Source organism: Pipistrellus kuhlii, unplaced genomic scaffold (genome assembly GCF_014108245.1).
Source record: "Pipistrellus kuhlii isolate mPipKuh1 unplaced genomic scaffold, mPipKuh1.p scaffold_m20_p_24, whole genome shotgun sequence".
Lineage (NCBI taxonomy): Eukaryota > Metazoa > Chordata > Mammalia > Chiroptera > Vespertilionidae > Pipistrellus > Pipistrellus kuhlii.
Window position 1 is genome coordinate 2,365,876 of NW_023425523.1, and position 143,264 is coordinate 2,509,139.

Here is a 143,264-nt window from a genome sequence, read left to right on the forward strand (position 1 = left end):
ACGCTGGTCAGGGGCGGGGAGCCGCCCGGGGCAGGCCTCACCCCGCGCCTCCCGCACAGACCTCCGTGCCCTCGGGGAGGCGGGACCCTAACGCACCTCCTCTTTCAGAGATGGACGACGCCCTGCGGAGCTTCGCTGAGAAGGTGTTCGCCTCCGAAGTGAAAGATGAGGGCGGCCGCCAGGAGCTCTCCCCCTTCGACGTGGACGACGTCTGTCCCATCTCCCACCTGGAGATGCAGGCGCACATCTTCCACATGGAGGCCCAGGCCAGCGCCACGGCGGGCAGGCGGTGAGCGGGGTCAGGGGTGCTTGGCACATGGGGACACGAATGAGAGGAAACGTCAGGACAGGGGGCTCAGGGTGTCTGAATGATGGTGCAGCGCAAAGGGAGAAAGAATTCTGCCAGAAAACTAAAGTTTCTCCTCCAGCCCCCTTATGTACGCTGGGGCAGGGCGACAGGGACTAAAACGGAGGAAAGCAGTGGCCCACCTCCCTGGTCACAGTTCCCTTTGGCGGAAGACGCCTGAGCTGGAGCACATGAGTCACTGTGCCTTGTTCCAGGCCGGAGTGGCTGGGCCGCCGTGCACACGCTCAGCTTCTGCCTGATGGCTCAGGAGCTGGGACGCGGGAGCCTCGTCTTGAGACTCCACCTTAGCCGGCTTGGTGTTCTGCTGCCCGATGTGAATCCTGCCCTCCGGCCAGCCCGACCTCCTGCAGGCCCGGGAGCACAGGCTTCCATTTCTGCCCCCTGCCCTGCCATCCTGTGCACACAACACAGAATCACTGCCTCACAACAACTTGCATAGATCCCTCTCCACAAATGTGTCTATTTCCCCTTATCTAAGCTACTCTACTGCTCAGTATCCGCCATGATTTAGTCCTCAACCACTTAATTACCTCTTCCTCACAGCACTCCCCAACCTTTCCCTCTCTCTCTGCCCCCCCACCGCCCTCATGTTGAAAGACCATTCTGCTGTCTTCCTCTTGGCTTTCTATCTGTGAGGAGAAAACAACAATCTATCTTCTCTGGCAGCCCCCATAGGACCGAACCTTGGGCTTGGATCAATAAGCACTTGTTGCTTTGAAGAAGTAATGTTGATTATGCACCATGTAAGTTCCGGTATTGTGCAGTGCATTGTATGTACCTGAAATCTTATAGGAATTCTATCAGGGTGACGTTGTTACACAGTGTTTTGCAGACAGCAAGACAGAAGCTCACAGATGTGAGGAATAGGCACAGGTAGTGATTGACACAGCCTGTGTTTATTGTAATTCCCAGAATGCCTGTTTTTTTCCTGTGGAAAGCCTTCTAGAATGTTCCCTCAAGCCCACCGCTCCGGGAGGAAGGGAACAGTCATGTGATAGCTCCTCCCATACGGTCGGATCCTGTTTCCCACACCCAACCCACATTTTAGTTTTCACTTTTTGTTCTCAAAATGAAATTGCATAGTGAAGCATCCATTTATCGCAACGAAGCTTGCAGTGAAGACAAAGATAAATCCTTTTCTTCTTCTTCATTTTAAACCCAGAAAAAAGCGTTTCTCTGGGCGGAAGACGGTTAATCTGGCCATTCCACAAAGTGAGACATCGTCCGCCAGAATGTCCCAGATTGACGAGTACATCTCCTCCTCGCCAACCTACCAGGAGGTGCCCGACTTCCAGAGGGTGCAGATCACCGGCGATTACGCGTCCGGGGTGAGCTGCTCCTGGTCCCTCACCGCCGGGAAGACGCTCAGCTTCACTGTTTCAGCTTCTTCCCCTCCTCCCCTTCCTTCTGAGAGAGGTGTTAGCTCCCCTGCCCTGGGTCACATATCACTGCATCTCAAAAGCAATATGCCAGGACTTATATTTCTGTCTCGCTTCCATATTTTTGTAAAGCTTCCCACCACCACCGTAATTTCTCCTTTATCTCATTTCTGCACATGGAGAATGTGCGTGACACAGTACAGCGGGCAGATCTGAGCGAAAGAACCAAGGGAACCAGCTGGTGGGCTGTTCTCACTGAGGGCCTCACAGCGCACGAGAGGGATCCTCCAGGAGGCACAGGGGGCTCCTGGGAAAAGATGGGCCCAGGACAGACGTAGAATAGAGAGAAGGGCTGCAGGCAGCATGAATCAGTCCAAGACAAAGAAGGGAGAAGAGAGAAGAGTGGGGAGACGGGACAGAAGCAGGAAGGTGAGAGGCAGGTGAGAAGATTCCAATGGGGCTATTAGCCTTCGCCCAACTGTCCTCTCCAGTTTCACCGCAGACGCTTACATAATAGCGGGCTGCTTGGCACAGACCCTAGGGTGCCACAGGGACAGTAAGTTCGTTTCACAAACAACTTGACCTGCCTGTTCCACCCAGAACAGTTGGTCAGTTAATAAATCTCTGCCACGTGGACATGCAGAATCAGCACCCTATCGATGAACTGCTGTTAGGGCATCAGTCCAGGCTCCAAATATAGGTTTCATGACCAGTCCTCAGCCCCTTCCTCTGAAGCTGACCCACTTAGGGTGAGTCCTGAGGCACTGAAAAGCCACAGAGCAGTGCAGTGACCACTCTTGTTGTCCACTCATTTTCTGTGCCCAGATCAGTCTTCACCCTGTTAACTGGACAGAGAGGTGAAGGGAAACCAGGGCCAAGTGCTCAAGGTCACGGGTCCCTGGTAACAACTGGTTCAGACCAATCAGTCCTTACTGAGCGCCTACTCTGTGGTAGGTGCGGCGTGCTAAGTGCTGAGGACACGAAGGTGAATAAGATCTCCATCTTAACCTTGAGGAGCTGATAAACTGGCGGCCCGTTAGGTGGTGAGACAAGCACGCCAGTCAGTGCAGACCCTCAGACCTAGCACCTATGCCAGACTCTCTTGGCCAAGAAGAGCAGCTCTTTAAAAAGAATTCAGCTGATTAGAATCAATATCTGGGAACCACTGGGAACAAGCTTACTGTACATAGACCAGATTGACAAGTACATCTCCTTCTCGCCAACCTACCAGGAGGTGCATAGACCAGAAATTGCCAGGAAATTTCCAGCAATTCCAAGACCATTTTACTCCAGAATCTCTCCACTTGTAGCCACAGATAAAGTTCTCTTTAAAATCATCCAAAAGAATGAGCTCTCACAGGATGATGTTCTGATCCATTTAAAGCTACAGAAGGCATGTTAGGATGTGAGGGATGCATGACATTCTATTCATCCCAAAATATTGCCCTCACTGACCAGCAAGTGGTTGCAATTCTCCAATGAGAGTCACAGTGTCTTTTAGTTGAGATATTTTCTCCATATGCCCCAAAATTTTATATGTTACCAAGAAAGAAGGAAAGAAGGAAGGAAGGAAGGAAGGAAGGAAGGAAGGAAGGAAGGAAGGAAGGTGGGAGGGAAGGAAGGAAAGAAGGAAGGAAGGAAGGAAAAAAGGAAGGAAGGAAGGAAGGAAGGAAGGAAGGAAGGAAGGAAGGAAGGAAGGAAGGAAGGAAGGAAGTGAGAAAAACTTCAGGACCTGCAAGTCAGCTGGGAGGCAGCCAGGTGGGCAGGTGGGGCTCAGCGGCACTCAGGCCGGTTGGGAGATGCCAACGACAAGCTTTCCCGCGTCTCGGACTTCCACGGGAACAATGCTGATGCCCCGACGTGCGTTCGGCAGGTCACGGTGGAGGATTTTGAAATCGTCTGTAAGGGTCTGTACCGGGCGCTCTGCATCCGGGAGAAATACATGCAGAGATCCTTCCAGAGGTTCCCCAAGACCCCCTCCCGGTACCTGCGGAGCGTGGACGGGGAGCCTTGGGTGACGGACGAGAACTTCTGCCCAGGTGAGTGACCCTCTTCTGCAACGTGTGGAATACATCATTAGGTTCCACTACTAACTGTTAAACATGCCCTAGATTAAAAATAAGCCAGTCTGGAAATATCAGAATCATGCCCTGGCTGGTGTGGCTCAGTGATTGGAGCGTCAGCCCACACACCAAAGGGTCCTGGGTTCGATTCCTGGTCAAGGGCACATACCTGGGTTGCAGATTGCAGCCCAGCCCCTGTCGGGCCCCTTGCTTTGTTCTCGGCTTTCCCAGGTTGACACTGAGCAGTGGGAAGAAGGGGTCATTCGTCCATATAACCCCTCCTTAACTCCTTGAGCAGAAATCAGAAGTGCTGTCAGATGTGGGAAATATAATCACAAAAAGAATTGTCGTTCTTACAACAAAAGTTTATTTTATGTTTCCCTGTATATTAAAACTACTCAAGATAGAGCACAGAGGATTCTCGGGGCAGTAAGACTATTCTGTGTTGCTGTAAGGTTGGATACATGTCATTTAGACATTTGTTAAAACCCACAGAGTGTACAGCACCAAGAGGGCACCCTGATGTAAATGACAGACTTTGGGTGACAACACGGTACTGGTGTAGGCTCAGTGATTGTAACGGACGTACCTCGGTGCCGGGGTTGATGGTGAGGCTCTGGGGGGAGGGGGGGCGCGGGGAGCGGGCAGCTAGGAGAATGTGGGAATGCTGTACCAGTTGCTCAATTTTGCTGTGACCCAAAAACTGCTCTGATAATTAAGCCTATTTAAAAATATCGTCTCTACATTTAGGCTGATAGAGGAGGTTGGTTTAAATAAGGAAAAGGTCCAAACTCTACTTTCTGTCATTTTATTTTTATTTCTATGCAATCATCTCATAAGCTAATAAAACGCTCTAAACAGGAAGCCTTTGATAACCCACTTTAGTAGGTAATTAAAATTATTTCTGAACTAACATATCAGTTATGTAAACAGTACTTCGAAAGAACGTGAACATTATTCTTACACCAAGTAAACCATGGCAGTTACTTTACGCTACTCACTCAGTCACCTTCGAGCAACAACGTAAAAATACACGTGATCAGCTCTGGGTAGCGACAATCTGCAATGTACAGGATCCCAGACGAATGAGACGTCACAGCATCTCATATGTTGGTTATTTTTACCTGGTCATTCACCCCGCGTGCTGACACGTGCCTCTGTGTTTCGTTGACGAAGCCTTCACCCCTCCCGTGAGAAAGGGAGAGGACCCTTTCCGCACAGACAGCCTCCCGGAGGACCTAGGCTACCGCCTCTGCATGAGGGACGGCGTGGTCCACGTCTACCCCAGCGAGGAGGCGGCCAGCAAGGACGAGCCCAAGCCCCTGCCCTACCCCAACCTGGACTCCTTCGTGGACGACATGAATTTCTTACTTGCTCTGATTGCCCAAGGACCCGTGTAAGCGTTTAGCGAGATCTAGCCTATCCCTCCAACTGTGGGTAGTAGACATACGTATTTATTAAGTGCTGACGGTGTTTCAAAGCTATGTTAAGCCCTCCATGTACATGATTTCTTACACGCCTCGCAAGTGTTCTAGGAGGTCCTTATGTATAAGTTCACTTCTCCAGGCTGAGGTGCGGATGAGTTAAGTCATTTGCCCCGGCGCACAGCTGACTGAGAAAGGATTGGAGCTCGCTCCAGAGCCAGGGTCTTCGCCCTGAGCCACACAGTCTCCCCTGCCTTGCAGTGCCTTCCTGAGTCCTCCCTCATTAGGATGCCCAATTCTGATGAAAAGATGAAGCCCTTTCAGTAAACGGAAACGTTTGTCCTAATCATTGTTTCCTGTAGTTGTTGAGGGTCCTGATGGTTTTGAATTTGTGGCTTCCTTAAATGTCTGGAATTTTTTTAGAATCACGGGATTTAATTTTTCACAGAAAGACCTACACCCACCGGCGCCTGAAGTTCCTCTCCTCCAAGTTCCAGGTCCACGAGATGCTCAACGAGATGGAGGAGCTAAAGGAGCAGAAGAACAACCCGCACCGGGATTTCTACAACTGCAGGAAGGTAAGCAGCCGCTCGGTGGCCATCCCTGGGCAGACACAGGAGCCCAGTTAGCATTTCTCGAGCAGGACGAGAACGATACTGTCTTTCTGATTGATGGAAGATTTCTGTAGCGTAAGCGGAATTTACTAAAAGCAGATTATGTCCAAACTGTTAAAAGCCATTTGTATGGATTTCACATGGAAAGGTTTACCACCTTCTTGTCATAAAAAGTCATAATCCTCAACCACAGAAATAAAAGCAAGTAAAACCTCAAAACCCACTAGTCAGGATCTGAAAGGTCTTCATTCTAGTCCTTTTTCTTTTACCTCCTGATTGAAGACATTGGGGAAGGAATGAAATATTTCTGAGTTTCATATTCCTCATGGAGAAGTGTATCTGCACAGTCTAGCTCACAAAAGGATTATGGACACTCAATGAACTAATGATTGTGAACACTCATCAACTGGAAACACCTCCAAGATGTGTTGTGACCACTGAAGTAGCTGCAAGGAAGTGGGAATAGGAAATATATGGGCAGTAATTCGGGACCAAATTCTGGCTCAGCCAACTGTATAGCCCATCAATACTTCAGCCTATAAAACTGTAATTATAAAAATAGCTCATACATGCCATCACTGGGCCATGGCTTCATGATCTCAATCCTTTCTCTCTTTGGGGCTGAAAACTATGGTGTCTACTGCACTTCCTGCGGATGTGTCTCAGAGATAGAGAATGGTCCCCAAGAATTTTGTGTGGAACAGATGTAAATTGGAAGTAAATTGGATGTAGAGTTATACAACAGAAGCAGGCATTGCTAATTCCTCCAGCCTAAACTTTCACTTCCTTGCCATGGGTGTTTTGTGTGGTTGGGTTGTTTGTTTGATTGTTTGTTTGTTTGTTTGGTTGGTTGGTTGGTTAGTTGGTTGGTTGGTTGGTTGGTTAGTTGGTTGGTTGGTTGGTTAGTTGGTTGGTTGGTTAGTTGGTTAGTTGGTTGGTTGGTTGGTTGGTTAGTTGTTTGGTTGGTTGGTTAGTTAGTTGGTTGGTTGGTTGGTTAGTTGGTTGGTTGGTTAGTTGGTTGGTTGGTTAGTTGGTTGGTTGGTTGGTTGGTTGGTTGGTTGGTTGGTTAGTTGGTTGGTTGGTTGGTTAGTTGGTTGGTTAGTTGGTTGGTTGGTTGGTTAGTTGGTTGGTTGGTTGGTTGGTTGGTTAGTTGGTTGGTTGGTTGGTTGGTTAGTTGGTTGGTTGGTTGGTTGGTTAGTTGGTTGGTTGGTTGGTTGGTTGGTTGGTTGGTTGGTTTTTTTTGCGGGGCCTTTTGCACCTGCTGTCAAGTCACAGCCTTGTTGCTTATTCCTTCCTCCCGCCACAGTGGGGTTTGCAGGCCTCACAGAGAAGCATAACTGAAGCTGACTGTTGGCTTTCTTTCTCTGAACGCACTCACAGGTGGACACCCACATCCACGCGGCTGCCTGCATGAACCAGAAGCACCTTCTGCGCTTTATCAAGAAATCTTACCACACTGACGCTGACAGAGTGGTCTACAGCACCAAGGAGAAAAAGCTGACCCTCAAGGAGCTTTTCGCGAAACTAAAAATGCATCCCTACGACCTGACCGTTGATTCTCTGGATGTTCATGCTGTAGGTTGAAAAGATAATGTCCGTTCCACTCCCACACTGAAGAACCCCACAGGCCTTTCTCCCATAGACTCTCCCTCTCAGAGCCATGCTGGCCTGCCGTTCTGACCGAAAGCACACAGACACGTTTAAGGTTCATTCGTTCACCAGCTGCAGTCCCAGGTTCCATTCTCGGAGCCCAGCCCCTGCCCTGGCCTCCAGGCCCCTGTTCCTCATGGCCACGCCCCAGCGCTCTGTGTGCAGGCACCTCTGCTAACGATACACCTGTGCTCCTGTTTCCTGATTCAGGGACGCCAGACTTTCCAGCGTTTTGATAAATTCAATGACAAGTACAATCCTGTAGGAGCCAGTGAGCTGCGGGACCTCTACCTCAAGACAGACAATTACATCGATGGAGAATATTTTGCCACTATCATCAAGGTGAGGAGGAACCGCCAGATCTATGGTACCTGGCCTAGCTCTTGAGGAGGAAGAGAAAGAGAGGGAGGAAAGAAAGGAAAGAGGGGAGAGGAAGGAAAGAAGAAAGCAGGGAAGGAGGGAAGGAAGGAAGGAAAGAAGGAATAAAGGAAGGAAGGAAGAAAGGAAGGAAGGAAGGAGGGAAGGAAAGAAGGAAGGGAAGGGAAGGGAAGAACGGAAGGGAAGGTAGGGAAGGGAATCAGGCACTACATAAATGAATATAAGAATTACTACTGAAATGTCCGCCGTGATGATTTTTAAAGACTTCTATTCCTGGGATTAGATTTGGGGTTAAGGACCTGGCTCTCTCGGGCTTTGGGAGTTGTAAATTCAGGAAGAGTTGGGATTGGAACTGCCCTCATTATCATGCCTGAGCATGAGGGCGCAGGGATGTCCTGTGGCGTTGGGAGACGTGTTTTTGTGGTTTTTTTTGTTTGTTTGTTTGTTTTGGGGGGGGAGGTAGGGGCCTATGAGAAGCTGGGTTTCTTTAGCAGGTGCCTGGGATAGTTCGTCATGCTTAGTCTGACCATTTCACTCCCTAGACTCCATGACGTCCTCTCCGTCTTTCCCTCCCCATGGGACTCCCTTCAACTCTGTTCCCTTAGACCTTAACCTTGACAGCTTCCTACTGGCTTCTCATGTTTCCTCCATTCTTCTTCGTACCCATCTCCTGTCCCGGGACCCCATGGCGTAGACCCTCCCTCCCATTTACTTGTGGGGATTCCTGGCTTTGGAGCCCTCTCTCGGCTTTGCAGGAGGTAGGTGCAGACCTGGTGGAGGCCAAGTACCAGCACGCCGAGCCCCGCCTGTCCATCTACGGCCGAAGCCCTGAGGAGTGGGACAAGCTCTCCACCTGGTTCGTCCGCAACCGCATCCACTGCCCCAACATGACATGGATGATCCAGGTCCCCAGGATCTAGTATGTACCCGCCCTCGGAAACCCTAACGCCTCCCCTCCTCCGCACAGGCAGGAAATGGGCAGCGTGTCAAGACAGGAACACGCTCTCGGTACTGGGTCCTGTGACCCGGGTGCCTGACATGGTTCACTCTGAGTTCAGCGCCCCTGGCCGCAGACAGACGTTAGGAAGATCCTATCAGTTCGCTCTCTAACCGGAAGGCTTTTTGTTTTTGTTGTTTTTTTAAACACAGGACTTCATATAGATCGCAAAGTAACTTACTGAGAACGAGTAAAGCTTAGCTAAGGACTATATGCATCTTACTACACGTTTTCTTTCTCCTGCTCTTCCTCTCCGTGTCCAGCTTATTCTTTCCCATTCTCATCTCTACTGGGATGTAGCTTCCCTGTATCAGAACCACGTCTACAGTCTGCTGATCGTCTCAACAACAAGTGCTCAAGTTCTCCATCATCAACGAGTCTTTATCAATGGTGTTATCACCTGTTAATTACTCATTGCCCTCAGAGCTGTTCAGTGTCATTGAGTATTTATCTAACCCAAGTGTGTATATATTTTCTGACCACCAACTTCATGTTCTGTGTGCCCGGAGGCAACACAAGAATTTTATCCTATCTCTTTAGCCAAAAAAGTAACTTTTTGACTGGAATTAGTACTTTCCGACTAGTATTATTAGGGTAGAGAGGCAGTAGGTGTGGTGGTTAGGAGCATGGACCCAGACTGGCTGTGCTTGAATTCTGACCCTACCACTTACTTTGCTGTGTGCCTTGGTTTTATCATCTTTAAAATGGGGCAATACCGGTACTAAACTTATGGGGTTGTTATGAGGATTAAATTAGCTAATATTTCTGGCCAGTTACTAGAGAGGCTGGCATATGCTGAGTGCTATAATAAGAATTTGTTAGATTGCCCCTGGCCACAACACAGGATTGTTCTTGATAACTGTTTCATGTGTACCATCTTGTACACCACACACATAAATAATTGAACCTTTTATGTTATAGTCCCTTTACTCCTCATTCTCTACCTAGAGTTAGCTGTGAAAGTTCACTTTTCTTACGACCTGAGGATCTGTAGAAGAGATGGGGCCATCAGGCAAGAAATTGATACTTTCTATGCCCAACCACACCTGAATCCCTCTTTATGGGTAACCAAGAAGCGTGTACCAGAGTGGACATAGGATGGACTTACTAGGTCTTTTCCTAAACATGCCATTTGGTCCTCTGGCTCCCTTGAATTGGGGCTATCAGTCCTAAAAATCTCCCTGTCCTCCTAAATTCTCTTCATTTCTGCCTCTAGCGATGTGTTTCGATCTAAGAATTTTCTTCCGCACTTTGGGAAGATGCTGGAGAACATTTTCATGCCGATCTTTGAGGCCACCATCAACCCGCAGGCTCACCCAGACCTCAGTGTCTTCCTTAAGCATGTAAGCGTGACCTGTCGGCCTCCGTCTTGCTGCACACAGACAAGCCCGCCTCCCTGGCCGTGACTGATCCTCGGTGCTTCTCTCTGTGCCTGGGCCTTGCCTCGGGGAGCTGAAAGTTTGTCTGAGGGCTGGGACCCTGATGTCAGATGGAACCCATTGCCTGGTTTGCTTTTCCTGACAGATCACTGGCTTTGACAGTGTGGATGACGAGTCCAAACACAGTGGCCACATGTTTTCCTCCAAGAGCCCCAAGCCCCAGGAGTGGACAATGGGGAGTAATCCGTCTTACACTTACTACGCCTACTATATGTATGCGAACATCATGGTGCTCAACAGCCTGAGGAAGTGAGTAGATGAGAATTGGAGCTTGGAGACTCTATTTCATACCTTCTCTCCTCCCTCGTGCACGGGCGCCCTTGGCGGTCAAGGGCCTGAGCTGCACTGGTGGGATGCTTCCAGCTGGCTCAAATCAGACATTTCTTTCCCTTGACTTTTTCTCCAGTTTCTTTACTTACATTTATTTAGGGGCAGGAATGATTATTTTGGAGCTTCCAGTAACATTCACAGTTTTCTTTGGATGTTTACAGTAACTTACAGTAGTAACTATGCAATCTATCTATCTATCTATCTATCTATCTATGCCTAAGTGACCATTACAACCAAATAACCGGGTGACCGATCGCTATGATGCATACTGACCACTAGGGGACAGATGCTCAATGCAGAAGCTGCCCCCTGGTGGTCAGTGTGCTCCCCCAGCAGGAGCACTGCTCAGCCAGAAGCTGGCTCACAGCTGGCGGCCTGCACAAGCCTCTCCCGCCTCTGCTGCAGTGATATCGAGCCGTGCCGGCCCCGGCTCAGGCTCCTCCCCGGAAGCCTGCTGTTTGGCGCACTACTACATCCCCCAAGGGGTCCGGCCAGGCGGAGGGACCCCACCAGTGCACAAATCCGTGCACCAGGCCTCTAGTTTATTATAGAACTCCATACATTTCCCCCCTCTTGATAGATCTAAATAAGAATAAATAGAGGAATATTATTCTGGGGCTTTTGGAAAACAGTTTTCCCTTGAAGGGTGAGTAGGAGAAATGATAGGGGGATGCTGGTGAGTTTCCTGTGGAAACAGAAGATGTTTCTGTTCAGGTAATCAAACCCTGACTTTCTGCTGTACCCTCATGTCCTCTGCTGCCTGTTTTTCAAAAGTCCGTGTTTAGGAAGACTTAAGGTTGTGTTTCAGAACTGCTGGTTTTGCCAAGTCCTTTGAGTACCCTCCCAGAAAGTTCATTTTTGCCATCAAATTTTCTCATAAATTGCCCTATGCCCAGAATTGTTGCGAGGTCCTAGTCAGTTGCCTGTGACTCCTACAGCCGTTCCGTTTCCCCAGGGAACGAGGCATGAACACGTTTCTATTCCGACCTCACTGTGGGGAAGCCGGAGCGCTCACCCATCTCCTGACTGCATTCATGACAGCGGACAACATATCTCATGGCCTGAATTTAAAAAAGGTGAGGCGGAGGCTCTGTGAATACCAGTACATTTTTTAAACAGTCAACATGGAAAGACTCATAGACACAGAGAACAGACTGGTGATTGCCAGAGGGGAGACGGGTGGAGTGAATGGGTGAAAAGGTGAAGGATTAAAGCTATTCTGGGACTGCGATGTTGTAACATACAACATAGGGAATACAGTCAATAATATTGTAAAAACTATGTATGGTGCCAGGTAGGTTCGGAAAATATTGGGGAGAATACTTTGTAAGGTATATGAATGTCAAATCACTATGCTATATACCTAAAGCTAATACAAAATAATATTGAATGTAAACTGTTATTGAAAAATAAAATTAAAAAGAATAACTTTTTAGAATATATTTTATTGATTTTTTTACAGAGAGGAAGAGAGAGGGATAGAGTTAGAAACATCGATGAGAGAGAAACATTGATCAGCTGCCTCTTGCACACCCCCTACTGGGGATGTGCCTGCAACCAAGGTACATGCCCTTGACCGGAATCGAACCTGGGACCCTTCAGTCCACAGGCCTACGCTCTATCCACTGAGCCAAATCTCTTGATTAGGGCAAGAATAACTTTTTATTGGAACTAGCCACACGTCATTATCAAGACTGACAAGTTAAAGTAGAACAAAAATGGCTTTGAGGTTATGTAGTGCCGTTCATTTTACAGAGGCTCAAGATTACCCAGCTATTGATGGCCGAGACAGGTTCACAGATCGCCTGGCTTCCATTTTAGAACTCTGACAAAGGATAATTCAGAGGCAGCTTGGCTCACCTTCAGCTAGTGTTTGCCAGATTCCTTGTTATAGCATGTCTTAAAATGTCTCTCGTGAGAGTCAGAACTTCCTTATAGAGAAAAAAAAAAGAAAGAAATGTTTCTAGGTGAGGTCTTTTGCCAGAGACAGCCACCCAGCTCGATACTTCTGAGAATTGATGATCCCAAATCATCTTCTTCTCAACAGTATTCATATTTAAAAACGATTCCTCTTCTTCACTAGAGGATTTAAAGAACAGCTGATCATGAATGGAAAGCTAAAACTTAAGGCAGACCATGGGGTTTTAACTTTTCTCGTTCAGATCCCTTGTCAACATCCTTAGTAATTTTATTTTCCTTTTCCTTTTCAGACTCCTGTATTACAGTATCTGTATTTCTTAGCTCAGATTCCCATCGCCATGTCGCCATTAAGTAACAACAGCTTGTTTCTAGAGTATGCCAAAAATCCCTTCTTAGATTTCCTCCAGAAAGGGCTAATGATCTCACTGTCTACAGACGACCCGATGCAATTCCACTTCACCAAGGTACTCAGATGGGATCTTGAGCAATACCAGCATCTTTTTTTTTCTTCAATATTTTATTTTTAAAATTAATTTCTTTATTGATTAAGGTATCACATATTTGACCTCAACCACCCATTCCAATCTCCCATCTCCCCTCATGCCCCCAACCCCTATTGTCCTTGGCCACTGGTTAGGCTCATATGTGTGCACATAAGTCCTTTGGTTGATCTCTCCCTTTTATCCCCACCCTCCCTCTGAGGTCCGACAGTCTGACCCGTGGCTCCTTGTCTCTGGGTCTGTTCTTGTTCATCCGTCTATGTCGTTCAATACCAGCATCTTTTGTCGAGCTGTTGTTTCCCACCCAGAATTTTAAAGTTAAACGGATTGGTTTAACTATTCTTCCCGTGCAAGGCGCCGCTCTTTTAACACATTCTTTTCCTTTCTTCCCTCTTTCCTTCTGCCTCATGTACATACACCCCCGAAGGAGCCCCTCATGGAAGAGTACGCCATTGCCGCACAAGTCTTCAAGCTGAGCACCTGCGACATGTGTGAGGTGGCGAGGAACAGCGTCCTGCAGTGTGGAATGCCTCACGAGGTAGGCTTGTCTTTCCCCGGCTGCCCTTCTGACTTCGGATCTGGCCACTTGACTATTGAAAACCAAGTTGGAAATACACGTGGGGGAAATTATCCCCCAAATCCCATGCGGTTGCTATGGACAGGGACTAGACTTCTCTCTCTCTGGCCGGGCCTTTTGGCCTTCGGGACAAGGGACACTAAATGCACTTGTGTCTCAGCGGACCGTGCACACTGAGGCGCAGGTGAGTGCTTTAACGGCTTTCTTTCTTTCCCTTTGTCAATGGCTAACGCAAGGAAGGGATCCTGTGAAGGGTGTAACGGTTGTCTCTATCAGGGTACAAAGAGATAACAGCCATTCTGCTTCCTTTCCGCTGACAGGAGAAAGCCAAGTTCCTGGGCAGCAATTACCTAGAGGAAGGCCCCATGGGAAATGACATCCGGAGGACAAACGTCGCCCAGATCCGCATGGCCTATCGCTATGAAACCTGGTGTTACGAACTTAATTTAATTGCCGAAGGCCTTAAGTCAGGAGACTAAAATAAATAAACCAAATACTATTCGGGTGAGATTTTCATGTGAATAATGATAGCTACCAGTTCTTGAATCCTTACTATAAGCCAAGGGTTATATTAGATATTATTCCACTGACATCATCTTGGTTAGCTCTTTTCGCAACTTTAATAAAGCAGGTGTTATTACCTCTATAGGGGGGAAGACGAATAAACTAAAGTTAGTGAAGTTAGTGAAGTTAATAACCTGCACAAGGATACACCTAAGTGAGCGGTAGCAGTGGGGACCTGGGTTTGTCTGACCCCAGAATTTCTATGACCTTCAGGCTAAGCAGTTATTAAGGTGGAGTGGGAGTGGGGCGAATACAAAGAATGACTTGATATTGGGAGAACTTTTGGTTTAGAGAATAAAACTTGCTTAGGCACTTTGATCCTTGGAAAGTCCTTCTGACGAGATATAATTAAAGAGTGGCTTTCTTAGACAAAAGTCGAACAAGTGTAAATATAGAAAATCTGTACTTATGAGTCATTCTATTTAGTGAGAATGTATCTTACAAAAGGATTCTTAGCTTTAAGGGTTTCATTGACGATAAAGTTAGAGTCACTGGTAGTGATACATTTGAAATGTCTTCACTTACCAAAACAAGCTATAACTTTCTATAATAGAAACTGCCTGTTACTCAGGCTAAGTCATATTCCAATTAGCCAGGCTATACTTACCCACATACAACTGTGTTGCCATCTAGTGGTTGGGCTGATACTTCATATTTATTTAGTAAACAAATACTGATCAAATACCCAAAAGTATCAGGTACTATTCTAGACAGCAAAGGTATAAAGAATAAGACTTCCTCCCTATCTCAGGTTATAGGATCAGCGGATTCAAATGTGAAAGAGAATTTGGTGAAACATCTCAGAAAGAAATGACGTTCGTTTCAAATGGAAAAAAATTAAAAATAGCAAATTCCGGTCCATTTCCACATTCTGTACGGGTTGCCGTCAGCATAGGTGTGATCCCAACGGCATGTCTGTACTAGCCCTAGGGTTAAGTCTCCTCCCTGTTTTCTGAAGTTGAAGTTCTGTTAGCGGAGTATGTGTCAGTCCCTTAGAGAACCTAATTTCATTTTACCTTACCAAAATAATACAAACCGCGACATTTAACGTTCTATTCTCAGACTTAAGACACCACCACCATGTATATCTCCGTCTTACCCATGAGAGGGCAGTAGAATACATGCATGGCAATTCCTTTATTAAACCCATAGAAACCCACTCAGATTTGGTTTCGTACTTGGTATGTGTCATCAATCTCTTTCTTTTCTTTTTCTTTTTCCGCCAAAGAATCTTCTGGAGTGCAAAGTCTGAACGCTGAAGTAAATCAGAATGTTGAAATAAAATTCAAATCCACACTATTCTAGACCAACATTCCATCTTGGACTACTTTTGGGAAGTTTTCTAAACATGTGAGACCTTGGGAGGGTAGTGGGGAGAGGGGAGAGAGAGTTGCCCACAAAGATCACTGTTCAAAACGTACTCCAAACAAAACATGCATTTCCTCATTGAGTGAGATTTTTATAGTCTTGTCATGCCTATTCCCCCCCCACCACCACCATCCTATTGTAGAAGGTCACCCCTGTATCCCTGTCCCCAGCCCCGGGGTTCCGGATGGCTGGGTGGGATGCTCAGCTCTCCCCACTGTGGCTACGTCGGCTTGTGACAGTCACCGCCGACGTGTAACGTGTAACCGAACACCCTCTCTCCGGCGGGCGGGCGTGCATTCCGGCGCCTCTGTGCGAACAGCTGCGGGAGGAGCGTCTGGGCCCGGACCCGGAGGCCGGGCGGGGCGGAGGGCGCGGCGGGCGGGCGGGCGGGGAGCCGGCGCCGGGGAAACAGGCTCCGCTCCGCCCGGCCCCGCGGCTCCGGGTGAAACTGGGCGCTGCCCGCGGGGGCGCAGCCCGCGCACACCGAGCCGCGGCGCCTGTGCCTGGGGGACGTCCAGCCTCCGGTGTCCGGAGCGTCCCTGGCAACCACGTTTCCAACCGGCACCGCGCGGCGATCGCCGGGCACGAGTGCTCCCCGAGCTCCGCCCGGACCCGGTGACGGGCCTCTGCCCCGCGGCGTCCCTGCGCCAGGGCCGCACCACCTGTGGCCGCCAAGTCGCGTCAAAGTTCAGGTCCGTCGCGGAGGGGCCGGTCCGCGCGCACCGCGAGGGCCCCGCAGCTCCGCTAGAGGCCCCGGCGGGGCGACGGGAGCGACAGGGCCGACGGTCGCCAGCCGCTGGGGCCGCGGCGTCGTGGCTCGGAGCTCCCGGGCCAGGTCCCTGCCCGGCGCGTCCGCGGACCGCGCGGGGGCGGTTCCCCTAGCGACGGAGCCTGGCAACGCCGGGGGCGGGCCGAGCGTGAGGGATGGCGACAGCAGCCAATCAGGAGCCTGTGTGGCCGGGCGGGGGCGGAACCTTCGGCCGGGCCTGCGGGGGCGGGACGGAGGCGACGCGCGGGGGACAGACGGCCGGAGCGCCCCGCTGAGGGAGGACGGAGCCGCGCAGCCGCCGCGGGCCGGCGTCGGGGCCCCGGGCAGGTAGGAGCGGGGGCTTCGAACCGGGGCCGCGGGGGGCGAGGGGGGTGTCGGCCCCGACCCGGCTGTCTCGGCGCCTCCCGGGCCTCGAGGGACGCGCGGTGTCCGGGCCCCGAGGACGCGGGTTCGAGCGCCCGCCTGGCGCCGCGGGGTTGAGGCGGAGCGGGGCCGCCGTCCTCGGGGCGCGGGCCGTCGGGCGGCCGCGGTGGGGCCCCGCGGGGGGACAGGGGCCCCGCGGGGGGACAGGGGGCCTCGCGGGGGGACAGGGGCCCCGCGGGGGGACAGGGGGGCCCCGCGGGGGGACAGGGGCCCCGCGTGCCTCGTCCCGGAGGAGCCGCTTCAGCGTCCACAGGGGTCGTCGAGGGGCTTCACGTGAAGGTTCGTGTTTGGATTCTTAACAGAATCGACTCGCACAGCAGCCACAGCCAGGTCCGTGTTTGTGTAACGTCGGACCCGGGACATGGCCGGCTCCGAGGAGCGGAGCGGCCGCGGGGAGGGGAGGCTGAGTCCGGGCGGCGGAGGCTGGGCCGGGCCCACGGGCCGGGCCTCCGCTCCTGGGCTGCAGAGCTGGGGTGCTCGAGCCCGAGGGCTATTCCGAGGGTCCAAGGAGCTGAGAGCATTCTTCTTCTTTTCTTCTTTTTTTCATATATTTTTTATTGATTTTTTACAGAGAGGAAGGGAGAGGGATAGAGAGTTAGAAACATCCACGAGAGAGAATCATCCATCAGCTGCCTCTTGCACAACCCTCCCCCGCCCCCCTCACTGGGGACGTACCCGCAACCGAGGTACATGCCCTTGACCGGAATCGAACCCGGGACCCTTCAGTCCGCAGGCCGACGCTCCATCCACTGAGCCACACCGGTTTCGGCTGAGGGTATTCTTCCCAACGTTAGGTGTTGTTATTGGACGGTGCACCAGCCTCCTGCACGTTGACTAATGGCTAGGCACATAGTAGGGACTCTGAGACACATAGTAGGCACTCTGTCAAACCTTTACCCTAAAGCTAGGGATCGACCTGCGTGTTTTAGATAAAAACCCCCGAACCTCTGCCAGGGGTCCTCAAACTTTTTAAAGTGGGGGCCAGGTCACCGTCCCTCAGAGAGCTGGAGGGCCGGACTATATGAACTACTAATTCCTACTGTCACACCTCGGCTGCGCTCACTGCCCAAAAAACCTGGCGGGCCGGATCAGACTCCTCTGCGGGCCGCATGTGGCCCGCGGGCCATAGATTGAAGACGCCTGGATGCTTCAAGCCCCTTTCCCACTGTTTGAAGCGTGGCCCGTGTTTAGCTGATGAATGAACTTTTCTGCAGCAGCGCATGTGATCTACGCCCTCACTGCTCCTAAGTCATTTCCTTCCCGCGGAGCAGGCGGTGGCCGGCGTGTTCAGTGACCTGGGAGTGTTGTTTTGATTTGCTTTTTTAAGAGTCCGGTCCTCCCGAGCAAAGGTAATGCATGGCTGTGTGTTTTCTGTAAGGGCGTTATGATAGACATTTGCATTCTTTTCTTTTGGGCTTGAGGGATTTAAGAGGAGAGCGGAAATAAAACGGACCGGCAGTTTGTAACCGGCAGACGTTTACCGGGGATACTGCTGGGCGTGTTCTGAATTCGTTTCCCAGGCAGAGACCAGGAAATGTAGTAATTGTGTTTCTTGGCCTTTATTAAATTTTTTTGTGTTGAACCTGGCATGGATTTTTTTAAATGCAGATATAAAGGAATAATTTCTTTTTCGTGATATGACAATAAGCAGTTATCTAAAGTTGGAAATTGTATTTTAAATGATCTGTAATGAATCATATAGCAGATAAGGATTTTAGGACATTGAATACCAAGATCAAATTAAATGGAGAAATAAAAAGGAAAGGTGCTAATGAATAGAATTTTGTGTTGCTTTAAAATGTTTACATGTTTTGCCGAAACCAGTCCGGCTCAATGGATAGAGCATCGGTCTGTGGACTGAGGGGTCCCAGGTTCGATTCTGGTCAAGGGCATGTACCTTGGTTGCGGGCACATCCCCGGTGGAGGGTGTGCAGGAGGCAGCTGATTGATGTTGCCCTCTCATCGATGTTTCTAGCTCTCTATCTCTCTCTCTTTCTCCCTGTGAAAAATCAATAAAATATATATTTTTTTAAATAAAAATAAATGTTTACATGTTTCAAAGGTTCGGTGAAGATGAATGTTTTGAAACTATTTAAAAGTTTTAAATACATTCTCCAGATATAAATGTAAACTCCATATGTAAATGTTGCTGTGATATATAACTTGTGGGTATTAGAAGCTTGAAGCCTTACATTTACATTATTTATTGAGCACCTATTATATTCCAAGGCACAGTTTGAGCACTTACCTTGTACAGTATTCATGTATGGGCAGGATATGATTCTTTATCTTGGAGATTGGTGGGCTAAAATCAATCTAACAACTGGGCTAAAATAAGTACTCAGGAAGCTGGTTTTAAACTGGTAACAACACCCACCAGCATTCATCCGGACCTACTCTGAGCCAGGCGGTGTTCTAAATTCCTCCCGTGCATTAGCTGGTTGAATTCTTACCCAGCACCACGAGGGGTGTTATTATTATGAGCTTCTTGCTCAAAGACACAGAGGAGTTGAGTAACTTGCCCATATCAAGCAGCCTACGTAGCAGAGCTAGGATGCAAAGGAACACTCCCCCCAATCCTGATCTTACCCTCTGCACTATACCGAGTTTCCAGCTCTGTGAGTGACTTACAGATGAAATCCAATGGGTGTTTAAAAAGAGTTCTGCAAAGAAAGTCTTCAAAAAGAAAGAAAGAAATACATAGGGAGAGAACAGAAACTGGTATTGCAAGATGTAGACTGAAGTCATGTTCAAGCCACAATTAATTATACTTGGCATATAAGAGCATTTCCCCCCTGCTGAATGACGTGGGATTCTTTTTGTTTCTAGGTTCTCAGTCACGACAATTATGGCACCATCTTAATAATGTGAGAGGTGATTATTTTTCAATAAGAAGTTTAAAATGTCTGTTCTTGGACCATGAGTTAAATGTTAGATTGAGGAAAAGAAAATGCTACTTCAAGAAGCTTATAACCAGACATGTAAATAAGTCCCTATAATTTTAGTGTGAACAGAGTTAAAACAGAGATACAGAGTTTACTGGGAACATTGGTTAGGAAAAACAATGCTATATATGGGAGGAGGGTTAGAGAGGCAATGTCCTATTTGAATTTGGCTCTGAAGGATGAGCAGGAGTTTGCCAAGTCGGAGAAGGGAACAGAAGACAATACCTGAAAATCAGGAATATTAAAAGTATGTGGGTGCCTGGGTTTCAGGCTCAGTCCTCAGTAGGGGGCGTGCAGGAGGCAGCTGATCAGTGATTCTCTCGCACCATTGATGTTTCTATCTCTCTCTCCCTCTCCCTTCCTCTCTGAAATAAATAAATAAATAAATATATTTTTAAAAAGTATGTGGGCCTGGCCGGCATGGTTCAGTTGTTGAGCATTTATCTACCTAATGAACCAGGAGGTCACGGTTTGATTCCCAGTCAGGGCACATGTCCGGGTTGCAGGCTCCATCTCCAGTGTGGAGTATGCAGGAGGCAGTGATCAATGATTCTCTCTCATTATTGATGTTTCTTTTTTCTTGCCTCTCTGAAATCTATGCAAACATATATAAATATTTTAAAGAATATAGTATGTTTGAGTGTTGTCATTTACTGTCACTAAGATCAGAGTGTATGGTGAGTGGTTGGGCTAGAGCAGATGGTGCCAGAAATAAGAAATGGCAGAGGTTGGTTGCTCATCACATTAAGATCACTGAAACTGCTAGAAATTAGGTTCAGTGTGAGATTTCAGTGTCTCTCACTTGGAATAGATTTGTCCATCTTGGCAAAATTTAAAGGTAGTTTTAAGACTTGGAAGTACAGGATATATTATAAAACAGTACACAAATTAGGTAGATAAAAAGTAATGACTCAGAAAAGGAGAAAGAAGTGTGCTGGTGCCCTGTGGTGAAGAGCCTTTGCATCGCGCTAAGGACTTTGGAGTTGATCCTGAAAACAATGGAGAGCCCACGAAGGACTGGAAGTACTTAGGGAAGGTAGCAAGGTGGTGGTCTGGTGTGGAGGCCCGGCAGGATGGGGAGATAAGTTAGAAGGCTATCGCTATTGGGATAGATAAGAGAAGATAGGGCCTGGAGTAGGAAAATAGCAAAGTGAAGAGGAGAGGACTGATCATGAAATGTAAATTTACAGGGATTAAAAACTGATTGGCTTTGAAGGTGAACAGAAAAGTAAATAATTTAGCTTCTAAGTTTGGGAATCTGTGGCTAGAAGAACATGTTTTGTTTTGTTTTGTTTTGTTTTGTTTTAAGTGTGAGAGGAAGGTAACCATTTTAGTTTTGAACATGCTGAGTTTGAAGTGTATGTGACATGCAGTTGGAGATGTCAAGAGAGGATCCGTAGCCTGGAAGGGAGGCTGAGATTGGTGATTCAGAGTGTGAGTTGCACAGTAAAAGGTCATTGAAGCCCTGAGGACAGACATAATTGCTCTGGAAGTACATTTGGAATTAGAAGAGAGGAATAGAAGGGGATGTTTACTTATTTATGCTAATTTCATCTTACACATGTGATTATAAGCCATAAAATGGTTTTTAATGGAAGGTTAACGCCTTTTACATCCAAATGAATTCTGTTCTTTTCCTCTACCCCCCCCCCCACCTCCTTTATTGATTACAGAGAGGATGGGAGAGGAGAGATAGAAACATCAATGATGAGAGAAAATCATTGATCGGCTGCCTACTGTACACCCCACACTGGGAATCCATCTCACAACCTGTGCGTGTATCCTGACTGGAGAATTGAACCATGATCTCCTGGTTCATAAGTTTATACTCAACCATTGAGCCATACCAGATGAGCTGAATCCTGTTCTCTTGAAATTTCATTTAGGCTTTACTCATTTATTTCAAAAATATATTGCCCAAAATATTATTGGAGTTTCTCTTTGTAAAAAAAAAAAAAAACTTTATAGCAAATTCAAAGCCATTCAAGAAAGTAGATATTTTGTTATAGAATTATTTTTTCCTCTATTGTACTTTCTATTTTCATGCTTTTTAAGCCTATTTATCTTAAGTCAAAGCTCCAGAGGCATATGGTATATACTCTTGGAAGTGAGAAATAGTTCTCTTTTAAAAAGGAAATCTTTGCCTCCCATGAATTTAGATTATCAATAAATGTCTGCTAGTTGATTCATCTTAATAACCAATCTTATTCAATCTTGGCTTCAAATAGCTTAGGTGTTTCTAAAATTCATTTTCATCCTCAAAGAAGGAAGGTTTGCCACCACGAATGAGACTCAAAAGAATGTGTTATGTAAGGCTTTGAAGGCATTTTCAAAAAAGAAATTTCAAAAATATTTTTCCAATTTGTGGTCTCATTAGAATAAGTGTAATATCTTCTAAAGCAAGGACTGGCAAACTTTCTGTAAAGGGCAGATGGTAAGTATTTTAGATTTTATGGGCTACACAGTCTCTGTCACAACTACCCAATCTGCCAAAAGACAGCCATAGACAATACGTAAGTGATTGAGCATGTATTGCAGGCGTCTTCAAACTACGGCCCGCAGGCCACATGCGGCCCGCAGAGGAGTCTGATCCGGCCCGCCAGGTTTTTTGGGCAGTGAGCGCAGCCGAGGTGTTACAGTAGGAATTAGTAGTTCATATAGTCCGGCCCTCCAGCTCTCTGAGGGACCGTGATCTGGCCCCCACTTTAAAAATTTTGAAGACGCCTGAATTGGGTTCCAATTTATTTATGGACACAAAACTTGGATTTCATATAATTTCCACATGTCATGAAATATACTTATTTGATTGTTTTTCCAATTATTTAAAAACTAGAGGCCCAGTGCATGAAACTCGTTCACAGGTAGGGTCCCTACTGGCTGCCAGCTACTGTCCGGCCTTCCTTCATCTGTGCCGCCCCTGGTGGTCAGTGCACATCATAGCTATTGATGTAACTCCCAGTTGGCTGAATTCCCCAGGGGACACTTTGTACATTAGCCTTTTATATATAGAGATGTGATACCTCAGAGGGTGTGCAAAAACAGGTGGCCATATTTGGCCTAGAGGAGTAGGCCTTACTCTGCTGTCCCTGTCCTCAGGAGTGTTCTTCGGAGTACTTGAATTTCTAAGTTTAGTCTTTCAAGAATGGTGATTCAGAGTTATATCTCCCATTTCTGAGTTCTAGTACATTTCATAGAACATCTGAAATGTTTCACTCATCCTCCATTTCTTGGAGAGTGAGTGAAAAATGTTTTCTTCACCGTTTGGAACCTGAGATACAGAGAAATAGATTGACTTCTGCAATGTCAGAATCAAAAATAGGTTTGAGCCGGCACCGGTTTGGCTCAGTGGATAGAGCATCGGCCTGAGGACTGAAGGGTCCCGGGTTCGATTCCGGTCAAGGGCATGTACCTTGGTTGCGGGCACAACCCCAGTAGGGGGTGTGCAGGGGGCAGCTGATCGATGACTCTCTCTCATCGATGTTTCTAACTCTCTATCCCCCTCTCTTCCTCTCTGTAAAAAATCAATAAAATATATTTTTTTAAAAATAGGTTTGAAAATACTTTTCAATATTCAGTACTCCTTTCTGGACCTGTAAACCAGCGATCTTTTTGCCTGGGTGGAAGTGTCGACATTGAAAGCTGGATGGAACATAAGACCAGAAAGTGAGTGTCCTGCAGGCTCCCTGAAGGTTGGGCAGGATGAAATCTTTTTTTCCCCCCTGACGTGAATGAATACTTTTCATCCCAAGGAAAAGAAAACATGAAGTATTTCTTCACTTCCTGGACATTGTAACATTTATCTGATGAAAGGATAAAGTAAATGATGGTGAGATAAGAGGAATTTTAAAGGACTTTCCCCTCTAGCTATGCCAGATATTTCTCTTTGCACCTCCTATTTTTGAGGAGGCAATTCAACATATTGTTTTCCTTATAAATTTTATATTCCTAATTGGCAGCCTGAAAATAGCAGTTTCAGCATTCAGTTCAGGTAGTACTGATTCATTTATACTGGTTAGAGATTATTATTTATGCTCTACTTTTTAAAGCTAGACTTCCATGGTTTTCATAGCCGTGATAGCTGTTTACAACCAAGGACATAAAAGAAAATTATTAGTTTTCCTTCAAAGTTTAAATCCACAGAAATGGCATATTTGTAGCTTGTTTCTGTGTGGATGTTAAAATTTAGGACAGATTGGGGTAACTGTGTGTGTGTGAGTTTTATTCTTGCTGCTACTTAGAAGAAATGTGCATTTTTCTCTCCCTTTTTCCATTGGAGTAATACACAAACAAAACACTCCAGCAGTCTAGGATATTTTTGAATTGGTTACTTAGCAGTAGGAAGCATAATGTCGTATTTAAATGTTTATCTGTATTCTCTGATACTCTGATTAAATAAGAGTCTATTAAGGCTGATGACAAGAGGGCCTGCTGGAGGAAATGACACTGTCTGCTCTGCAACAGCATTTGCTGCAAATCCTCTTCCCTGGTCCCCATTACACGGTCAGGGGTACCATGGAGCAAAAGAGGAAAATTATGCGAGGTAGAGTGATGGGCAATTTGAGCATGATCATAATTCTATCGTTATTATTACGCAGTTAACTTATATTAATCTAAGTCGAGGTCAAGCAAAATGTAGCCGAATTTTATCTGCTGTTGGTAGAAATTGTGAGATGCTATCTAAGCAAGGCTTATTTTTGAACTTGAAATGCATTCAAGTGTAGTGTTGTTAAGAGTTCAGTGATCATTGTACTTTAAATGCATACCATGCTTCTGTTCTGTACCATTTGGGACATTTCAACAGTGCTTCTACTATGGCTGTAGTCTGGTGTAGATTTCACAGTCTAGTAAATTGGTTAGACCACTGATACTATAAGTTACACTATGCTTTTAGTTTGTTAAATATAGTGCCAAGGAGGATTTTCTGTGCTGTTTAAATTTAACCACAATAGTATGTGCATAATTACAGAATTTTTGAAACTTTAAAAAATAATTTTAAGTAATGGAATAGACATTTTTATTACAAAACAGAGATAAATTATTTTTTTGTTGTTGTTTTGTTTTCCTTATCCAAGGATATTTTTTCCATTGATTTCTTAGAGAGAATGGAAGGGAAGGGGAGAGACAGGAAGAGAGAAACATCCATGTAAGGGAGACACATTGATTGGTTACCTCCCACAGGCACCCCAACCAGGGACCAGGGCCAGGGTGGAGCCTGTAACAGAGGTATGTGCCCTTGACCAGAATCCAACTAAGACCCTTCAGTCCTCAGGCTGATGCTCTAACCACTGAGGAACCCAGCCAGGGCAGAAGTTATTTTAAACGTTGTTTGAAGCTGTTGATAATAGTACTCTGCCCCCACCCCCAAGGCTTTCACTATGTTTTATTGAATATTTCCTGCAAGCACCCTTTCCACACTCCAGGAGTGGGAGGAAGACGGGCGGGCAGGCAGACAATAGACAAAGCAGTACAACTGGGAGTGCAGGCATCTCCAGCTTTCGTCTGTGTCCAGGGCAGCGGACGCTGGTCTTTGGCAGCAACAGTAAGCTGGGCACGAGTGAGCACATTGCCGAGCAGGTCATTGCTGGGCTCTCTCTGTCCCCTTTGTTCCAAGGGCTTGGAGCACTCTAGAATGACTGTTTTATGGATCTCTAAGCTTTGGTATGCATAGAACACCCTTAGGATGTCATGGATATAATGAAAAATACTAGAAGTTATTCAGTATATTAAAGGAGGCTTGCTGAGTGGCCAAGCTGTAAAATATTTTATTCAGAGCTAATTATACCTATTTACTGTCACAGTAGAGTCTGATAGTTAAGAGATGAGGAGCTAAGCTGATTGTGTGAATTTAGAATTTTTCTGGTTGAGAGGCATTCTCATTTGGCAGATTTTTCCAATGTTTTTTAATAACAAAATTTCAATATTGAACTGATATTTTTTTCCCCCTTCTGCTTTCGTCTCACATTTTGGACATCTTTCCATATCTTCACACAAATCTCTACCTCCTTCTTTTTAATCCTTGCATAACATTCAACCAGGGTGCTCTGTTTGGGTGAGTAGTTTGTTTATTGCACTTCGGTGCCCAGGTGAGGGGCTGAAACCCAGCTGAAGGTCTGCTTGTCAGTACAGTGTGCCAGGCTGCCCCTTCCCACAGGGATCCCCTCCTCACCTCACTCTGGCTCTGCCCACCCGCACCAGCCTGGCTGCCCCCTCATTCTGCTCAGGCACTAACATCCCTTGCCAGGCTACCCTCTATGGGGGGCAGACAGCTCACACCAGCATCCCTCTGACACAGATGCTCTCCTTCCTCCTGCTCTGTGCTCTGATCCCTGCCTTGGGCCCTGTGGTCCTAGCATCAGGCTGGGGCGCCTGCCTTCCCCTCTGCCACCCGGTGGCCTTAGGCTGTTGTCCCAGGGCGAGGTGTAACAATTTTGGTCTTAATAACAACTTGGATTATTTCTTAATGATATTGTTGGGCTTGAGGGTAAAAATATTGCAGGCCTAATTCTTCATGTGTTTTATTTTAAGTAGTAATTTGAGAGTCCGGGGATGTTTAATAACTATGTAAATGCAGTTTTATTTTCTGTGGCTTTTATGTTGCCAAGTGAGATACAATAGCCAATGGATGTATAATTTGGGGATGTGATTTGAAAACTTGAGAAATCTGTCTTCTGGCTTTTAAGCTTTAGAATGAGATAGGAAGTTACACTATAGAATTGGATATGAATGTATGTGTTTAGGAGAGCCTGTTATGTCTCTAGTTTTAAATCCTTGAAAAGTGCATCTTTTTATATACCAGTAAAAAGAAAGCCGGATACAATTACATATACACTGTAATTGCAGCTGTGTAAAACTATGCTTATGAACTAAGACAGGAAGGAAATATACCAAAATATACCAGCGATTATGCTGAACATGGTAGACATAAATATTCTTCCTAGTTTTCTTTCTTTTCCAAGTTTATAAAATGTATTACTTATGACTTTTAACGCTTTTTTAAAATTGCTTCTTTTTCGTTTCTGGAAACATTTTGAACCTTTGGACACTCTAGAAAGGAAGAGTTTTGCTGCCTTCCCCCCACCACCCTAATGCTTTCCTAAGGAGCTAGTTTAGCCACGCCTGAGCTCGTGATTTGAAAACTAGGTTACTTTAAAGTTATTCAAACCTATTTAGGAAGCTGAAAAAATCTGAGTTGGGTCAGTTATTTCTTCCTTTAGAAAGGGTTTTAAAAAGCATAATTAAATTAAAAGATTAAGATGAACTTCATCTAGAAGGCATTTAGGCTGCCAGCAGGCACATGAAAAGATGCTCTACCTCACTAATCATAAGGAAAATGTAAATCAGAACCACAACACTTGTTAGAATGACTGTTGTAAAATAATAATAATAATAATAATAATAATAATAATAATAAGTGTTAGCAAGGATGTGAAGAAAAGAGAACCTTTGTGTACTGTCACTATGGAAAATAGTACGGAGTTTCCTCAAAATATTAAAAAGAGAACTACCGTATGGTCTGGCAGTTCCACTTTCAGATATTTATCCAAAACAAAAGCACTAATTCGAAAAGATATTTGAACCCCATTGTTCATTATAGCATTATTTATAATAGCCAAGATTTAGAAACAGCCTAAGCATCCATAGATAGATGAGTGCATAGGAAATGCAAGATTGATCTATCTATCTATCTATCTCTCTCTCTTGCCATTTGTGGCAGCATAGATGGACCTCAAGGTGAATGAGTCCGACAAAAAAGACAAATACCATATGATCTCACTTATATGTAGAATCTAAAATATAAAGAAAAAAAACAAGGTCATAGATATGGAGAACAGATTGGTGGTTGCCAGGAGAGGGTGGGATAGGTGGGGGTTGGGGAGAGGGGAGTAGGAGGGCAAAATGGGTGAAGGAGGTCAAAAGGACAAACTTGTAGCTATAAAATAAGTCCCGGGATATAATGTAAAGCTTGGTGACTATAGCTGGTAATACTGGATTGCATATTTGAAAGCTGATGAGATTAAATCTTATAAATCCTCATGACAAGAAAAAATTTTATAACTATGTATGTTAACATGTTTAATAGATTTATTATGGTGTCCCTTTCAAAATGCCATACAAATATTGAATCATTAGTTGTAGACCTGGAACTAATAGAAATGTTATATGTCAGTTATACCTCAATAGCCGAAACCAGTTTGGCTCAGTGGATAGAGCGTCGGCCTGTGAACTGAGGGGTCCCAGGTTCGATTCCGGTCAAGAGCATGTAGCTTGGTTTCAGGCACATCCCCAGTCGGGGGTGTGCAGGAGGCAGCTGATTGATGTTTCTCTCTCATGGATGTTTCTAACTTTCTATCCTTCTCCCTTCTTCTCTGTAAAATATCAATAAAATATATTTTACAAAATTATACCTCAATAAAAGGTAAGTTTTAATTATATAGTTACTAACATTGCATTAATATAATTGTTTTTAAACAATTGTTTTTAAAGTTAATTTTACATGTAATTTCCCACATTGTAGCATTTTGTAAAACCTCCTCTTTTGCTGAAACATTTAATCTGATTTTAAAATTTAGCTCTGAGTCAGCTCTCTTTATCCGCACAGCTGGGAGTCATCAGTCCCCATGTCCCCCGCGTGCTCTGGTTATCTTCCAATCTCTCGGTTTGAGGTGGGCAGGAAGTACCTCCTCCTTTTTCCTGGGAGTCACACACACACACACACACACACACACACACCCCGCCCAGTTTCTTTAAAAAATCCTCTCTATTGTCTCTTGTAATTCTTACAATTAACAAATTATAATTCTCATGAAGTATTGACACGGCTAATGAACCAGTGCCAGCAGAGCCAGTTCGGGGCTATCCCACTTTGTAATCCTTGCACTTCTCTTTAGAATATGAAAGTATTTGACTCCTATTGTGTTATTTTAAATATATATTTTTATTGATTTTTTTACAGAGAGAAAGAGAGAGGGATGGAGAGTTAGAAATATCGATGAGAGAGAAACATCAATCGGCTGGGGATGTGCCCACAACCAGGGTACATGCCCTTAACCGGAATCGAACCCGAGACCCTTCAGTCCACAGGCCGACGCATTATTCACTGAGCCCAACTGGTTTCGGCAACTCCTATTGTTTTGATTTTTGGCCTTTGAGGCCCCTGCTGAAACTCGGAGAGGACAGGAAAAGTTGCAGTTGACATCCTGTTATATTAGCTGATATTATTGTTATGTCTACCCACAAGCAAGTAATAATACCTAGTGGTTAAAAGCACAGGCTTCGGAGGGAAGCGGAACTAAGTTTGTATTACCTTGAGTAACTTAGTCAGGTCAGCCTCCGCTTCCTCATTCACACCCTGAGAATTAAGTGAATAATGAAAGTAGGTTCTAACCAAGCACAGTGCTTGGCACATGCAGACATTTAATAAATAATAATTATCGTCGTTTAAAATGTCACATCGCTATGCAAACATACCTCTTCTGCATCTCCTGGGTTTTTTTTTTTTTTCTCTTTACATTTTATTTGCTGATAATATTTGAATAGTAGTGGTTAGGTTCTGTGGCTGATCAGAAATATGTAAGAACTGAACTCGCTTGAGAGGACTGAGTTGACTTCAGTCACAGCATTAGATAACATTAAATACTCGCTTGTTAAATTATAGCCTTATTATTTATGGCAGAGGAGCAGTGATGTGGATAATGGACCATATCATTTGATTATTTGGAAAATAATTTTTAAACCTTGAGGTTGTAATTTTCACTTTTTGAAAGTACCTTTCTAAATTTATTTTTCTTAGTTAAATTTAGTTGAGTATCTTTAAAATGTTAGTATTTGGTAAAACATTACTTTATAGGCTAGCTGGATTAAACTTATGTAGTGATTTTGTTTCAGTCCAAGAATGTGCTTTAATAGTACTAATGATCATATATTATATATACCAGGGATTCTATTATAAGAAAATTAGTTTTCATTCCCTTCACAAACATTGTCTAATATAATAGTCCTCCCTAATCTGTGGGAGTTATGTTCCAAGTCCCACAAGGGATGCCTGGAACCGTGGCTAGTACCAAACCCTGCGGATACTGTTTTTTTCCTGTACTTACATACCTATGATAAAGTTTAACTTACATGTGAGGCACAGTAAGAAACTAACAACAATAACCAATAATAAAATAGGACAAGTATAGTAATTCTAGAGGCCCGATGCATGAAGATTTGTGCAGGATTGGGTCTTCCTTCCCTGGCTGCCGGCACCGTCTTTGCTCTGGCGAGGGCTGCCTTTCCGCTGCAGCCTGGAGCCACCTTTCCGCCTTCCCACCTGCTTCACACCCCATTCCCAGCCACTGGGCTCCTGCATATGCAGATTAACCCGCCATCTTTGTTGGGTTAATTTGCACATCCTGATTGGCTGGTGGGCATCACGGAGGTATGGTCAATTGCATGTTACTCTTTTATTAGTGTAGATACTAGTAATAGCAATATGTGCAGGTGATCTTTCTCTCTCAAAATACATATTATACTATACTCACCCATCTTGCATTGAGTGAGATGATATAATATCTTCCTGGTGAGATGAAGTGAGGTGAATGACATAGGCATTCTGACATAGTGTTAAGGCTGCTATTGACCTGATGATGTGTCTGAAGGGGGATGGGGGTTATCGAGCCACAAAGATGTCAGGTTTTCATCCACAAATTTCATGCCTTTTCCATCTTAGGAACTAATCATGCACTGTGGCCATTTTTTTTTTTTTTTTTTTTTTTTTTTTCTTTCAGTTTAAGATGAGACAGCAAAAGTAGTACAAATTTTTTTCCCTTCTTCACAATTTCACAGTAGAAGAATCATTCTAGCTGGAGATCTTGGCAACTGCAGCATATGATTTTTGTTCTTTCCTTATGAAGTCGAGAACTTTTGCCTTTTCACACAAAGGAAGCACTTTACGGATTCTCTTCAGCATATCTAAATTGCCAGCTTCACTGTGTGCTTTAGGGCCATTATTAAGTAACAAGGATTGAGCACAAGCAGTGGGATACCACAACTGATCTGGTAACTGAGAGCTACTGCATGACTCGCAGGTGGGTGGTGTAAACAGTGCGGATCTGCTGGATGAAGGGAGAGATCACGTCACAGGCAGGACGGAAAGGGATGGCATGAGATTTCATCACACCTCTCAGAACAGCGTGCAGTTTTATACATTTGACTTGTTTATTTCTGGAATTTTCCATCGCATATTTTCAGATGGCAGTTGACGGTAAATAACTGAAACCATGGCAAGTGAAACCATAGCTAAGGTGGAATACTTAGCAGAAAGCAGGTGATTTAGACACCAGCTGACTTCAGGCTTGAACAATCAGCAGAATTTTAGAGATTTGAACAATGTGGATTATCATCTGAGGGATCAACTAGACATTCATTATCTAACTTTGACTGTAAGAGTGACCACTGTGCAAACTAAACCATTCTTTTCCGCTTTGGCCATAACAATAAGATTGTTGTTGTTGTTGTTGTTAATTCTCACCTCAAAATTAATTTTTTCATTAATTTTTAGAGAGAATGGAAGGGAGTGGGGGAGACGGAAAGAGAAACATTGGCTGGTTTTTTTACAGAGAGAAAGGGAGAGAAATAGAGAGCTAGGAACATCGATGAGAGAGAAACATCGACCAGTTGCCTCTTGCACACCCCCTATTGGGATGTGCCCGCAACCAAGGTACATGCCCTTGACCGGAATCGAACCTGGGACCTTTCAGTCCACAGACCAATGCTCTATCCACTGAGCCAAACCGGTTTCGGCAAGAATAATAAGATTTTATATCTGTTTTGCTACATCTTTGTCTTACCTATTAATGGAACATTTTCATACCTTTCACATAAAAAATCAAATGTGCATCCCAAAGAATGTCTAGGTTTATAAAGGAGACATGTATGTCAAGGCATGAGTTGATAGGATCTTGGTCCCTGTATTCAATATAGAAATCAGATGAGAATTTTTAGTATACGAAGCACTCTGTGAATCTAATTTCCAAGTCTACATTGGTCTCTGCTGAAGAGTCTGCTGCAACATTCCTAGGGATTTTGGATTTTTCTACAAATTCTGTTATAAACTTGGCTCACTTAATAATATAAGAAGTTTGTTTGGGAAGTTAGTTGCTTTTATTCTTTATTTAAGGCCTGTTTCGCCAGTGGCCCATATGATCTCTTAGGACTAGTGCTTCTGGATAGGGTACCATTTATAGTAGCCATACTTAGATTGTCTCTAAACTAGATTACAAAAAAACAAACAAAAAAAAACAAACCACCAATAATAAATAAATAAATAAATAAAAAATTAGCTAGGTTACTAGTTGGAACACCCTCTGATTCCAGCTTTGACTCCTGCAATTTGTCTTGCTGACATGTTACATTCCAACACCAAATAATTTGCATCAGCTAGTAGTTTAAAACTAGATTAGAGTTACACAGAGTTCATACCACCAGACTTGTTTCTTGGCTGTGTTACTGTAGTCAAATTACTTAATCCTTCTTAGCCTGCTTCCTTATCTGTGAAACGATCCTTATCTATGATGAACCTTTGTTGGAATATTCCCTGGCTCCTGTCTCTCTGAGACTTGAGTGAGGTGCAAGTACTCTACAGCAGGGAGAGGTCCCATCCCAGTCCACCCCAGAAGGCAGTCATCTGCAGACTAGAGCTCTTGAAATCACCTATCAAATCCATGGCCATTTAAATATCCAGTAGATAGCACTCTTTCCACCATATGCCAAGATTCTGATCAATCTTGATCATTACAGCTCCCCCCACCCTCTGCCAAGAGATTCTCTGGATATGATAATGCTTACTGAGCAATCACTATGAGCCTAAGGTGTAGTTCTGCTCCCTTTACCAATATTAACCCATCTAATATCTGTAACAGCCCGTGACATAAATACTATTGTTATTCTCATTTTGCAGAGGAAAAACAAGGCGCAAAGAGGTTAAGTAGCTGATACGTCTCTTAGCACGCACTGCCACAGAGAGAGAGGTATTTACTTATTCTAGGAGGTTTTGAGGGTTAAATATGAAATTATGTAAATAAAGTGTTTCAGACAGTTCTAGGCATATAAAATCTGATCAATAAATGATAACTACTGCCGAAACCGGTTTGGCTCAATGGATAGAGCGTCGGACTGCGGACTGAAAGGTCCCGGGTTCGATTCCGGTCAAGGGCATGTACCTTGGTTGTGGGCACATCCCCAGTAGGGGGTGTGCAAGAGGCAGCTGATCGATGATTCTCTCTCATTGATGTTTCTAACTCTCTATCCCTCTCTCTTCCTCTCTATAAAAAAATCAATAAAATATATTAAAAATAAATAAATAAAAATAAAAAACAGTATTCTTTAAAAAAATAAAAAAATAAATGATAACTATTAATTACTTCAGGTACACACAGTGTACTTCCAAGGCCAGTTCAAAGTTTTCTGTGAAACCTTCCTTAGCCCTTTATCCGGAGTTCACTCCTGTGTGCTCCCACTGTAATTGTCTTCCAATTTTGAATTCTCCTTAACTATTTCCGTATACTTTTTCCATGACCTGCAGAATCTTAATATTCTGGAGTCATTCTTGCTAAGTATACTTAGGAAAAGCAGACCCTCAGGGATGGAAATGAAAAGAGAAGTAGCATTAATAGCCCAGAGAAGTACATGCGTCTGTGATGCTGTCTTGAAAGACCTAAAATAAACCAAGTCTCAAAATGTACCTTTTACAGAAGAGGATGCTAAGACGTGTCAGAGAAAAATCGAAAATAATAAAATATGCTCAGGAAGATGGATAGAAATTTGAACTGCTCACATTATTTGCTTTTTTATTAAGTATATTTAATTAAAATACTACTATAGTATGTCATTTGTAAAGCCCCTGGATAAACTTTTTAAACTCACAGGACTAAATCTTGAATGAAATTCCTCATTGAATTTAGCTAAAATTATTTTAAAGCAAATGATAAAGGAACAAAGCAAAAGAGAAGAAAAAAAAAACAAATGTCAAATTGGCGTCTATCTTTTAAACTTCTATTATCTTGTCTGTTTTGAATAACAAACCTTCAAAGCAAGCACATATAGGATATCAGTCTTTTATGTCAGTCCTATCAGAGGAAACAGCCTTACAGGTAACTAAAAGTGAATCCCCAAAATAGAAAAAAAACAAAAAACTAAAAAACAAAAAACAAACCAACCCACAATATTACCAATAATGGACACTATAAACTTCTTAAGCAGTTATTGTGCCTAATTGCAAAGCAAGAACTACTATTCTTCAAAAAAAAAAAAAATGAATTTTTAAACAATTCTACAACTCTGTTGAGATCTGTCATGGGAATTGTTTTTAATGAAAAATGATAGTTGATTTAATGCAGACTATATTCAGAATTTTGAGGCATAAGCCAAAGACTCTGAATAATGCTAACTTTGTGATACAAATTATGTTGGTTATCCACATTATTTTTTAAAATTCCAAATAAGTTATAATTCTTCTTTGCTATTCACTGATTCCGACGGGTGCTCTCAGAGGTTCTATTTGCCAGAGCTTTGTGACTCTCTGAGTTATTCCCATAACTAACCAAACGGTGTTTTACACTGAATTTTTGTATTCCTCCCAAAATCATATGCTTAAGCCCTAATCCACAGTGTGAAGGTATTAGGGATGAGGCTTTGGGACAATAATTGCCTGCTGTGTTCCTGTCTTGCATTTTTTACAGGAGGGTTTTTTAGAATGATTTTCTTTGCATCAGGTCCTTGTCAAAATTTATTTGCTGACAAAGCTGGTTTTCCTACAAACGCACAGGAACAGTTGAAATGAAAGCTGATGCAAGTCCTGCTCTGCCTAGAATACATTTTGCGTGTGCATTGTGTGTGTCGTGTGTCTCAGTTTGGGTCAGCGTCACTGACAGCTGGGCCAAGATATTTTCCTGCCTGTTAATCAGGGCCACACAGACGAAGCTCGAGGAAGGATGACCCTGCCTCAGGAAGTTTTGAATCAGCTTCTATTTATAACCCACATGCAGTAGAACTTGAGATCAGGTCTTTACTCAGTTGATAGGAAAAATCCTCTGCCAAATTTTGTATTTGAGGAAACAGTTCATGGGCTTCTATGAGTGAAGCCTCTGTGAAAGGAAGGAATGTGATAATAACTGTAAGTATTTTTGCTGATCTGGGTCAAGGGTGTGGTGACAGAGATGTGGAAATTTCTGTCAGTGACATAATAGGTTATTACATTTTAAAGCAAGAATTAGTTAATGGTACCTTGGATTATCTTTAGCACTGTGTGTATTGGATCCTCTGCTATTAATAACAATGTTGAAATAGGGGTATGTGATGGGCTAATATTATTTCTCAAAATGGATTAAGAGGAAGAAATTAGCTATTGGTGTTTTTCTAGAATAGCTGGTTCTTCCTTTGGATATATACATAAACCTTTTTCTGTGTATGTATGCTTTTTATAATACTCTGTAGGTTAAGAGAATGTTTTGTAAAGAGCTGAATTATTACAAAATAATATTGCACACTAATATATATAATCTCTTAAAAAAAAACAACAAAAAAAAAAACTCTTTCTGCCAAACTTTAGGAAATTAAATATGGCAGAACATTAAAACTGACAATTTGAGAAATACTACAACTAATATTTTAGGTATGCCTTTATGGAGTTGAATTACTTAATGAACAACAGGTATGTTTTTGTAAACTCAAAATACTTAGAGATAGGTGGGCAGTGTGTAGTGATGTTTAAAATAGTATAGCCCAGCCGGTGTGGCTCAGTGGTTGAGTATAGACCTATGAGCAAGGAGGTCACAGTTGATTCCCGGTCAAGGCAGGTTCCCAGGTTGCAGGCTTGATCTCCAGTTGGGGGGCATACGGGAGGCAGTCGATCCTTGATTCTCTCTCATCACTGATGCTTCTGTCTGTCTCTCCTTCTCCCTTCCACTCTGAATTCAATAAAAATATATTTTTAAAAAATTATAAACCTTAACATATTCTTTTCTTATTTTAACAGGATTATTCAAAATAAAGTTATAGCCATTTTCAACAAGGTTCAATGATTAAAACATCTTTATAAAGAAATTTCCAAGTTAAAGATGAAAAAAAAATACTGGAATTATTTGGATTCTAACTGACAGGATAAAGAACACAGAATTTCCCAGTTACATGCAATGGAACCTCAGTAAAATTCATCACTTTGGTATGCACCCAACTGGGAACATGGATGTTGGTTTTTCTCGTTCTGCTGTTCAGACACTGTCAAGAAGCCACTGCAAAAACATCAAACAAAAAATTTCTCAGTGGGAAGGACGGACTAATGGTTTATCTAATCCAGATAAGTGGCACCGAAAGGACCTTGGAATGAGATATAATAACTGTCACCAGGAGATTCTTCTTAAGAAGAATCGTGTTGCTGAGGGAAAGAGCAAAAGGTTGGATGTAACCAACTCTCAACATGTTGGTCTAGATATTAATGAAGATGCCAAAAGCCGGGACCAAAGTGCAGATGAAAGTGAGAAACATGAATGTGACAATACTCACTTCTTTAAAAGTGAATCAGAATCCAACTGGGTATGTTCAAGGGTCAAACAGATTGAAAGCTGGAAAGAAGTTGCTTTGGATCCAGAGACTTCGTTACCTCCAGGGAATTTCTATACCTCACAGATCCTGTGGAAGAAACTCAAGGCTCTTCCCCCGGATAAAGTCCTCAATTTGGCTCTAGAACATCGCGTCTCTTCGGAAAAGGAACTGGACTTCAGAGATCTGGAGGGTTCCTATGGAGTAACCAAGAGCTTGGAAAATATCTATTCTGAACCGGAAGCACAAGAATGTGGACCTTCTATAAATCCTTTGCCAAAACCTCGTAGGACATTCAGATATTTGTCTGAATCTGGTGTTGTGCCATGTAAAGAAAGAAACTGTGACAGAAAACACTGTGAAAATAATTCTTGTGCGGAGTCTTGTTTGGCCTCTTCTCAGGAACCTGAACCAAAGAAATACGGGGGGAAAATCAGAGGGAGATCGAAAAGGTATGTTTTCATTCGATAGGTAATGACTTGTAAGTATTTTCCTTACTGGACTCTGGAGTTCCTTTTTTCTTTTCAAACAGTTTCCATTCCTCTAATTGGATTATACAGGTGTTCATTACCCCAAGAGGAAAATACCGTACATGAGGAAATACAATAGTAGAAGCATGCCTCATAGCTAACACAGTCTTCCAACATTCCCTATCTTGAAGCAGGAGCAGGGAAGCAGGTACATGCTTCTACTGCATTTCGAGCGTGCTGGCCCCAGTCTCCCTTTTTATCAGAGATGAATTTAAGAAAGGTACCCAATGAAGAACATGAATAGAAATCGGCTGAAAGCCTCCAATTTTCTCATTGTGCAGACAGGGCATTAGCCTAGTTTACTCTTAGATACCTGAGAAAACACTGTAATTTTGCACATAAGTCCTTACGAATTTTGGTCTGTCAGAACAATTTTAAAAAAAGATTAGAGTTTTAAAAGATACAACTTGAACATACTTCTCCTTTCTTAAGGAAATCCTTTGAATTTGAAGACATTCAGCACTTCCGAAATCGGAACACACAGAAGATGCATGAAGAACTTGGAAGAAATTCTGGCTCAGCACTTTATTACACACAGTCTGAGGACAATATCTACGAGGATATCATATGTAGGTGTCCACAAACTTTGCAATTCAATTGAATGAGTACCGTATTTTTCGGACCATAAGACGCACTTTTTTCCCCCCAGAAGTGGGGGGGGGGAAAGTCCCTGCGTCTTATGGTCCAAATATAGCCTACACATATACTTTAAAAAAAAAGTTTTTTTACTTGCCCGGCTCTGTGTGGTCTCTGTGTGCTTGCCCGGCTCTAAAATGGTTCTAAATGCTGCTGTTTACTTTACAGGGTTGATTACATGTGTTTATGACTGTGATGTTGGGTTTTAATGCACATAAAATATTTTAGGACACTATTTGTTTCAGAATCTTTTTTTCTTCATTTCCCTTCTCTAAAAACTGGTGCGTCTTATGGTCCGAAAAATACGGTATGTATTTCATGGAGCCCTTAACTATAAGGATGTTGTTTTCTTTTACAATCAAGCATATCTTGATCTAGATTTATTTATATTTATATATATATATATATATATATATATATATATATATATATTATTGATATTTTACAGAGAGGAAGAGAGAGAGATAGAGAGTTAGAAACATCGATGAGAGAGAATCATCGATCAGGTGCCTCCTGCACACCCCCTCCCGAAACCAAGGTACATGCTCTTGACCGAAATTGAACCCAGGACCTTTCAGTTCGCAGGCCGACCCTCCATCCACTGAGCCAAACCGGTTTTGGCATTGCTCTAGATTTTTCTTTTTAATATGGAAACCTTTGTTGCATAAATTCTTTGATTCTTTAATGGAGTGTACAACTAGTATAGTGGACTGCTCAGTTCAGAAGTAGATGTTTATAGTACCGTATTTTGCGAATATTTTTAGCTTTTTTGGACACCTGAGTAGTTTATAAGCTTAACATGCCATTAATTTTGAGACCTCCCTCCCTCCAGCAATGGGGAATAGAAAACTGAACATACTTTTTTTAAAAACATTTATTTTCCTAGCTATAGTCACTTTGTTTTCATTTAGTTATATTCCTCTAAACTTATTTTGTTGTTGTTATTTTTCAAGATCCCACCAAAGAAAATCCATATGAAGATATTCCATTGCAGTCTTTTCCCATGTGGAGATCCCCTTCAGCATGGAAGCTTCCACCCCCTAGAAGTGCCTTCAAAACACCCAAGGTATAACCAGAGAATTAACATAAAACATTGCATCTTGATCCCTAGAAAAAGGTTGAAATGATTTAACTAAGGACAAAACTAAGAGGCATTAAAATATGCGGCTGTTTTGTAATGGTGGCTTTTTATTCTTTGTTTTGGGGGTAGCAAACAGCTTTTTATTTTCTTTGGTTGGAGGGGTTATTTGTTTGTTGTTTAGCACTTCAAAAAAAAATGAATGTAAACACCTTTGGAAAGGCCATGAACTTGGCAGTTCACTATAGTTAGTTACCATAGCTCCTTAATAGTCACAGGAAGTCTGGTCCCTGAAAACCTTCACCACTCCTGGAAGCAAAGGCTGCCTTGAGTCAGTGAGGACTCTGAGCCATGGTTTTCTGGAAATTTGATTACATTGTAGTAGAAGAACTTTGGGTTAGAAGCTTGATAAAAGAGAAATTACAGTATCCTCATGTAAGATGATTTTTTTAAAAAGACCAATATTTTTCATGGATAGCTTTGAATTTTAGAACACAGGCATTAACTAGGTGATCTTACCCTTACCACGCCACTCCTTCTCCCGGGTTAGCTTCCTCCCAAACCTCACTTCCTTCAGCGGAAGACCATGGAACTGAAGAACTCGCAAGCTTATGTAAGGTCAAAGCTCACCAAGGACACCACTTTGCCCGTCACTTTAACTGAATGGAAGCTCTTCCGAGCTGGAGAAGTTGCAAACAGGAAAAGAAAAAATGTTCCAAGGGTAAGGATTTTCTTTCTTTGACTCTTATTTCAGCATTTGTTGTCATAAAATGAGAATGATTAAAGTTTAGAGGGTTGTAAATAATGGGTTAGAACTGACCTGCTGGAATCAGGAGACTTAGAAAGCAGCCTTCACTTTAGGGTTTTGCTCATGCAGAAAAATGCAGGCTTTTGCCAAGGTTTCTTGATGGTTTTGGAAAATTGACTTTACTTAAAGAGCTTCATTTTGCAGTCAACTGCCTGGGTGAGGGAAGTGCTAGAATATCGGATATTTTATTAAACTGCCTTCGGTCTTCTCGCTCACATTATTGCCAAAGCGAATTCAGTTTTGTGTGCAAGTTTAGATTTTCAGTAATTGCAAAGCACATGCCGTTAAATTTGGGACAGATATTTCCATTCAGAGGGAGAAAAAAGAAACTTGTCTATTACTTAGTAATAGAAATTTTCAGCAATTATCTTAAATAAATTACTTCTTTCTCAAGGAGAAAAGTCAGTAAGTCTGTAGTCATCTCAACCAGAACCATTGGAACCAAAATGAAGAAATTGGGATTATTTGTAGACATATATTTTAGGAGGGATACTTAAGAAATTACATGAAAATATTTTCAAACTCTTTATGATACTTTGTTCTTCTGTAATTCAGAATGTCTTCAGGATTACTGTTAAATGAAAAAATCCAATCATTGAAATAGTACTCCTTTCCTTAATCCTACTCGTTTAGCACAGTTTTTGTACCTGATTTTAACATTAAACAGAAGTCACAGCTGTTTCTTGGTTTAGTAACTGATTGGTTCCTTGGGAAATACTCTGTTCCATAATTACTTTAATTCTTCTGATCTATTTCCTGCCACTCCCTCTTTAATAAGTGAAAAGTTAAAGACACAGTTCCTAAAATGCTCTAAACTGATATTTCTCTGTGGGAAAAAAAATATATATATCTTTAGCTGTTTATTCTGCTGAGGATGATGAGGAAGGGTTAAAAAGCAGAGGTTTGAGGAACTACCAGGCCTTCAGCAGCCTGTAATGTTCCTTCCAATGGTAACTCTCCCCTCCGATAGACCACGCTGGCACACGAAGCTGCTTCCCACATGGCCCAGAAATAGCTCATTGTGTGTCCCCAGGGGCCAGAACACAAACACAATAGAGACTTCATTTATGATGTGGTTTTGGAATGGCCTAAGCAAGTACTGAGGAATGACGGACTGTGCAGTCTACTGAGACCCAAGGAGATTGAGCGCTTTAGGCTTCGTGCCTCTACTTCCCATGCCGTGGATCTCCGACTGCTTGAAGTGTGTTCTAGGATCCAACTTTTCCTTCTTAATATTTCCCAAACGTTTTGGGGGGTTTGTGTTTTTAGAATTATGGGTGGGAGAAGGAGGAACTCCTGATTATCAGGCAGGAGCAGACTGTTAGCATTTCTACCTGTGATCCTCCTTCAATTATATGCTTTTAGGATGTTCAATTTGCAATACAAATATTGGTTTTGGAGAAAGCCTTTTTTACTTATTTCCCCTTTGATGACTAGAGCTATCCCTGGAAGAGAAACTGGTTTCCTAGTTTGCAAAAACACTGATCTAGTCCATATGCCTCTTCCCCACCCTTCCTTTCTTATCCTGCTCTGGAGGCCTTTGTTTGCTGGAGTAGATTCCCTGATGTTTGTGTCACACATGTACAACAATGTGTTTCCCATCATTCTTAGGAAGACTGCCCCACAGTATTTCCTACAATTAGGAGATAAAAGCAGGCTCTTCTTCCCAGCTCATAACCACATTTTAACTTAGTACTTTACCTCATCTTTCTAGGGCAGATTGCTCCCTTTCCTTTAAAATAGTTGTGTATACTTTGGAGTATACTTTTCAAATGCACATTAATATTTATATTAGTTATGCTCATGTTGACTTGTGTCACCCCAATAAGTTTAATTTTTAAAAATTTATATTAATTTTGACGTGTCCGCCGCAAAGTAGTGTCGAGTAGCTGGTAGCCAATGTCCAGAATGGTTCGGAGTGCAAAGGGTTAAAGACCTAGTTCAGCCCAAACCGGTTTGGCTCAGTGGTAGAGCATCGTTCGGCCTGCTGACTGAAAGGTCCCAGGTTCGATTCTGGTCAAGGGCACATCCCCAGTAGGGAGTGTGCAAGAGGAAGTTGATTGATGATTCTCATCAATGTTTCTAACTCTCTATCCCTCTCTCTTCTTCTGTAAAAAAAAAATCAATAAAATATATTAAAAAATAAAAATAATAAAAAAATTTATATTAATTTTGTTCATTTGCAACTAAAAATATGTTTGCTCTCAAATATCTTTCCATAACCCTAAATGTACTTTTTTACATTGGGTCCTTTTATTTATTTTTTATAATGCAAATATTTAAGGACATTGGTAATTTTTGACTTGCTTGGCAGTTACAGAAAATCATTGAAAGAACAAACTCATCCATAAATGTGGGGATAATCTGCATATTGGAAGCACATGTTCCTCACATGTTATTTTTTGCTCTGGACTCATTCACTGCCTACGATTGCCAACATCACTGAAGAAACGAGGACAAAAGAGAAAACAAGGGTGTTTTTCTCCAACTTCGTTGGTTATCATTTTTTATAATGTTCGTAACAATTGAAGTTCTGAGCATTAAATATATTAAATCAGGACTAATAGTTAAGAAAAAGCTTGGAATTTTAAGAAAAAGATATATGAAAAAAACTAACCAGTTCTTCCTTTTTTAAAGTGGCAATTGATCATCTTTAATTTTTTCCTCTTTTAAAAAAAATATATCTTTATTGATTTTAGAGAGGAAGGGAGAGGAAGAGAGATACAGAAACATCAATGATGAGAAAGTATTATTGATTGCCTCCTGCATGCCCTCTACTGGGGATCAAGCCCACAACCCAGGCCTGTGCCCTGACAGGGAATCAAACTGTGACCTCCCAGTTTATAGGTTGGCACTTAGTAACTGAGCCACACTGGCCAGGCTCCTTCCTTTTTTTTAAAGCCCAGTCTGTGTGCATGTCTGTCTCTCACACACTCCTTCCAGCAGCAAAGAAATCATTCTAATGAATAATGTTTATTAAATAAAGCATATTTGAGAGTCTCTTAATTTTATGATATGTTTCTAAGATAAATTGTAATATTAGTGCTCCTACTAGCAAAGAGATAGAGTATTCCCTTTGACAAAAACTTCCTATGTATGATTTATCTCTTTGCTAAAAATTCCTGGGAGCAAAAATAACTGAGCCCCACCCTACCTTCCAAGTGAATAAGTATTCCACTTCCTATTCTGGGCAGGCAAAAACTTGAGTCTGAGAGTAAATGCTTGGTCACCCTATTACGTGCAGTACCTAGATTTCCTGCATGTCGTGACATGGAATGACGAGGAATCTCTCCAAAGCCTGTGCTGGGTTCTTCTGGAAAGGATCCCCTTCTTTTACCCATGTAACATGGACTTTATTTAGAGCAACGTATTATCTTAGTAAAGATCATTTTAGCCCTGGCCGGTTTGGCTCAGTAGATAGAGTGTCGGCCTGCAGACTGAAGGGTCCTATGTTGGATTCTGGCCAAGGGCACATGCCTGGGTTGCGGGCTTGATCCCCAGGGTGGGGCGTGCAGGAGGCAGCCGATCAATGACTCTCTCATCATTGATGTTTCTATCTCTCTCTCCCCCTCTCCTTTCCTCTCTGAAATCAATAAAAAATATATATCTTTTAAAAGATAATTTTAGATTCAAAATTGAGAAATGTAAGTTTCATTTATAAAATGGACCTTTTTCTCAATGAGCATCTCAAATGAAAGTGGGCTGCAAACTTGTTGGTGTTGGTTTTAACTTGTACTTTTCTGGTCTTTTTCAGCTGGTATTGAGAATAGATGACATATTTGAATCAAAGAGAGGGAAAAAGAGAGTAAAGTTACATCCGTACTCAGGAAAAGACGTACCTCCTTCTAAAGGTAAGAATTGTTCTAGCTGTTCATCGCTATCAGCATATGAGGAGAGAATCATATAACTTAATGATTGATGTGAATTATGGTTTTTAGTTTACTTTCCTATCTATCCCACTTAAATATAAAACTTATTTAGGCTAAGGGACTATTTCTTGTTCTTCCTCAAGCTCCTCTTATTTAGTTCTTTGTCAAGTAATAAGTAAATAAATAGATAATTAAACAAATGAAAAATATATACATATAAACCAACAAGATTAATTTTCATAGGTAAATTGCATCATTCTTTTGTAGTTCTACTTTTATTTATAGTCACTTATAAGTATAGACTCAGTGGAGAAATTAAAATATTATTAGGTATATATTGACTGAAAGTATGTGCTACTCATCTTATAGTCAGTCATCTTATAAGCTCCATAGTTTTATCCTTCAGATGCTTAGATAAAACTTATGTTGTCCTAATTAAGAAGATTTTAACATCCAGAGTGAATTATTAGAATTTTCTTTAAAACTTATGCAAGATTCTTTAACTTGGCTGTCTGCAAAAAATAGGCAAGATTTCGCAGTTTTTGTATGTGAGATTCCTAAGTCAAAAACAACAGCCACATCATACCAGAAGAGTATGTTTCATATTTTTGCAGACTTCCAAATTTCCCTTAAATCTATTCTACAGTGTAACAATTATATCTGAAAGTGAAATTCTTCATGTTACAATTCAAGACTCTTTCTTCTTACTCTGCGATGATTAAAATGAACGGGCCACCATTTTAAATGTCAGTTTTTATATCCTCAAAAGCAATTAGTAAAAGATGTTTCAGTCTTCTGCAGAAGAAATACTTCTGATTATTGTTAATAATAGCTAACATCACTGGATTTACATACTCATGTGTGTATAGTTTCTTTACGTACTCTACCTCATGTGTGTAACATATGACAGCATTAGGAGGTAGGGACTATCCTAATTGTACAGACTAAGAAACTGAGCCAGAAGAGGAAATGTCATTTTAAATTAAGGAGCATGGATCCATAAGGTCTTAACCCTTTTCCGTCACCAACAGTTACTCTCCATTTTTCTCATTAACTTTGGTTTTTAGCATTTTCACTGTCTCCTCTCCATGTTTCCTTGTCTTCACTAAGGATATGGCCAAAGGCTTTTAACTTGTATAACCCAGAACTATATACAGAAAATGAAAACTGATGCTAGATATCATGCTGGATCCTTTCAAACACATTATCATTAGTTTTCTAAAGAGCCTCTGTGGCACATAGCAATCTCACTGTTGAAGACAAGGACATAAATTGTAAGTTGCAAATTATGTACAATATCAGGACACTGGGACCAGGACTAATTCTAAAAGAACATTATCTTTTTCCCAGATTAACAGCAGTCTATTGATAACTGTATTCTCCAGATATGGCATCCTCAGTAGGTTATTCCGATATCTTATTCAAATGCTTTATGCCTTATGGATTAGGAACATTTTAGTAAATTCAATTGTAAAACAAGTTTTTGAAGAGACAAATTATTTTGTCACTGCATCATTATTAAAAAGGAAAAAAAATCAACAGCCTGAATTGCCAACTTCTAGCGCTCACACACACACACACACACACACACGCACACGCACACGCACACACACACACACACACAAACGCAGTCCTTAAGTGTAACCCTTCCCTTTAGGACTGTTTTTCGTTTGTGTGGCTCAAAGACAATATGCATTTACCCAGTCTGTGGCCAACTTCTCCAGCGGGCCAGGGGGTTTCTCTCAGGCCTGAGGATCTCCTGGCTCCATGGTCACTGTTCTCTGATGTTTGTTTTCCTTCTTACGCTTCTGTCTGCTTATCAACGATATCTAGTAGGACCAGATAATTGTATTTACCTTCTGTGTCAGTACATGCTGAGCTGTACTGAATCTATTCCAACCTAAACATTTCTTAAGTTTCAGTTATCAGAATTACAGAATGATTTAGTGCCATTCTTCAATTCTGCCATTACAATTTTGCATGTTAAAGTTACACATAAAAAGGAACAGCCTAGTACTTTTTTGATCCCTATAGATTCTGTGTAGATTTGGGTGGCTTATAAACCCCCTACCCCTTACCCTTAACCTTCATTTAGTGTCCCAGAGTGCAAGTCACCAAATAATAGATGTGACAGTATTATAAGGTCTTTTCCAGTTATAGTACCTCTCCTCCCTTTTCCCTTGCTTTTCTTTCTTTCCTTAAACTTCCTAGGCTCCCAGAGAGTGCCTGCGGCTAAGGACCCAGGAGCAGACAGGTTGTTCCTTCATACCAAACAGTGTTCAGAGCCTCAGTATACTTTTTGTCATGGTGGTTAATGTGAAGTTACAAACATATGTGGTACCCAATATTTAAAAAGCTAATCTTTCTGTAACTTCTCTTAGGTCCCTGGGTCTTGTTTTCCCTGGTACATTTTATGTGCGGCTGCGGCTAGTTGCCTACCCAAGCAGCCATCTTGGATTCTCTCCTCCCTGGTACATTTTAAATTTTCCCCTTTCTTCACATTTTATTTTTGCCCTAACTTTTCAGACTTAATCTAGAAATTTTTTGTTCACTTGTAAAACACTCTCCTGTAAAAATATAGCTCTCATTCTCAAGAAACTTAAAATTTGTTTGGGAAAAATAAGAGCAATTTAAAGCAGAATTTCGAATAGAAGAGTTCAGTTTGGCCTGGAGTTAGCTTGGAGAGATCATAAAAAAGAGATTGTTACTTCATCAACTTATTTGGTAATCCCCTTTGCCCCAACATTTTCCATGATTTTAAATTCATAGTTTGTTCTGTGTTGAGATTTTTCTTTAGTCGGGTTGGTGTTCAACCTTGGATACTTTATTCGAGAATTTAAAGATGAGGAGATGGATGTAGAAATAGACTCCAAACTAGACTTCTTAAAACTAGTCTGAACTACTGTTAATTTCTAGGATCAGGAAGGGAGGGTGTGGGAAGAAGACGGATAGAGTGTTTTCTCCTCTGGGCCTTTTGTTTTCTGTGACTGTCCTGCCCTGGTGTAACTCAGTGGTTGGAGACAGGCTCAGCTTTCCTGACTCCAAGCCCCAGGTCTGTGGAGGTTTCACATTGTTTCCATCCTCCTGAACTTCCTACCGGTGGACAAATACAGATGGAAACTACCTCTCTCTTTTCAGGTGAAACCAGTGGGAACGAAAGTGATGCCGAGTATCTGCCAAAGAGTGAGTGAGTCAATGGGCTGCTCCCTTTCTCGTGATGATCACGGCATAGGTGGGGTGGCACCTGCCGGTGTGATTAAGCATGTTTTCCCACAAGAAGTGTCATATTGTAGGAGATTTTTTCAGTATAAGAGCTTGTTGAGATTTGGCAAACTAAGCAGCACACTGTCAGATGTCTGACAGCATTAAACATCTCCCAGAGTGGAGCGAGGCAAACCCTCATGGAGCTAAGATGGAATGTTCTTAGGGGAGTGGCAGAGCTGCGTGTCCAGACAAATGTGTAGACATTTCCCAGAGCCAAAATAGGGTATGTGTGAATCATCCCCTGAGACAAATACTTGTCATTCAGTATCAGATTTTTCACAGTCACTCAAGTGTAAGTTAGTGACGTTGGTATCTCTGATACTGGGACAGAAAACTTTGATCTTTTTCTTCTTCATAGGCATTTATATTCCAAACTAGAGACCCAGTGCATGAAATTCGTGCATGCTGGGCGGGTCCCCTCAGCCCAGCCTGCACCCTTTCCAATTTGGGACCCTTCGAGGGATGTCTGACTGCCCATTTAGGCCTTATCCCGGTAAGACTAAATGGGCAGTCGGACATCCCTCTCACAATCCAAGACTGCTGGCTCCCAACTGCTTGCCTGCCTGCCTTCCTGATTGCCCCTAACTGCTTTTGCCTGCCAGCCTGATCATCCTGTAACCACTCCCATGCCAGCCTGATTGATGCCTAACTGTTCCCCTGCCAGCCCTTTTTCCCCTAACTGCCCTCCCTTGCAGGCCTTGTCCCTCCTAACTGCCTTCCCCTGATGGCCATCTTGTGGTGGCCATCTTTGAATACATGGGGGCAGCCATCTTGTGTGTTGAAATGATGGTCAATTTGCATATTACTATTTTATTAGATAGAATTATTGTGCCATTTATTTTTTGTTAGACTATAGAATATGCCATGCAGTTTTTGCTATATTTGTTGTTTCACTTCATGGTGCTTGATACCCTTCCTTTAATGGATTCTCACAGGAACTTTGTCAGTTCCTGTTTGACTGGCAAACGAGGCATGGAGAAAGTAGGAGACATGAATATTCAAAGCTGTGTGCAGGGCAGTTCCAAGTCTGATACCCTGATCTTATGATTAACAATCAGGTGCTCCCTCCACTGGCCTGAATTAGTTCAGGTGTTTGATTCTGCAGCCTGAAGGTGAAACTTAAGTCAGCATCAGGTTCAGCCTGGATGTGCACAGATGGCTAATTCAGTGCTGTTGATACTGAGAAACAGGACCTAAATTTTTCTTGACTTGAACTGAACCCTTTGGAATAAGTAAAAATTTTTCCTAGAGTACTAAATGTACTAGATAATTCTGGGAAGCCACTCCTAGATGTATTTTTGATCCATAGTGTAACTCTTTGGGGGGCATAATGCATCATAAATTTTTTTAAAAAATCAAAATGATTAGTCAGAGGATGAGTCTTTCCACTGTTGGCACAGAATGACACATAGGCAAGTCAATGAGCCACTTGGATTATTTCTTCTGCAGGTACTACCCTTCCCCTTGGGGGACACTGTCTCAGATTGTTCAGAATTAGAGATAAATGAACATAAAGGATAAATGCAAGCCAGTGTTGAGTGGTATTGCTTGCACTGTTTAAGTAGTATGTTTTTATCCTTTTGAGAAATAGTCTGTGAATGGATGTCTTCTACTTCAATTATTTTCTCTTGCATTTAGTATCGTTTATTGATATTTATTTCAGAGACAAAGGGAGAGGAAGGGAGAGATAGAAACATCAATGATAAGAGAGAGTCATTGATCGGCTGCCTCCCGCATGCGCCACACTGGGCATCGAGCCTGCAACCCTGGCCTGAGCCCTGACCAGGAATCAGACTTCAACCTTCTGGTTCCTAGGTCAACTCAACCGAGCCATGCCTGCTGGGCTAGCATCATTTACTGATAAAAGTGCATGTCCATTATTAGAGCTGTGTGCCAAGGAGAGAAGGAAAAAGGACAGTTTCTTTCACATGAGAATAGTTTTGTTTTAATTTTTTTTTTTTTTAGGAGGAAATGGAAGAGGCTGTTTTATTTTTATTTTATTATTTTTTTAATATATTTTATTGATTGATTTTTTTACAGAGAGGAAGGAAGAGGGAGAGAGTTAGAAACGTCAATGAGAGAGACCAGCTGCCTCTTGCACAACCTCTACCGGGGATGTGCCCGCAACCAATGTATATGCCCTTGACCGGAATCGAACCTAGGACCTTTCAGTCCGCAGAATGACTCTCTGCCACTGAGCCAAACCGGTTTCGGCTGTTTTAATTTTATCAAACTCAATGTGTTTGCCCTCTGTAGGACTCAGTTCTTTTATCATATCATCTTCCTCTCTACCCCAACATGATTTCATGGTCCCAATAGTGATATCTTTGATCAGGCCAGTGCTTTTGCCTGACATGTTCCGTATGTCCTGGTGTTAGGCCATGAAAGATGGGGTAACATAGAGCATGTGTTGGGACATAAGAGAATCAGTCCCAACACAGGGCCCCAAGTGCTTGTGAGAATCTGCACTTGACCCTCAAGCCTGTCATAGCCCTAACAGGTATGTCTGTGTGGCAGATGTTGGTGAGTCAACATTCCTTCAGCAGTAGCTGAGGGAAGATTAGTCCTGAGTGGGTTGCGACCTCTGGTGCTAGAGGGAAGCCGGCTTCCATGGAAAACACGGCTCCGTGCTGTCGTTGCAGATCGCCACAAGCGCTTAGCGCAGCTGCAGCAGTGTGCCAAGAGGAACCCCCACTACCAGACCTTAGAGCGCGACCTCATTGAGTTACAGGAGCAGCAGCTGTTTGAACTCTTTGTGGTTGTGTCTCTCCAGAAGAAACCATCAGATATAAGCTACGTTCCCCAGGTCATTCAGCAGTTCCCTGGCAAGGTAGGTGCAAGAAGGCAGGGGGCACTCAGGAATGTTCCTGTGTCTCTGCGTGTATTTATTTCCTCTTGTTTCTTGTTGTCTCTGTCAGCTTTTAGTAGTGTGCTGTACTTCCTATAGGGTCTGGTAGATGACTCTGATGACATATACATATATATGTTTTTATTGATACCAGAAAAGAAGGGGAGAGATAGAAACATCAATGATGAGAGAGAATCATTGATCAGCTGCCTCCTGCATGCCCCACAACCAGGCATGTGACCTGACCAGAAATTGAACCGTGACCTTCTGGTTCATAGGTTGACGCTTAGCCACTGAACCATGCAAGCCAAGCTCTGATGACATCTTATGTCAAGCATGAGCTGCCACCTCAAGGGAGGAAAAAGCTCATTATCCAAGTTTGTGCTTTATTTTTCACTCTGCTATTTACTAAGTGACCTCTAACAAGTTACAGAGCCTCCATTTTCTCATCCTTATTGAAGGGAATAATAAATGCGGCCGAACAGGGTAGGAGTTTAGAGCATGAATTCTAAACCAACTATCTGCATTTGCCATTTATTAGCTGTGTGACTCGTAGCAATTACATAACTGCTCTGTGCCTCGGTTTCTTCATTTATAAAATGGAGGGAATCATAATAGTGTCCATTCCACTAAGCAGTGATGAGGACTAAATAGCTGTATAAGGCCCTTTGAACAGTGTCTAGCCCACAGTAAGTACCATATAGTGTTAGCCATTATTAATGGGGATTTAACAACATAATGTATGTGAAGTGCCATCCCTGGAACATGGTAAGGACTTGCCAAATGGTAGCTATTATTTTTTTTACTGGAAGCTATTATTAACAATATTATTTAGTTTGCTCTGCCTTTTTCAAAACATGATTCATTCATTCATTTCATCAAATATTTCTTAAATATCTACCGTTTGCCAATATTAGGTGCTAGGAATACAAATGAAAAAGATCTTGGTCCCTGCCCGTGAACACAGGGCTTAGAACACAGACCCCAGATGTGGCTCTGAGCTTCGTGGCAGCAAAAACAGAGAGAGGAACATGATCATTGCATCAGGGCTTGCAAACCATGGCCTCTGAGCAAATTGAGACTACAAACTTTCCCCCCTCCCTATTTGTGGTGTTTTGTAAAAATAATAACAGTAAATTACTTGTTGCCAATGTTTAAAAATCAAATTTCACATAAAAACCTGTGCTTCTGCTTTTTCCTGAGAAACTGGAAAGCCTACCCGCACTCAGCCTACATTCCTGAGCGGCAGGAATTGGCTGAAACTGAGTAAGCCATGGCTGACTTCATGGGCACGTGACCAGCACAGTCACATGAGGCCCCTCCCTCAGAGGGGCCCTGTGCTGGGGACTGAATGCTCTGCAGTCCCCATTGCAATTCTTAATAACGTTGCCTTTGAATTTGTGTTTTGGAAGTGAGATCCGGTGGGACAAGGAGGCAAGAGGCTAGGTCTTAAGTGCTCGGTTCATGCATGGTCGCACCTCTTGCCACCTCCCCAGGATGGTTCTCTACTTGTCCTCCCCCCTGCCCCCTGGTTTCCTGGGCCCTGTCTGACTTTCCCCCTTCTGCCCCTACTCAGTAACTACTGCCCTCTCTGTCCCTGGCAGGGGCTTGGGCACAGGCATGGAGAAGGTCAGGATCAGGCAAGCATTGCCCCACAGCATCTCTAGCCAATGCATGGCGAGATCGTCCCTGCCTGGGCTGGCAGTGCCACTCACGTTCAGCGGCTGCCTTGGTGGGGCAAGAACTTGCACCACCCTCAACCCGAGCACATGCCCCTGTGGAGGCTACTCCCCCATGGGGGTTGCCCCGCTGGGTGGGAACAGTGGCCCGAGAGATACAGAGAGGCCTGGCTTAGCTTCCTCACCTCTGGTCAGGACACAGTGTCCGTTCTGCATCTGGAAACCCATCAGCTGCTGGGTCACTTGTGCACCGATTGCAGGCCAGGACCTCAGTGAGGGTTGTGAGGGTCTGCGCTTCACCCCAGGATCCTTGTGCCTGAGGGCACATGACATGAAATGGCAAATAAAAACCCCTTCACAGGGTAAAGACCACAGAAGCTGATGTTTTTTATTTTATTTTATGTTTCATGTTTACTGCTTTTAAAACAAGGGCCCACAGCTCACCTTGCATGGTGCTCTGCAGATTCTGTAGCTGGCCCTGGTGAGAGTGATCCCTGTAGATAGGGGCGTTTGCTCACTCTCCAGCTTCCTCCTTGGAGCGCTTCTCTCCTTTAAATCATCTACTCAGCCCGATTAGGACTTTTGGTTTCTAACCTTGAGTTACATGTTTCACTAAAAAAGCTAGTGAAGCATGACTGTACTGGAACTTAAGAGACGTTTCCTGTATGGATTCTCATTTTTTTTAAATTCTCAACAACATCCCTACTATAAATAAGTCAATTAAGTTTAATTTTTTAATAAAATTCCTCAGTGTAGTGTGAGGGCAGGGGGTCATGGCCCTGCTTAATAACATGAGACCATTAGAGTCTAAAATAATGTCAACTAGATGGTCTTGAGGAATCAAATTTTCCATAAAGAGGAACTTCTACCCCCACTCCATTTTTGATATCTTATATTTGCAGAGAGAAATCTTGATGTTGAACCTGTTTTCAACGCAGCCTGAATTAATGGGCTCACAACCAGATAAGGATCCATTGACTCTGCCAGTGACTCAGAAGCGTCTCTGAGCGATTTGTTTAGCATCTTTGTGCACAGAACCCTTACGTTAGGGACGCAAAGAGCTGACCAAGCCCCTCTCGGTCCTATTGCAGGAAACCTTGAATGAAGATGATTGTGAATCATTTAATAATATGCTTTTCCATTTCTTAAGAACTTAATATCCAAGTGACCCAGAATGGCTGCATGTTTTGCTTTAGAAATGAAAGGATAGAGCGTTTATATTAGTTACATGAAGGCAATATGGTAATTAGACTTATTATCTGCTTGTTTTTGTACTAAATTTTCAATGTCTTTTGGTTTAACTAAACTTAGACTGTCCTTTAGGTATAATACCAGACTTGCGCAAAAGGGTCTTCCATGCTGAAATTTTACAGGAAGTTGCAAACCAGTAATTATGTAGCAAAGAATACATGCTAAGGGAAATGATAATATATGGAGTGGATTCTAAACATTCTTTTCTGAAAAGCATTCATCTGCTTTTTCAAAACATCTTTGGTTATTGATCAGAGAGTGTCTAGAGCTGACTAGGTTTCTGCTATCTGTGTGTTTATTCTAGAACTAGAAAAAATCTATATTATAGAATAGATTTTTATTTATTTGATGTTCCATATTCGGTTATCGCTCTTACATCAGATTGTAGGATCTCCACTATACCATTACTGTGTAAAAATAGGATTTTTTATTCTCAGTAACTTTGTTCTCAATGCATCTTCAGTGGTTACCAGTCTTGGCCTTTCTGTTTCGTTAAACAGCACAAAACTATGCTGAGATACTATTTAGACTCATCAGAGACCTCTTTTCCCAAGACCAGGCTGAGGACTTTATTTCTGTTCTCCACTTGCATAGAATATTAGTCACCTGCATTGTTATCTTTTTCAGGGTGATCATGGCTTTAAGCAATCCAAAGACACTGAAGAGAGGCTCAAAGTTATCCCCAAATTTTGTTTTCCTGATTCGAAGGACTGGGCTCCAACCTCAGAACTCAAGAGGTAAGTAGCTACTTTATCTGGTTTCTATTTGTTGGAACTAGAAACAGAGAATCAGACAGAGGCTTGGGAAGTGGGGGAGCCAGCAGTGAAGCGGTGTGGACTGTAGCAGGTCAAGGAGGGAGGGGATGGGGGGCGGGGGAGGAAAGGAAGAAACAGAATTAGAACATTTCCTCTTGGGACTCAGGAAAAAAACACAAGGAATAATGTCAGTGTCCAAGAGAAAACAAGTGTGAGTGTCCACTTCGCCAGTCCTGCAGAGGAAAAAGTTCCACAACCAGACATGCCACCAAGTGGATAGAAAAGGGAAAGCCACCTTAGGGACTCAGAAGCAGGTCAGACAGAGCACTGCATCCGTTGATAGAAGCAGCCGCAGTCCAGTTTGTATGAGCCCTGTGAGAGGCTCCCGTGTGGGACATGTAGAATGTTGAGAGGGGAGTTATGCGCGCATGCTGCTTGTAAATTGGTAACTGCTTTGTTCAAAACTGTAATTCTTGATCGTGCCGTTGGACTGGAAGGGTGTTTATGTGAACCATGTCACATGGCGCCGACCTGCTGGGAGACAGCCTCAGCTGTTGCCAAAGGAGCCCTGCCCTTCCACCTCCGATTGCCTCTAGACTAAGCCGCTGGCTCCCATAACCAGTCTAGCCTGATCGCCGCTCTCATCGCTGCACCATCAATCCTGAGGCTTTTGTGCTGGCAGTTACACTTCCAGCACAGAGACCCCTTCTTCCTTCTGCCCTGACTCCCCATCCTATCACACCCCACCCAGACAAGTTATGTGTGTTTATTCTAGAACTAGAAATTCCTGCACTCGTAGGGTCGCTATTGGCTGCCGCCAGGGGCTCCCTCCCTCCCCTGGCCGGTCCCGCCCCCTGGTCGAACTCCCAGGTGAACTAGTTGAGGGGACAATTTGCATGCTACACTTTTATTATATAGGATATTCGGAAAATACAGAGAAGTAAATAAAAAGCAGAAGTTAGAAGTTACTGGCATTCTGCTTACTCAGAGATAATCACTGTAACTATTTTGGCATATTCCCTTCCAGTCTTCTATTTTGGCCTTATATAGACACATGTACTTGCTGTTCAAATTTGGACTTTTTCATAAATGAACTCACTTCTTAGCATCTGTAAGTCTTCTTTTCATAAATTATCTCTGCATATATTTTCTCTATGTTTCTAATGAGGCTTTGGTGATTTTCCTATGGACAGTATCCTTAATTTTTACATAGTAAGGATACTATCCTTTGCCTATCACTATATGGCTTCTCATAACTAAATAGAAGAATTTTTGAAGGGAAAAATAGTTTATCACAATCACTTACAGCTTTTTTATATGCTTGGCTAAATTGGACATTCAACAAAAGGAAAACAGGCTTGATGAATAACTAGACTGGATAAATAGAAAGTAAAAGGAGGCAATAACAACAGCAATTCATCCTCTACCTGTTCTCTCACTCCAGTGCAGGGAGGACATTGCCAAGGCCTGGCTTTCCCTCGGGAGCAGTGTGACTTGCAGTAAAATAATATTAATCCCTCCTCTTACAGTCACTGCTGTTAGACTAATTGTCAATTGTTTGTTCTATGAGGAATGTCAAACAATTGTTTGGATCTCAAACTAGTTCCTGTTTTTGTTTTTTGTTTTTAGTGAGACGTTCTCCTTTGTCTTAACTGGTGAAGATGGGAGCCGGTGGTTTGGTTACTGTAAGAAGCTTTTGGTAAGTTGCAGACTCGTGCTCCAGGCAGGGTTGGTCAAGGAGCAATAGAATCACACTAGGAATTTCAGAAACGCTATCTCCCGATGAGTTTGAAGGCTACTCAATGATCTGTGTGTTGCTAGCTTGTTTGGCTCAGTGGATAGAGCATTGACCTGCGGACTGAAGGGTCCCTGGTTCCATTCTAGTCAAAGGCACAGGCCTGGGTTGCAGGCTCGATCCCCAGTTGGGGGCGTGCAGGAGGCGGCCCATCAATGATTCTCGCCATCGATGTTTCTGTCTCTCTCTCCCTTGCTGTTCCTCTCTGAAGTTAATAAAAGCATTTTTTAAAAATGATATGTGTGTTAAAGAACCTGTGTTAGCAAGATTGAGGTTAGCCACAAAGTATTTTAGAGTAAAAGGGTGTGGATTTATTTTATTTGTATGTTTGTAATAAAGAAACCACTGACACAGTGGCTGCATCAGTCTGGGTATATTTGAGCCAATCCAGGGCTCTGAGTTACTTTCTTCTTGCTTGAATGTCCCCACTAAACCCGGAGTAGTTATGCTATCATAGTTTAGCATTTTCCCATCTTTCAGTGTTCACTGAGAATCAGAACCTTGATTTCTACTCTGTATTACAGAGTATTAAGAGAGTGTTAATAGTCCAAATCAGTAACAACTTACGCTGCTTAATTTTTGCTTTGTGTGTTCTCTTTCAGCCAGAAGGCAGAGGAAAGCGCCTGCCCGAGGCTTACTGCGTGGTCAGTCGCCTGGGCTGCTTCAACCTCTTCTCAAAGGTGAGCAGGGAGTGCTGTGGGCAGTGGCCGCCTCACCGGGCTCTGAGCGAGTGGTTCCCGACGACGTAGGTCAGGGCCACGGGTTTGAGGCTTAAATCTCTAACCCAGACGCTCTGGCCCTGCCCCTTAGGTTGGTTTGCTAAACCCCCCAGCTTATAGGAGAACATAGCCTGAAGCTAACTTGTCTCATTCCCCATCCCCTCCCCTAACTGCAGGAAATAAAAAGGGACGCATCATCATCTAAAAATAAGTTGATTCATTTTAATAACTTTTCTTGGGGATACAAAGATACCCCCCAAGAGATATAATGCCTTTAATTAAGGCAGATAATGCTGAAGCTTATTTTTTTTAATCTGTTGGTATTATTTTTAAATTTGGGAGCTGAGTTTGTCAGTTGGTTAAAAGGATTCATTATGTCTTTTGACGGAGTTCCTAATAAAAGAACGTGTGTGTGTGTAGATTTTGGACGAAGTAGAGAAGAGAAGAGAGATGTCTCCAGCTCTGGTTCACCCCTTCATGCGAAGTGTCATGGAAGCTCCTTTCCCGGCCCCGGGACGCACCATCACAGTGAAGAGCTACCTCCCTGGGGCTGGAGACGGGGTAAGTTTGCTCATTCTGAAAAGGTTTGAGAGCTGCCAACAAGCAGGCCTGACATTAGGAGGCAGTTTCCAGAAGCCTCCGGGGATAGTTTTCCCTTCTCGGTGCAGAAGGTGAACAGTATGGAACATTTTAGTCTCACAAAGCACCAGAGAAATATCCAGATGAGCCACTTCGCAATGACAGTTTCAGTCATTACAATAAATTGTGATAAATGAAGATTATACTACTACTAGAAGATAATTGCAAGAGTAGGCCTTCCTTCCCTTGACTGCCAGCATCGCCTTTGCTCCAGCCTGGAGCTACCTTCTGCTATTCCTCTGGCCCAGAGCTGCCTTCTGCATCTCACCTTGTTGTGTCAATTTGCATAGTCCCTCCTTATTGGATGTGGGCGTTGTCAACTTTGTCTCAGAGTTACGGTCAATTTGTATATTCCATCTTTATTAGATAGGATTGGCAGTGAGATAAAGAATTTTACCAGAAATTCACAAAATTACAAAGGTGTTCAGTCTTGGGATTAGACTAGACAGCTTTACAAACTGTAGCAGACCCTTTTCTTGAATTTGACCTGTAGAAGAATAACAGGATCCATTAGGCCTGTCATTAGCATTGCACCAGCTCCCCTGATTCAGATTCTTGCATTGCAGTCGGTTGAACTCTGCCGACCACTGGATTCCCGGCTGGAACATGTGGACTTTGAATGTCTCTTTAAGTGCCTGAGTGTGTGTCATCTGATTCGGGTCTGTGCGTCTCTCCTTTTGGAGCGAAGGGTAATCTTTGTGGCCAACAGCCTAAGGTGAGAAATAAGTAAATTATGTTACTTCCTACTGGTGTTTTATGGATTTTGACCATTTTAAAATTTGGGCATATTAATAAAACTATAGGATCTCCATCAGTTACCTAATGCCGTAGTGACATGGATAATTCTAAATGGTAAATAATCCAAAGCCTATTTGCACTAAGCTTATACCAGTGACTTTTGTGTGTTGCAATTCATTTACCTTTCTAAATGTGTTTTTGCTTAAGCTGTTAAAAATTGGTATTGCTTTTCTATGTACACACCAATTTTTATCGATATACAATGGAAGTTCCAGACTTTCAGAAAATTAAGTTAAAATTTTAAAGAAAATGTTAAACATTAATGAGTAATCACAGAATTGTTCACCTGTGCTCACTATCTGGCATCGGTTGGTAATTCTGACATAACATCTGCAGTGCCCTCCATGGCATGTTCTGTGTGTGACACCATTTGCTTTCTCCTCTGGCCAGCACCCTGTCAAAGTGTGGCCATGCTGTGGTTGCCACACTGTATCCATTCACCTGGCAGCACACCTACATCCCCGTCCTGCCAGCGTCCATGATCGACATCGTGTGCTCACCTACTCCGTTCCTCATCGGCATCCTGTCTTGCTCCTTACCGCAGCTCCAGGACCTGCCCATTGAAGAGGTGAGAGGGGAGCAGTGCCCGGGGAAAGACTGGCGCGCTGACAGTGAAAACAAGTGATCTTTAAGAGCGATGGGGTTGTCAATTAATACTAGCATATAATTATTCTTACTGCATTATGCTGTCATATTTTTATCTTTTTACTACAATAAGAAAAATTCTACAGTATTCCTGAATCTATGGTACACATATCTTATTTACAATAATGAACTATGGACTCGTGTTATTTTGAAGGTTAGATTTTTTATTATTATTATTGATTTCAGAGAAGAAGGGAGAGGGAGAAAGAGAGAAACATCAATGATGAGAGAGAATCACTGATTGGCTGCCTCCTGCACACCCCACACTGGGGATTGAGCCCACAACTCGGCCTGTGCCCTTGTCTGGAATCCAACCCAGAACCCTTCAGCCCGCAGGCTGACACTATCCACTGAGCCAAACCGGCTATGGCAGGTCTTTTTTTATTTTTAAGTCAAACATAAAAACTACTCTGATTTAACTCCAAAATTATTTCAAATGTAACCCACGTGTAGATGAGTGCCCAGAACAAAACGTGCAGCTCAGTGAACTATCACAATGTTGCCTATGTAACCAACACTGAATAGAGTGGGAACATTGCAGCCATAGAAACATCGCCAGCCTCCCTCCCTCTTCCCAGAAGTCCCCTCAGACCTCCTCCTAGTCACTGTTCCCTTCCCCACCCCCCACAGAAGGTAACCACTGTCTTACTTTTGTGGTGTTTATGTACTTGTTTTACTGCATAGTTTTACATCTAGGCATGCAACCCTACGTAATAGAGTTCAGTTTTGCCTGGTTTTAAGTTTGATATAAATGGACTCATACAGCATATATATCGATATTTTTTGAATGGCTTCTTTGGATAGCATTATGTCTATAAGATTCATCCATGTTGATGAATTTAACAGTGATTTGGTCATTCTGATTGTGTGTAGTATTCCATTGTGTGAATGTGCCACAGTTTTCTTATCTATCCTCCCATTGTTGGATATTTGAGTTGTTTCCAGTTTGGGGTTATTATGAATAATGCGCTGTAAATATTTTTGTATTTGACCCTGGGTTTATATATGTGCATGCAGTTCTATGGGTATATACTTGAAAGTGGAGTTGCTGGGTTATAGGGTAATCATATCTTTAACTTTAGTAAATAAAGTCCATACTGCTTTCCAAAATAGTTGTGGCAAGCTAACCTCCCTCCAGCAGTGTATAAGAGCTCCTATCGCACATCTCACCAACAACACTTGTCATCATCAGTCTGTGTAACTCAGCCTCTCCGGTGGGTGTGTAGTGGCATTCTCACTGCGGTTTAATTTGCATTCCTTGATTACTATTGAGGCTGAGCATTTTTCTATATGTTTATTGGCCTTTTGAACATCATTTTATATAAAATTTATTGCCTATTTTTCTGCTGGATTGTTCATCCTCACTGATTTGTAAGAGGCCTTTTTATATTTTGGATACCTGCCCTTTATGGATTGCCTTTTCATTCTCCAAAATGGCATTTTTTAATGCACAGAAGTTCTTAATTTTAATGTGGTCAGAATTATCAATCTTTTCCTTGATTGAGTTGTTTTGTTTTTATATGTGTGAGCTACTTAAGTTTTTCTTTATATTAACTTTATGTAGATGTCCTTCTACTTATATCCTGGAAGCTGTGGAAGCTTTATTTTTGTGCCTTTAATTTAAAAAATATATATATATATATATATATATATATATATATATATATATATATATATATATTATATATGTTTATTTATTTCAGAGAGGTTCGGAGAGAGAGAGAGAAACATCGATGATGAGAGAGAATCATTGACTGGCTACCTCTTGCATGCCCCACACTGGGAATCGAGCCCACAACCCAGGCACGTGCCCTGACTGAGAATCAAACCATGACCTCCTGTTTCATAGGTCAACATTCAACCATTGAACCACACCAGCCGGGCATGTCTTTAATTTTTGGTTCTGAGTCCTGGAACTTGGTCTTTTTTAATATGCTAAGAGGTAGATGTTGTTTTACTTTTTGTCATATGAATAGCCAACTCTCGTAACCATTTACTGAAAGGACTGGTCTTCCCTATTAGGGTTTAAACTCCCCAACCCCCCAGTTTTATCCCATATAATAAAAGCCCAGAGACCCAACGGTGGGACCACCAGAACAACTGGTTGACCAGTGCTATGATGCTCACTGACCACCAGGGGGCAGACGCTCAACACAGGAGCTGTCCCCTGGTTGTCAATGCGTTCACACAGTGGGAGTGCTGCTCAGCTGACCAGGATGAGCAGCTGTTACTGCAGTGGGAGCAGCTACTCAGAGGGTGGGTCTACAGCTGCTTGGCTGACCAGGATGAGAGGTGCTCCCACAGCGGGCTGCTCCCCACAGGCCACGCCCCCACCAGTGCACAAATCCTGTGCACCGGCCTCTAGTTGATATATAATCGACCTATGACATTGTATTAGTATAAGTTGTATAACATAATGATTTAACATATATGTATATTGTGAAATGATTACCACAAAAAATGTAACATTCATCACTGCCCATAGTTAGACATTTCTTTTCTTGTGATGGACACCTTTAGGGTCTATTTTCTTAGCAACTTTCTGACCAAGCAGTGCCTACATATTTCTTTGTGAATGTCTCTGGTTTGACTTGCCTGGCTCCTTTATTCCATAGGTGCTGATAGTTGATCTCTGTGCAGACAAGTTCTTACAGGAGGTGAGTGACAAAGGAGGTGATTACATAATGATTGGGGATAATTAGACAGGAGATATGTGAAAGTACTTAGAGAAGATGAGTCAGGCACTTGGCCTGGTACTGTGGCTGATCATACACGATTGACCTGAACAGTGTGGCTTGGGCTTAGCTGAATATCCTAAAGAAGGAAGGAAGAAACAGATCACAGGTCATTCTCAAAAGAGGCAGCCCTCCCTTCAAGTCCAGACGGGATAACATATAAGCCTCTAATGTAATCAAACGTAACAAACATTTAAAACTGATTATCTCCAAATATTCTGCATCTAATATGTGTAAGACACAGTTTGAGCCCTTAGGCCTTATAGTCTGATGGTAGGGAGGGGGTACAGACATACACATAAAGTTTTAGAAGTGGTATAATAGAAATTTATACAAGGTGTGTACAGTAGGGGCAAAAGAAGACGTGGTCATTTCTTCTGGGTATGAAAGTGGAAGAGAAGTTGGTAATGCCTGCTGAGAGCAGCCCTAGTATATTAAACTGTATGTAGGCTTGTGAACAGGGTTGAAAGAATGTTTCCCTAGACTTTTTTCAAAATCCCTTAGCTCATCATATTTGAAACACCATTTGGGGATGATCTTTTTTAAAAAATATACTTTATTGATTTTTCACAGAGAGGAAGGGAGAGGGATAGATAGCTAGAAACATCGATGAGAGAGATACATCGACCAGCTGCCTCCTGCACACCCCCCACTGGAGATGTGCCCGCAACCAATGTCCATGCCCTTGACCGGAATCGAACCTGGGACCATTCAGTCCGCAGACTGACACTCTATCCACTGAGCCAAACCGGTTTCGGCATTTGGGAATGATCTTTCTCAAGTAGCATAAGACTTGTAGATGAAAGATATTTAATAGAAAGTCCCAGAAATTTTTATGTGTATTATTTGTTTAATATAGTGAAGATGTAGATGCCATCAGCATCTTGGAGTCTGCTCAGTGCGCGAAGGAAGCTTCACACTGACTCCTCAGCCAAATATACAGTCACTGTGGGGTTTGGGGGCCCTAACTAGTGCACTCTCTCTCCAAGTTTATGAACATTTTCAATTTCTTCTCTTAAGGTATCTGACGAGGATGAAATTTTACCACCTAAACTCCAAGCTGCCCTAACACAGATTTTAGAAGAACGAAATGAAATTTTGGCTCAGGAGCAGAATTTCTCACAAGGTACGTGACAGGTGGCCTGAGGACTTGCTATCAAGGCAGTAAATATTTCCTGAGTGCCAGACCCGCTCCAGGACACACAAGGTGGAGTATAGGATTGTGCCTGGGCCCTGAAACGCTTATGATGAGCTTCCCTGCGGACCCTCACTGTGCCAGCCCCCCTCTACTCCAGGACCTTTGCACTTGCTCGGTCCCATTCATGGAAAGCTCTTCCCCAGACAGCCCCCTGGCTCCTGCTCTTGCCTCCATGCCCGAGTGTCACCTTGTCATGAGGCTGTTCCTGCCTGTCCTGTGCGGGGGTGGTAAATTAGTGCAGCTGCTATGGAAAAACAGTATGGAGGTGCCTCAGAAAATTAAAATGAGAATGGCCATACAACCTAGCAATTCCACCTCTGGGTATTTATCTGAAGAAAACAAAACCACTTAATTTAAAAAGGTATGTGCATTCCTATGATCACTGTAGCATGGCTACTAACAGGCAAGATATGGAAGCAACCTACATGTCCATCAGTAGATGAAGGGAAAAAAGATGTGAATGTATATACACAATGGACTATTACTCAGCAATAATACCATTGCATTTGCGACAACATGGATGGACAGTATTATGCTACCTGAAGTAGGTCCGACAGAGAAAGACAAATACTGTATGATCTCATTCATATGTGGAATCTAAAAATTCAAAACAGCCCTAGCCAGTTTGGCTCAGTGGATAGAGCATCAGCCTGTGGACGATGGGTCCTGGTTTGATTCTGGTTAAGGGCACATATCTTGGTTGCAGGCACCTCTCCAGCCAGGGTCCTGATTGGGGCATGAGCAGGAGTATTCCTGTGTTCATTCTCTTATACCTATGATTTCCTAGGCGTCAGTTTTGTGATTAGACCCAGCGTTCCCATAAATACAAAATTTAGAGAACTTTTCTTTTTCTCTTTCATTTTGCATCAGAGGTGACACTCAACTCTCTGGTGTCAGAAGCATTTGTCAGGTTTTTCGTGGAGCTGGTGGGCCATTACTCTCTGAACATGACTGTCACTGAGCGTGGGGAGCGTGTATTCCAACGGGAGCCATTCCGAAAATCTCACACCTCCCGCAGCGTTCGCCACTTCCTGGATCTCTTCATGGAAACTCAGATGTTCGCAGGATTCATCCAGGACCGAGAGCTTCGGAAAAGTGGGGTGAAAGGTCGGTTTCCTCATGAAGTTCCCCCTCCCTATTTAGTGAGCGCTTGGAAGGTTTGGAAATAATATAAACAAAAGATAGCATAGTTGCAAGGACTCAAAATCTGAGTTGTTTATTATGGGAAATGTTTTTTGTAATGTTTTTTTAACTATGAAGATAAAAGTAATGAACACAGAGTTTTATTTAACTGATTTGCAGTCTTGAGGTTGGACAATTTCACCATGAGTTTTCCTTGTAGGTTTGTTTGAGGTCCGGGCCTTCCAGTATTTGGAAACAATTCCTGAGTCTGAACCCAGTGGGGTGAACAGAATTTTGCGGAGTCTCGGTGAGTTGCTGTATCTCCCTATTAGAAAAACGAGGCTGAGAAAAGCTTTTGCAATAAGCATGCCTCATTGCAAAAGCTTTACAATCAGATCAATGAAAAAGCACAAGTAAACTGACCAGAAACCATGACCCTTAATTCCAAAGTGTTTTGGGGCAATAGAAGTCTCTTTCTCAGAGGTTGGGATTCTCCATCAGAGTTGTCTATGGGGCCATTTTCTCAGATGATGCTCCCTTATGATGTAAAAATTTGCATGTCACAATTTTTACTCTTTTCTAGGTCACATCCCTGTGGGAACCTTATAAAAACTAGATTTTTCCCCAGAAAAATATAGTTGAAACATACAAACATTTGCATATCATTTTAGGGTGTTCATGAACCCCCTAACGTCCATCCATGGACTCCAGTTTAAAAACACCTGGCCTAGAGGACATCTGAAACAACAGAGGTTGTCCTGCAAGTCTGATTTTACACATCATAAAGCAACATGGGCCCGACCGCATGGCTCAGCGGCTGAGCATTGACCTATGAACCAGGTGGTCATGGTTCCATTCCCAGTCAGGGCACAAGCCCAGGTTGTGGGCTCCATCCCAACTGGAGGGCCTGCAGGAGGCAGCCTATCAATGATTCTCTCATCATTGATGTTTCTCTCTCTCTCCTCTTCCTTCCCTTCTGAAATCAATAAAAATATATTTAAAAAAAAAGAAATATGGTAGCTTATGATTGTTCAATTATAGTTACCTTTTAAGTTTTCCGTATGATATAGGAAAACTGTGGTGTGCTAGCCCAAAACAACGAAGAACCTTCAGCCTATGGTATTTACATTGGTTTTTGAAATATATATACCCCTGATTAAAATTAGGCCCTGTCCTTAACTACTGAGAGACTATGGACAAATTATGCCTTGGGCTGTTGTTTCATCTTTATACCATGGGGTTAGATTAGATCAGTGGTTCCCAGCTCTGACTACAGTATTATAATCTCTGGGGAGCAGGCCAGTGATTTTAACCTACAGGCAGGGCTGGAAACCACTGGATTAGATGATGTCTGAGTTCTCTTCTACCTCTGCAATTAGACCCTCGGGGGAGGTGGTTAATCACATCAACTGTTAGCTTGATATAGCAGCTTACTCCAGGGCTGTTCTGAATAACTATGTTGTTAATCCCTTGCCCCAGATAATGTACAATAAATAAAAATGAACTAATGAGAGCTCACTATACTTTTTTCTCCCTGTAGGAAGTAAAATGAAATTTCTGCAGAAGAAATGAAATCTCCCACTGCTGTCTCATCCTAAATAGGACAGAAAGTGCCAAAGAAAATATTTTTCCAAGAGTCAGGATGCCCTGAAGTATTCTACAAAATCCTTGAAAGCTGAGAAGGTTACAGAGCAGGCCAGAGTCTTGGAGGAGGATTCTCCTGCTGCTGCTTTGTAATCGCTGGAGAATTGTCGAGAGTCACGTGGAACCAATGCTCTCTTCACTCTGCCTCTTGTTGTTTTTAAGTGGCCTTTGCTACTTGATTCTTGGGCTCATTCTTTGTGTGTTGTGCTTAGGCTATAAAGGCACTTGTCTTTTATCAGGGAAAGACTTGGTGTTGCATTTTTTAAAAAGCAGCTCAAAGAGGAGCACAATGAGAGAAATGCTGAGTTCAAGGTACCAGAGAGGCATGACAGAAGTGGCTTACACTAGCCCTCTACACACAGCTCTCATCACTGAAACACACAGCACCTTTAAGCCTATGGGCTGTTCTTTGTCCAGTGTTCCGTCAAGGGGAATCTCACTTATTGGAAGCCCTATTGTTAGTCCTGTAATTGAGTACCTTGTAACAATAGACTTAATACAACTCCTCCCCCACTCTGTGTGGCACTGGAGTAGCATGTCCCTCATGGTCAACATGAAACTTGTTGGAATTATAACTAATGGGACATGTCCTTCCAAGGACATGAGAACTACCTTTTATTTTACTTTTTTAGTGTCTACTCTATGCCATGCACTGTGGTACATGTATGTATGTCATCTTAGTCTTCAAATCAACTTTTGGAGGTATTTGCATCTCCATTTTACTAGTGAAGAAACTGGAATTCAAAGGAGTTAAGTAACTTGCCCAAAGTTGTACAGTAGAGCCAGAACTAAAGCCAAAACTGTTAGTTGGTGAACACAGATAAAGTTGGTTAGTCCTGAGATGGAAATTTGAGCTGTATGGGATTGTAGCTATTGAAAAGTTTTCTTTTAAGCTGAAGTACCAGAGCCACTCAGCTCTGAGGATAAGGGCCTTCAAACTATAGATGTCTAGATGAGACTCTATTTCGGTTCTCCTAGGATTGTTGGAATTTTTGCTCTAATTAAATTGGAGTCAGGAATATGAACATTTCCTGGGACAACACCACATAATCACCCCAACCTTTAAGGTCTAAAGCTGCAGTAGTGATTGGAAAGAGGAACTTGTCAGTGAGGTATTATTACAACAAATGTCAGTTTTCTTTCTGATGATGGTTTTAATTGGTATAAAAATATTTATTCAAGCTTAACAAAACCTTACAAGGTTTATGAGGATAGTTTATTGACTTGTACAGTATTAGTTCATCCATTCAGGTATGCATGGATGAACTGAAGCAGACACCAGGTAACCGGTGCTACATAATTACTATAGATGTGGGCCCAGCAAATAGAACTGAGCCTATGTCTTTTTTAAAATGTTTATTAAGCAGCTTACCCCAGTGGGGCTTTTACCGGATGTCTCTCCATTTGGTCTCTTCTGACAATCCAACCCGAGAGATCAATCAGTAACTGGGAATTGTCTGTAAATGGGGGTGGGGGTATTATTGTGGTGCATCCTGGCCATCCCTCTGTGAGGAGACCTTTGCTTTCGGGATCGGGTCGTATTTTATCCCTGTAACTGGAGCTGCTTCCTTTCCTGAGGTCTATTTCATTTTGTTTTTGTAAAGTTTTATGAATGCTGGACATGGTTGTAAAATAATTGTTCAAGATGTGTATAAAATGTTGTTTACAGTTCTTCTAATGAATAAATACAAAAATTCCATGGGTCTCTTGGAGAATTTTAAGTAAAATTGCTTAAAATTTAAAGATCTTTTATTTCACTTAAATCTATAGCTAGCACATTTAACAGGTTAAAAGGTAATCCGATGTCACTTTTTCAGATATGATTCTATATAGAGAAAACCCTAAAGACTATCAAAAAAACTATTAGAAACAAACGAATAAAGTTGCAGGATATAAAAATCAATATACTAAAATCCACTACATAAATGACGATCTGACTGACCCGGCTTAATTACTGGGGACATTTTCAGTCACTTGAGAGACAAAAAACTTGGATTTAGATTGCACACACGGCAAGATATATTCTATTACTGGGTGTCCTAACAACGATTGGATTTTATAAATGCCCTGAAAGCAAAACGACAAAATGTTTAAAAGTTGGGGTTGGTGAGCAGTTACCAATCTCGCCCTGGTGTAGATCAGATTCCTTTTGGTAGGCAGACCCTTAAAGCTGGGGACTGGAACCCACTTCTAGAATCTGTGGAAAAAACGCATTTATCCAAAGCGCAGAATCTTAGGGCGCCGAGAATGAAGAGTGGGCACAGCGTGGAGGTGCCAGGGGAGAGGAGTTTAAGGGGAGGTGGGAGGTTAGAGGAGTAAGCCGAGTGGGAAACCAGTTTCTCTCTCTCCCCCAAATCCCGCAGCCAGCGCCCACAGAAGTGCCAAAGGATTCCCCTCCCAGATCGCGTCCTGGAGGAAAGCAAAGGTCTCCCTCCTCCACAAACCGCTGCCAGACGGAAGCATAGAAGTGGTGCAGGCCGCCGGACAGGAAATTGAGACAGTCACGTGACGTCACATCCGGCCAAAACAAAACAACGGGGCGGGGCGCGCCATCAGCATCAACAAACTGAGCATGCGCGCGTGACGTAAATCGTGGGCGACGGGCGCAGGCGTATTGAAGTGGGCCTGCGCCTGCGCAGACCAGAAGACGCCGGCGGACTGGAGGATGGCGGGCACGGGGCTGGTGGCCGGGGAGGCCGTGGTGGACGCGCTGCCCTACTTTGACCAGGGCTACGAGGCGCCCGGCGTGCGGGAAGCGGTGAGTGTGGGGGTCTGGCGGGAGGCCGGGGGCTGGGAGCGCGGCGGGCGAGGTGCTGGCCCGTCACCGGCCCCGCTCGTTCGCAGGCTGCGGCGCTGGTGGAGGAGGAGACGCGCAGATACCGGCCCACCAAGAACTACCTGAGCTACCTGACGGCGCCGGATTACTCCGCGTTTGAGGTGAGTGGGTCTGGGGCCCCGCATGGGAATCGGGATTCCCGCGGACCGTTAGTTTGGGCTGAGAGCCTTTCCACGGCCAAGTGAGTTGTAAACCCCGCTGTTAGCACTGCTTGCTTCCCTTGCACAGGAGTTACAGCCCATTGAAAGCAGCCAGGCAGGCCCAAGCCGGATTGCTCAGTGGATAGAGCGGACCAAGGGTCCCGGTTGGATCCTGGTCAAGGGCACGGACCTCGGTTGCAGGCCCGGGCCCTGGTCGGGGGGCGTGGAGGCAACCGACCGCCGTGTTCCTCTCACATCGATGTCTCCGTCTTTCCCTCACTTCCGCTCTTCCGGAAAGATCCATGGAAAACTAGCCTCGGCTGAGGATTTTTCAAAACCGGCTAGATAGATAAGCCTTCTGCTCTGGGGTTCTTATTCTGAGACCCCCCAAACTTTGAGAAGCTCCGAAAGTGCAAAAACTAGTGAGAATGTGTTTGTGAGATTCCTGTGTTAATTCTCAGCGGGGTGGGGTCCTCCATGCTCTGAGGTCCCCTCTGAAGTGAGCTAGGGTTTGAAATGTAGACAGACCTAATGACCTCAGGTCCTGAGCACCACTGGCCGGTGGTAGCCTTTGTACGAAGCCTAGTTGTTTGCAGAATGTGAAGGAGGCGACCAACCATATCTACGTGATACACGTTTACATATTTTGTACGCCCAAGATATTTAGGGTCTAATGCGCAAAATTAAATGTAAAATGTTACTCTTAATTAATGGATTCTGTTAGGCATTTTAACACATACATGTTTGGGGTTTCCCCCCGTTATAGGTAACCATTTATTTATGAAAGAATTCTAACACTAAAATGCAGTGTTTATATTGAAGTAATTTGAAAAAAAATACTATCTTTTTAAAAATACATTTTATTGTTTTTGTTTGTTTGTTTTTTTTACAGAGAGAAGGGAGAGGGATAGAGAGTTAGAAACATTGATGAGAAAGAAACATTGATCAGCTGCCTCCTGCACACCTCCTCCTGGGGTTGTGCCTGCAATTAAGGTACATGCCCTTGACCGGAATCTAACCTGGCACCTTTCAATCTGCAGGCTGATGCTCTATCCACTGAGCAATACCAATTAGGGCTTGGCTATTTTACCAGTAAGTAGGAGACACATTTTCCCTACTTACATTATTTTTCCATCGTTTTTCTAAATATTGTTATCCAAATATAGATATTACCACATCAAGAATTAAGTACAGTAATGCTTTCTTAGTAGATTGATTTTTGAAAGTTTCAGAGATTGCATTCCATCACAAACATGTAAATATTTGAATCAGTTTTTTAAGCTCACTAAAATACAACATACGCTTCCTAGCTTTATAATTAGTATTCTGATTATTTAATCCTTTTTAATAATAGGATCTGGTAGTGTACTGGGCTTATTCTCTGTCTTAAAAATAGCCCTGTGAACTGTATAATTACGTTTATTATCGCAAATTTCTTAGATGAGAAAACTGCAGCTTAGAGATGCTAACTAATTTGCTCAAGACCTTAACCACTTCGCAAAATGGCTTGAAATTGCCCTTTAATGCATTTAACAACTATTGGTGAAGGTTTTTCTGTGCCAGGAAAAGGGGCACAGGATAGCTAAGGTCTATACTCATGGAGGTTACATTCAAGAGTGTGAGCACAGACAAATAAGTCAGCAAATATTAGATTATTGATAAAGCTGTACAAAGAATTAAAGTAGTTATGTCTTCTTCACCACCAGATCTTTATCACTTAGAACTCTGCCTGGTACACAATGAGCACCGAGATATTTAAAGAGCTTCTAAGGCAGTTTTATGCAGTGAGTGCTTACTAGTGCCAGGCACGCCTAGTGCTTTTTCATAAATCAGCTCCGTGAGAGTTGGCTCAGTCTTTGCAGTGAGTTGAGTTCAGATTCCAAATCTCTCTCTCTCTCAGTGCCATGTGAGTAGGTAAGAGTTCCTACATTAATGGCTCAGATTGCTTGCTTCATTTTTATAGCTTCTCTCTTATCTCATTGTTGGTGGTTTTCCTTGTCTGTCCCTGCATATCCTCTAGCTAGAATTCCCTGTATTTTCTAGATAACTATATTTTCTTAGAGCTTTGTGTAACTCAGCAGTAGTAAGGGGAGAAAAAGGTTTTCTCTAATAAGAAATGCCTAATGGAGCCCTAACCAGTTTGTCTCAGTGGATAGCGCTTCAGCCTGGGGACTCAAGGGTTTGATTCTGATCAAGGGCATGTACCTTGGTTGCGGGCACATCCCCAGTAGGGGGTGTGCAGGAGGCAGCTGATCGGTATTTCTCTTCATCAATGTTTCTAACTCTCCCTCTCCCTTCTCTGTAAAAAAAAAATAAAAAAAAAAAAATCCATAAAATATATTTAAAAAGAAAAAGAAAAGAAATGCTTAATGCAAAACTTATAAACCGGGAATGTGGGCTGCCGGCAGGCTCCCCCTCCCGGGCCTAATTGTTGAGAAAGTTGCAACCTTCAAAAATGAAATTATGTGGGATGACTAAATATTTCACTTACTCAGTTCTTTATATTCAGTGCTGGAAATATGCAGACCAAATGGAGTAGAATATTGATCAAAACATTGGACCCAAAGAAACAGTTATAATTTTTTTTGGAAAACAGTAAAATTGTTAGACCATAGCAGGAAACAGGTTTTTTTGTTTGTTTTTGTTTTGTCCGTTTCCCCTTCATTCTTGGGAAAGAGTAAAGTGTAAAAATAGCAGCCAGGACCAAAAGAGAAACTGTAGACTTCGGTTCATAGCCTCACAGCAAATCATTTTATGTCCAAGCCCTCTGTTCCCCACCCCCAACGAATACTTAGATCGTGATTCCTGACACAGGCTTTACTGTACAATTGGCTGGTGAATTAAAAATCACAATCACGTCCAGTCTCCACTTCAGGCAGTTAAGTGGACTGCGGGAAAAGTGGGATGTGGCTGAGACTGGAATTGTTTTCAAAGCGCCCAGCTGATTCTAGTCTGCTGCTGGGATGGAGAACCGCTGACCTCGGGTATCGGTCCTTTAGTAGGAAGGTGTGCCTGTCCTCAGATTCTAAAGAGCAGTTAACCCGCTAAGGCTGTGAGAGGGTGATGATCCATTATCACGGATCATATAAAGGACAAGTGAGTAGGTTAGATTCATTATTTGGTGGTTAATTTTAACTTGTTGATATGGTTTTGGAAACAATTCTTTCTCTAATTTCTACCCAACAGACAGACATAATGAGAAATGAATTTGAAAGACTGGCTGCTCGACAACCAATTGAATTGCTCAGTATGAAACGGTAAGTCCTGTTTCTGGAGTCAGCTGGGCTCAGATCATTCTTTACTTTCATCTTAATTTTTTTGTAAAACTACTATAGCTGTGTTAAAACAAATATTGGAAGGGGAAAATCCTTTTCTGTTTATGTATTTTCCCCCCATATAGTAGTAGTTCATATAATCTTGTGTTAATGTTCAAAGATAATCCTTTTTTTAATCCTCAGCCGAGGATAGGTTTTTTTGATTTGGGAGAGAGAGAAAGAACATCATCCATCAGTCGCCTCCCACACGCACCCCAGCCACGGATGGACCCACAATCCGGTCCGAGTGCCCTGCCCGCCTCTGCTGTGGGAGATGCTCCCACCTCTTGCAATGCCCCGTGGGCAGTAGGTTGTGAGGGAAACTCAGGAAGGCGTCACGGCGCCTGCCTTGTCAGGACGTGGGACAGAAATGTCAGAACGCATTGCATCTAAAGGTAAGTATTGCTTTGTAGACCACAGTGTAAAACATTTCTCACTCGAGGTTATAGTCAAGGTTTGAAAAATGCTACTTCTATAAAGTGTGGCTTATTTTTTCCTGTGGTATTTTTGTTTTGTTTTGTTTTTAACAAAACAGTGTATTACTTCTTGATCCCAGTTGAATTTTCCTCATTTTTTTAAAGAATAATTGCAGTTTTTACACCGTATCTAGCAATAATATTAAAATGGAAATGAAAACTGTGTAGTAACTCAGTGGTAGTAAGCTGAGCTTTATGGAAAGTGTTTGCTGGCTCTGTCGGATTGTAAAAGGCTGGCAGTGTGAAGAGAACAGAGGGAAGTCCAGTTTTTCCATCGAGGGGTGTGGGTATGTGGGTGGAAGGCAAATGGATTGTAGGTGTGTCTTTCAAAAATGATAGCGTGGTTTTTTGTGTCCTTTTTCCCCTTACTACATTACAAACATCTTAATGTTTAAGTGCTCGTCAGTAACATCATTTAATATCTAATATAGCAATCCTTTATATGAATGTATCATAGGCTAGTGAATCTGTTCACATTGATGGGAACAATTTTTTGTAACCATATAATATTACTAACTCCAACTTGTAAATTGATTGCTTCTTAGGGTAAGTAGGTTTTTTATTAGTGTAAGGTCTGCATCTTATCTTCAGTCTTCTGTAGTTTTTATAGCGTGCACAGGCCCGTGAGGACAAGGTTTGGGGGACTGTGTAGTTATATTGTTGTTTAATTTCAGATATGAGCTTCCAGCTCCTTCCTCGGGCCAGAAAAATGACATCACTGCATGGCAGGACTGTGTCAACAATTCTATGGCCCAATTGGAGCATCAAGCGGTTCGCATTGAGAATCTAGAACTAATGTCACAGCATGGATGCAATGCCTGGAAAGTATATAACGAGTAAGAAATTGTTGTTTTTTAAAAACCCATCATTCCACCCACAGCTTTGGGTGTGTGTGTGTGTGTGTTAATGTAGGAAGTAGGGTAGAGGAACTGGGATAAAAGTAGAGCTGAGCCCTAGCCAGTTTGTACAGTGGTTAGAGCAATGGCCCTGGGACTGAAGGGCTGTAGATTTGATTCTATCAAAGGCAAGTGCCTCATTTGTAGCTTGATCCCTGGGCGTGGTCAGGGCACATGCAGGAGGCAGGCAGTCGATGTGACTTTCATGTCCATCTGAGACCACCTCAGAGTTTGTGCACATAAACCTAACTACCACATTTATTGTATCATATTGTAATAAAATGAGTTCTGAGGTCTGATTTACAAATCACAAGTTAGTAGAATGTAATCCTAACAGGAATTGTTTATACAGTTGATTCTTATTGGTTGCATGTTATGTTCTCTAAAAGTGGTCTTGAATACTGAATAAGCAAATAGTGTAACATTTCTCCTGGGGAAAATATATACACATGTACATATAACTAGCTCATCCTGGGAGATTGTATTTTCTTTACTTTTTAAAAGAGAAAACAAAGTTCAGAGTATTGAGTAACTTGCCAGACTTGGAAATTAGACTCCATCCTTCGGTCATCTCTGTATGAGACCTGACACAAGCAGGCAGAGCCTCTTATTCCACTTCAGCTGGGAACACGTGCATCCACTGGTCAGATTTCTCTGCTCTGAGAATGTCTGCCGAGGGATCTGGAGCAGAGGCTGGCAACCTCAGTCAACAGAGCGGCAAACCGTGGCTCGCGAGCCGCATGTGATGTGCCAGCCACTGCTCTAGAACAAACGAATCTGATCTGGTAGGAAAACTCATGAATACAGAATCTGCAAAAATAAGAATTGACTAAATAGAGACCACGAGAAGCAAAGTGCCCGCAACCCGGATATAATCAGAATCAAACCAGAGACCCTTCAGTTCGCAGACCAGCAATCTATCCACTGAGCCAAACCAGCTAGGGCAATCTTAACTATTTTAAGCAGAAAAATATGACCCTGTATCAGCTAGATCATTTTTAATTGTTTCTATTAGGTTTTGATGTACCTCAGTTTGATTTTTCTCATTTTCTTCCTTAGAAATCTAGTGCATATGATTGAACATGCACAGAAAGAGCTCCAGAAGTTAAGGTAAAAATTGTTCCTCTTTATTTCAGAATAAAGTTTAGGTAAATCCCTAATTCATAGAATGAGAAGAAAAAGGAACCAATGGATTGTAGTCATATGAGAGTAAGCAACTGGTGATCTGCTCTTTGTCCGGCATCCAGTGTTGGGTGTGCCCACCTGGGTGGAGGAGAAATAGACCTGCGGTCTGAAAACCTCTCTGCCAGGTCACTTGCCATTTATAAGTGTGCAAACGTTGAAAAGGAACTTTTAGAAGGAGGGAAAGTTGCAGAATAGCATGCAATGTTAAGTAAAAGAAAACCAAAAACACATGTGCATGCACACATTCAGGAAAGAGTCCCAAGGACATCTTCCATACACGGACCAGCGTTCTCAGGGGGGAGGAGAGGCACATGGGAGGACTTCCAGTCTCTAGCCTGCGCGTGTGTGTGTGTGTGTGTGTGTGTGTGTGTGTGTGTGCGTGCGCGCGCGCTTAACTTTTTCACAGTCAGGCATGTTTTAAGAAATTTAATTGGAAAATAATTAGAAGAAAGTTAGTTTCTGGAATAAGCATGATTTCAAATATCTGTTCTCAGTGAATTAAAGATATATTGACTAGCTTTTTTTGGTTGATTTTGGTCAATAGAAAATGTTAAAATGAAGGTACGTTTTATAAATAATTTTTTCACAGGAAACATATTCAAGATTTAAACTGGCAGCGAAAGAACATGCAACTCACAGCTGGATCTAAGTTAAGAGAAATGGAGTCAAAGTGAGTACCTGCAATTCCAGCACGTGTTAAATTGCTTAGCAAACTTAAGATCCAGATTCAGTAGTCTGATTCAAACAGTATTCCGATGGGTGGGTGCCACAGGTGTCAGCAGTGCTGTCTTCGAACCTGCTCCTCACTGCCTGCCTCTTTCTGAAGCCTGGGCTTAGAAGACAGTAGAAGAGGGAAACCAAGACCTGCCCGCTGCTGATTGATTCTGTTCTTAGAGGGCCCTGTTTTCAGTGCAGCATTTCTCTGAATGCATTCTACCTGCTTTTAAAGGGGAAAGTTAACTATGTTTTACCTTTCAGGAGGGAGTTATAGTACTTTCTTGATAATTTGTTTGTGTCTCAGGTCTTTTTATCCTTTGTTTATGTATTTTCTTTTTTGTCTATTGTTTTTTTACTTCAGAGAGAAAGGGAGGAAAAGAGAGAAACATCAATGATGAGAGAGAATCATTGATGAGCTGCCTTCTGCACACCCCCACTGGGGATTGGGCCAGCAACTCAGGCATATGCCCTTGACCTATCTTCTCACATTCTTATCTCTTCAGTTCTTTTAAAATAATTTTAAATTCACATGCAGTTGTAAGAAGTAATGCATCTTAACCAGTGTTGTTCAGTGGTTGAGCATCAACCTTTGAACCAGGAGGTCACGGTTCAATTCCTGGTCAGGGCACAGGCCCGGATTGTGTGCTCAATCCTCAGTGTGGGGCATGCAGGAGGCAGTCGATTAATGGTTCTCTCTCATCATTGATGTTTCTATCTCTCTCTCTCCCTTCCTCTCTGAAATCATTAAAAACATTGAAAAGTACATCTGGTAAAATCTAAGAGAAAATTTATAATGAATAATCTTTCCTTTATTTTTCTATTCTAGTTGGGTATCCCTGGTCAGTAAGAATTATGAGATTGAAAGGACTATTGTACAATTAGAAAATGAAGTCTTTCAAGTGAAGCAGCAGCTTGGGGAGGCGAACAAAGAAAACATCCGACAAGACTTCTGAAAAGACAGTAAACGGTGGATCGGAGGAAGGCAGGCTGGGCTTTCACAGAAGATGGGGCGCTGCTCTGTGAAGGTCAGCAGCGTCTTATGGAAACCATCAGTTGTGTTTAGAAACCATAAAAAGTGGACTGTGATCTTCTCTGTGTACATTAGCAAAATAAAAAGTTTCAGCCTGGTATTTTTTTACCATAAAAAAGTCTTCAGACTTTCAAAATAGTTATGACTATAGAATATGTCATAGAGTTAATTTTGAGTCACTTGGACCATATTTTATATCTAAGAGATGTTAATGAAAGTTTACAACATCTACAAGAAGTTGGAGACTTTTAGTTTATATATTTTTCAAATAAAGAGAGAGTTCTAAACAAATTCTTGATTCAAGCAAGACTTAAGAAATACAGTGGTGCCCTGGCCAGTGTGGATCATGTGGTTGAGTGTCGTCCTGGGCACCAAAGGGTCGCGGGTTCCATTCCCAGGCAGGGCCCGTGACGAGGTTGCAGCTTCGGTCCCAGGTCGGGATACATATGGGAGGCAGCCGATTGATGTTTCTGTCTCTCCCTCCTTCCCTCTCTCAAAGCAATAAAAACATTTTAAAGAAAAAGACAGCGACTCCGTGTGTGTCATCTGTTTTCCTTACCATAGGTAAGAATTACATAAAGCTTAATGTGCACTGAGCGTTCTAAGTGCTTTAGGCAGAACTAATCTTACAGGAATAAAGTAACTATTTGATTCTCAAAAACCTTAGTAGGCACTATTGTTCCCATACACAAACCTGTAACAGGTGCTGAGTTAACTTGCCCGAGCTTTATCGCCAGAAAGTGCCGTTCAGGTTTTGAACCCCAGTCTAGCCCCCAAGTTGTACTCTTACCCACTCTACCTGTGAGGGTTTGAAAATACAAGAAAAAATACTTGCAACGTATCAGCTTAACAATAATCCACAACCTTTGGACCAATTTACTTGCAACATATCAAAGGATAGTCTTCATGTATAAAGAACTTCACAAGTCAGTACTATATTTCTTTTTGACATTTTTTAAAGATAGTTTGAGCATCAAATGTAACCTTTTGATTTAAAAATATATATTTTTATTGATTTCAGAGAAGGGAGAGAGAAACATCAATGGTAAGAGAATCATTGATTGGCTGCCGCCTTGTACTTGTATGCCCCCTACTGAGGACAGCCTGCAACCATGCATGTGCCCTTGAGCAGAATCAAACCTGGGACCCTTCAGTCTGCAGGCCAGCACTCTTATCTGCTGAGCCAAACCAGCTAGGGCATCTTGATGCTTTTAAAAAATTTTATTATTGCCCATGGAATGTTAATTCCACTGTTGCCTAGTCCAACAGTGGGTATGCAGGAGGCAGCTGATCGATGTTTCTAACTATCCCTCTTCCTCTCTGTAAAAAATCAATAAAATATATTTTTAAAAATATATATATGAACAGGCAAGCTCTGGTTGGTTTGGCTCAGTGGATAGAGCGTCAGCCTGTGGACTGAAGGGTCCCAGGTTCTATTCCAGTGAAGGGCACATGCCTGAGTTGCGCTCTTGATCCCCAATAGGGTGCATGTAAGAGACGGCCATTCAATGATTCTCATTGATATTTCTCCCTTCATCTCTGAAATCAATAAAAATATCATTTAAAAAAAAAAAAAATACATGAACAGGCAATTACCAGACAGGTAGCTGAGACATCTTGACCATGAAAGGCAAAGAAGAAACAAATGGGAAACTGGAGAAAGCAGATGGTGCAAGAAGCAAATCTTTTTTATTTTTTAAGAAATACGCCGAAACCGGTTTGGCTCAGTGGTAGAGCGTCGGTCTGCGGACTGAAGGGTCCTGGGTTCGATTCCGGTCAAGGGCATGTACCTGGGTTGCGGGCACATCCCCAGTAAGGGGTGTGCAGGAGGCAGCTGGTCGATGTTTCTCTCTCTCTAGCTCTCTATCTCCTTTCCTCTCTGTAAAAAGTCAATAAAAATATTTTTTTTAAAAAGAAATACATCCTTGCCTTGGCCAGTGTTGCTTGGTTGGTTGGAACATTCTGTACACCAGAAGGTTGTGAGTTCGGTTCTCAGTCAGAGCACATGCAGGAGGCAGTTGATTGATGTTTCTCTCTCTCAAATCAATTTTTAAAAAACATTAAAAATATTTTTAAAAGACTCCAAAGTTTCTTACCCCCTGCCAGGTGAGGACAGAATGAGAAGACTGCTGTCCAGGTGACTGGATTTGAGTGGTAATTCCCCAAGGTAAGATGGGGGTGGTGAGTGCCCAGCAGAAGGAGGGCGTTGTGCAGATAAAAGTAACGTATCTATTATACGTCAGACTCTCTCTACGTTAAGAGATAATTCCTTGGACTTGGCTGGCCCAGTATGATAAGCAGTCTACCCACCTCCATGATGTTTTTCTTTATAAAGTGGAATAGACGTGTTACATTTATTCTGATGTAATTTTCGTGGTGTAGAACTGGGGTGTTTTTACTAATGAACTACATACTTGGGCTGGGAAACAGCCACAAAACTCAACAGCTGTAGTGTTTTGTTGAGAGATCAGAGATAAGTAGTTATTAACAATAGATCAAGATTTGGAGTTTTTAATAACTGTCTTTTTAAATATACACATTCAAGATGATCCCTTTACTGACTGTCTCACTTGGTTGGAATCTTAGGTCTTTTGAGAGGGAATGGGTTAAACCCAGAGCGAACTGTCTCATTGACACGGTAGCAGAAACTACTCTGTCCCTCTAACTTGTTATCCCCTTCTATGACTATAGAAGTCGTAGCTGGGCACTGGGCAGCTCGGCTAAAACTAATGTCCCAGTTTTTCCACCCAGTCATATACCATGTGACTAGGTTGTGTCCAGTGAGATAGGAACTGAAGTTGCAAGTCATGCCCTTAATTTCCACATTTTACCAACCAGGACTCTTACCCCTGGATTTTGATGACTTATCTAGCAGCACACCATAAGTTACTGTCAAGCTAACATGAGGAGATAAGAAGGCACACAAAAAGATGATGATGTGAACAACGTGCTTAGCATTTATTTTACTTAAATGATGAAACAGTCTTGTCTGTTCACAGTAGCAGAAAATTTACATTTTAATGATATCTGGATACAACAGAGCAATTTATTTTTAAAAACAGCAATTTAGCCGAAACCAGTTTGGCTCAATGGATAGAGCATGGGCTTGGGGACTGAAGGGTCCCGGGTTCGATTCCAGTCAAGGGCATGTACCTTGGTTGCTGGCACATCCCCAGTAGGGGGTGTGCAAAGAGGCAGCTGATCGATGACACTCTCTCATCGATATTTCTAACTATCTCTCTTCCTTCCTCTCTGTACAAAATCAATAAAATATATTTTAAAAAATAAAAACATAGCAATTTATATTCATGAAATGAGATTTTACTGTACAGTAAAAACCACTAATACCAACTGCAATGTTTGTATTGAGTTAAACTTTTTTCTCAAAACTGATTTCTTACCATCATAAAAAATTAATTACAGAGAATGTCAAACCAATAGAAGAGAATGGGGAAAATAATATTAGTTTATATACTAATTGCTGCAGACAGAAATGCTTCTAAAATGAATATCAACATTTTGTGATAACTAAATTTTGTTCACATGAATACATAGCCCCACTCTGCAGAGCCTAGAAATTAAATGGGAAGTACCCCAAATGTCCCATTGCATTTCACAAGTGAAAAGAAGTGCCTTGAGTACAATAAGAGAAGGAGGGGTAACACTAATAACTACACTTATATAGGTTTCAAGTATATAATTCTATAATACATCAACTGTATATTACATTGTGGAAAATAACTTTCTTAAATTGAATTCTGTTAGTGACCTTTTATGTTCAGCTTTTGCTTATAATTATTAGATCTTATCCACTCAATAAGCTAAGAACATCTACTCAGTCACACTTAAGTATTTTTTGCCTTGTCTTATATCTTCTACTTTTCACACTAAGTTTGAAGGTCTTCCCTTCAATTCTCATTGTTATGCCCTCCTACTTGTTTAAACAACCTTTTTCTCCTTTATTGTTCGATAGATAGGTGGGGAGAGACAGGAATCTGCTGTTCCTTCCACTCGTGCACCCACTGGTGGGTTCCTCTGTGCCCCACCCCGGCACATCAGGACAACACTGCCACCATCGGAGCCCCTGGACCAGGGCTCTCCTACTTCTAGGAGAGCTGCTTGTTGCTTGTAGTGTGCCCGTTTGACCATAGAGGGCACAAGGTCACTGCCACTTAAAAGTTGATTACTCAGACCTGACTGTTCATTCCATGACTTCGGAAAATAGAGTTAGTTAATTTACTCTGGTGTTTCACACATTGAAGGATCTTTGGTTTTTTTTTTCCAGAGTTTAAATTTAATAGACTTCAGCCGGGACCGGTTTGGCTCAATGGATAGAGCATCGGCTTGGGGACTGAAGGGTCCCAGTTTCAATTCCGGCCAAGGGCATGTACCTTGGTTGCGGGCATATCTCCAGTAGGGGGTGTGCAAGAGGCAGCTGATCAATGACTCTCTCTCATTGATGTTTCTAACTATCTCTCTCCCTTCCTTTCTGTACAAAAATCAATAAAATATATTTTTTTAAAAAATAAATTTAATAGATTTAATTTTCATCGTTAAAAATGTAAAGGGCGTCCACCTCACCAGAAGTATATAAGATTATCAAGTTGTTCTGCTAAACTGTCAAAGTCACACTTTGGAGTTCTACTTTATAGAGAATTGCAATGATCTTGCCACCAAAATTTCCTTTTTTTTTTTTTAATATGTTTTATTGATTTTTTAAAATATGTTGTATTGATTTTGTACAGAGAGGAAGGGAGAGGGATAGAGAGTTAGAAACATCGATGAGAGAGAGTCATCAATCAGTTGCCTCTTGCACACCCCCTACTGGGGATATGCCCGAAACCAAGGTACATGCCCTTGACCGGAATCGAACCCGGGACCCTTCAGTCCCCAAGCCCATGCTCTATCCATGGAGCCAAACCGGTTTCGGCCCACCAAAATTTCTTAATCTCAATTCTATCATCTCAATTTCTAACAAAAAGTAAACAACAGTGGATCTTCATGTGCTCGAATTATTATAGTTCTTTTGTATTATTTTGTTCTATTAAAAGGATGTATACACAGCTGGCTCAGTGGTTGAGCACTGACCTATGAACCAGGAGGTCATGATTTGATTCCCAATCAGGGCACATGCTGGGGTTTCGGGCTCGATCCCCAGTAGGGGGCGTGCAGGAGGCAGCCAATCAATGATTCTCATCATTGATGTTTCTATCTTTCCCTCTTCTTTCCCCTCTGAAATAAATAAAAATATATTTTTTAAATATTTTTAAAATGCATATACCTGAAACTAAACTAAAATAATATTGAATGTAAACTGTAATTGAAAAATGAAGTTTAAAAAATGCAGTTGCCATTCCAATAGCACAGGAAAAACTGATTAGAAACCATAATAACATAAAACAATGAAAATGGTAGCACAACCAGATAAAATTTCATCATTAGTAATAATACAAATTTCCGGTCTTCTTCCAAATTCACTGAATCTAATCAATTAAAAAAAGGGATTTCGAAGAGGAACCAGATAGCTTAAGACATTAGAGCTTTCTTGTGGAGTAAGAAAGTATAATAAAATAAGCACATCTTTTTATGTTAATGCCAACTAATCAATTGTAATTGGTATAATCACTACTTTCCTCTTTTCTCCTAGTACTCATTATTGCCAAATACATAATCACAGTACAGGATATAATTTATTCTTTGGCAATATGTCAGTTACACAGCCAGCTTTCAATATGGTTCCCTTTACAGAATCTGTATATATTATACAGAGTGCAACGTAAGCCCATCTACCTCAGGGTTCAGACTTGGTCCCTTCAGTAAGCAGGATGTTACTTGTGTCTAAGCTACATCTATTACTCTTACTGAGGAAAGGCATTTTGAGAAACAAAACCTCTTAAGGACAGAAGTGACATAGGCCATCAGGAACAGATGGCCAGTCTCCCAGTCCCTTTCCCACACTGCATTCTTCCCTCCAAAGCCGCCAGAACAATCATCATCTGGGCAGTACACTTCGAAGCTGTGGACACGAGGCAACCATTCCACTAGTACTGACTGCTTACCCGCCAATTTTAGAATGACAACAGTTTGTTGCCTATTTTTATTCCAAGTTTTAAATTTTTGAACTTTTTTCATGATGCTTTTAAACTGAAGGACAATAATGTGCTTAGCTAAAGCGATCTGGTAGTGAAATGGCTGGTGATTTAAAAATATATATATTTTATTATTATTTTTTTTACAGAGAGGGAGGGAGAGGGATAGAGAGTTAGAAACATCGATGAGAGAGAATCATCAATCAGCTGCCTCCTGCACACCCCCTACTGGGGATGTGCCCGATACCAAGGAACTGCCCTTGACCGGAATTGAACCTGGGATCCTTCAGTTGCTCTATCCACTGAGCCAAACTGGCTAGGGCTGGTGATTTTTTTTTTTTTTTTAATGGTGCTGTGTGCAAAATATATAAGTGTAAGATATTTGGACAACTGCAAAAAAAAAAAAAAATCAATGATGTCATAATTTCTTCGTGACCTGAAACAGCACTCTGTGAACTTTCCAGCTATGATTCCCTCTGCAGAGCACCTGTGACCTCCAAGTGTATACACAGGGCACCGAGCTACGTGCTCTGTTAGCCACGGGTATATTCTGCCAACCGTGGCTACCACCATCCCATTATTTCCTTCCCCAAGGAGTTCATTAGACTTAGCTGTTTGTGACTATCCTCTCTTCACGTGTGACCTGATGGGTATTGCCTGAAGGGGTCTGTGATCTTAGATACTGAGGTTTTATAAAAGGAAATCTGGGTGTTGGAAGCTACAAATGTGAAAATGGTTGAGAAAAATGGCTCAAAACAAAATCTGCGCTCACAACATTTCCTACCATTAAATCGGTAAGTAGCATAGAAAAAGGTTGGAGTGGAAATATAATTCTCATGAGTGTTGCAGTTTGGTTCTCCTGGAAAAAAATGATTCTGAGATGGAAATTAGCACACAGGAAGTTTCTTATGGAGCGTTCTTGGGCTTAGCACCTGGGGGGGAATGAGGAGAGAAGGATTTAGCCGCAGGAGAAGCTGAATGAACCCGGATGCAGCTGTAACAAAGGCCTTGGTGGACCCCTGCTGGGAGATGGGGCGCTGGGGTGGGCGTCTGAGTTTTTCTGAGCCGCGGAGGGCTGGCTGGGCCTGTGTGAACACCACCCGCCGGTGGCTGAGTGGGCGCTGCTCCTGGTGCAGAGGCAGGACTTGGACAAAGCGGCTCTCCCCACCAAGGGCAAGGTGAGAGTTGACAGCTGTTTACCGGGACCAGAGCTGGAGAGCTTGGGACCTAGGAGGGATGGATCCGGCGGCACACACATCCTTCACTGTCCTGTGAACATGGCCGTGGGGGAAAGGGTCACAGCAATAGACATTTTGGGCAATAAAATAGCGGAGATTAAATGACCTATATCCTGTACTTTAAATGTATCACAACCCTGTCCAAGAGTCTGCAGGAGCTGCCTGCTGCCTTTGTGCCATTTCTAAACTCCATCCTCCAGTTCGTAAGGACCAGCCTCATCTGGCCTTACCCTGCCTCCCTCACACCATGTTCCCATGAATTTCCAGCTGAGACCTCAGAGTTCATCAGGGCACTAAGTGGCCTCACGTCTTTATTTCTACTCAGGCTTTTCCTCTTCTCTATTTGAATCTAACCCATCATCACGCTTGCTCTTCTTCCACAAGCTTCTATACCTGTGTTATTGCAATCTCTCCCTGCCCTGGATTTGGAGCTGTGGGCTATACCACAAATTCACCCCTTAATGATAAATGATCTCTGTTATGCCCAGACTTCGTGATCCCCAAGGACCACCAGGGAGCCAAGTCCGATGCAATAAGCAAGAGAGCCTGTACCATGCTAGCATGTGCTCCCCCACTCATGCCGGCAGCATGGCGGAAGAGAGCGAATTTCTCCCGGTCCAGGCGTTTTGAGGGCTAGGGATAACTCCGCCCTACGGGGCGGAGTTGGGAGCTCATCCTCGCCCCGCCCTGCCCTTTCAATCTCCATCTCCACCGTGTGTGTGTGTGTGTGTGTGTGTGTGTGTGTGTGTGTGTGTATGTGTTATATGTGTGTGTGTATATATGTGTGTTATATATATACATGTGTGTGTTATATATGTGTGTGTATATATGTGTGTGTGTGTGTATGTTATATATATGTGTGTCTGTGTGTGTGTGTAGGCTGTAGGGACTACTTAATTCAGCTGTTTTACAGATGACTAAACAGAGGCTCGGGAAGATTAAGTTGTAATCTCCCTCTGAACTCCCACATTCCTTTGCTTGTACCTCTTGTATGGTGCGTGGTGCTTTCTATTTTTGTGCTCACTGTCTCCCTACCAGTTTTACCAGTCTTCACCTGCATTTTTGTAGACACCTTTTCTCCCTCTGCCCCCTGCCGCCGTGCTGGTGTCCCCTGAGGCTCTGGCCAGTTAGACACCTGAGCCATCCATCCTCAGATGCTGCCATTTCCACCAATAAACCGGTGACTCACTCACCTGTTATCTTTAGCCAGGGGCCCTGCATGTTTTTCCAGATTCTCAGACTCAGCTCATCCTTAGCACCTCCTTAATCCTTTTATCCAGCTGGCCGAGAATCCTGTTTATTTACTTTGGAATTGTTCCTCTAATCCCGAGCTTCCTGTGTGCACCGCCGCTGGCCGGGACTTCAGGTGCTCATCTCAATGCTAGGAATGGCTTCTTCGCTGTTCTTGTAAACATTCTTTCCCTACACCTCTCCCCCAGAGCTCCTTCCGAGCTAATATGTCCCCAAATTAACCTATGAAGTCACTTAAAAATTGTTTTTTATTGCCTCTTTGTTACCTGTAGTTAAAAACTACACTTTGTGCCGTGGCATACAAAGCTTTCCAGAGAAGCAGGCAGTGAGCCTGCTGGTTGTCGGATTTCCAGGAGGAAACTTTGATGGTCAAGTACAGCTCCGTGACTTCAAGGCCACTTCTTTATCCTTTGTGTCTGTTCCCCAGGTAGAAAATGTGCACAAAATTTGTACCCATCTTATTAGGGTTGTTGTAAGGAACGTGCTAATTAAAACACATAAACTGCATAGTAAGTTCTGCCATCATTTCTAAATCTAAGACCAGATACCTTTTAAGTCTTATTTACCAATTCAAGAAATAGTGAAAGTTCCCTAATTCTCCAAACCCACCTTGACAGACACTTTTATTATTTTGTCTCTTTTCTTATGCTTATTGCCTCTCCTCAGAATACCCTCCGCATTTCCTCCTGATGAAGGTATGCTCATCCTTCAAAGAACAGGTGAGGGGCGGTGCCTCTTGCAGCCCTGCCTGCCACCATCCTGCCCTTGGCAATCCCGCTCTCCTCTATCTCTGCTCTTTAAGCAGTAGATGCCCCATCATATTTACCCATCACACATGATGGCAGAGCTACTGTTTAGTTGTCAGACAGGGTATGAGTTCCTAACGGCCATAGCTTAATTTTTGTGCCTCTGATGCCTAGTACAGCATTTAATACACATTGGGCATTCCAGAACATGTTTATTAAAATGAAATGTATTTTTCTCTTAAATCAATAAAAATATATTTAAAAATAAAATTTATTTTAAAGAAATAATTTACTACAATTTAAAAATTTTTGGCTAGGAAGACTAAAATCTATCATAAGCATACCAATTTTTAACAAAATCAACCTGTAATTTCATTATAGCTCCAAACCCAAATACCAATTGCTTTGTGTTTGCTTATCTGGTTAAAGTTACTGGATTGATTTTGTAGTTTATAGAAGAATAAGGGTGTGAGGAGAGCCAGATAACATTTGATAAAGATGAGAACAGGTGGTTAGCTGTATCAAATAACCAGATAATCATATAAAGCTATAATATTTCACACATATTGGCAGTAGTGCAGGATCTAAATCAGATCAAAGGAAAAAAATTGAAAGCAGAAAAATAGACTTAGATGTGCATAAAATTTAGAATGTATTAAAAATCTTTTTAAAGTAGTGGAGAAAGATAGATTACTCAAAAAATGATGTTGTATGTCAACTGTAATTGAAAAGTAAAAAATGATTTAAAAAAGAATGAACAAAGTAGACGTAGACACTTTTGAAGAATACTGGTCAATTATTTTATAGACTGCCGGCAGCTGGGACAGTCATTCACCACGGTCTGATGTTGTCTCATGATTAGATTGAGGCTCTGCATTATTGGAAAGAATATTACAAGGTGATACATCCTTCTAATTGCATCCTAGCGTGGGGCACAACAGGATGCTTTTATATCTTACTGGTGATTGTAACCTTGAACACGCGGTGTCTTCCAGGAGTCTCCATTATAAAGTACTTGTTTTATAAGAGGATAAAATCCTCTAGTAATTTGCCAAAAATATCCACGACGTACATATAAATATATTTGAAAATACATATATTTAATGTGAACATAAAACTGTTACTAAAATGTAATCCATAAATGCTGTGGATTTTACAAGCTGGTTCTCTCAACACAAAGCCATTATAAAAATATGAATCTATGTAAACTTTTATTTTTATTTTTTATTATTATTTTTAAAATATTCTTTATTGAATTTTTTACTGAGAGGAAGGGAGAGGGATAGAGAGCTAGAAATATTGATGAGAGAGAAACATCGACCAGCTGCCTCCTGCACACCCTCTACCAGGGATGTGCCCACAACCAATGTACATGCCCTTGAGCGGAATCGAACCTGGGACCCTTCAGTCCACAGAACGACGCTCTATCCACTGAGCCACACCGGTTTCGGCAAACTTTTTTTTATACGTTTTCATTGATTTTTTTAAAAAGAGAGATGGAGAGGGAGAGAGAGAGATAGAAACAATGATGAGAGAAAATCATTGATTGGCTACCTCCTGCACACCCCACTGGGAACTGAGCCCACAACCCGGACATGTGCCCTAACCAGGAATCAAACCATGACCTCCTGGTTTATAGATTGATTCCTAACCGTGGAGCCATACCAGCAGGACCTTTTAAACGATTTTTTAAACCATTTTTAAGTGTACAGTTCAGTAGCATTAATATACATTCCCATTGTTGTGCAGCCATTACCACCATGCACCTCCAAAACTTTCATCTTTCCTAAATGGAACTCCATACCCATTAAAAATAACTCTCCATTAAAAAAATATATATATATACTGTATATATATATATATATATATATATATATGTGTGTGTGTGTGTGTTTTATTGATGTTTTACAGAGAGGAAGGAAGAGGGAGAGAGATAGAAACATCAAAGAGAGAGAAACATGGGTCAGCTGCCTCCTGCACACCCCCTACTGGGGATGTGCCCGCAACCAAGGCACATGCCCTTGACCGGAATCGAACCCGGGATCTTTCGGTCTGCAGGCCAACGCTCTATCCAATGAGCCAAACCGGTTAGGGCAATTAACTCTCCTTTTTCTCCTTCCCCCAGCTCCTGGCAAACACCATTTTATTTTTTGTCTATGAACTTGACTCCTTTAAGTATTTCATGTGAGTAGAAACATATTAGTACTTGTCCTTTAGTGCCTGGCTTATTTCATTTAGCATAATATCTAGAAGTTTCATCCATTTTGTTGCATGGGTCAGGATACCCTTTCGTAAGGCTGAATAACACACCACATTTTGTTTATTCATCACTCAACGGACACGTGCTGTTTCCACCTTCTAGATATTGTGAATAAAGGGGTTCAGAATAGGTCTCCCTAAGATGTGCCACTTGGGTCTGGGGATTATTTTGAGCTAAAAGCAACCAAGTCCCTGCAGATTCAAGAGAAACTTGACCTGCCTGTTAAAAGAACCTAAATGGAAGGCCTTGCCCATAATTAGAGTTATTGTCAGAAATTGATTTTCAATCTTCCTTTATTAGTGTTGAACAAACTCAAAAAGAGTTTGGAGGCTTTGATTAGAAATAAATGATTTATTCAAGGATTTAAAAAATATATATATTTATTGATTTTTTTACAGAGAGGAGAGGGATAGAGTTAGAAACATGGATGAGAGAGAAACATCTATCAGCTGCCTCTTGTACACCCCCCACTGGGGATGTGCCCACAACCAAGGTACATGCCCTTGTCCGGAATCAAACCACTGAGCCAAACCGGTTTCGGCTATTCAAGGATCTTAAGGTTTGCAAGCCGGAAACACAACTAGGCAATGAAGCATAGTAGCAATCATCTTGGGTAGAAACTGCAGTTTAACTTTAACCCTGCTGTGTGGCTTGCATACTCATTTGCTTGACAAAACAGTAGAAAAGTTATTGATTTTCTGGACTTACATATGCCATCCCAATGGATTGAATACTCCATTGGCGGTGGTTTGAATATCCCCTCGATTGTGATCTTACTGGTCATTGAAACACATTCTTCTGAACCTGGAGACCAGGACAGACAATTACTCTAAATTGTGGGGAACCTCATGGCTCCAGATAACGCGTTTCGGTAGACTCCGTGGTCCCAAGACCAGACGGCACAATTCTAAATTGCCTCCGTGGCTCCAGATAATGTGTTTCCATTGATTCAGTGCTCCAAAGACCCAAAACTATAATTAATCCCTGTAGACAACTTGCTCAGTTTCGCTTCTGTAATTGCTTTGTACAAACCGGCTTCCTCATTCCAAACCCGAAGATGTCACCGATACCTTTGTGATGTTTGCCTATATAAGCCTGAGGGTGCCAGCATTTCGGGGCTGCGAGATTTGGCGCTATTACCCCCTTGTAGCCCCGTAATTCGACTTCTTGATTGAAGTGTCCTTTGTGTGATTCGTGGTTACACCACAATAGTAGAAACCCCGTAAGAAGAAAGAAAAGAGTTCCTATAGAAGCAGCATTCTTGAGCATAATTAGTCCTGTATTCTTAGCCCTAAGATCAGTCCAAGATAGTTAGCAGTGCGGTGTCAGGTGGTCCAAATTGGCGAGTCCTTCAGGGGTAATAAGAGGGTTATCTGGAGGTCTGATGCATGTTTAGGCATTGCTTCAAAACTGGCACATTTATTGTTTGTTTACTTGTTTATGGGGGTGGGGGCTGGCAAGTTTAAAAGTTAAAGTCCAGAACCCCCTTTGCGCTTTGCTGTAATGCCCGAGTCTCTAAAACACTGCTCGACACATGATACATAGAGGAGGTCAGTATTTCCTGAACAAATCAATTCCAGATGTTTTCAGGTGGCTTCCTGTAAGGGTTTATACCAGCTAAAAGAAGAAAAGCCCTTCAGGATCCTATCATGAAAACGACCTTTGTTAAGGTGACTAGACTTTTAAAAAATCGGGACTTTTTAAAATGCCACAGGACAAATTATTTAAAAAGCGGGACGTCTGGCCGAAACCAGTGTGGCTCAGTGGGTAGAGCATCGGCCTGCGGACTGAAAGGTCCCGGGTTCCATTCCGGTCAAGGGCATGTGCCTTGGATGCGGGCACATCCCCAGTAGGAGGTGTGCAAGAGGCAGCTGATTGATGACTCTCTCATTGATGTTTCTATCTCTCTCCCTTTCTCTCTGTAAAAAATCAATAATAATAATAATTATATATATATATATATATAAATTTAAAAAGCGGGACGTTGCAGAACTACCCCTCCCCCGCCCCACCGCGCGCATGTTGTCAAACAGAGACGACCCTCTCGCAAGGCTCCCATGGCCCGCACCGGCAGGGCTCCCCATCCCACTCCCCGGGACGCCGGGGGCTCCGGGGGGACAGCGGGGTCAGACAGGCGGTCCCGGGGGGGACAGCGGGGTCAGACAGGCGGTCCCGGGGGGACAGCGGGGTCAGACAGGCGGTCCCGGGGGGACAGCGGGGGCAGACAGGCGGTCCCGGGGGGGACAGCGGGGTCAGACAGGCGGTCCCGGGGGGACAGCGGGGTCAGACAGGCGGTCCTGGGGGGACAGCGGGGTCAGACAGGCGGTCCCGGGGGGGACAGCGGGGTCAGACAGGCGGTCCCGGGGGGGGACAGCGGGGTCAGACAGGCGGTCCCGGGGGGACAGCGGGGGGCAGACAGGCGGTCCTGGGGTGGGGACAGCGGGGTCAGACAGGCCGTCCCGGGGGCTGAGGGACAGCGGGGTCAGACAGGCGGTCCTGGGGGGGGACAGCGGGGTCGGACAGGGCGGTCCCGGGGCTGAGGGGACAGCGGGGTCAGACAGGCGGTCCCGGGGGGGACAGCGGGGGCAGACAGGCGGTCCTGGGGGGGACAGCGGGGTCGGACAGGCGGTCCTGGGGGGGACAGCGGGGTCGGACAGGCGGTCCCGGGGGCTGAGGGGACAGCGGGGTCGGACAGGCGGTCCCGGGGGCTGAGGGGACAGCGGGGTCGGACAGGCGGTCCCGGGGGCTGAGGGGACAGCGGGGTCGGACAGGCGGTCCCGGGGGGGACAGCGGGGTCAGACAGGCGGTCCCGGGGGCTGAGGGGACAGCGGGGTCGGACAGGCGGTCCCGGGGGCTGAGGGGACAGCGGGGTCGGACAGGCGGTCCGGGGGCTGAGGGGACAGCGGGGTCGGACAGGCGGTCCGGGGGCTGAGGGGACAGCGGGGTCGGACAGGCGGTCCCGGGGGCTGAGGGGACAGCGGGGTCGGACAGGCGGTCCCGGGGGCTGAGGGGACAGCGGGGTCCGACAGGCCGTCCCGGGGGCTGAGGGGACAGCGGGGTCGGACAGGCCGTCCCGGGGGCTGAGGGGACAGCGGGGTCGGACAGGCCGTCCCGGGGGCTGAGGGGACGGCGGGGTCGGACAGGCGGTCCCGGGGGCTGAGGGGACAGCGGGGTCGGACAGGCGGTCCCGGGGGCTGAGGGGACAGCGGGGTCAGACAGGCCGTCCCGGGGGCTGAGGGGACAGCGGGGTCGGACAGGCGGTACGGGGGCTGAGGGGACAGCGGGGTCGGACAGGCGGTCCGGGGGCTGAGGGGACAGCGGGGTCGGACAGGCGGCTCCCCGGGACGCCCGTCGCCGTGGCCCGGCGGCTTTCCGCCCCGCAGCCCCTCTCCCCGGGGGCAGGCCGGCTGTGGTCCCGCCACCTCGGCTGGGACGGGGCGCACGGTGGATCGGTTTTCTGATACGAAGCCGCGTCTGAGAGGAAGCTCACACAGCTGTCGGTCTTTTCCTATTTCTGGTCGGGCCCCGTGAAAAAAAATAAATAAATAAAGCCCTTTTACCGCGCCCCCGAGGCACAAGCACCCGCAGGAACGCGGCCCTGAGACCCAGGGGGCCGCACCCCGCAGCCCCGAGGCCCGGGCGTCTGGCCGCGTCGCTGAGGCCCAGGGAGACGCCACCGGCGGGGACCGCGCCGCCCGCCCGCCCGGAACCAGCCGGCCTCCCGCCCTCCAGCCTTTTCCCTCTCCCCGCCCCGCCCCCGCGCCGCGCCCAGCGCCCAGCCAGAGGCGCCGCTGGAGGCGGTGCGCGCCCGGGCCTCCGGCTCCGGCCCCGAGCGGCACCCGGCGGCGCACACGCCCGGCGCCGGCCGCCGGGTCTGGAGGAGCTGCGAGGCCTGCCCCGCGCCCGCGCCCGCCCCGAGGCCCCGCCCCCCGGGACGTCCTGCGTGCGTGCGTGCGTGCGCGCGCCCCGCCCTCCGCAGCCGCGCGACGCGAGGGCGGGGGCGCCGCGTGCGTGCGGGCGCGCTCCCGGCCGTTCGTTCGCCTGCTCGCGCTCGGCGGCCGCTCTCGCTGCGGCTGCGGCTGGGCTGGGGGCGGCGGCGCGGGCGGCGGGCGGCGCGGGGCGGTCCGGCGGGTTCAAAGAGGAAAACATGGCGGAAAACAAAGGCGGCGGCGACGGCGAGAGCGGCGGCGGGGGCAGCGGCAGCGCGCCGGGGACGGCCGGGGCCGGCGGGCCCGCGGCGCAGGAGGCGGAGCCGCCTCTCGCCGCGGTGCTGGTGGAGGAGGAGGAGGAGGAAGGCGGCCGGGCCGGCGCGGAGGGCGCCGCGGCGGGGCCGGACGACGGGGGGGCGGCCGCGGCCTCCGGCTCGACCCCGGCCGCCTCAGCCCCGGCAGCCTCCGCGGGGCCCGGGGCTCCCGGGGGCGCGGCGCCGGCGCCGGCCCCGGCCCCGGCCGCGGCCGCGGCGCCCGCCCCGGGCCCCTCGGCGGGGCCGCCCCCGGGGCCGCCGGCCTCGCTGCTGGACACCTGCGCCGTGTGTCAGCAGAGCCTGCAGAGCCGGCGCGAGGCGGAGCCCAAGCTGCTGCCCTGCCTGCACTCCTTCTGCCTGCGCTGCCTGCCCGAGCCCGAGCGCCAGCTCAGCGTGCCCCTCCCGGGCGGCAGCAACGGCGACGTCCAGCAGGGTGAGCGGCGCGGGCCGGGCTGCGGGGCAGGTCCCGGGGGGAGGCCCGGCCTGCGGGCAGGTCCCGGGGGAGCCGGGCCCCGGGGGGCGGGGGAGGGGAGGGGAGGGGGTGCCGGGCGCGGGGGAGGGGACCCCGCTCCTCGGGGAGGGGTGCGGGTGCGGGTGCGGGTGCGGCTGGGAGAGCAGGTTGGGGCCGGGGACCCGGACCGGGAGAGGACGGGCGGGGGGAAGGCCGGGGCCGGGGAGGGAGGCTGAGAGGCGCTGTCTCGCTGGGAGAGGGGGAAGGACCAGGGGCTGGAGAGGAGAGAGAGGGCCTCGGAGAGTTTGGGGCGAAGAGAAGGCGCCTGGCGGGAAGCAATCTTAAGATGACATTGGGAAGGAGAAACTCTGACAGGGAGCATAGCCCCGAGGGGCCTGGTGGCTGGGGGAACACTGAGGTTTAGGGGTGAGGGGGAGATGGGCTCTGACGGGAACTGGGAATCGCAGTCCAGCTCCTTGTGCATTGATGAGCCCCCAGTGCTGCAGCCGCTGTGGTTGAATAAGATGCTCGGTGCGGAGCCCATTCACACGGGAAACAGGAAACCTGCCGCGGGTGAGGCACAAGCTAGGCGAGGCTGTCAGGGAGACTTCGCTGCGGGGAGAGCCCCAGCACCTTCTGGAAAGGTGAGCAGCTCAGGGCGCCGTACACATCCCTCCGCTGCACGGATGTGTAAGGGGATTGGTGGACATTTGGGTTCCTGGACTGATTAGGTGAGGGGTCTCTAATGCCTTACCTCAGGGTGGGGAACCTTTTTCCGGCTGAGGGCCATTTGGATGTTTGTAACGTCATTGGAGGGCCATACAAAATTATTAGCTTGCTATATTTGACCAAACGTTTAATTAACGCACCCCTAAATGCCTCGGCAGGCCCAGACCAAGTGATTTCAGGGTGTTCCCCACCCCGTCTTCTGTGAAACGCTTGGATTTTAGACTTCAGAATAGTTTGGAAATTTTCTTCTTCCTGGTAAAGTCTTTAATACTCCAGCGGGGGAGTGGGTTAACACGTTATCAGACACAATATTGATGTAATGTCCTGGCTGGTTTGGCTCAGTGGATAGAGCGTCGGCTTGCAGACTGAGGGGTCCCAGGTTGGATTCTGGCCAGGGGCACAGGCCTGGGTTGCCGGCTTGATCCCCAGGAGGCAGCCAGTCAATGGTTCTCATCATTGATGCTTCTCTCTCTCCCACTTTAAAATTTAATATATTTTATTGATTTTCTTTAGAGAGGAAGAGAGGGATAGAGAGCTAGAAACATCGATGAGAGAGAAACATCGATCAGCTGTCTCCTGCACACCTCCCACTGGGGATATGCCTGCAACCAAGGTACATGCCCTTGACCGGAATCAAACCTGGGACCTTTCAGTCCGCAGGCTGATGCTCTATCCACTGAGCCAAACCGGTTTTGGCAATAAAATAAATATTTTTAAAAAATGTATTTAATGGGATAGACAATAAGTAGCCTTCCAAATTCAGGGTGGGTTTTGTTGCAAAATTTTTTTTTTAAATATATTGATTTTTTTACAGAGAGGAAGGGAGAGGGATAGTTAGAAACATCTGATGAGAGAGAAACATCAATCAGCTGCCTCCTGCACATCCACCACTGGGGATATGCCTGCAACCAAGGTACATGCCCTTGACCGGAATCAACCTGGGACCTTGCAGTACGCAGGTTGACGCTCTATCCACAGACCCAAACCGGTTAGGGCGCATATTTATGAAAAATATTAAAAATTTTACAAAGTTTTTGAGGTTTGGAACTGCAGGTAAGGGATTGTGGGTTTGGCATTCATCCTGTAGGGTGTCCCTGTAGACTAAAGGGGGGTCCTGAAGGCCTTTTATGTCAGGAGGATAAAAGGATCACACTTGTGACCAGGAAGATCATTTGGTACATTGAAAGGGAAGGGAAGGCAAGGACGGAGGGCAGACCAGTTAGAATAGGGGTGTCAAACTCAATCAGAGAAGGGGCCAAAATCTAAAATCCAGCCTAAATCGCGGGCCGAATGGTTTACTGAACAGTCATAAACTGTCATTGTGATGGAAACGCAGCGGAGTGCAGTGATGACAGCGCGGTGCAGGCCACATTGCAAGGCCTGGCGGGACGGATTTGGCCCGCGGGCCTTGTGTTTGACACGTGAGTTAGAATATTGAAGTTCTCTAGGTGACAAATTTGGAATGGGTAGTAGAGGACTGATATCAGGTATTAAAGAAATAAATATTTTGCTATGGGGCAAAGGTATGGACTTGGGGAGATATGTTTGAGTTTGGATGTTTACTTTGTCACTTCCTACTTGTGACATGGACAGATTAATTTTTCTCAGCCTAAGCTTTCTCATTTGTGAAATAAGGACAGAATTACCTACCTCATAGGGCTATTGATAGAATGATGTGTATACAGTAACTAGTACTAACTGGTAGTTATTAATGAAATGGCAGCTAGTTTTTTATTAGTAACTAGTTGTGAGTAGCCATGGCAATGGAGATGGGAACAGTGCTGACAGCAAATGAAAGAATTCAGGCCCTGCCTGTGTTGCTCAGTTGGTTTAGTGTTGTCACATGCACCACGAGGTCGCTGGTTCGATTCCTGGGGGCACATGCCCAGGTTTTGGGTCAATCGCTGGCAGCCAATGTACGTTTCTCACAATGTTTCCTCTCAAATCTATCGAAACATTAAAAAGAAAATAATTCAGGCTCAGGGCAGGGTGTGTGTGTGGTGAGGGCAGGATATTATTTTAGTTTGGGATGTTCTGGGTTTGAAGTACTGAGGCATTCAGGTAAGAATGTTAAGAATAAGGTTAGGATGTTGGCTCAGGGACCTGAGGATCTGGGTTTGATTCCGGCCAAGGGCATCCACCTGGGCTGCAGGCCTGATCCAAGCCCTGGTAGAGGCGCGTGCGGGAGGCAGCCTGTGACTGTGTCTCTTTCACATCAGTGCTCCCTCCCTCCCTCCCTCCCATTTTTTTTAATATTGTCATTGATTTTAAGAGGAAGGGAGGGATAAAACCATCAGTGTTGAGAGAGAATCATTGATTGGCTGCCTCTGCACGCCCCACACTGGGAATTGAGCCTGAAACCTGGGCAAGTGCCCTGGCGGGAAGCGAACTGCCCGCAGGGCCCTTTCACTCTTTCCTAAAAACCAGTGGGGGATGGGGTATCTTCAGGTGCGGATTAACAGAACGAGAGAGAAGGGTTTGATTGGTGGAGAAGATACTCAGTGGTAATAGATGCTTAGAGGTGAGCATTGGTGTATAAGCTCCTGGCCTCCTGAGTAGTAAGAAGGGGGGCTCAGTGTTCTGTGGGAACCTGGATTGTGGGAGATTGGGAAGGAGCACAGGATGAAAACTGACTGCTGTGGCTAAGGGACTGGAGTAATGCCGTTGGCTCTCTAATGTATACGCAGGCAAGAGAACAATAGTCTCTAAATTCCCTCTGTATTTCTACATGCTTTGTTTTTGAACTGGTAGAAATAAGTAGATGGGACTAAACACTGTTAATCTTAAGGAAATGTTGCTTTCTAACCAGTATCTAAAACGAATGAAGTCTGGAGCCACCATGTTTTTTGGTATGGAATTGAGAAATAATTGGTTAGTATTAACTCCTGTATCTTTGCTTTTTAAAAAGCCAGCTTGCTGTTCTGGAAGGAACACTGGGTTTGGTGTCGGGCAACCTAGTTCTGCTACTTGTTTTCTGGTTCCCTCAGGTTCATGATGTTTTTGTCCTTCAGTTTATCTACAATGTAGCTAATAGTCCTTCACATACGTCTCATTGAGTCAAATTAAATAAATATGAACATGTTTTTATGAACTGTGAAATGCTTTGCAGATGCAAGGTATTGTTGAACAACCTGATTCCATCTCTAGCCTGGGAAGCCATAGCTGGTAGATTAATTCACCATTTTAAGTGTTTCTGAAGTGATGACAAGTACATGCCCTCCCTCCTAACTGACCTTTTTCTCTGTTCCTCTATTTAACACAAGGAAGTTATTCACCCTTTAGCCGTTCCCTGAGATCTCTGCCTCCTGTAGCTTTCGGACCAGCATGGTCAGCATCACCTGTGAGCTTGTTAGGAATGCACATTGTGTGCCCACCACAGCCCGGTCAGCAGTCTGTAACAGCTCTTCCAGGTGATTCTGATGCACAAGTTTGAGAACCAGTGTCCTTGTGTGGAGGGCTCCTCACTTCAAATGTTGCTTCCTAAAAAAGGCTTCTTTTGACGACTCCTTTTTTTTCTCCTTAAATTTTTTTATTTTATTGATTGAGAGAGAGAAGGAGAGAAACATTTTGTTGTTCTACTTATTTATACATTCATTGTTTGCTTTTTATATGAGCCCCGACTGGGGATCTGGAAAACCTTGCATTTTTTGACAATGCTCTAACCAATGAGCTACCCGGAAAAGGCCTTTTTTTAGTACTTAATTAAGAGGAAGATATAGAGCTTTTAAATAAAAATTAGAATTTTGGGAAACTTAATCTGCTGCCATGAGCTTGACAGATTCTTCATATTTAAAGGGATTTTTGCCCTTGCTGGTTTGGCTCAGTGGGTAGAGGTTAGCCCTGTACTGAAAGGCCCTGGGTTCGATTCCAGTTGAGGGCATGTACCTCGATTGCAGGCTAGGTCCCCAGCCCTGGCCAGGATGGGTGCGAGAGACAACCAGTTAATGTGTTTGTCTCACATTGGTGTTCCACTCTGTCTCTCCCCTCCCAGTCTCTCTAAAAATATCAGTGGAAAAATAGCTTCAGGTGAGGAATTACAACAAAAATAATAGAGTGAATATTAAAAAGGTATTTTTTATGAAATTGGTAGTGATATTAGTATTCTTTTTTTCTGGGATATGGTGCAATGAAATATCAACATTTGTAAAATCTACATAGTGAACTAATATTTTCCACAAATGACCAATGCATGATGTTACAAAATCACACATAGAAAAAGATTCAGAGTTTAAAATGACCAGTATGTTTTAATGTAAGAGTGTGGTAAAAGTGCATCAGTACGGTTTGAAGTTCACCTTGAGGCAGACATTTAAGAAATAAATGCTCTACACTTCTTATATTTTTTGTATTGTATGAAAGAAGAGTAAGTAGCCATATATTTGAAAAGGCCAGGGTGCTCTTCCTTTTTTAAAATTTATTTCTTTAAAATACATTTATATTGATTTCAGAGCGGGAGAGAGAGGTAGAAACATCAGTGATGAGAGAATCATTGGTCAGCTGCCTCCTGCACAGTGCCACTGGGATGGAGCCCGCAGCTGGCCATGCGCCTGGGTGGGAATCAGACTGTGACCTCCTGGTTCTTAGGTCGACCCTCTCATCCATGAACCACAGAGAGCAGGCCTATCCCTCTTAAAGAATACATAGCTGTAAGAGGCCAGGTATTCTGTATTTAAAAAAAAATAAAAAAATATATATATGTATATATTTTACATATATAAGTATATATATATATTTAAATATATATATAAGTATATATATATTTAAAAATATATTTTATTGAATTTTTACAGAGAGGAAGGGAGAGAGATAGAAAGTTAGAACTATCAATGAGAAAGAAACATCGATCAGCTGCCTCCTGCACAACCCCTACTAGGGATGTGCCCACAATCAAGGTACATGCCCTTGACTGGAATCGAACCCAGGACCTTTCAGTCCGCAGGCTGACGCTGACCCAAACTGGTTTTGGCTATGTAGAATATATATATATATATATGTTTATTGACTTCAGAGAGGAAGGGAGAGAGAGAAACATTAATGAGAAACATCAGTGATGAGAGGCATTCGTTGATTGGCTGCCTCCTGCACACCCCCTATTGGGGATTGAGCCCACCACCTGGGCATGTGCCCTTGACTGGAATGGAACCCTGGGCCCTTCAGTTCGCAGGCTGACACTCTGTCCACTAAAGTGGCCAGGTGTTCTTCATATTCTTCAAATAAAGGAAGTCATCACAACAGATTCAATGCAAAAGCATATGTTGTCATCTTCTTTTAGACCAGACATTAAAGAAATATTTGAAAATATACAAAGCGTTATTGAATATGAAATTCTAGGTTGAAAATATTTTTCCTCAGAACTTTGAGGCTGTATCTTCCATTTTCTGAAGAAATCAGTGTTGCCAGTGCTATTCTGTCTGATTTTGTTCCTTTGTACAATCCCCGTTGAGGGTTGTTTTTATTTACCTCTTCCTGGAACCTTTTAACTATCTCTTTATCATTATTCTGAAATTTGGTGATGTGCCTCTATTGTTTTACCTTTCAATAGTTTTTAATAGTTCACTGTTTTCTATTAGTCTGGTGATCTTTGCTTTAAGTAACAAAACTGTAAACTTAAAAAAATTTTTCATAAGGATACCGTCCTTTCCCCAATCACCACTACACACACACACACACACACACACACTTTTTGGTGCACTTTGGATGTTGGCACTCTTGGTTTTATACTCTCTCTTTTTCTCTTATGTTTTCCTTCTGTTCGCTTTCTTATTCAACTGACATTTTGAGAGATCTTGACTTTATTTTCTTTTTAAATTTAATTTATTTTTTAATATTTATTTTATTTTTTAAAGTTTTATTTTTATTTTTATTTTATTTTTTATTTTTTAAAAAAATATATTTTATTGATTTTGTACAGAGAGGAAGGGAGAGAGATAGCGAGTTAGAAACACCGACGAGAGAGAGTCATCGATCAGCTGCCTCTTGCACACCCCCTACTGGAGATGTGCCCGCAACCAAGGTACATGCCCTTGACCGCAATCGAACCCGGGACCCTTCAGTCCCCAAGCCGACGCTCTATCCATTGAGCCAAACCGGTTTCGGCTTATTTTTTAAAGTTTTACATGTCTCCTTTTTCCCCATTGACCCTTCCTTCCCCACCCCCACCCCCCCAGGACAAGCCCTCACTGCCCCAGTGTCTGTCCATTGGTTATGCTGATACGCATGCTTTCAAGTCCTTTGGTTGATCTCTACCCCCTGCCCCCTGCCATTTGTCTCTGGATATATTTCTGTTCATCAGTTTATGTTCCTTATATCCCGCATATGAGTGAGATCATGTGATATTGAACTTTCTCCAACTGGCTTATTTTGCTTAGCATAATGCTCTCCATTGACTTTACTTCCTAATCTTTTTTCTTTTTATGCTGATCTCTTTGTCCCTTTTGGCTTGAGGCTTTCTCAAGGGGTGGCTAGCCCTTATGCTCGTCCTACTTGAGTGAGACAAGAAAACTGATGGGAGGTTCTATGTTTGTTAATTGTTGGACTTCTCTTTATTTTTTCAGTGGTTTTATTGATCTTTTAGAATGACTGGGAGGGAGAGGGAAAACTCGAGAGAAACATTAATTGGTTGCCACCCACACCCACCAGACCGAGGATTGAAGCCTGGGTATGTGCCTGACCCGGAACCAAACCAGTGACCTTTCGGTGCATGAGATGATTATTAACCAACAAGAGTCACACTTGCCAGAGCTGTTGGACTTCACTTTAGATCAGGGGCTGGGAAACGAGAGCCATGGGCCAGATCTAGCTTGCTGTCTTGATTTATATGGCTCATGTGCTAGGAATGAGTTTTATATTTTTAAATGGTTGAAAAACATCAAAAGAATATTTTGTGATGTGAAAATTACATGAAATTAAAATTTCTGTTCATAAGTAACATTTTGGAACACAGTTATGCCCATTTCTTTATGTATTATCTATGACTGCTTTCATGCTGCAATGGCAGAATGAATAACTGACAAAGACTCATTGCTTTGCACTGCTTTTTGGTGCCCTACAAATTGCAGTGTTGTAGTAATAACTTAATAAGCATATATGTGTGGCTATAGCATGACATTTACAAAAATACTTCAATTATCAATGCATACCTATCATTTAAATCAAGACGAGAAGAGAAAAATGGCACCCTTTTAAGACACAGAGGAGTGGGAGTTCTTTTCTTTTTGAGTTAGTTGGCTAAGTGTTTATTATATAATACACTTCTACTATAGCCCTGCTAAAAGAGTGCAACCTGTAGATAACTCTAGAGTAAGTACTGGTCGTAGTACTCCCAACTCAAGGAAAGTAGTGCACAGAGAAGTTAGAAATTTTAAATTGGAATATCTCATCACAGCAGAATTTCTTAAAGGTGAAAAAATGAAATCAAGGTAAGTTTCTGAGTGGATTATTTGTTAGCCAGGTGAGAAAAAGCTCTTCACTGGTGGTGAGTTCATTAAATCCTCCCAGCTAAGTAAAAATTCTCCCACAAAGAATTTTGTAATTCTTATAAATTTGTATTACAAAAGTCTTCAGATGATTATTATACTAGAGGCCCGGTGCACAAATTTTGTGCACAAGTGGGGTCTCTAGGCCTGGCGGGCCCTCAGGGCCGGCTGGGGCCTCCCTTCCCTAGCTGCTGACTGCCTGCTGTAACTAGAGAGATAGTTTAGCATAGGATTTAAGAGGAAGAGTATATTCAGACATCATGGTTTCAGATCTTGGCTCTTCTCTCAACTCCTGTTTATATTGCCATATGATTTTGAGATTGTTACTTGAGCTCTGAACCTTAATTTCCTCACCTTTGAAATGGTGATAGTAATTGAACTTACTTTAAGAGCTGTTTGAGGACTCACTGAACTAATACATATAAATTTCTCAATAAGTACTGATGGGCCTTACAGTAAAACTTTGTATTGATGCAGGTTTAAATATAATTTGATCATGATTATCTCCTTATTCTCAAATAGGCAGGTTAAAGTTCTTACTGGAGTGAGGGCAGAAGTGCGGGGCAGAGCGAGGTTGGGTTGGGAGACATCAGAGAAGAGATGTGGGTGGCAGAGCCCCAATGGTCTGAGCCAATTTTTATGAATCGAGTGGAAATGGCACCAACCAGTGAGATTCCTGGAATTCCTTAGAGCAACAGCTCCAGCCTGGCATCAAACTACAGTCCAGTTTGTGTTAGTCCTAAATCGCCAGGGTAAGAAAGTTTATATAATTATTTTACTTTCCAATAACTGGACTCTATTTTATGCAGTTGCATTTTGGAGCGTCACTTATTTTGTTAAGGCAGAGTTTTACCTTATTTTTTATATTAATTGTTTATTTATTTAAAATATATTTTATTGATTTTTCACAGAGAGGAAGGGAGAGAGATAGCCAGAAACATCGATCAGCTGCCTCCTGCATGCGCCCCCCCCCCCCCCCCACTGGGAATGCGCCCGCAACCAAGGCACGTGCCCTTGACTGGAATTGAACCTGGGACCTTTAGGTCCGCAGGCTGATGCTCTATCCACTGAGCCAAACCGGTTTTGGCTAATTGATTATTTTTATTTATTCTTTTTTTCTCCCCCCCCCCCCTTATTTTTTTTAAATTAAATTATCTGTGTACATATCTTACCATTCCCCCCTCCCCCATACATGCCCTCCCTCCCCAGAGTTCTGTGTTCATTGGTTGTACTTATATGCATGTATACAAGTCCTTCGGTTGATCTCTTATCTCCCCCAGATCTTAATTGATTATTTTTAATCTTCACCCAAGGACATGCTTAGAGAGAGGAAGTGAGACAGAAAAACATCAGTGTGATTGGTTGCCTTCCATGTGTCCCAACCAGGGACTCAACCAACAACTCAGGTTTGTACCCTGACCTGGAACCAAACTGACAAACTTCTAGTGTATAGTTGTTGCTCAACCACTGAGCAACACCAGCTGGGTCAGGGTACCTTATTTTTACCTTTTATCTCAATTTCCTTTTCATATTGTAGTTAGAATTTTTTTTTCCTAGCTGAAGTTGAATTAGAATAGATGATTATAGTTTGATATTTTAATTTCATGTATTTTTTATTTCCCAAATTAATATATATTTACTTTTAGCTCATGCATATTTATTATCGATGCCTTTGTTAATTATTTTTGAAATTTCGCTTCTATTTTCCCACATTCTGAAATACTAGTGGCCTGGTGCATGAATTTGTGCACATTGAAAGGAAATTAATTAGAAGTATTTAATAACGCTATTTGTCCTTTCTCTGTAATAAAAGTGTCAGGTGGGTCTCTTAGCCTTTTACTCTTTTCAGCAAGAGCTTTATATGTATCGTGCATGTGTGAATCAATGTTTATTTTTAAATTGCCAGTGTGTGTCATATGTATCGGTCGGAGGGATGTACCATTGGTCACTAATCTTTTATATGTATACTAGAGGCCCGGTGCACGAAATTCGTGCATGGGTGCAGGGTGGGGGTGGGGGGAGTTGTCCCCTCAGCCCAGCCTGCACCATCTCCAAACCGGGATCCTTCTCACAATTTGGCTCCTAACTGGTCACCTGCCTGCTGGCCTGGTTGCCCCTAACTGCCCCCCCACCAGCCTGGTTGCCCCTCACTGACTCCCCTCCCCCCCTCCGCCGGCCTGGTTGCCCCCAACTTCTCTGCTGGCCTGGTCTCCCTGAACTGCCCCCCACTCTTCCCATTGGTCTGGTTGCCCCAAACTACCCCCCACCCCCGCCAGCCTGGTCACCCCACACAGCCTGCTGTTCAGTCATTACTGTGATGGAGTCCTGGACAATTTGAATATTCCTCTGTCATTAGTATAGATAGATTAGGTTGAACTGTATAAAACTGCTGTATTTGCAGGTCAGAACTGGTCTATTGGCAGATTTATGTGGTTCACCTTAATACTTAACTAGTTATTACAACAATGAATAGTTCTGTTATATGTCTGAAAAGTTAATTTCCTTTTACACTTGAATAATAGTTTTATCAGGATATAATAGATTGCTAGGTTGGCTGTTGTTTTTGCTGAAAGCTTTGAAGAGATTGCTATCTTTCGCATTGTTCTTTCTGGTGAGGTGGTTCTGTTGTTAGTCTTGATTGTCTTCCAGTATTAGCAGTTAGGAAGAGTGTTTGCTCCATCTTTGGTTTGTTTAGGTGTGGATTTATTTTTAATTATTCTGCTCAGGAATTGGGTTGCAATTTGAGAACTCATTTATTCAGTTTTGAAATTCTTGGTCATTATTTCTTTATAAAGCATCTCTGCCTCCTTCATGAACTTCTAGGAATTTCTGATTGACACATGCTGGACTTCCTCATTCAATTATTTAGCTTTCTTTTTTTTTTTTTTTTTTTTTTTTTTTTTTACAGAGAGGAAGAGAGAGGGATAGAGAGTTAGAAACATCGATGAGAGAGAATCATCAATCAGTTGTCTGTTGCACATCCCTTACTGGGGATGTGCCCGCAACCAAGGTAGTACATGCCCTTGACCAGAATCGAACCCGGGACCTTTCAGCCCACAGGCCGACGCTCTATCCACTGAGCCAAACCGGTTTCGGCTTAGCTTTCTTCTTGTTTGTCTCTCTTGTTTCATCTCTCCTTATCTCTGCATGGTGTAACGAATAAACTTTATATACTAGTCTTGGAACCCTCTCTCGAAAGTAAGGATTGTGTTGTTCATGCTCTATCCTCAAATGTATGGCTGAGATGTAGTAATCCGTTTGTTGGGTTGACTGTGGTGCTATATTTTAGTTGTTAACTTTAACATCTATTGTTACCTCAGCAGGCTTATCTGTTCTTGTAGATGCTAGAGTGACAGCAGGTGAAGGGACAGGTGATCTTTCTTCCCACACTAACATGAATTCATGTAGTTCTGAGCTAAGTCAGACTTTATAAGATGACAGATAGTATATTTCAGTTGCTGCTGTAACAAAATTGCCATAAACTTGTGGCCTTAATACAACACATTTTATTTTCTTACTGGTCTGGAGGCTAAGAGTTTGAATTCAGTTTGCTGAGTGTCTTGCAGAGTCTGTGCCAGCAGCTCTGGCTTTCACACCAGAAAGAGTCTGAGCCTGAGGAGAGTCTGGTTCTTTGTGTTTTTCGGCCGCTATTGAAGTCACCTGTATTTCGTGGCTTGTGGCTCCATCGAAAGCTCCCATTATCAGTTGGTTTTCCTCTTTTTTGTAATCTAATCTTCCTCTGCCGCCTCTTATGAGATCGCTTGTGATGGCATTTAGGGCCAATCCAGTAATCCAGGACAGCATTTCCATCTTGAGAGCCTTAATTCAATCACAGCTGCAAAGCCCCTTTGGTGGATAAGTGACACTGACAGGTTTTCCAAGAGTAGGACCTGGATGTCTTTTGAAAAACATAATGTCATAAAGTTGCAGCTTTAAACTTCTTTTGCATATTTTTTTCTCTCTTCCTAAATAGAATATCATTTTTTTCCAATGGAATAATTCAGTGGATTATTTTACTCAGCTCTTAACGCTCATTTCTTTGGTCTTGTCAGTGACATATTGAATGGGTAGTTTTCATATGGGCAACATGCACAGTTTTCCTTATTTTTTTCTGAAAAATATTTCTAAATGTTGACATTTTGTATTGTAGTTGGTGTGATACGGTGCCCAGTATGCCGCCAAGAATGCAGACAGATAGACCTTGTGGATAATTATTTTGTTAAAGATACATCTGAAGCTCCTAGCAGTTCTGATGAGAAATCAGAACAGGTATGCTTCTCAATTTTTCTTTATATTTCTATCTTGATATCAAAATGTAAATTACTAAAAAAAATGTTTGAGTTGTTACATAAATTAGGCTAATTCTGCTATAGTTACATCTTTCAAATTGAAAATAAGTAATATCTTTATTCTACACCCTCTCACATCTGGCTCAGTGAGACAGAAGATCATTACTGAAAAATTGAAATCTTTTATAGATTTTATGTTCTGAGACTTAGATTTTAATCTACTGACTGATCTGGAAGGAGAGGATCTCATTAAAGATAAATGGATAATAAAAATTTTTTATTCTGCGTACATAAATTAGTATATTTGGAAGCAAGTTGGACAGTTTTCACCTTTTTATTTTGTGGATCTATATTTGGTAAATCTAATGTAGCTTAGTATTTCTTTCCTCTTTTAGGTATGTACTAGCTGTGAAGACAATGCAAGTGCAGTTGGCTTTTGTGTAGAATGTGGAGAGTGGCTCTGTAAGACATGTATTGAAGCACATCAGAGAGTAAAATTCACTAAAGATCACTTGATCAGGAAGAAAGAAGATGTTTCAGGTAAGAGAGAAGCAATTTTAATGATTATTAATCTCCCTCTTTGCCCCTATGGCATTTCTGCATATTCTTTGTAAGCTTTGGATACCAGTATCGATAAGAATTTAGAAAGTTAGACAAAAATTTTGTTTAGTTTAAAAATATATGTTTTATTTTGCTACAGAGTCTGTTGGAGCATCTGGTCAGCGCCCTGTTTTCTGCCCTGTACACAAACAAGAGCAGTTGAAACTTTTCTGTGAAACATGTGATAGACTGACATGTAGAGACTGCCAGCTATTGGAACACAAAGAACATAGGTACAGAAGTCATAATTGCTTATCAAGAAATATTATAAAAAGTTCTTTAAAAATTCTTATTTACTTTTTCTAAAGCAAATATGTATTCCTTAATTTTGTTTGTTAGCATTTTAATTCTCAATTTTATATATTTCTTAAATCATTTTTGATAAGTTAATGGCTTTCACATTCATAACTAATATTTTTATGATTTGTTAAAAATGCATTATATGGATTTGGGTTTGTAAGAATGGAATTGTATTTGTTTGCTCTGACTTGGTTCAGATACACTTTTTTTTCAAGTACTGTGTTATTTAGGCTATCAGCTGTCATTTAAAAAAGGTAATATTCTCCTGGGTATGGATAAATGGTACCCATTTTAACATTAAAGCATAAATAAACGGATTTCATTTTAGATATTACAATTTGCGGAAAAATCAGGAATTTATAAGCATCTAAATCAGTAGTTCTCAACCTTTCTAATGCCATGACCTTTAATACAGTTCCTCATGTTATGGTGACCCCCAACCATAAAATTATTTTTGTTGCTTCTTCAGAACTGTAATTTTGCTACTGTTATGAATCATAATGTAAATATCTGTGTTTTCCGATGGTCTTAGGCTCTACAGCAGCAGTTCTCAACCTGTGGGTCGCCTAAGACCATCGGTAAATTTCCCAGTTGACATGACATCTATTTTTACAATTAAAAAGATGGTCTTGCTTAGCCATACAGAATTTTCTTACAACAGTTCTGCTGAATTGGCAATGGGTTTTATGAATCTCCTGCCATAAAAGAGTAGGTTAAATTGAATCAACCACACTTTAATCTGTTTTTTAACTGTAAGATGTCTCCTCCTTCCCCCTCCCCCTCTCTGTTTTTTTGCAGGCAACTCTTTTATTTTTATTTTTTAAATTTAAATCTTTATTGTTGAAAGTATTGCAATTCCCCCCCTTTCCTCCATTGACCCCTCTAGCCCACCCCATCCCCATAACTCCAGTTTGCACAGTCTGTGTTGCTGATACTTCCAAAATCCTTCCAAGTGTGGATCATAGGGCCCAAACACACCTGGAGATAGACTGCTGCCCCATTCAAGTACGAATGACCTTTGAGATGGTTATAGCGGTTGGCACTAGTAATATTACCAGGTGTGTAATGTTCAGAATTAAATAAACCAACCAGATGTTGGGCTTCTTGTTTAGTTTTTTTTTTTTAAACATATATATATGTTTGTTTTTACAAATATATTTTATTGATTTTTTTATAGACAGGAAGAGAGAGGAATATATATTTACCCATTTATTCCTTCCTGTATATGAGTTACCATCTCTTATTATGCTCCTTTGTACTGAAGTTTATCCTTCAACATTTCTTGTTTTGCAGGTCTGCTGGGAATGAATACGTTCCATTTCTGTTCACTGGAATAGCCTCAGTTTAGGATATGTTTGCACGAGTTATAGAATTCTGGGTTGACATTTTTTTCTTTCAACATTTAAAAAGCTCTCATTACTTTTTATTCTGGCCTCTTTTTGTTTTTAATGACTTATCTGGCTGCTTTTAAGATTTTCTCTTTTTCTTTGGTCTTTACCGTTTGACTGTGATGTTTTTAGGTATGTGTTCCAATCTATAGATTGTGTGTGTGGTTCTCAGAGCTTCTTGTATCTGTAAGTTTATAGCTTTTATCAAATTTGGGAAGTTGACCATTATTCAAAAAATTTCCCTCCACATTCTTACTGTCTTGTGGGACTCCAAGCACACATATGTTAAACTTTGATTTTGTCACACTGGTCTCTGATGCTTTGTTCATTTTCCTTCAATCTATTCTCTCTTCTTCAGACTTTAAAACTTTTTATTTGTGTTCATTTTCACTAACCCTTACTTCAGCCATCACCCATTTGCTGTCACGCCCATCTAGTGAATTATTTCAATTACTGTACTTTTTTGGACTTTCCATTTTTTTTTTAAGTTTTCATTTTTTTCTGCTGAGTTTTCCCACCAGTTTACTGTTAAGAACCTGTTATCATTTAAATTTTGAAAAAAATCTATGATAGACCATTTAAAATTTTAGCTTAATAGAACATCTGGATTATCTTGTGTCAGGGTTTTGTTTGTTTGTTTTAGTATATTTTCCTTTGAGTCATACTTTCCGATTTCTTTGAATGCCTAGTGAGTTTCTATTGAGATTTAGATATTGTGGGTGATATATTATTGAAACTTTGGATTCTCTTTCTCTGCAGACTCTTTAATTATTGTTCTAGGGGGCAGTTAAGCTACTGGTTGATCACCTTTTTTTGTAAGCTTGTTTTTACATCTACTTATGGATGGTCTGTGAAAAGCCCGGGTATTTCCCAGGTCTGTAACTTGGTTGGACTTAACTTCTGAATTGTGTTTCTTGAAAGATCAAATGAAGGTTTGGTTTTAGGCTTTGTTAGGACAAGATAGGCCGAGGGTAGAAGTTGTTCCAACTATAGTTATTGTCCTTTAAGGTGTGGCCTTTCTGGTTTCTTAGGTAGATGCCTGGGTGGTGAGCAGAGTCCCTGCCCCCACTGCTCAGCTGGAATTCTGTCTGCCAGGGCCGCGTGACCTCTAGCTGTGTTCTCCATAGTCAGCTTTACAGCAGCGAGACCTCACTCTGTGCACGTGTGGCACAGACACTGCACAGAGGGTTGTGAGGGATTCGCTTGTCCTCAGCCTCTCTGTGCACAGCTCCTTCATTCCAGGACCCTACTCCGTGGCTTCCAGGTGCTTACTTAGTAGTTCCAGCCCTGGTTTCTGCCTCCTCAGCTCAAAGAAACTTTGTACTCTGCTTGGCCCTTAGCTCTCTCTGCCAGTTACGGAATTGTGCACAGACAGGGAGGCATGGTGATGGTGATTCTCTCTGAAGGACTGCAGAGTTTCTCTGAAAAATGAGTTTGGCAAAGGTTTTCTAATGACTGAGTACAGCTGCCTCATATTTTTGTCTTGTTTTATCGTTTTTGGTAGCGGGGCTAGTGTGGTACCCATTACTCTGTCATGGCCGCAAGTGAAAGTGTCCTTTGATCCACCTTAATATTTCTTACCCCCGTTGCAGTTTGGTGTATATAGTGAGAGAAGGGGATTTGTGGATTATTTTTGAGCATTCATATGGTTTAAAAGAGAGTGGTTGCTTAAAACCTGATGTCCATTTTTATTAAAGAGTAAGATGGTTTATAATGGTGTTGAAAGTATTTTCCTAAAGAAATAGCTTCTTGGAATTTGAGCTTTAAATTAAAAATTGGATGGATTGATGAATACCTGTAAATAAGCTTTAAAGTAGATATTTGCAATCTTAGATATATTAGTACCTAGAGAGCTTTAAAATAATACTGATGCCTTAGTGCTACTTCAGCCTGGTTAATAAGAATCTTATATTACATTTTGGATATCAGAACCTTTAAAAGTATTTGAAGAATACTGGTAAACCATCCTAGATGGTTTTAGTTTCTCAGTGAAAGTTGAGAACAACTACTGTAAGAAAAACCTTTGCCAAACTCATTTTTGTTTTTTTGTAAATTCTTCTAAAGTTAAAAAAGCTTTTCAGATGAGATCCAAATAGCTGGTAGAAATGACAAATTCATATCTGCTCTTAGTCCTCTCAGGGAGCTAGGTTTAGAGCTATGATGACAAATCAAGGTTTCTTATCTATGCATATTATTTTCATAAGGCACATTTATCATCAGAGAGAAAGCAGCTTGTTTATTAAACTTCTAATATTTGGACTAAAAAAAGTCATCCTGAATCAGAACTCTAATGTAAGAGCACTTGAACAGTTTTTAAGTTATTTATTTATTTTTTAAAAACATTTTATTGATTTTTTTACAGTGAGGAAGGGAGAAGGATAGAGAGAAACATCGATGGGAGAGAAACATCTATCAGCTGCCTCCTGCACACCCCCTCCTGGGGATGTGCCCGCAACCAAGGTACATGCCCTTGACCGAAATCGAACCTGAGACCCTTGAGTCCACAGGTCGATGCTCTATCCACTGAGCCAAACTGATTAGGGCTTGTTATTTTTTTAAATCTTACAATGGCTTTTCAGGGTTGGGTCGGCTGGAGAAGTATTGGTAATTAAAAGTTGCTATTGACGTAATGTATGTGTGGTCAGCATACAATGCTGATCATTTAAGCTTTCTAGATTTACCTGTGCAGCAGTTCCTCATTTCCAAAACCTTAATAATTTCCTGTCTTAAATGTAGTTTTTGTTTTGGCTTTAAGGTACCAGTTTTTGGAAGAAGCTTTTCAAAACCAGAAAGGTGCAATTGAGAATCTACTAGCCAAGCTTCTTGAGAAGAAGAACTATGTTCATTTTGCAGCTACTCAGGTGCAGAATAGGTAAGTGAGTTGCCTTAAAACTATGATTTCACTTAAAGGATTATTAAATACAGTGGGTTCAGTTTAAAATTTTTAAAAAATATATTAATACTAAGCATATTAAAAATATTAGTTTTGGGGAGGGGTAAATGATATAAGTTTGAGTTTGGAGTATAATATTTGTTAATTCAGTAAAATTTAATTGATCAAATTTTTGAATAGCTTTTTAGGATATATCTTTGACTGTTTTATAATTAGTAAGAATCTAATCTTTGTAAACCTTAGTTAAATGTGAAAAATACAATTAATATGTAGAGAGTTGAATTATAAATTAAAAAAAATAATCCTCACTCGAGGATATGTTTTTATTGAGAGAGAGAGAGAGAGAGAGGGAGAGAGAGAGAGACACACACATTGCTGTGAGAGAGAACCGTTAATTGGTTGCCTCTGTACGCTCCCCGCCTGGGGCTAGAACCCGTACCTAGGTGTGTGGCTCTGACTGGGAATCAAACCTGCAACCTTGTGGTGTGGAACAGCGCTCCAGACCACTGAACCCCCTGGCCAGGGCTGAATTATCAAATTTAACTAGAGACTCTGGAAGACACAGGAGAGAGGATAGGAAGAAGGTGGACAAATTTATTTCCTCATCTGTAAAACGAGCATTAAAAACAGCACTTCTCTTAAAGTGTTATATTATAAGATGAATATACAGCACATAGCAAACTCAAATTTTTATCGTTGCCATTATTTTTATCAGTTACACCATTAGTATTTAAAAAATTTGATTTTGGTTCATTTCTAAATCAACTTTATTGATAAGGCAAATATGAGTAAGTTTCATAAGTGAATAGATTAATAAAATGAGGGCCCTTAATGTAGGAAGACTAACACTTGGAGCTGGCATAATTAAAGCTTGTATATCCCTGGATTTATGAATAGAGTTGATAGATGTTGATTATTCAGATTCACAAATGCTAGAACTTTTAGGTACTCTTGGAATATTAAAATTCATTTATGATTATTTAAGATGGCACCTAGTAGATACTAAAAAAATTAAATACATGAATGAATGAATATACATTATATGTTAGAAAATAGTAAATTGTTGGACAGTAAGGGGGTAGAATTTTCATTTTAAGAAGTTGCACATATATGTAAATATACAGACTCACCATGGATGGTTAGTTCTTATGGCTGTGTCAGGATTTTTGGGTATGTTGATATATTGCGGGTGATATTGGACATTACTGTCTTCTCATAAATTATAGATGGACGTTCTTTTCAGAGAAAGGATGAGTTGATTCATATGGCAGTCTCATATTTTTGTCTATGTTTTATACATATTTTGTATGTATGTTTCTGAATTTATGTAGAGAAGTAGAGCAATAAGTTTGTTTTATAAGATTGCAAAGGGTTGGGGAGATTGATGATTTCATCTTCCGAAAACTTTAAAAAAAGGTATTGATGCTTCTCTTCTTAGACATATTTTTTGGTGACCTTCCTCCATTTTCCAATGTACATTCATATTTTTCTTCCTTCACAATTGAACATATAGCAGACATGCTAAAATCCAATGAGATTCTGACTCTGGCTAAATGCTCTCTGCTTTCAGCATGCTTAATGATTTCAATCTTTGGCCAAAATAATTTTAAGTTTGAGTCCCATATGTCTTATCATTAGTAATCAGTACTCTCATTTTAAAAAAAGGACTTTAAGGATAGAATTGAATAAAATTTTTAAGTGCCCAAACAAGCACTGATGTACAAAGGAGAGAAAACTATGTTATTAGGATTAAGTGTATTAAAGTCCTCAGATTTGAATTTGGCAATTAAAGGTCAATTTCTGGGTTGAAAGTGTGGGTTATAGTTTGTACAGAAGTAGAGTGAATAAAAGTTGAAGGTTTCCTTCTTATGGTTGTTTAACATTTTATTTATTCATATTAGTGGGGCTTTCCCCTATTTATTTTGTAAATAAAATAGCAACCAAAACTTTTCTAACCACAGTGGGAGCTTATACCTGTTTCTAGAACATCTAACAGCTATTTTAAAAGAATGGATTGAAAATGTTTTATGCCTTTAACTGTATACAATAAACCATTTTGAGAAGATTTATGAAAGGGCATATTAGAACCCATATTTGAAATGGTTAAGTTATAAATGAAAATTAATGCTTCTAAACTTAATTCCTATTATTTGAAAAGATAATTATTGGTTTTAACATTGTTTTTTGCACATTGTTCTTCAAAAGCATTAAGATTAAATAGAACCAGTGTGCCAGATTTGATACCAGCAAGCATTGATGTCAGATATTTGTATATGACATTCATGTCATGGGAACTGAAGGATATTACCAACCCAATCAATAAACTGGCCTTTATGAATTTAATTTAAAAAGACTGACTATTTCATCCATTCTTTGTCCATATACATAACTTGCTCGGACCAAAATGAGTTCTCAGGTCTGCTGAAACATAATACTAGTACATTTTGACAAAGGTTTAATTTTAATTGCTCGGTTAAGTGCCCAATTGAATTTCTGTAAGTTGATGATTTAGAGATAAATTGATAACCTAATGATGCATTTCTCTTATTCAGGATAAAAGAAGTAAATGAGACTAACAAACGAGTAGAACAGGAAATAAAAGTGGCCATTTTCACCCTTATCAATGAAATTAATAAGAAAGGAAAATCTCTCTTACAGCAGCTAGAGGTACGGTTCAAAGCCAAAGTCAAAAACTGCTTCTATTGATCTTTAGCTGTTTTTTTTTTTTTTTTTTTTTTTTTTTTTAATGTTTATCGAAAAGTCTTTTAGATTGGTTTGGGGGAATAAGGAAGTAAACTAAAAATTTTTTTAAAATGTTCTGTTGGAAAATAGACATTTTTTTGAGGTAGTTACTTTGCACCACAATTTAATACGACTGATTTTAGCTGAATAAATTAGTATTGTCCTCTTAGGAATGAAAGGATTATTACTGAAGACAAAGCTGACCCACCACATTGTGCCACCTTCCTTCCCTCCCCTCCTCCCAGGCCCTCAATTTAATCTTTATATGCATGTGAATGTATAGTGGGAGTTCGCTTGAGTCATTTGCATGTTTCACTTAATTAAAAAATTTTCCCATAGTTTTGCAAAAAGAGCTGCTCATTTTGCAATTTGTAAACGTAATTTATAAAATAGATTTTTACTGATTTCTTTTTTTAAAGAGAGAAAGTGAGGGAGAATGATAGAGAGAGAGAAACCTCAGTGAGAGAGAAACATCAGTGGCCGCCTCCTGCACACCCCGACTGGGGACTGAGCCCACAACCAGGCACGTTCCCTGACTGGGAATCCAGCCAGCGTCCTCTTGGTTTATGGGTGGATGATCAACCACTGAGCTACACTGGCTGGATGAAATTTATAAATTTCAAACTTATTGGTAGTTTTGTTATATTAGATCTTTGTTTTACATATTCGAGATTAATATGTAGATGTAAATTTCTATATGCGAATCCAGTTAGTTTGTGAAACCCAAACTAAGTTTTAATCAAAGATTCATCATCTCTACTCACTATAGTTGATTGGTTCTCAAAATTTTGTGCTCTTACGTAGGCTTACATGATATGGGGTTCTATTTTCTACACTGTTGAACAGATTCTTTTCCAATGATTTTTAGAGTGGAAGGGAGGGAGGAGAGAGAGAGAAAGAAAGAGAACGAGCAAACATTGATATGAGAGACACATTGTTTGGTTGTCTCCTACACATGCTCCTACTGGGGGGCAGAGATTGAACCTGCAACCTAGGTATCTGACTTGATTGGGAATCAAACCTGCAATCCTTTGGTCTGTGGGCCAACACTCTAAACGCTGACCCACACCAGCCACGGCATACATGAGTATTTTTTGATTGCCTTATTTAAAAAATATATATATTTTATTGATTTTTTACAGAGAGGAAGGGAGAGGGACAGAGAGTTAGAAACATCAATGAGAGTGAAACATCGACCAGCTGCCTCTGCACACACCCCCAATGGAAATGTGCCTGCAACCAAGGTACATGCCCTTGACCGGAATCAACCTGGGACCCTTCAGTCTGCAGGCCAATGCTCTATCCACTGTAACCTCATAACTATTAACTTCATTACTATTAACCTCAAATTTTCCAGAGTAGGTTTTTTTTCTGTTCTGTTCCTCATAGAGCACTTAGAAATATTAGACATATAATTACATATACATGAAAGAAATTGTCAGTGTAGTGTTATTTCTGAATTTCGTCTTTCAATTGAGGCACATTGTGAGGTTAAAAGTTCTCTAACACACATTGTTAGAGATGATGGTCTCTTTCCTAATACACATCCAGCTGGTTGCACTTAACCCTGATAGATTTTTGTTTTCAAAAGGACCATGGGAACAAACAGTGGGCATGTAATTATTTTTTAATATTTTTTAATTTACTGTAAATACATTTTAACGATAGGTCTAAAATAATGTCCTTAAACCATTTCAAGAACTTTAGAATTAAAAGATGCCTCTTAATGCTAAAATATACATAAATACCTTATATTAAATCTAATGTGCTGATAATTTAAACAATAGATGTTCTCTAGTGTAATATGTTTTTAAACTTATAAAATAGAGTTTTCCCCAAGTTTTATAAGAGGGAAGATTTCCAGGAAAGTTGTCAAACTTCTGGCAGTCAAATACTGTTATTCATTGATTCTACATTATAAAATGGGCAACTTGTTTTCTTAGAGAAAAAATTGTCTGATAAATCGAGTCATTTTTGTAAAAAAAAAAAAAAAAAGAAAGAAAGAAAGTGGTTAAGAGCGAAGTAGATAGGTTGTTTGGTGTGCTGATTGTCAAAGGACAGGACATTACCTATTCTTTCTTCCCCAAAAGCAGATTATTTTTACTTTCCCAAAAGCAGATTATTTCTTTCCTTTGCAGCATTTTTTCCAAGTTAGTCTTTCCTTCAACCTTCACTTATTCACTTGTTCTTTATGAACTATTGTCAGATCAAAACTTTCCCTAATCTCTGCTCTTAGAGCTGTGGAATTCATCTTTCTCATTTTGTCTGGGTATTTAAGAGAAGAGATTTGAACATCAGCTTCATGCCACACCAGTAGGTGGCACTGGTAACAGAAAGTTTTCTTTGGCCTGAAAAGTGTAGTGAGTTAAGATTATATAACATTATTTCTAAAAGTCAACTTATGATGCAATAGACTCCGTATAATAGCACAGTGATTTTCAACCTTTTTCATCTTATGGCATACTTAAACTAATAACTAAATTTTTTGCTGATCTCACCTCCCAAAAAAGATATAATTTTGATTCATTCACATTGGATGGCTATTGTCGTGTTGGCTGTTGTCATTTTTTACTTGACATTATAAGGGAAAAGAGATCAAGTGTTGCATTTCTAATTTGTGTGGCACACTGGTTGAAAAATCTCTGGATTAGCCTGATAGAATAACAAAGATGTTGCATCTTTTGAAAGGAGAAAAGAGATATAAGTAACAATTTCTCTAGAGAAGGAATTTTTAGTCCCACTTTTGTGAATAACTTTTCTTTTGATCTTAGGCTCATTAAATAACGAGGAGTTTGTTAACTTTTCCATGTTAAATATATATACACACACACACACTAGTAGGTATTTTGCTCATTTTATTTTATTTTTTTTAATTTTTATTGATTTCAGAGAGGAAGGAAGAGGGAGAGAGGGAAAAGCAATGATGTGAGAGAACCATTGATCAGCTACCTCCTACACGTCCCCTACTGGGGATCGAGCCCGCAACTGGGCATGTGCCCTGACCAGAAATCTAACCATGACCTCCTGGTTCATGGGTCGACACTCGACCACGGAGCCACACCGGCCAGGCAGTACTGTGTTCCTTTTCAGTAGAAATAATGACTTGATGTTTTCATTCAGAATTCCTGGGTGAACCTCTCGTTCTGTTCCAGACTGTCACAAAAGAAAGACAGATGAAGCTGGTGCAGCAGCAGAATGACATCACGGGCCTCTCGCGGCAGGTGAAGCACGTCATGAACTTCACCAGCTGGGCGATTGCGAGCGGCAGCAGCACCGCCCTCCTGTACAGCAAGCGGCTGGTGAGGCGCCGTCTCCGTGCTTCTGCGGGCGGGCCTTCTCACACGCGCAGGGCTGCACCTGTCCAAAGTGCAGACTTTGAATCTTGGCAAATGTGTTCACCACCACAGTGAGACACAGAAAACCTCCATCACCCACTCAAGTTCCCTTGTTCCTCTCTACCCCAGGCCCTAGGCAGCTATTAGTCTGATTTTTGTCTTTTCTAGAATTTCATGTAACTGGAATCATACAGTATTCTGTTTTGAAGATACCTAGTATTGTATGCAGTTTATCCTCAGAAATGGCAGAGATGCGAGCATGTGCATTTGATTGCTGATATAGGTAGTCTTTGACACACTGGTATTGTTTCATTTGAGACTGACACTGTGGGGCTACATGAGCTTTTATGTCTTTTCTTATGTTTTTCTAAGTGATATTTAATTTTAAGACTAATGTGAATTTTCCCCTTTAAGATTACTTTTCAGTTGCGCCATATTTTGAAAGCTCGTTGTGATCCCGTCCCCGCTGCTAACGGAGCAATACGTTTTCATTGTGATCCCACCTTCTGGGCAAAGAACGTAGTCAATTTAGGTAAGAAATCATTAGTTTTATGAATATAACTTGGAACACTGAGTTAGGAGAAAGTATCTAAAGCAAATTTTATGTATTGAAAGTTTTTTAACTTGGCTCTTGGAAAATATGTTTTTCATTGGAAACTCAAACTATATGTTCATTATGTCTTTAAGAATGTTGAGAGTCTCCTGCATAGTTTTATAAATATGTACATTTCTTCACATCTGTTACAGTGACATTGGCTCTTTCATTGAAGCTTAGATAACGGGTCTTCCTTCTCCGAAGGAATTTCTTAGATGCTCAGTAGGTTGTATATTCATTGAACCAAATTGTCCTCCGGAGGAGGATGTCCAGGGTGCTGACGTGTCCGCAGGCTGTGGCTGAGGAATGTTGGAAAGATAAAAGCAGCTCTTTCCCGGAAGAGGAATGGGCTTTGCTTTTGTCACTTCACAGGGGCCCGAGGACACAGGTGGAAGTCACAGAACGCCAACCAACAGCTCAGGTTAAAACAAGGCAAACCCCAACCTTCCCCAACAATCAGAACTGTGTAGAAGCTGTCAAAGCAGAAGTGGCCAGCCTTCTGTGGAAAAGTAGTGTTTGTGTCAATTTAGATTTGGCTAAGGCCTTAGATCAGGCATCAGCAAACTGTTTCTGTGTGGCGAGGTAGCTAAGTTTGTTTTTTTACATTTTAAAGGGCTGTAAAAGCAAATAAATAAAAAACGAAGGACACATGACAGTTCTTATGAAGCTTAAAATATCTGGCTCGTTATAGGAAAGGTTTGCCAACTCGACCTTGGATCAAACCTTCCTAAAGTTTGCCTGCTGTGTTTAGAAAGCAGTGGCCTCTGCTTTGGATGGGGGAAGGGAGAGAGCAAGAGAGGTACAGGGACATGGATAGGAGAAATCAGGAAAATTCTCATTTCTAAGGACATAAGTGGTTTAAAACATTCAGGATTTCCACAGAAGACAGTTTTATAGCAATGCAAATACTCTGCCTGCATATTTTGGCAATTCAAAAGCAGGTGGAATCAGCAATAGTAATCTTGAATATTCTTGAATCTTGTCAAAGGAGAATTGATTTAGACCAGCAGTCCCTAACCTTTCGGACCTCACCGACCACTAGTGGACCACTGGTTGGTGACCGCTGATTTAGACGGACTAGATGGGCTTCCTCTAATAACATCTCTTTCAACTCTTAAGTTTTCTGTAAATCTACGTAAATAAGCATAAGGGCAGGTAATCTAAGCAATCAAAAGCCTATTATTTGGCTTTGGACTATATTAGGATTCTGATTTTTATCATCTTTAAACCTAGCTCCCATCCCTGCTACACTGTCAAAAGTTTTGAGTACTTACGGTTGTCAGAGGAAAGGAAAAGATATTGATTAATCCACAAAGTAGATGATTTATTTGATTATATGCAAACTATTCTTATTTTTTAAATTCTTTAGGTAATCTAGTAATAGAGAGTAAACCAGCGCCTGGGTATACTCCTAACGTTGTAGTTGGGCAAGTTCCTCCGGGGACAAACCACATTAGTAAGACTCCTGGACAGATTAACTTGGCACAACTTCGACTCCAACACATGCAACAACAAGTGTATGCACAGAAGCATCAGCAGTTGCAACAGATGAGGATACAGCAACCGCCTGCTCCTGTATCAACAGCAACAACAACAACACAACAGCACCCACGACAAGCAGCCCCTCAGATGTTACAACAGCAGGTGAGCATATGTCACTGATGATTGGTACAGACTGTGGAGACCTCAGGGCTGACTCTGTCCTCTATAAATGAGTTACCCATTTCATCGTGACTAGCACGGAGAACACTGGAAGGTCAGAGCTTAAATATTTGTTCTGGGGATCGCAGGGATGTTGGGAAGAGTGAGGAGGGTCAGTAAGTAAATACCATGGGAAGCAAAATTAACTCATTAGGACACAAGTTTTTATTCCTACAAACCAGATCTTTTTTGTTTTACACGTGTGATCTTGGGGCAAAGAGCCAGATTATTTTTGCCCAATACTGATATATATATATATTTTTATTGATTTCAGAGAGGAAGGAAAGGGAGAGAGAGTTAGAAACATCAGTGATGAGAGAGAATCATTGATTGGCTGCCTTCTGCACGCCCCACACTGGCGATCGAGCCCACAACCTGGACATGTGCCCTGCCTGGTAATGGAACTGTGATCTCCTGGTTCATAGTTCCACGCTCAAGCACTGAGCCACGCTGCCTGGGCCTGATATACTCTTCAGGCATTTGTTCGAATCATTCCCATCCCTGTACCTCTCTGCTCTCCCCTCCCCCATCCAAGTCAGAGCTGTTAACCCAGGGTTGGTTAAGTTAGTGCTTTAAACACACACATATACTGAGAGAAGGGGCTTGGAGCTAGAGATGAGGAGAATGACTTACACTTTTTACTTTATGTTTTTCTGTATTCCTACTGAAGTCTTTTTATATAACATTTAATGATTGAAAATAAATCTACAAAAACATAATTATATAAATGCAATTTCTACCCTTTGTAGCCTCCAAGACTGATCAGTGTGCAAACAATGCAAAGAAACAACATGAACTGCGGAGCTTTCCAAGCCCATCAGATGCGATTGGCTCAGAACGCCGCCCGGATACCAGCGATCCCCAGGCACAGCGCCCCCCAGTATTCCATGATGCAGCCACACCTCCAAAGACAAGTATGCCTAGAGTTACATTTGTAAGAACCGTACAATTCTAAAACTAACAGACATCATTTTTCTTGATCAGTTGGTTTGGGGAGAGTCACTAATACTTTTGAGAATGAAGACATAACATTTTGTATTCAATTTTAACAACTTCTTTGAAGCCATGAAGCCCTCTATGTACTATGGGCTGAGGCCCCTGATCTAGTCCAGCCAATTCACTTTATAGATCTAAGTTACAACAGAGCTTGTTATTGACCCCAGTCACAAGAGATAACGGTAAAACCAAGGTTAGAACCATAGTTTCCAGAAATGGTCCTCTGCTCTTTTAATGTGACATTTTGAACTCAATACATAAAAAAGGACTTTGAGAACAAAACCACGTATCTTTAAAATTTTATTTTTACTTTTTTGCTTCTCTCTACTTAGTATTGTTCTTTTTGGGATGTAGATATACCCACCCTTAAAAATAAATATATTTAGGGACATGTTTTCTACTCTTTGTCTGAATAATAGGTTATCTTTGTATAGGAGGCATGATTATAAAATGAAGCTACTTTGACATAGGATTTCTGGTTATGAAAGAATGCAGCTCATTTATAACATTTGGAGTGATGTTTCTTTTAAAGGTTTTTTTAAAAAATAAAAAAAACACATATTTTTATTGATTTCAGAGAAGAAGTGAGAGGGAGAGAGAAACATCAATGATGAGAGAGAATCATTGATCAACACCCCCTATCAGGGTTCGAGCCTGCAACCCAGGCATGTACCCTTGGCCGGAATCTAACACAGGACCCTTCAGTCCAAAGACCGAGGCTCTATTCACTGAGCTAAACCAGCTAGTGTTCTTTAAAAGACCATCAGAATGACTGGGAGGCCTTATCAGAAATGGATTCTGAGCCACACCCACTGAATCAGGATTTCTAGGAGGGCTTATTCATAAATGAGTGGACTCTTATTCTCTTACATCAATCTGCAAACTAAAGCTGACAGATTCTGTCCTTTATCTCTGGAAAGGCTTTTGAACAATAAGGGCTCCCTCACATTTAAAGATTGACATTTAAACGTTCCATTGTAAGTTTAAGTTTAAATAGTTGCAAAAGACATAATTTCTGGCATATTGTAAATATTGACATTATAAAGTAAAACTCTAACATTTTATTCTAGTAAACGGTTCCACTGGTGTCCCAAATAGCACAGCATGCTCTTTTTTTGAAAGTCAAAATTTTATGCTGGGACTTGAAAATCTCTTATACTTTTTCTAGCATTTTATTATAAAAATATATTTATGTAGATAAAGTTATAAATCAATCAGTCTTTGCAATTTTTCTGCAGGAAAAAAAATGTTCATTACGAAATAAAAATTGTTAAATTTCCAGCACAGTAAGGCTATTATTAAACTAAAACTTTTTCTTTGGACCAAATTTGTATTATAATTCTTCCTATACAGTTGTTTAAGCAGCATATTAATCTACATGCTTTAAGAATATTAGGGAAAAAAAGTAAAATTCTTTTAGATCTACATCTCTTTGAGTTTTCAGTTATATGTGTTATTGGTAGAGTAAGTCAGAATTCAACATCAGTTTTTATTACTAGCTTGATTTTTTGTTTTCATGCTCAGGAGACATGTTCACAGAATTTTGCGCCTGGTAATTATAAGAATTTCCCTCAATTCTTTGAACATTTTCCAGGTTATCAAAGCTGAATCTCACAATGAGCTGTCAAAACTTTAAAATATCATCAATTGATGGCTTTTTAGGTCTTCCTTAATTCTTGTTGCTCATCAAATATCAGAACCCACTTAAAAATGTGTGACAGGTTTTGGCATCAGGCCACTTGATCAACAATGTGACAGCTTTATTGTACCTTTACTTGTCTCTTGTTTGTTTTTTACCTTGGGGCAATGTGCTAGATAAGATTAGGAATGGGTCAGAGGTTTGCTGTTTTTTTTGTGTGGGGTAGGATAGTTGCAAAAGTAGTGAAAAAAGAACCTGCAGACCACAGCACATTCTTAGGTAAATTGGGTTTTCTTTAGAAAAAAAGTACTTGAGATTGAGGATCTGGTCATTAATTGCCTAGAAGTGTTCACATAATCATATGCCCCTTAGTAATGGAAAGCCTTCAAGGGTTCGGAGGAGCAGGTACCCCTTTGGAAGAGTGCAGAAGCTACAGAGTCACACAAACCAGTGCCCTTACACTTTAGGTCCCTACAGAATCCCTGAATTTTAGAATTTTAAATTTTTTAATATTTTAAATGGTTTACACTGAGTGGCCAGATTATTATGATCTCTGAATGCATAATAATCTGACCAATATATATCCTATATAATAAAAGGCTAATATGCAAATTGTCCCCTTGACCAGGAGTTCGACCAGCAGGCAGGCTGGCCAACTGCCCATGTCCCCTACCCCTGGCCAGGCTGGCCGGACCCCACCTATGCATGAATTCATGCACCGGGCCTCTAATACATATACTGAGTGGCCAGATTATTATGCATTCAGAGATCTTAATAATCTGGCCACTCAATGTATATGTGTATAGAAATTTATTTTCCAAAGCTTTTCATCTGTGTGATCTTAAATGATCCTCATAGCAGCCCTCACAATAGGAAATATGTTCATTTTTGTTCATCATTATACACATTTCTAAATTACTGAGATTGTCACATGTGTCAGAGTCAGGAATTGATGTAATATTTCTGTTTGTAGAGTCATTATTTACATATAAATTATACAATACACAATTAATTACTTAAAAAAAAAAGAGTCAAAGAGGAATGTAGACAAAACAGTGGCTTTTAAGAAATGCTCTTTGAAAACTCGGGGGCTTCCAGATGATCTATTTACATGCTTCTTTGTTCTGAATAAGATGTCATCAGACTGACGGGTTGAAAATTATTGTCAAGTTTGGCTTTTCCTAAATACTACACAAAATGAATAGAAAAATGAGAAGGCTAAGTTGGATTATTATTTATTTTCTGTATATGTTTGCGAGGGCTTACTTTTTTGTTTCTTCACCACAGTTATCAGACACTTGTACAACCTTCCTTAAATTAAAAATTGTTGTCAAGATATATTCATACTAAGATATCTTTGCTGATTAAATAACGATAGCATGTTGTTTCCTAACAGCACTCGAACCCAGGGCATGCCGGCCCCTTTCCTGTTGTGTCCGTGCACAACACCACGATCAACCCAACCAGCCCCACCACAGCCACCATGGCGAGTGCGAACCGAGGCCCCGCCAGCCCGTCTGTCACAGCCATAGAGCTGATCCCCTCCGTCACCAACCCCGAGAACCTGCCGTCGCTGCCGGACATCCCGCCCATCCAGGTTCGCGCCCAAGTTCGGTGAAAGACTCAGAACCGTGACTTAATTAGGGGTTTTGAGTGTATTTTTCTGATTGTTTTTAAATTGAGGCATTTTAAATTTAGAATATATTTGAATTTTTAAAAGTTACATGCATTAAAACTAGCAATCCTCAATATAACTCCAATAGTGTTTCAGAATCAGGAATTCATTGTAAATTATTTTAACCTGATTGCTTTCCAGATGTTAGGAGAGAGCTTTTTTGGCTAAGCAAATTCTAGTTGTGTTGGTACTAAGAGTGTGGACTATATGGAAATTTTTGGAATGTGTGTGTAAAAAATAAAACTGCTAAGTTACAAAGAACTTTAACAGACATTATATCAGTTTAATGCTTGAAATCATTTTATATGATACTAGAGGCCCGTGTGCACCAGTGGGGACCCTCAGCCTGGCCTGCGTCCTCTCGCAACCTGGGACCCTTAGGGGAAATCTGGCCTCCGTCAGTCAGCTGAGTGGCACTCCTCTGTGGAAGCGCACTGACCACCAGGGGCCAGCTCCCATATTGAGTGTCTGCTCCCTGGTGGTCAGTGCGTGTCATAGCGACTGGTCAAATGGTCGATTGGTCTACCGGTCACTTAGGGTTATATATATGTAATATATCTACTTTATGGATGAGATTAAGAGGTTTTTGACTTTCTCAAAGTCACCCAGTAAATAAATGTGTTGGAAAAGTTGTAATTGTAAACCTCGACTCCTGATTACAAGTCCAGTTCTCTCCCTAATATTTGTAGAAATTGCAGGGATATAGTTTGGGATTGGAGGTCTTGAAAGCTATTCGTTTTCAGAGGCTTTGGGCAACCAGAGAGAGGTGTGTACATGTTTAAGGAGTCATTGACATTTTACTAAGCACTATGTATGCTGAAGTCCTGGGCATTAATGATCTATATTTATCTATCTATCTATCTATCTATCTATCGCTAATATGCAAAGTGTCTCCTCAGGAGTTCAGCCTGGAGAACGGGAGTTTGATTGCTTCCTATGATATGCTCTGACCACCAGGGGTCGGTGCAGAACATGTGGCAGGGTGCTGAGGGAGCGAGGGAAGGGGGAGGTGGGTATGCGGGGAACCTGATCAGCCCTGATAGCTGGCCAGGCTTAGGGACCCTACCTATGCACAGATTTGTGCACCAAGCCTCTCATAAAAAGATAAACAGGACTTGATTCCAATTCTTAAAGAAACTTTCAAAGGGAGAAGGAAGGTGCTGATGTCACACTTGCAGTGATTTGCTAGGGTTACTCTCTCAGACCAGGTGGTGGAAGTGTAGAGGTTCACATCTCTGGAAAGGTGGGCAGAACAGGCAAGAGGTGCATGTGCTTTCCTTGTCATCGCGCCCAGAATAGCTGTGAGATCAAGACAAGAAGCTCTGGAATGTGTGCCCTCAGTGCCTAATTTTTTAAAGTGTGCAGAGAATGGGATCCACGTTTTCTCTGATATACCTTCTTAGTAGAGTATCGTTTACTTTAAAAAAATATATATTTTATTGACTTTTTTACAGAGAGAAAGGGAGAAGGTTAGAGAGTTAGAAACATCAATGAGAGAGAAACATCGATCAGCTGCCTCCTGCAGGGGCGCCTCCTGTGGTTTCGGCAAGCTGCTTTATTCTTATCAGTTTTCTGTCAATCCAATTCTACCTTGGGTTTTGTATGTATAGTTTCTTTCACAGTTTCTCCTTCAATGTCATGCTTTCCTGTTTTATAGTCATGGAAATCAGTGTGGTTTTTGAGAGGAAAGAAGAGGAAGTGATAAATATGTGTGTTCAGTTTTCAAAAAGTGATCTCACCGCTAGCAGAAGAGGAGAGTAAAAGGCACTAGTGTGGATACAAACAGACCAGTAAGCAAGGGTAGCAGTTATTTAAGAAGAATTTGATCATCTCTTATAAGGACTAGTATAAACTTTTACTTACAGTAATTTTCGTAATTAAATAGTATATGTTTATTTCTTACAAATATATTTTCTCATTTCATCATCACAGTTCTCAGTGTAGTTAAATATTTAAAAAATAGGAAATGGATGTTCAGTTGGAAATCAGGCCAAAGTCAGCTCCAGGGTGTCTCTAACCCACAGCCTGCCGACTGCCCCTGTGTGTGTGCAATGAGGGACCTTCCGTCTCAGGCTCTCTGTGGGGTATGAAGATAGGGAGAGCTTTAAAATTCTGTTTAGGTGAATGGTTTGGGGGAGCTATGTTTGCGGAAATAGAGGGAGGAAGACAGGACAAGGATATTGAAAAACAAGGTCCTGCATCAGTTTTGAGAAAAGGCAGACATGCCAGAGAGTGTCAGCACTGTTTTCATGGCAGAACAAAGAACTTAGAGGATTGCTGGCTCTGTCCTGATCTGCCAGGTGTTTGTTGAATATTATTATTATAGCTTTATGCACATCAACTTTATTCTGTATGGGGCCTCAGGGAGCCTAAGGAAGCAATAGTTAATCCGACTTGTATGTAGGCTAATCTATTTATAAGGAAACAGCATAAATGGTTATATTATTGAGATGAATGATGTCTCTGTTTAATCAAAGCAAATTTGTCTTTTTTGTTTGTCTCTTCAGTTGGAAGATGCTGGTTCCAGTAGTTTAGATAATCTACTAAGTAGATACATCTCAGGCACTCACCTCCCCCCACAGCCTACGAGTACCATGAATCCCTCTCCAGGCCCCTCTGCCCTGTCTCCAGGATCATCAGGTAAGACCAGCTGAGGCATTGCCTCACTTCTTCCACACCTTACAGAAATTCTCTCCCGGTGTATCAGGTTCTCCAGAAAAAGAGTCCCTAGGAGATGTGTGCGCAGATGGGAGGGGACGAGAGAGATGCTGAGGAACAGCTCATGTGATTGTCAGGGCTGGCAAGTCTGAAATCTAAGGGCAGATGCCAGGCTGGAGAGCCAAGGAAGAGCTGATGTGGCCCTTCAGTGCAGAGGCAGAGTCTGCTTCCTCTGGTGTAGGGGTGTCGAACTCAATCAGAGAAGGGGCCAAAATCTAAAATCCAGCCTAAATCGCGGGCCGAATGGTTTACTGAACAGTCATAAACTGTCATTGTGATGGAAACGCAGCGGAGTGCAGTGATGACAGCGCGGTGCGGGCCACATTGCAAGGCCTGGCGGGACGGATTTGGCCCGCGGGCCTTGTGTTTGACACATGTGCTCTGGTGTTTCAGTCCTCTTTCAAGGTTGTCCGCTCATAGGATTAGGCCCAAACACATTTTGTAGGTTGATCTTTTTTACCTAAATGAACTGATTTAGGTGTTAATCACATCTTAAAATACCTTCATAATAACATTTAGGCTGATATTTGGACAAACAACTGGTACTAGTTGACGCACAAAAGTAACAATCTCATAACATATATTTTTCCTGATTGCTCTGGTTTCTTCAAGTACTTGAGGCATTCTTCAGTTAACTGAAGTAGCATTAGTTTTTATTGTAGTGCGCACTGTTCAGAACTCAGTGTACCCCTCTCCCCAGCTTTGTTCATGCTCATTGCTGGGTTTGTAGTTACATTTACTTTCCATGTCTTATATTTCATGATATAGATCATGTGTTGAAGAATTCTTTGGTTTCAACCCAAGTTCAAAACACTTTGTAAAATAATGAAAAATGGAAAATTTGTTTTAAAAAAAGAGTTGAGGAAAGGCAAGTGAATTTTCAAATGGCAATTTTAAAACAAAAACTTAAATTCATTGGAAACTGTTAAATGTGACCAATCAAACCCATGAGCTGTAGCTCTCTTCCCAAACCCGGTGTTCTACTGACCTCACCACGAGGGAGGGAGTGGAGCAGCTCCCCACTGTTACGGTGCAGAGTGGTTATGGGATATAGTTTTCTGGTATAAATTAGATGTTATTGTTTTCTCACTGAAACGGAGTACCTCATTATTTCTAGAGAAAGAATAGTTCAAATTTAAATGTGGTTTTTGCATGAGATGCATCATTAATACATTTTTGAGTCATACAATTTTTGAGGTTTAATGTAATTATTCTAGAACTCTAAAAAAAAGAAAGAATGAATGATAGGAATCTGAGTAGTGTATATACCAGATAACACAGGGAAAGGGCACATAGCTTTCTCTCGGTGAGTTTCTCTGTCAGAGGGTGTCGCTGAGAGGCTGGGGATGGTGCTCAGCTGAGAAAAGCTGGTTGAGGTCTGCCAGTGGTTACAAATGCCATACCTGACCAGGGCTAAGCCTGGGTCTGATTTTCAAGAAATTTAAAAATAATTATGTATTGATTTTATATAGAGGAAAGGAGGGAGGAACAGATTGATTTGTTGGTCCACTTATTGAACCCACAACCTTGATTTATCAGTCAACGCTCTAACCAACTGAGCTATCTGGCCAGGGCAGCTAAATTGAATTTTGATCATCTTGAAATCTGTAACTAGTAGTTAGAATTCTGAATATCTTACCTGCATTAATACTCATTTTGACTTATTTGTAGGTTTATCCAATTCTCACACCCCTGTAAGACCCCCTAGTACGTCTAGTACTGGCAGCAGAGGCAGGTGAGTATTACATTATTAATAGATATAATTTTTTATTAAGAATTATTTCAAATATGTACTTTAAAAAGTAGAATTTTACAGTGAACTCTTATATACTTACCACCTAGCTTCAGTAATCACCAAGTTATGGCCAATCTTAATTCTTCTGTTCATTCCCTCTTAGTCTGGATTATTTTGAAACAAATCTCAGATATCTTATTTACTTGTGACTGTTTCAGAATATATCACAAAAATAAACGGATTTAAAAATTTTATAACCACAGAACTATTATCACACCTAGAAAAAATTTAATGGATAATTCTTTAATATTACTAGAGATTCAGTTAATGTTCAGATGTCCCAATTTTTCCCATAAATACCTTTTAAAATTTCTCATAAACACCTTTACATTGCCATCAATATATATGTGGAAGTCAGAATCCGTGTATGTGAGGTGTATTGTTTCTCCTATAGCATTCCATCCATTTTGTCATTTAAATACACTGCCTGCTGCTTTTTCTCTCTGTTGTATTTAGATCAGGAGGTGTGCTGGGTTCAGGTTTGATTGGGGGCAGGGTCGTGGTGCTGTGTATTCCCAGGAAGGCGCATACTGTTTGTTCTGTGTTAGTGACCCTTAGTGATCATTGCCTAACTCTTTTTTAACTGGTTGAAAAATTATGTATTTAAGTTATTGTATTATTCCTTCTTGGTTTATTATTTTAAATAATTCTGTAAAGAGACACTTTCTGTCACCAGCTATTTATTAGGTCTAGTAATAATTAATGTCGTTTTCTAATATTATAGTTATGGGAAAAGCTGAGTGAATAGATTCTTTCTCTCTATTTACCAGTTGAGTTGATTTCCCAGCACCTGCAACAGTGACCAGTTTTCTTATAATTTTTAACTTTATGAACTCATATATTTAAATATATTTTCTATGACCCAAACCATTGTAGGTGTTATTTTGTTGATGCTTCAAGTTTTCTATCTTTGGCCTGTCAGAGCTTTTTTGGGGAGTATAATCCCAGCGTCCTCTGACAGCGTCCTTGTTTGTTGTTATGAAATGATTGTCCAGGTTCATCTTGTACATTGTCTGCTTTAGAACTGGAATCAGCCATTTCTCTATGACAGCGGTTTTCACCCTTCCTAACACTGCGGCCCTTTCACACAGCTCCTCATGTGGTGGTGGCCCCAACCAGAACATTATTTTCGCTGCTACTTCATAACGGTCATTTTGCTACTGTTAATGAATTGCAATGTAAATATCTGTGCTTTCCTTTGGTGATAGGCTCTACAGCAGACCCACAGATTGAAAACCACTAGAATGGTCGCCTAAGACATAGATGTTTACATTACGATTCATTGATCGGAAAATCAGATATTTCCTTGTTTCTTACCCCTTTTTGGTGACAGAACTAAGGAAATGGGGGTGGTGGGAGAGAGTGTGTTTAAGGTAAAATACAATAATGTTGACTGATTTTTACTCTTTAAATAATTTAAATTAATAAATTAATGCAAAAAAGATTTATGTTATTGGATTTTGAATGTTGGTCCTTTTAAACACTTGCTTGACCTTATAATTATACTTTAATAATTAGTACTTTTAGAAGAAAAGTATAAAGGGAGTGAAAAAACAGGTGTTCGTTCTTAGAAGTAACACAGCGTTAGCAGTTACTCCCTTCTCTTGCCAGTGGTTTTGCTTTGTGTTCTAGATAGAACTGGTTAGTCTGGTATCATTACAGTGATTTCAGCTAACGGCATTGTAGGTTGTTTACTATCTGTTATCCTTTCCCAATCCCCGACTGTAAAAACTAAACTAGCCATTCCTTTGAGAAGACTTCATGAACCACCGTGGATGTTATTTCCTTCAGATGTTCGGGGCAGAGAAGCATTGAAACTACTTTTATAGAGAAGGGAAAATGTTTACTAGACTTCTTATCTGGTTTAGTGTAGTGCCTCAGAACATAGCGGGTTTTTAAGGTCTTCTGAAAGTTTGATTTACATTTTTAAGAATTGGAAGCTAAGTTTATACCACATTCTTCTTAACATTATGAAGTATCTTATCATCCTAAAATTAATAAACTGTTTTCACATTAATGAACATTACAGTCAGACATGTGGCCTTCTTGTTTTTTACTAGCTGTGGGTCATCGGGAAGAACTGCTGAGAAGACAAGTCTTAGTTTCAAGTCTGAGCAAGTGAAGGTCAAGCAGGAGCCTGGGACTGAAGATGAGATATGTGGCTTTTCGGGAGCCGTGAAGCAGGAGAAGACGGAGGACGGCCGGAGGAGTGCCTGCATGGTAAAGCCAGGGTCTGCCGGGCCTCTTCCCTCCGAGCAGGGTAGACTGAATAGTGCGTCAGTGAACAGGTCCTTATGCTCGCATTTCTGTGCCTGGTACTAGCCACAGTGTCTCCAAATGTGAGCTGTAATTATCAGAAAAGAATTGTACTAAGGATTTGCTTAAAATTATCTTTTTGTTTTTAATTGGTCATATTTTTTGCCATGATTCTAAGTCAGGTTCTATCTTAATCTGAATTTTTTTATTTTTTTATTTTATTTTTAAAAAATATATTTTATTGATTTTTTTTTACAGAGAGGAAGAGAGAGAGAGAGAGTTAGAAACATTGATGAGAGAGAATCATCAATCAGCTGCCTCTTGCACACCCCCTACTGGGGATGTGCCCACAACCAAGGTACATGCCCTTGACCAGAATCGAACCCGGGACCTTTTGGTCTGCAGGCCGACGCTCTATCCACTGAGCTAATCCGGTTTCGGCTTAATCTGAATTTTTTAAACATCTCAGGCCACAGATGACCCTTGGCTATTTGCCTGGACTTATACATTCAGAATTAAGGCTGCTGACATGGAAGAAGTTTAACAATAAAATATTTTGTCATGGGGGAAGATTGCCTTTAGCTTAGGAATCATTAGTCATTTTGGAGTTCTCCGATGGCACACTATAGAACTTACAATAAAGAGTAAAGAAGGCACAGGTCTCCCTGTTTAGAAGTTTCTGTCTTGGTTTTTTTCTTCCTGCTCGGGCTTCTGTGTGGTTGGCACACAGACATGTAGCTTGAGCTGCTGTGTGGAGCGCAGTGTGTGTGGGTTTAGAGAGCAGCATGGTTTGTCTTGGGTTTAGAGCAGTGTCACCTCTTCATCCAGAACTTAACCTGGAATGTACCTCCACAACAGCTTAGAAGATTCTTTTGTATATTGTCATAATTTTCCTACATTTGTAGAATGATAAGTGGCCAGAATGCTCCTCAAAAGCTATGCAGCAGATTCTTGAGTGAAAAATCACACACCAATGTCATCTCTTTAGGAAAAGTATAACCACATGCTCATTTCCCAGGAGTGTGCTTAGCTGGTAAATTCATTTCCTTACTATCTGAGGGAACCGGTATTTCAGAGACTGCTCCCTAAAAGCACAGATTAACATGCCTATCTAAATTTGGGGTTAATTTTATTCCTTTATGTCACTAATACGATTTCCAAAGTAATTTTAAGTTAGGTCAGTATATCTGTATACATGTTGACATAAGGTTTACACACACACACACACACACACACACACCTAACAATAATGGATTAAATGATTCTTCAAGAGGTTGTCCTTGTTTTGTTTTAGTTGAGCAGTCCTGAGAGTAGTTTGACACCACCTCTCTCAACCAACCTGCATCTAGAGAGTGAGTTGGATGCATTACCAGGAGTGGAAAACCATGTGAAAACTGAGCCTACAGATACGAATGAAAGCTGCAAACAGTCAGGGCTCAGCAGCCTTGTTAATGGAAAGTCTTCAATTCGAAGCCTCATGCACAGGTCGGCAAGGATGGGAGGAGATGGCAACAGCAAAGATGACGACCCGAATGAGGACTGGTGTGCTGTCTGCCAGAACGGAGGGGATCTCCTGTGCTGTGAGAAATGCCCCAAGGTCTTCCATCTGACTTGTCATGTTCCAACACTTCTTAGCTTTCCAAGGTACCCGTGAGAAAATTGACTTTTTGTTGTTTACTTTTATAAGGAAAAAAACAAAACAAAACACCAGAAAGTCAGGGCAGGCGGCCTTCGTTAACCAGTGCATACATAGTGAGACGGGCCTTTGGTGTTACCTTCTAGAGAGACTCATAGCTTAACAGTAAAATGTCCAAGATGTCAGTGCTGCAGCATTAATGATAAAGTGTGGACACTGGTTTTATATTGCTTTCCAGAAGGTAATCAGTTGAAGAGTGACTGGGAAAATTTTGGGAAGGTTTTATTATACAATTCCACTGTATGGAAAAAAAAAAAAAATAGGAGAGAGAAAACAAACAAATTAGAGTCTTAACCTCCAGGGACTTAGCTTTCCGAGAGTGGGTTTTGTTGTCATTATCTGGACTAATTGCCTGTTTTCCTCTTCAGTGGGGACTGGATCTGTACGTTTTGCAGAGATATTGGGAAGCCAGAGGTTGAATATGATTGCGACAATTTGCAGCACAGTAAGAAGGGGAAAACAGCCCAGGGGTTAAGCCCTGTGGACCAAAGGGTGAGTGTGAAATACGCTGATGTATTACTAGGGATTCTGTAGTTGTCTGGCTGTACATTTTTTAAGTGTGATATACATGTGACCTGATACATTTTCATTTTCTGATGATATATTGATGACTTCTGAAAACGTTATCTCTAGCCCTCAGCTTTAGACTCTTACACCCAGTTTTCTCATACTTATCATGCCTCAACCAAAATCTTCATTTTTAATTCTCTTCTTCAAAAAGCAAAAGCAATAAATAAGCAAATAACAACATAAAAAACTGTACTTCTCACCCAGTATGGTATTACCATTATCTCTGGCTGCTCAAGCCAGAAATCTGTGAGAAATAAAAGAATCAGGAGTGACTTATATTATGTTCTTATTCCCCTAATCATTACTTTATGAGATAGCCATTATAGTCTGTCATCTGCACTGCTATAATAATCTCTTCACTGGACTCCCCGACTCTACTCCTGCCCCCTTAAAGACCATTTTCTGTATGTCCATACCGTTCTTTTTAAACATGTAAGCAAGGCTATCACTCCTTTGCTTAACATCCCTTAATAGCTTCTCATTATATTAAAAATGGAGTTAAAATCCTCTTCCTCGTTTCAGTCGAATTTCTGCTCATGTAGTCCATAGTCTGGTCTTCATAGAAAAATACCTTTTGCCCCTTTCTGGTTTGGCTTAGTGCAGCGTTTTTCAACCGCTGTTCCGCGGCAGAGATGTTGCCTTGGTGTGCCGTAGGTGCAGACGAGACAAGAATTTTATAATTTTTCACTATTTTGTTTACTTAATATTTCATAATAAAGTAATTATAAAATACTTTCTTTGTGTTTATTTGATTCCTATTCAAGAGAATTACTTTATATATAGTCAATATAGGCACAGAGTTAAATTTTTTAACATTTTCTAATGGTGGTGTGCCTCGTGATTTTTTTCATGAAACAAGTGTGCCTTTGCCCAAAAAAGGTTGAAAAACACTGGCTCAGTGGATAGAGCGTTGGCCTATGGTCTCAAGGGTCTCAGATTCGATTCCGGTCAAGGGCATGTATCTTGGTTGTGGGCACATCCCCAGTAGGGGGATATGTAAGAGGCAACTGATTGATGATTCTCTCTCATCGATGTTTCTAACTCTCTATCCCTCTCTCTTCCTCTCTGTAAAAACTCAATAAAATATATTTTAAAAAAATATTCTAGAGTTGGGTTGATAATTTTTATATAATTTTGAACCTGAGTGGAATAATTTCAAGAAAGAAAATAAAAACATGTCTGGCCTGCCACAGTGGATTACAACTTAAGAAGCAAGAGCAATAATTTATAGATTACCAAGTAATCTATAAATTATTGTACAAAATGCTATATTGTACAAAATGCTATATGTGTATAAATAGTTGCATTAATAGTAGATAAATTACCTTTGTTATCAGATAAGAACAAAAGCACTGTGTCTTTGATAAGTGATTTAAAGTAGAACAGAAGATAGTTTCAAAACTAAACGGGAAAAGAAGCGGCTTTCTTTGGGTGTATGTTTATTGGAGAGCAAATAGTAATAATCCTATATAATAAAAGGGTAACATGCAAGTCGCACTGACCACCAGGGGGCAGACGGCTTAACACAGGAGCTGCCCCTGGTGGTCAGTGCGCTTCCGCAGGGGGGCCCTGCTCAGCCAGAAGCCCCGAAGCCTGCTGGCGAGCTCCCGCCTCCACTGCGCACTAAGGATGTTCGACTGACGGCTTAGGTCCCGCTTCCCGGAGGGCTCCCGGACTGCGAGCGGGGGCAGGCCGGGCTGAGGGACCTCCCGGAGGGCACAGATCGTGTGCACCGGCCTCTAGTGCTTTATAATGGTCAAGTCCTTATTCTCAAGGGCTTATTAGGCAAAAAACAAACAAACAACTAAGGGGTTTCTTTTCTCTTTTGGGCAGAAATGTGAACGTCTTCTGCTTTACCTCTATTGTCACGAGTTAAGTATTGAATTCCAGGAGCCAGTTCCTGCTTCGGTGAGTTGTTTTCCTTCATACCACCCTGGTGAGGACTCATCTATTAACACTCCAGCTTCTTGAAGAATCTCTCAACCTCTCCAAGGCTCAAGCTTTCTTTCCTAACACTGTTCTTCCCTCATTGGGTTCTTTCAGGGGATACACATCTGTGGTGACCTGTGTAACATGTTTTAGCATCAGACCTAATAGCATTTTAAATATTTATTATTAATCAGAAATTTTAGTAGGGCCAAGTGGATATGAGGTCCACTTGGTAAAATTGGAGTTTGTTTTTACAGATTTTGTTGCTTTGATGGAAACGTAGTGAATTTAATTCCCATGCCCTCTATTACCTTTACGGTAAGGGGTGATATGTATAATGGAAATAATCTTGAACCCAGAAGTCAGAGGCAACTTCTCTTTATAACTGGGAAAATTCCATATATTCTTGCCTTTACTTTTTAAACTGTGCTATGGGAATATTGGACTAGGTTATTTCTAAGATTCTAGTTCTATGATTCTAGGTTCTGTATGTTGGGGAGAAAACTAAGTATTTGAATAAACGTGTAAAATTGAATCTTTTATACTGACTCTGCCTTTATAAGCCCTCTTCTATGAAAAGTCAAGATTAAGAAAAGATTGGGAAATTTTGCAAGCCAATATTCTTTGTTTAACTTAAAGGGGACGTTAGTAAGGAATGAAACCTCTGAAGTCCTGCAGCAAACGGAACACAGGGGTGCTTAGCGCGTCATAAATGGCCCGAGACTGCCACATCCTCTATTTGTGGCCAGCATTCGCTGAGTTAAGATGTTACTGAATTCCAGATGTGCTGTGCAGTACTGAGGAGCAGACTTGTGTACGGAATGGGTTCAGAAAGGAACTTTACAGCACAGAAGGTCTAGACACAGGGAATATGTTTTGTGCAAATAGTAATCATCTGATATTAGGAAGTCTGTCTTGTCTTTAAGTTCAGGGACTTTATGGTGGAAAGTGACTTCCAAATTATTTTTCATGAACCATTGCAAAAGCTCTCTGCGCTCAGTTATTTCCCAAGGATACAAACTTTTGGCCAAGGGTCAGAGCCAGAACTTCCCAGCACGATCACTAAGTGGTTAACAAAAACTTTCTCGCTGAGGCTGGTGTTATTCCTGTCTTCCTTTGTTGCTGTGTCCAGACAGAAAGTTATGTCCTCTAAAAGATATCATATTCTAATAATAATAACAACTTTTGTAACCATTTCTTTCCTTTCCTATTTAAAATAACCTCTTCAGGAATCATGAAATTCTAATGAGTTTGATGTATCTTTAACATTAGTGACTGGCTCTCATTGCTATTTGCTTTCTTTCCAAATTTTCTTCTTAAAGATAGAACTTTGGGGCCTTCATAACATGGTTACTGCCACATACTATGAACATGATTTGACTTTCATGATAAAATTGGGGCCAAAGATAAAAAGGACATTCACTGTACCCAAAAATTTCGAGTAGCTGGCTCATTAGTCAATACATTTTCCCCCTGAAATTAATTATGCTATGGATTTTCAAATCAAAAGTAGTTTGGCATTTGAGAGAATCCTTATCTAGCTGTATTTATTTGCTCTTTTAGATACCAAACTACTATAAAATTATAAAGAAACCAATGGACTTATCGACCGTGAAGAAGAAGCTTCAGAAAAAGCATTCCCAACACTACCAGGTGCCCGATGACTTTGTGGCTGACGTGCGTCTCATCTTCAAGAACTGTGAAAGGTTTAACGAAGTATGTTCGCTTCCAAACTGGTCTTGGATTATTAGTTTTATTTTTTTGTTTTATTGTTTGGATTTTGCTTTTCCTGCCAAGTGATTTTTCTAATTGGATTTAAAATTTCTTTTTCTGCTTCACTTCTTGTCAAGAGTAAAATTGTCATCTATAGCTCCAAAGAAGAAAGTTTACTGTGTATGATTTGAAGTATATATTTAAATATAATAAATCAGGAATGTTATTAAATATCCCTTCTTGAACAAGTTAAGGATTAAGATATGTATAGAAAGTAGTCTCCAGTTAAGTAAGTTTTGTGGGAAACTATTATAAACGCCTAAGTTTTGGATACATTGAGGAAAGACATTTATAACAGTGCCCTTTGACTTTATTATTGACTATATAAATGTACAACCTTAAAATCACCAACAACCCTCTGGTGGCTCATTTTGAACAGTAGCCCAGAGTATATATGTTGAGTTTTTGGATCTCAGCAATGTGACTTTCATTAACAGCTTTGTATTTTTATGAGGATAAGCATTTGTTATCCCTATCTTGAAAAGAAATGTGATTTACATATGTATACCTCACTTAAGGAAATAATTTTGGTTATCTTTGGGAAAAGTCAAGTCTATTGTTAAGGAAATTTTTCATTATTACAGGAGGAGAAAATGGAATTGGATGAGAATTCATAAAATCTTTAAAAAAGGATTATTTTATTACTAAAGTCTCATCTTTATTACTGGTAAAAATTGGGTGCCATGTGACTATCACTAAAATAAATCACGTTGACTCTATTAAAATGTACTCATAGCTGCTTCTGAAAGCACCTAGGTGACTGTAAAAAATTTTAAAAAGTTCTTACTAGGTGAAAAGTCTAGTCACCTCAATAGCAGTATGCCACAGAGAACAGTAAAGCTTCACTCAAAGTAACATTAATACAGTCCCGAGTTTTTGTCTTGTTTTCTAATGCACTTAGGTTATTTTAAATAAATATGCTTTCATGAGCTATAGCTATCATTTGCCAGGAAGAAGGCCCATTTTTTTCTGCTTTAGCAATAGTTAAACAATTTATGGTTAACAAATTGCCGGATAGATGGCATTCCGATTAAGTGGTTTGTTGAAAGTTTGGCAGATTTTTAAAAGCAACATTTCTCACATTATTCATTTCACAGATATATTTCTCTTAAATAGATTGATATATTCTGACCAATTTCTTGACCAATTTCTATTTAGCTTGGCACCTCCTTGAAGAAATTCAGAATTTGCGACAATAATTATTGAGGTCTCAGTAGCTTTAGAACTTTGTAAGGAAAGTGGTCCATGTTCTGTAAAAGTTTAGGAAGCACTTACGGTCTGGTCATCGCACTTATAACCTGACACCCTCGTACGGCTGACTCTTGTCGCCAATCCTATGCAGTTGAATAATTTTAGAAAGGATTTATAATTTCCCTTTTTTTTTTTTTGACTCTGGTATCCTTTTTAGATGATGAGAGTTGTTCAAGTTTATGCAGAAACACAAGAGATTAATTTGAAGGTAAGCTTTTCAGACCATGCACACTTGGTGAAGGAATGTGCGTTCCCAGTGGGTGACTGTCCTGTCTTTTGCTTGCAGGCTGACTCAGAGGTAGCTCAGGCAGGGAAGGCAGTCGCATTGTACTTTGAAGACAAACTCGCAGAGATCTACCCAGACAGGACCTTCGCACCTCTGCCCGAGTTTGAGCAGGAAGAGGATGACGGGGAGGTAACGGAGGACTCTGACGAAGACTTTATTCAGCCCCGCAGGAAACGCCTAAAGTCAGACGACAGACCGATACATATAAAGTAAAGACACGACTTAACCCAGTTTAAACAGAGAGCAGACACACTTGTACGTGTTGCCTGAAAGTCTGCCTACCGTGGGGGCGCCTCCTTGAAGAAACTGAGAGCTTCACACAGTATTAGCGGAAACAGCGGACAGAAACCACGCTCCTGTCAAGAAGGGGAGGAACTCTGCACCATTGAAAGTAAAAACTAAAAGCAAAAGTGAAATACTCGGAAGATTTCTGTTACTAAAGAGAAGAGTTCTGTTAGAATTGGAAGATGATTATGTGGTATTGATTGATTGGTGCAGGATGCTGGATGTATAAGTTAATACTGGAGGGTCATGTCACTTGACAAACCGTCTCTGTGGACCACAGCGGACAGCTGTTAAACAACTCTGATGCCTCCCTCTCCACACACACACACTGGCTTGTTTTCTAGTGAAAGTTGAATTTTTTATGTCAATACAGATGTGCATTGAATCATACACTTACGTTTTTTCTCACTTTGATGCTGTTGGGCCTTGGTTTCTATATTGGTTTAAAGAACTCAACAGTATTTTTTTGTTCATACTTGGAGTCTAGGAAACACGACCATTGATCATTATTTAATCAACTTTAATGGTCTACTGAAATAAATACGGTAACTTTTCAGTAGGAGATCACATAATTAGAGTAATCATTCCCAGAAAACACGTCCACAAGTTGCACCTCTTAACCAAATCATCGGATCCTAGTTATTCCCATGAAGGCAGAATGTTGACCATTGGCTAGTTTTTTGTGTGTTAGATTTGACTGAGAAGGGATAACTGGCTCTTACCAGTCTTCCTTCATGTCAGCTTTCTGATAGACCACTATTGGCAAACGGTAATCTGTCAGCTACCAAATGTGTAAGATTTTCTGTATTTCACGTTGTCTTATTTGTAAATAGTGAACTAAAACTCCTGGCAGATCGGCAACATTTGCTGAGCCTGTTTTTTAAGCTAATGTGTATTCTTTACTAATGTTCCTATCAAGAATGGATTTGTAATATATGCTGTCTATTTCTAATGTTCACATTCATATTTTGAGGTTCTATCTTATTTTAATAGAGAACAGACTTCTCAGAAAATCTTCAGAAGCAGCTTATTATTAAAATATCAAACTATTGAAATAAACCCGGTGGGGTTAGATTACTCATCTGTCCACCAAGTGGGACATTGCATGAACTGGGCCTAAAGGACAGAGAAGAGACTTGTAAGTAAATCCTGGAAATGAGCCAACCCCCACTTGAATGGTCCTGGAGTAACCCAGCTGACCCCGATTTCAGCTCCGAGGCAGACAAGCCACTGGCTGTTTCATTTTTCTCCTCCTCATTTGTGATGCTCGTGCCCCAGATGTGTGTCTAGACTGTACACAGGCTTCTCTTTAGTTGGATTAAAAGTGTTAAGTCCTGTTTTTGTATGGACACAGAATACAGTGACCAAAATAGAAGACCCTCCATTAGATATTTTCAGATATCAGCAGATTTGTGGCAAATCGTTTGCCTTTTAAAAAAAATCCAGCTTAAGCAGTTCAGACAGGTTACTCGGAAAAAATTATCTGACATGATTGTCTTAAGAGGTAAATATTTTTTAGTGCATATTGAATAAAATAAAGTGTTTTAAAGAACTTATTATGCAAACTCCTTCGGGTTGTTTTTCTTTTCTTAAGTGGTGGGGATAAACGTGACTATGAATCCAACCTTCTAATGGGATTGATTTTATCGTTGCTATTGACTAATTTCATCCTCTAGCTTCTCTTTCAGTTTTGTTGTAAACTTAAAAAACATATTCCAAACTCATCTTGCTCAAATTTTATAGAAGAGTTTTCTGGTAAGAGAGAATATTGTTTAAAAACGCTTTTATCTGAGCTTATTTCCCTCTTTCCTATATTTGTGATTTCATTATCAGGAGACATACCTAAGGCACATTTTTGAAAAGTGAAGAGTTGGCCGTGTGGCTTCATTTTGTCTGTTTTCTGTTTGCTCTCTCTCACTATTACTAGATAGTAAGTCATAAATACTTTCTACCATGGCAGAAGAAACAAAATTTTAGTAAGTATTTATATCTCAGTACTCGGGGCCTTAAAAGATAATGTGTCCCTTAAAGGTGTTACCGTGTCAGATGGGGTTTGGCCCCTTTGTTTTAGGATTGGTTCTTAAAGAGCCACTGTGTCAACATTTAAGCGGCTCCGTTTCTGTGAATAAGGTAACTCATGCAGCTGTCAGAAAGCCACCGTTGAATGAAGCGGTTCATTTTAGATTTCATTTAAAGCTGCTTTTTTTGCACACAGATCACTGTTTCTAAGCTGATCTGTGCACTAATATAACTGTCCAACAGTATTAACCTGATATTTTTACACGATTTCCTATTACGTTTTAAAAAGATAAACATCAAACGTTGTATATCAGTTCCTGTTTTTATACTCGAGCATTTGTATTCCTCCTTGAAAGGCAATATTTTAGATTTGGAGATGTTAATGTTTCCTCAAAAGCTTGCAAAGCTCTCGCCACATTTCTGCTGTGAGAACACCAAGAATGAAGTGTTCCTTAGTCTGTTCTGCTGGTCCGCATTTGTATATTGTAACGCTGAGCTGGTTCCCTGAAGGAATTGCTGTATAAGGTGAAGCGTGTGTGTTCACATCCTGACATGCAGGCCATGCTCTGTATGGAATGGCAAGCCCCGGCCCAGAGCAGTGACCAGGCATTGGAGCTGTTGCTGCAATTACCCATTTTGGAATCAACAAGGTACTTTCTGACTCTTGTTTCTTATATAGGGGAATTTTAAATAAAATTTAAAGTCAGTTAATTCTTTTTGTTGTAAAAAGTTTTTAAAATTTTTCATTAATCCAAAGAAACAATGTTTTTAAATAGAAGCAAAGGGTTTATAGTGTGCAATCTGTAGATTTATCAATTACCTCAGCAGGCATCCTGCCATGTAATTATTAGTGATTAGTGTTAATAAGTTAAAAGATTTAGGTCTTCTGACTATGCCCTTGGATTATGGCCTACCCTATGTAATTAAACAGTCTCTTAGTGTCCAAAATGGGAGTAGATGCTGTGGCTCCCTCTCACTTTACCTTAAAAAAATGTTTTTATTGATTTTGTAGAAAGAAAGGAAGGAAGGGAGAGGGAAGGAGAGAGAAATATCAATGATGAGAGAGAATAATGTATTGGTTGCTTCTTGCACACCCCCTACTGGGGATCGAGCCTGCAACCTGGGCAGGAGTCCGAGATCACTTGGTGCATGAGACTGCCCAATCCACTGAGCCACACTGGCCAGACACCCTTACCTACTTGCACTCCCAACAAATGAAGGATGAAAGTCTCACTTCTTGCTAGCACTGCTTATTTGCATAATGAGCATTAGGTCAGTGAGTAGCTTTATAAAATCTACCTACCCCATCTCTCCTAAGTGAAACAATCAGTTCTTCGCTCCTGCCATCGGCGTCAGTGATCCGCTGAAGGTGAGCCACGGTTCCCAAGGGGCATCCCAGTGCTGGACCCCGCTGTTCTCCTCACGGTCCTCTCCTCCCTGACAAAGCAATAACACGCTTTCTGTCTGCTGCCTCAGCATGCCATAACCCTCTCCCAGACGTGACCATAGGAAAGTTTGTATGCATATCACCCAGTCTGTCTCTTAAAAATGAAGAAAAGTGTATGCTGGAGCTAATGACAATATATTGCGGCATTTTATTTTAAAAATTGGAGAAAGTTGCATATTTTTTTAAAAGTAGGTGTTTGAGTAAAAAAATTGAAGGTACTTTTTTAAGAAAAAAATTTATATGCCTCAGTTTACATAGACATTTCAGATTTCAACATGTTACTCTGGGATATAACGGTTCCTTTTACTTGGTCAAAATGCATGTGTAGCATTTCTTCAGTCTTAGTTCCTCGTGTTTGCCTTTGTGGTCTTTTATATATATTTTTTTATTGTATCGGAGAAACAATTATCCTAAAAAATAAATCCATTTGGATATTTGTCATAATCAAACTATAAAATGTACAAATGAAGTTTAGCCCCTTTTCTAGCAAGTGATCTTTACAATGAAAAGTGCTGTTCTTTTAAATTCACCAAATTTGTATGGGGAAAGGCACAGAATAATTTCCTAAGTGCCACTGCAATATTCCCTTTCAAGTGTGGCCTAAATTTCAATCTTAAAGAAACGCATGTCTGCTCCTGGTCTGAAAAATGTAGGCATTTACTATGTTTTAAATCACAGTGACAGATGTACATAAACCTCTGAGAAAAGATTTGTGCAATCTGAAAGCCTGTTAATTTCCTGTGTAGAAATGCTGACACACGAAAGGGTTAAATTCACAGCCTTCCTGGTTCCTCGCTACCGGTGTTTCCACTGGGGTCCTCCCCTCATTTTATTCCTCCTCCCACAACTTCCATTCTTTTGCACATAGCTACCTACCCTTCGATATGATTCTTAAAGGAAAAGTGCTGTTTCTGTGGTATTGTATTCTCTAAATAATCATATTTAATTTTTTAAAACAAGGTTGCAGTTTCTAGTTGTTCCGTTCCTGTGTTTTGCTGGTGTGTAATAAAAGTAAGATTTTCTTTTCCTGGTTATTTAACACAGTAGCTGCCTGTAAATATTCCTTGTTATACTGCCCTGGAATGTGTTATAGAAGTTGTATTAGATTAGTTTAAACCTTGTTTGAAAGCCACATTGTTTTGGTTATTTTTATTAAATTAGAAAATTGAAAATGTTTTCAAATGAATTTCTTTTTTTCTTCCTCATTGAGTAGAGAATCATTTAAATTCATTAAAAATATTTACACTGCGTGTAGGCACCGGAGGTACAGTAGTGAACGCGGGAAAAGACAGCCCTGCCCTCACAGTGTTAGACTCCTTGTGAGACGGCGAGGGCCAGGGCAGAGACTGATCAGTGTGGCAGGAACTCACAGGAAAGAATCGAGCCCGCACAGTCAGGGCGGTGAGCTCTCACTGATAACGTAAAGCTGGTGCAGGCCGAGTGAAGAGGCTAAAACACACAAGCCTGGCAGTGAAAGGATGTGTGCATCTCGGGAGCCGAGGCCCGGTGGCTGGGATGGAGGAGGGTGGAGGAGAACGGAGAGCAGGAGCCCTGAGGGGGTGGAAGGGGCCCCTGGGGAACATGCAGCACAGCGGGCCTGAGGAGCCAGTGGACTTCCTTTCGGAAGGCCATCTCACCGCGGCGGCCAGCGGGAGGCTGGAGCGGAGCGGCCGGTGTCGGCTCTTGAGGAATCCAGGAGCCTGACAGCTGCCTGGCCGCGGAGAAGAGGCTTTCCGGAGATGGAGGAAGGGAAGTGGATCGGTAACGGGCCATGGGACCCAGACTCACGTGATGGACGGTGGCTGGGGGTGCGAGCCTCGCCTGCGCGGTGAGAGCCATCCTGTTCTCCGCATCGCTGGGGTGCGCGGTGGTGCGGGAGGCACTGGCAAAGGGCCGGTCCGCATCCAGCCGGGCGTCAGCTCTTCGTTTTCGGTGACGCTGGCAGCTGGCGGAGGGCAGGCGGGTGCTGGCAGGCGAGTTGGACGCCGGCGGGAAGCCAGTGAGGACCACAGCCCCGGGGAAGCAGCTGAGGGCTGAGAGGAGGCGGCGGAGGGTAAGGAGACCGTTATTTCGATGGACGGGGGTTTTGATCTGCTGGGGCCTGGGTAGCTGAACAGACTGGAGGATTGAAGGTTGTGGTCGGAGAATAGGGTAAACTGAGTCAGTGATGTTTCAAAGTGGAGAGAGGGAGGGAACAAGGATAGCCACTGCGCACCGGAGGGAGGAGGAGAGACCAGGTGGCTCATCGGGTGGCGTGGCAGTCTGGGCAGTGGGCGCGGGGAAGGACGTGACCACTCGGTGTGGGAGCCGCCGTGGTGTGGCCGCAGGTCACTCATCCCCCGCTGGCCTCCGGGCGCTGCAGGGCGCTCAGCACTCCATGGAGCAGCTCTGCTGAAGGCTGTCGGGTGACCCTGACCAGCCCGCTTAACCAAGGAACGAGGCTCAGGTCAGTGTGCTCGCGCACAGCTGGCGCCGGGAAGGGGCAGAGCTCAGCTTTAGGCTTCGCTTGGCCTCAGGTGTAACCAGGACAGCGCCCTGCCCTCAGCATCCCTGGCCCTGGAGGGCACTGGCCGCCGGGCCGCCCTCACGGCAGCCGGGCGCGGAGAGGAAGGGCCGTTATGATGAGTGAGTGTGAGAGAGAGAGAGAGAGAGAGAGAGAGAGAGAGAGAGAGAGTGTGTGTGTGTGTGTGTGTGTGTGTGTGTGTGTCTGTGTGTGTGTCTGTGTGTGAGTGTGAGTGTGAGTGTGTGTGTGTGTGTATGAGTGTGAGTGAGTGTGAGTGTGAGTGTGTGTCTGTGTGTGTGTGTCTGTGTCTGTGTGAGTGTGTGTGTGTGTGTGTGTGAGTGTGTGTGTGTGGGGGGGGCCCATGGTGCCCACTGGTCCACCTCCTCTGGGCCCAGCGGGAGCCAGAGCCATGTCTGCCTCAGGAGGCACCTGCCGGGCGTGGGAGCCGGTGCCTGGGGGAACCGGCTGCCGGGAGGGTGCTGCCGGGAGGGTGCTGCCGGGGAGGGTGCTGCCGGGTGGGTGCTGCCGGGGAGGGTGCTGCCGGGGAGGGTGCTGCCGGGGAGGGTGCTGCCGGGGAGGGTGCTGCCGGGGTGGGTGCTGCCGGGGTGGGTGCTGCCGGGTGGGTGCTGCCGGAGAGGGGGCCGGGGTGGGGCCGGGGTGGGGCCGGGGTGGGACAGGAGGCTGTGCTCCCAGCTGCTGGGCCTGCAGCTGCTCCTGTCGCCTCTGGACACGGGAAAGCGGCCGTGGCCGGGCACGGAGCCGGGGAGCCAGGGGGCGCCGAGGGGCTGGGCCACGGCCAGCGTGACCCCGGCGCCCTCTGCCCCGCCCGCCGGCCACGGGGGAGTGCCCACAGCCGCGGGGAGGCGGCCTCGGCCTCAGGCCAGGCCGGGGCTCCGGGCCCGGGGCAAGGCCTCTGGGAAGCCGTGTGAGGCGGGCAGGTCCCCCGGCGGCTGTGTACGTGTGCGCACTGTCACCTGAGACCAGAGCCTTGTCTTGTCCAAGCCCCGGCGCCAGCACCTCATCCAGAACCCGAGACGGCCGTGCCCGTGGAGGTGGGGGAGGACAGGGCGGGTGGGAGAGCCTGCCCGGTGCCTCGGACCCGAGCCGGCTGGAGCCTGCCACCCCCGGGGGCCCCTCAGCTTCCTCGCACCTTGCCAGGGGGACCTCCTCCCCATGTGCTGCGGGTACCCACGCGCCGGGAGCAGGCGC

At 42.4% G+C, this 143,264-nt stretch overlaps 4 protein-coding genes and 1 long non-coding RNA gene across 14 annotated transcripts; 4 read left to right on the top strand and 1 right to left on the bottom strand.

Moving 5' to 3' along the window:
• Positions 1-316: 316 nt before the first annotated feature.
• On the top strand, positions 317-14,160 carry AMPD1 (adenosine monophosphate deaminase 1). Its single transcript, XM_045587032.1, has 14 exons — positions 317-437; positions 1,451-1,695; positions 3,620-3,785; positions 4,986-5,205; positions 5,682-5,811; positions 7,228-7,422; positions 7,708-7,839; positions 8,631-8,794; positions 10,089-10,215; positions 10,397-10,560; positions 11,597-11,717; positions 12,852-13,025; positions 13,489-13,599; positions 13,959-14,160. The coding sequence occupies exons 1-14, from the start codon at positions 317-319 to the stop codon at positions 14,115-14,117; spliced, it is 2,229 nt and encodes a 742-aa protein (XP_045442988.1). The 3' UTR covers positions 14,118-14,160.
• An 8,491-nt stretch (positions 14,161-22,651) lies between these two features.
• DENND2C (DENN domain containing 2C) lies at positions 22,652-65,997 on the top strand. 6 transcript variants are annotated; one of them, XM_045586845.1, is made up of 20 exons: positions 22,660-23,026; positions 23,257-23,533; positions 35,723-36,737; positions 37,248-37,384; positions 38,405-38,517; positions 39,080-39,250; positions 43,092-43,188; positions 46,345-46,389; positions 49,017-49,300; positions 52,876-52,985; positions 54,633-54,702; positions 55,401-55,478; positions 55,938-56,078; positions 56,723-56,871; positions 57,345-57,522; positions 60,215-60,256; positions 61,355-61,460; positions 62,403-62,639; positions 62,875-62,961; positions 64,195-65,997. In XM_045586845.1, exons 3-20 carry the CDS (start codon positions 35,875-35,877, stop codon positions 64,224-64,226), a joined length of 2,940 nt encoding a protein of 979 aa, XP_045442801.1. In that variant the 5' UTR covers positions 22,660-23,026; positions 23,257-23,533; positions 35,723-35,874; the 3' UTR covers positions 64,227-65,997. The 6 variants fall into 6 exon arrangements, 5 of the variants coding, with proteins under 5 accessions (XP_045442805.1, XP_045442802.1, XP_045442804.1 ...); XM_045586847.1 differs by having other exon boundaries at positions 22,664-23,026; positions 49,113-49,300; XM_045586846.1 differs by lacking the exon at positions 62,875-62,961 and having other exon boundaries at positions 22,657-23,026.
• A 903-nt stretch (positions 65,998-66,900) lies between these two features.
• BCAS2 (BCAS2 pre-mRNA processing factor) lies at positions 66,901-75,523 on the top strand. Its single transcript, XM_036452877.2, has 7 exons — positions 66,901-67,056; positions 67,143-67,235; positions 70,461-70,531; positions 71,739-71,900; positions 73,020-73,070; positions 73,735-73,815; positions 74,689-75,523. The coding sequence occupies exons 1-7, from the start codon at positions 66,964-66,966 to the stop codon at positions 74,813-74,815; spliced, it is 678 nt and encodes a 225-aa protein (XP_036308770.1). The 5' UTR covers positions 66,901-66,963; the 3' UTR covers positions 74,816-75,523.
• Positions 75,524-90,538: 15,015 nt separating this feature from the next.
• TRIM33 (tripartite motif containing 33) lies at positions 90,539-140,728 on the top strand. 5 transcript variants are annotated; one of them, XM_036452841.2, is made up of 20 exons: positions 90,539-91,152; positions 103,525-103,643; positions 104,059-104,203; positions 104,364-104,496; positions 108,707-108,823; positions 111,397-111,511; positions 114,739-114,885; positions 115,336-115,453; positions 116,886-117,160; positions 117,967-118,131; positions 121,249-121,449; positions 124,035-124,167; positions 125,917-125,980; positions 128,101-128,260; positions 129,591-129,940; positions 130,361-130,484; positions 132,396-132,470; positions 134,055-134,207; positions 135,654-135,723; positions 135,802-136,034. In XM_036452841.2, exons 1-19 carry the CDS (start codon positions 90,624-90,626, stop codon positions 135,714-135,716), a joined length of 3,186 nt encoding a protein of 1,061 aa, XP_036308734.1. In that variant the 5' UTR covers positions 90,539-90,623; the 3' UTR covers positions 135,717-135,723; positions 135,802-136,034. The 5 variants fall into 5 exon arrangements, with proteins under 5 accessions (XP_036308734.1, XP_036308735.1, XP_036308732.1 ...); XM_036452842.2 differs by having other exon boundaries at positions 135,660-135,723; XM_036452838.2 differs by having other exon boundaries at positions 90,542-91,152; positions 135,673-135,723; positions 135,802-140,728.
• Positions 134,244-139,697, bottom strand: LOC123652971. Its single transcript, XR_006742563.1, has 2 exons — positions 139,559-139,697; positions 134,244-134,332 (listed from the first exon to the last, which is right to left on the bottom strand). It is a non-coding gene; the product is annotated as an uncharacterized LOC123652971 (long non-coding RNA).
• Positions 140,729-143,264: the final 2,536 nt, after the last annotated feature.

Excerpts from the sequence above, each read along its gene's own strand:
- BCAS2 (XM_036452877.2), top strand. The coding sequence starts at position 66,964 with ATGGCGGGCACGGGGCTGGTGGCCGGGGAGGCCGTGGTGGACGCGCTG. Across the intron at positions 67,236-70,460 it reads CGGATTACTCCGCGTTTGAG|ACAGACATAATGAGAAATGA; the intron begins GTGAGTGGGTCT and ends TCTACCCAACAG. Across the intron at positions 73,071-73,734 it reads AAAGAGCTCCAGAAGTTAAG|GAAACATATTCAAGATTTAA; the intron begins GTAAAAATTGTT and ends ATTTTTTCACAG.
- AMPD1 (XM_045587032.1), top strand. The coding sequence starts at position 317 with ATGGGGACACGAATGAGAGGAAACGTCAGGACAGGGGGCTCAGGGTGT. Across the intron at positions 5,812-7,227 it reads ATTTCTACAACTGCAGGAAG|GTGGACACCCACATCCACGC; the intron begins GTAAGCAGCCGC and ends ACGCACTCACAG. Across the intron at positions 13,600-13,958 it reads AGTGTGGAATGCCTCACGAG|GAGAAAGCCAAGTTCCTGGG; the intron begins GTAGGCTTGTCT and ends TTCCGCTGACAG.
- TRIM33 (XM_036452838.2), top strand. The coding sequence starts at position 90,624 with ATGGCGGAAAACAAAGGCGGCGGCGACGGCGAGAGCGGCGGCGGGGGC. Across the intron at positions 91,153-103,524 it reads CAACGGCGACGTCCAGCAGG|TTGGTGTGATACGGTGCCCA; the intron begins GTGAGCGGCGCG and ends TTTGTATTGTAG. Across the intron at positions 124,168-125,916 it reads CCTGTCTCCAGGATCATCAG|GTTTATCCAATTCTCACACC; the intron begins GTAAGACCAGCT and ends ACTTATTTGTAG.
- DENND2C (XM_045586845.1), top strand. The coding sequence starts at position 35,875 with ATGCAATGGAACCTCAGTAAAATTCATCACTTTGGTATGCACCCAACT. Across the intron at positions 39,251-43,091 it reads AAAGAAAAAATGTTCCAAGG|CTGGTATTGAGAATAGATGA; the intron begins GTAAGGATTTTC and ends GGTCTTTTTCAG. Across the intron at positions 54,703-55,400 it reads GTTACTGTAAGAAGCTTTTG|CCAGAAGGCAGAGGAAAGCG; the intron begins GTAAGTTGCAGA and ends GTTCTCTTTCAG.